The sequence below is a fragment of the Hypanus sabinus genome, chromosome 14, assembly GCF_030144855.1.
Source record: "Hypanus sabinus isolate sHypSab1 chromosome 14, sHypSab1.hap1, whole genome shotgun sequence".
Taxonomy (NCBI): domain Eukaryota; kingdom Metazoa; phylum Chordata; class Chondrichthyes; order Myliobatiformes; family Dasyatidae; genus Hypanus; species Hypanus sabinus.
Genome location: NC_082719.1, coordinates 26,186,721 through 26,330,899, shown reverse-complemented (window position 1 = coordinate 26,330,899; position 144,179 = coordinate 26,186,721). Strand labels below are relative to the sequence as shown.

Sequence of the window (144,179 nt, the reverse complement as noted above, 5' to 3'; positions counted from 1 at the left end):
GCCCTTGGACTCAGACTGTGGGAACATGGACAGCCACGGCACTTGGACTCAAACAGTGGAACATGGACAGCCACGGCACTTGGACTCAGACAGTGGAACATGGACAACCGCTACCCTTGGACTCAGTCATTGGAACATGGACAGCCACCACCCTTGGACTCAGACAATGGAACATGGATAGCCACCGCCTTTGAACTCAGACAGTGGGAACATGGTCAGCCGCGGCCCTTGGACTCAGACAGAGAGAAGATGGACAACCGCGCCCCTTGGACTCAGACAGTGAGAACATGGACAACCGCGGCCCTTGGACTCAGACAGTGAGTACATGGACAGCCACGGCCCTTGGACTCAGACAGTGGGAACATGGATAGCCGTGGCACTTGGACTCAGACAGTGAGAACATGGACAGCCACCGCCCTTCGACTCAGACAGTGGAACATGGACAGCCGCGGCCTTTGGACTCAGACAGTGGAACATGGACAGCCACCGCCCTTGGACTCAGTGGGAAAATGGACAGCCACTGCCCTTGGACTCAGACAGTGGGAACAGGGACAGCCACCGCCCTTGGACTCAGACAGTGGGAACATGGACAGCCACCGCCCTTGAACTCTGACAGTGGAACATGGACAGCCACCGCCCTTGGACTCAGACAGCGAGAACATGGACAGCCACCGCCCTTGGACTCAGAGGGTGGGAACCTGGACAGCCACGGTCCATGGACTCAGACAGTGGGACATGGACAGCCACCGCAATTGGACTCAGACAGTGGGAACAAGGACAACCGCGGCCCTTGGACTCAGACAGTGGAACATGGACAGCCACCGCCCTTGGATTCAGAGGGTGGGAACATGGACAGCCACCGCCCTTGGACTCAGACAGTGGGAACGTGGACAGCCGCGGCACTTGGACTCTAACTGCGGGAACATGGACAACCGCGGCCCTTGGACTCAGACAGTGGAACATCGACAGCCACCGCCCTTGGACTCAGACAGTGGAACATGGACAGCCACCGCCCTTGGACTCAGACAGTGGAACATGGACAGCCATCGCCCTTGGACTCAGACAGTGGGAACATGGACAGCCGCGGCACTTGGACTCAGACTGTGGGAATATGGACAGCCACGGCCCTTGGACTCAGACAGTGGAACATGGACAGCCACCGCACTTTGACTCAGACAGTGGGAACATGGAGAGCCACCTCCCTTGGACTCAGACAGTGGGAACATGGACAACTGCGGCCCTTGGACTCAGACAGTGGGAACATGGACAACCGTCGGCCTTGGAATCAGACAGTGGAACATGGACAGCCACCGCACTTGGACTCAGACAGTGGGAACAAGGACAACCGCGGCCTTTGGACTCAGACAGTGGGAACATGGACAGCCACGGCTCTTGGACTCAGACAGTGGGAACATGGATAGCCGTGGCACTTGGACTCAGACAGTGAGAACATGGACAGCCACGGCCCTTGGACACAGACAGTGGAACATGGACAGCCACGGCCCTTGCAATCAGACAGTGGAACATGGACAGCCGCGGCCTTTGGACTCAGACAGTGGAACATGGACAGCCACCGCCCTTGGACTCAGTGGGAAAATGGACAGCCACTGCCCTTGGACTCAGACAGTGGGAACATGGACAGCCACCGCCCTTGGACTCAGACAGTGGGAACATGGACAGCCACCGCCCTTGGACTCAGACAGTGGGAACATGGACAGCCACCGCCCTTGAACTCTGACAGTGGAACATGGACAGCCACCGCCCTTGGACTCAGACAGCGGGAACATGGACAGCCACCGCCCTTGGACTCAGAGGGTGGGAACATGGACAGCCGCGGCACTTGGACTCAGACTGTGGGAACCTGGGCAGCCACGGCCCATGGACTCAGACAGTGGGACATGGACAGCCACCGCAATTGGACTCAGACAGTGGGAACAAGGACAACCGCTGCCCTTGGACTCAGACAGTGGAACATGGACAGCCACCGCCCTTGGACTCAGACAGTGGAACATGGACAGCCACCACCCTTGGACTCAGACAGTGGGAACGTGGACAGCCGCGGCACTTGGACTCAGTGGGAACATGGACAGCCACCGCCCTTGGACTCAGAGGGTGGGAACATGGACAGCCGCGGCACTTGGACTCAGACTGTGAGAACATGGACAGCCGCGGTCCTTGGACTCAGAGGGTGGGAACATGGACAGACACGGCCCTTGGACTCAGAGGGTGGGAACATGGACAGCCACGGCCCTTGGACTCAGACAGTGAAAACATGGACAATCGCGGCCCTTGGACTCAGACAGTGAGAACATGGACAATCGCGGCCCTTGAACTCTGACAGTGGAACATGGACAGCCACCGCACTTTGACTCAGACAGTGGGAACATGGAAAGCCACCTCCCTTGGACTCAGACAGTGGGAACATGGACAACTGCGGCCCTTGGACTCAGACAGTGGGAACATGGACAACCGTCGGCCTTGGACTCAGACAGTGGAACATGGACAGCCACCGCACTTGGACTCAGACAGTGGGAACAAGGACAACCGCGGCCTTTGGACTCAGACAGTGGGAACATGGACAGCCACCGCCCTTGGACTCAGTGGGAACATGGACAGCCACCGCCCTTGGACTCAGACAGTGGAACATGGACAGCCACCGCCCTTGGACTCAGAGGGTGGGAACATGGACAGCCGCGGCACTTGGACTCAGACAGTGAGAACATGGACAGCCGCGGTCCTTGGACTCAGAGGGTGGGAACATGGACAGACACGGCCCTTGGACTCAGAGGGTGGGAACATGGACAGCCACGGCCCTTGGACTCAGACAGTGAGAACATGGACAATCGCGGCCCTTGGACTCAGACAGTGGAACATGGACAGCCACGGCCCTTGGACTCAGACAGTGGGAACATGGACAACCGTCGGCCTTGGACTCAGACATTGGAACATGGACAGCCACTGCACTTTGACTCAGACAGTGGGAACATGGAGAGCCACCTCCCTTGGACTCAGACAGTGGGAACATGGACAACTGCGGCCCTTGGACTCAGACAGTGGGAACAAGGAAAACCGCGGTCTTTGGACTCAGACAGTGGGAACATGGACAGCCACCGCCCTTGGACTCAGTGGGAAAATGGACAGCCACCGCCCTTGGACTCAGACAGTGGAACATGGACAACCGCAGCCCTTGGACTCAGACTGTGGGAACATGGACAGCCAAGGCACTTCGACTCAAACAGTGGAACATGGACAGCCACAGCACTTGGACTCAGACAGTGGAACATGGACAACCGCGGACCTTGGACTCAGTCATTGGAACATGGACAGCCACCACCCTTGGACTCAGACAATGGAACATGGATAGCCACCGCCTTTGAACTCAGACAGTGGGAACATGGACAGCCGCGTCCCTTGGACTCAGACAGTGAGAACATGGACAACCGCGCCCCTTGGACTCAGAGAGTGAGAACATGGACAACCGCGGCCCTTGGACTCAGACAGTGAGAACATGGACAGCCACCGCCCTTGGACTCAGACAGTGGGAACATGGACAGCCGCGGCCCTTGAACTCTGACAGTGGAACATGGACAGCCACCGGCCTTGGACTCAGACAGCGGGAACATGGACAGCCACCGCCCTTGGACTCAGAGGTTGGGAACATGGACAGCCGCGGCACTTGGACTCAGACTGTGGGAACCTGGACAGCCACGGCCCATGGACTCAGACAGTGGGAACATGGACAGCCACGGCCCTTGGACTCAGAGGGTGGGAACATGGACAGCCACCGCCCTTGGACTCAGACAGTGGGAACATGGACAGCCGCGGCACTTGGACTCAGACTGTGGGAACATGGACAACCGCGGCCCTTGGACTCTGACAGTGGGACATGGACAGCCACCGCACTTGGACTCAGACAGTGGGAACATGGACAGCCACCGCCCTTGGACTCAACAGTGGGAACATGGACAGCCACCGCCGTTGAACTCTGACAGTGGAACATGGACAGCCACCGCCCTTGGACTCAGACAGCGGGAACATGGACAGCCGCGGCACTTGGACTCAGACTGTGGGAACCTGGACAGCCACGGCCCATGGACTCAGACAGTGGGACATGGACAGCCACCGCAATTGGACTCAGACAGTGGGAACAAGGACAACCGCGTCCCTTGGACTCAGACAGTGGAACATGGACAGCCACCGCCCTTGGACTCAGAGGGTGGGAACATGGACAGCCACCGCCCTTGGACTCAGACAGTGGGAACGTGGACAGCTGCGGCACTTGGACTCAGACTGTGGGAACATGGACAACCGCGGCCCTTGGACTCAGACAGTGGAACATGGACAGCCACCGCCCTTGGACTCAGACAGTGGAACATGGACAGCCACCGCCCTTGGACTCAGACAGTGGAACATGGACAGCCACCGCCCTTGGACTCAGACAGCGGGAACATGGACAGCCACCGCCCTTGGACTCAGAGGGTGGGAACATGGACAGACACCGCCCTTGGACTCAGACAGTGGGAACATGGACAGCCGCGGCACTTGGACTCAGACTGTGGGAACATGGACAACCGCGGCCCTTGGACTCTGACAGTGGGACATGGACAGCCACCGCCCTTGGACTCAGACAGTGGAAACATGGACAGCCACCGCCCTTGGACTCAGACTGTGGGAACATGGACAGCCACGGCCCTTGGACTCAGACAGTGGGAACATGGACAACCGCGGCCCTTGAACTCTGACAGTGGAACATGGACAGCCACCGCCCTTGGACTCAGAGGTTGGGAACATGGACAGCCGCGGCACTTGGACTCAGACTGTGGGAACCTGGACAGCCACGGCCCATGGACTCAGACAGTGGGAACATGGACAGCCACCGCCCTTGGACTCAGAGGGTTGGAACATGGACAGCCACCGCCCTTGGACTCAGACAGTGGGAACATGGACAGCCGCGGCACTTGGACTCAGACTGTGGGAACATGGACAACCGCGGCCCTTGGACTCTGACAGTGGGACATGGACAGCCACCGCACTTGGACTCAGACAGTGGGAACATGGACAGCCACCGCCCTTGGACTCAACAGTGGGAACATGGACAGCCACCGCCGTTGAACTCTGACAGTGGAACATGGACAGCCACCGCCCTTGGACTCAGACAGCGGGAACATGGACAGCCGCGGCACTTGGACTTAGACTGTGGGAACCTGGACAGCCACGGCCCATGGACTCAGACAGTGGGACATGGACAGCCACCGCAATTGGACTCAGACAGTGGGAACAAGGACAACCGCGTCCCTTGGACTCAGACAGTGGAACATGGACAGCCACCGCCCTTGGACTCAGAGGGTGGGAACATGGACAGCCACCGCCCTTGGACTCAGACAGTGGGAACGTGGACAGCCGCGGCACTTGGACTCAGACTGTGGGAACATGGACAACCGCGGCCCTTGGACTCAGACAGTGGAACATGGACAGCCACCGCCCTTGGATTCAGACAGTGGAACATGGACAGCCACCGCCCTTGGACTCAGACAGTGGAACATGGACAGCCACCGCCCTTGGACTCAGACAGCGGGAACATGGACAGCCACCGCCCTTGGACTCAGAGGGTGGGAACATGGACAGACACCACCCTTGGACTCAGACAGTGGGAACATGGACAGCCGCGGCACTTGGACTCAGACTGTGGGAACATGGACAACCGCGGCCCTTGGACTCTGACAGTGGGACATGGACAGCCACCGCCCTTGGACTCAGACAGTGGAAACATGGACAGCCACCGCCCTTGGACTCAGACTGTGGGAACATGGACAGCCACGGCCCTTGGACTCAGACAGTGGGAACATGGACAACCGCGGCCCTTGAACTCTGACAGTGGAACATTGACAGCCACCGCCCTTGGACTCAGACAGCGGGAACATGGACAGCCACCGCCCTTGGACTCAGAGGGTGGGAACATGGACAGCCGCGGCACTTGGACTCAGAGAGTGAGAACATGGACAGCCGCCGCCCTTGGACTCAGACAGCGGGAACATGGACAGCCACTGCCCTTGGACTCAGAGTGTGGGAACATGGACAGACACGGCCCTTGTACTCAGAGGGTGGGAACATGGACAGCCACGGCCCTTGGACTCAGACAGAGAAAACATGGACAATCGCGGCCCTTGGACTCAGACAGTGGAACATGGACAACCGCAGCCCTTGGACTCAGAGAGTGGAACATGGACAGCCGTGGCCCTTGGACTCAGACAGTGGAATATGGACAGCCACGGCCCTTGGACTCAGACAGTGGAACATGGACAGCCACCGCACTTTGACTCAGACAGTGGGAACATGGAGAGCCACCTCCATTGGACTCAGACAGTGGGAACATGGACAACTGCGGCCCTTGGACTCAGACAGTGGGAACATGGACAACCGTCGGCCTTGGACTCAGACAGTGGAACATGGACAGCCACCGCACTTGGACTCAGACAGTGGGAACAAGGACAACCGCGGCCTTTGGACTCAGACAGTGGGAACATGGACAGCCACCGCCCTTGGACTCAGTGGGAACATGGACAGCCACCGCCCTTGGACTCAGACAGTGGAACATGGACAACCGCGGCCCTTGGACTCAGACAGTGGGAACATGGACATTCGCTGCCCTTGGACTCAGACAGTGAGAACTTGGACAACCGCAGCCCTTGGACTCAGACTGTGGAACATGGACAGCCGCAGCCCTTGGACTCAGACTGTGGGAACATGGACAGCCACGGCACTTGGACTCAAACAGTGGAACATGGACAGCCACGGCACTTGGACTCAGACAGTGGATCATGGACAACCGCGGCCCTTGGACTCAGTCATTGGAACATGGACAGCCACCACCCTTGGACTCAGACAATGGAACATGGATAGCCACCGCCTTTGAACTCAGACAGTGGGAACATGGACAGCCGCGGCCCTTGGACTCAGACAGTGAGAACATGGACAACCGCGGCCCTTGGACTCAGACATTGAGAACATGTACAACCGCGGCCCTTGGACTCAGACAGTGAGAACATGGACAGCCACGGCCCTTGGACTCAGACAGTGGGAACATGGACAGCCGTCGCACTTGGACTCAGACAGTGAGAACATGGACAGCCACGGCCCTTGGACTCAGACAGTGGAACATGGACAGCCACGGCCCTTGGACTCAGACAGTGGAACATGAACAGCCACGGCCCTTGGAATCAGACAGTGGAACATGGACAGCCACGGCCCTTGGACTCAGACAGTGGAACATGGACAGCCGTGGCCCTTGGACGCAGAGGGTGGGAACATGGACAATCGCGGCACTTGGACTCTGACTGTGGGAACATGGACAGCCACGGCCCATGGACTCAGACAGTGGAACATGGACAGCCACCGCACTTGGACTCAGACAGTGGGAACAAGGACAACCGCGGCCCTTGGACTCAGACAGTGGAACATGGACAGCCACCGCCCTTGGACTCAGTGGGAAAATGGACAGCCACCGCCCTTGGACTCAGACAGTGGGAACATGGACAGCCACCGCCCTTGGACTCAGACAGTGGGAACATGGACAGCCACCGCCCTTGAACTCTGACAGTGGAACATGGACAGCCACCGCCCTTGGACTCAGACAGCGGGAACATGGACAGCCACCGCCCTTGGACTCAGAGGGTGGGAACATGGACAGCCGCGGCACTTGGACTCAGTCTGTGGGAACCTGGACAGCCACGGCCCATGGACTCAGACAGTGGGACATGGACAGCCGCGGCCCTTGGACTCAGACAGCGGGAACATGGACAGACACGGCCCTTGAACTCTGACAGTGGAACATGGACAGCCACCGCCCTTGGACTCAGAACAGTGGGAACATGGACAGCCACCGCCCTTGGACTCAGACAGTGGAACATGGACAGCCGTGGCCCTTGGACTCAGAGGGTGGGAACATGGACAGCCACGGCCCATGGACTCAGCCAGTGGAACGTGGACAGCCGCGGCACTTGGACTCAGACTGTGGGAAAATGGACAGCCACCGCCCTTGGACTCAGACTGTGGGAACCTGGACAGCCGCGGCCCTTGAACTCTGACAGTGGAACATGGACAGCCACCGCCCTTGGACTCAGACAGCGGGAACATGGACAGCCACCGCCCTTGGACTCAGAGGTTGGGAACATGGACAGCCGCGGCCCTTGGACTCAGACTGTGGGAACCTGGACAGCCACGGCCCATGGACTCAGACAGTGGGAACATGGACAGCCACCGCCCTTGGACTCAGAGGGTGGGAACATGGACAGACACCGCCCTTGGACTCAGACAGTGGGAACATGGACAGCCGCGGCACTTGGACTCAGACTGTGGGAACATGGACAACCGCGGCCCTTGGACTCTGACAGTGGGACATGGACAGCCACCGCACTTGGACTCAGACAGTGGGAACATTGACAGCCACCGCCCTTGGACTCAACAGTGGGAACATGGACAGCCACCGCCGTTGAACTCTGACAGTGGAACATGGACAGCCACCGCCCTTGGACTCAGACAGCGGGAACCTGGACAGCCACGGCCCATGGACTCAGACAGTGGGACATGGACAGCTGCGGCCCTTGGACTCAGACAGCGGGAACATGGACAGACACGGCCCTTGAACTCTGACAGTGGAACATGGACAGCCACCGCACTTTGACTCAGACAGTGGGAACATGGACAACTGCGGCCCTTGGACTCAGACAGTGGGAACATGGACAACCGTCGGCCTTGGACTCAGACAGTGGAACATGGACAGCCACCGCACTTGGACTCAGACAGTGGGAACAAGGACAACCGCGGCCTTTGGACTCAGACAGTGGGAACATGGACAGCCACCGCCCTTGGACTCAGTGGGAACATGGACAGCCACCGCCCTTGGACTCAGACAATGGAACATGGACAACCGCGGCCCTTGGACTCAGACAGTGGGAACATGGACATTCGCTGCCCTTGGACTCAGACAGTGAGAACGTGGACAACCGCAGCCCTTGGACTCAGACTGTGGAACATGGACAGCCGCAGCCCTTGGACTCAGACTGTGGGAACATGGACAGCCACGGCACTTGGACTCAAACAGTGGAACATGGACAGCCAAAGCATTTGGACTCAGACAGTGGATCATGGACAACCGCGGCCCTTGGACTCAGTCATTGGAACATGGACAGCCACCACCCTTGGACTCAGACAATGGAACATGGATAGCCACCGCCTTTGAACTCAGACAGTGGGAACATGGACAGCCACGGCACTTGGACTCAAACAGTGGAACATGGACAGCCACCGCCCTTGGACTCAGTGGGAAAATGGACAGCCACCGCCCTTGGACTCAGACAGTGGGAACATGGACAGCCACCGCCCTTGGACTCAGACAGTGGGAACATGGACAGCCACCGCCCTTGAACTCTGACAGTGGAACATGGACAGCCACCGCCCTTGGACTCAGACAGCGGGAACATGGACAGCCACCGCCCTTGGACTCAGAGGGTGGGAACATGGACAGCCACGGCACTTGGACTCAGACTGTGGGAACCTGGACAGCCACGGCCCATGGACTCAAACAGTGGAACATGGACAGCCACCGCCCTTGGACTCAGACAGCGGGAACATGGACAGCCACCGCCCTTGGACTCAGAGGTTGGGAACATGGACAGCCGCGGCCCTTGGACTCAGACTGTGGGAACCTGGACAGCCACGGCCCATGGACTCATACAGTGGGAGCATGGACAGCCACCGCCCTTGGACTCAGAGGGTGGGAACATGGACAGACACCGCCCTTGGACTCAGACAGTGGGAACATGGACAGCCGCGGCACTTGGACTCAGACTGTGGGAACATGGACAACCGCGGCCCTTGGACTCTGACAGTGGGACATGGACAGCCACCGCACTTGGACTCAGACAGTGGGAACATTGACAGCCACCGCCCTTGGACTCAACAGTGGGAACATGGACAGCCACCGCCGTTGAACTCTGACAGTGGAACATGGACAGCCACCGCCCTTGGACTCAGACAGCGGGAACATGGACAGCCACCGCCCTTGGACTCAACAGTGGGAACATGGACAGCCACCGCCGTTGAACTCTGACAGTGGAACATGGACAGCCACCGCCCTTGGACTCAGACAGCGGGAACATGGACAGCCACCGCCCTTGGACTCAGACAGTGAAATCATGGACAGCCACCGCCCTTGGACTCAGACAGTGAGAACATGGACAGCCACCGCCCTTGGACTCAGAGGGTGGGAACATGGACAGCCGCGGCACTTGGACTCAGACTGTGGGAACCTGGACAGCCACGGCCCATGGACTCAGACAGTGGGACATGGACAGGCACCGCAATTGGACTCAGACAGTGGGAACAAGGACAACCGCGTCCCTTGGACTCAGACAGTGGAACATGGACAGCCACCGCCCTTGGACTCAGACAGTGGGAACGTGGACAGCCGCGGCACTTGGACTCAGACTGTGGGAACATGGACAACCGCGGCCCTTGGACTCAGACAGTGGAACATGGACAGCCACCGCCCTTGGACTCAGACAGTGGAACATGGACAGCCACCGCCCTTGGACTCAGACAGTGGAACATGGACAGCCACCGCCCTTGGACTCAGACAGCGGGAACATGGACAGCCACCGCCCTTGTACTCAGAGGGTGGGAACATGGACAGACACCGCCCTTGGACTCAGACAGTGGGAACATGGACAGCAGCGGCACTTGGACTCAGACTGTGGGAACATGGACAACCGCGGCCCTTGGACTCTGACAGTGGGACATGGACAGCCACCGCCCTTGGACTCAGACAGTGGAAACATGGACAGCCACCGCCCTTGGACTCAGACTGTGGGAACATGGACAGCCACGGCCCTTGGACTCAGACAGTGGGAACATGGACAACCGCGGCCCTTGAACTCTGACAGTGGAACATGGACAGCCACCGCCCTTGGACTCAGACAGCGGGAACCTGGACAGCCACCGCCCTTGGACTCAGAGGGTGGGAACATGGACAGCCGCGGCACTTGGACTCAGAGAGTGAGAACATGGACAGCCGCCGCCCTTGGACTCAGACAGCGGGAACATGGACAGCCACTGCCCTTGGACTCAGAGGGTGGGAACATGGACAGCCACGGCCCTTGGACTCAGACAGAGAAAACATGGACAATCGCGGCCCTTGGAATCAGACAGTGGAACATGGACAACCGCAGCCCTTGGACTCAGAGAGTGGAACATGGACAGCCGTGGCCCTTGGACTCAGACAGTGGAATATGGACAGCCACGGCCCTTGGACTCAGACAGTGGAACATGGACAGCCACCGCACTTTGACTCAGACAGTGGGAACATGGACAACTGCGGCCCTTGGACTCAGACAGTGGGAACATGGACAACCGTCGGCCTTGGACTCAGACAGTGGAACATGGACAGCCACCGCACTTGGACTCAGACAGTGGGAACAAGGACAACCGCGGCCTTTGGACTCAGACAGTGGGAACATGGACAGCCACCGCCCTTGGACTCAGTGGGAACATGGACAGCCACCGCCCTTGGACTCAGACAGTGGAACATGGACAACCGCGGCCCTTGGACTCAGACAGTGGGAACATGGACATTCGCTGCCCTTGGACTCAGACAGTGAGAACGTGGACAACCGCAGCCCTTGGACTCAGACTGTGGAACATGGACAGCCGCAGCCCTTGGACTCAGACTGTGGGAACATGGACAGCCACGGCACTTGGACTCAAACAGTGGAACATGGACAGCCACGGCACTTGGACTCAGACAGTGGATCATGGACAACCGCGGCCCTTGGACTCAGTCATTGGAACATGGACAGCCACCACCCTTGGACTCAGACAATGGAACATGGATAGCCACCGCCTTTGAACTCAGACAGTGGGAACATGGACAACCGCGGCCCTTGGACTCAGACATTGAGAACATGTACAACCGCGGCCCTTGGACTCAGACAGTGGAACATGGACAGCCACGGCCCTTGGACTCAGACAGTGGGAACATGGACAGCCGTGGCACTTGGACTCAGACAGTGAGAACATGGACAGCCACGGCCCTTGGACTCAGACAGTGGAACATGGACAGCCGCGGCCCTTGGACTCAGACAGTGGAACATGGACAGCCACGGCCCTTGGACTCAGACAGTGGAACATGGACAGCCGTGGCCCTTGGACGCAGAGGGTGGGAACATGGACAATCGCGGCACTTGGACTCAGACTGTGGGAACATGGACAACCGCGGCCCTTGGACTCTGACAGTGGGACATGGACAGCCACCGCACTTGGACTCAGACAGTGGGAACATTGACAGCCACCGCCCTTGGACTCAACAGTGGGAACATGGACAGCCACCGCCGTTGAACTCTGACAGTGGAACATGGAGAGCCACCGCCCTTGGACTCAGACAGCGGGAACATGGACAGCCACCGCCCTTGGACTCAACAGTGGGAACATGGACAGCCACCGCCGTTGAACTCTGACAGTGGAACATGGACAGCCACCGCCCTTGGACTCAGACAGCGGGAACATGGACAGCCACCGCCCTTGGACTCAGACAGTGAGAACATGGACAGCCACCGCCCTTGGACTCAGACAGTGAGAACATGGACAGCCACCGCCCTTGGACTCAGAGGGTGGGAACATGGACAGCCGCGGCACTTGGACTCAGACTGTGGGAACCTGGACAGCCACGGCCCATGGACTCAGACAGTGGGACATGGACAGCCACCGCAATTGGACTCAGACAGTGGGAACAAGGACAACCGCGTCCCTTGGACTCAGACAGTGGAACATGGACAGCCACCGCCCTTGGACTCAGACAGTGGGAACGTGGACAGCTGCGGCACTTGGACTCAGACTGTGGGAACATGGACAACCGCGGCCCTTGGACTCAGACAGTGGAACATGGACAGCCTCCGCCCTTGGACTCAGACAGTGGAACATGGACAGCCACCGCCCTTGGACTCAGACAGTGGAACATGGACAGCCACCGCCCTTGGACTCAGACAGCGGGAACATGGACAGCCACCGCCCTTGGACTCAGAGGGTGGGAACATGGACAGACACCGCCCTTGGACTCAGACGGTGGGAACATGGACAGCAGCGGCACTTGGACTCAGACTGTGGGAACATGGACAACCGCGGCCCTTGGACTCTGACAGTGGGACATGGACAGCCACCGCCCTTGGACTCAGACAGTGGAAACATGGACAGCCACCGCCCTTGGACTCAGACTGTGGGAACATGGACAGCCACGGCCCTTGGACTCAGACAGTGGGAACATGGACAACCGTGGACCTTGAACTCTGACAGTGGAACATGGACAGCCACCGCGCTTGGACTCAGACAGCGGGAACCTGGACAGCCACCGCCCTTGGACTCAGAGTGTGGGAACATGGACAGACACGGCCCTTGGACTCAGAGGGTGGGAACATGGACAGCCACGGCCCTTGGACTCAGACAGAGAAAACATGGACAATCGCGGCCCTTGGACTCAGACAGTGGAACATGGACAACCGCAGCCCTTGGACTCAGAGAGTGGAACATGGACAGCCGTGGCCCTTGGACTCAGACAGTGGAATATGGACAGCCACGGCCCTTGGACTCAGACAGTGGAACATGGACAGCCACCGCACTTTGACTCAGACAGTGGGAACATGGACAACTGCGGCCCTTGGACTCAGACAGTGGGAACATGGACAACCGTCGGCCTTGGACTCAGACAGTGGAACATGGACAGCCACCGCACTTGGACTCAGACAGTGGGAACAAGGACAACCGCGGCCTTTGGACTCAGACAGTGGGAACATGGACAGCCACCGCCCTTGGACTCAGTGGGAACATGGACAGCCACCGCCCTTGGACTCAGACAGTGGAACATGGACAACCGCGGCCCTTGGACTCAGACAGTGGGAACATGGACATTCGCTGCCCTTGGACTCAGACAGTGAGAACGTGGACAACCGCAGCCCTTGGACTCAGACTGTGGAACATGGACAGCCGCAGCCCTTGGACTCAGACTGTGGGAACATGGACAGCCACGGCACTTGGACTCAAACAGTGGAACATGGACAGCCACGGCACTTGGACTCAGACAGTGGATCATGGACAACCGCGGCCCTTGGACTCAGTCATTGGAACATGGACAGCCACCACCCTTGGACTCAGACAATGGAACATGGATAGCCACCGCCTTTGAACTCAGACAGTGGGAACATGGACAACCGCGGCCCTTGGACTCAGACATTGAGAACATGTACAACCGCGGCCCTTGGACTCAGACAGTGGAACATGGACAGCCACGGCCCTTGGACTCAGACAGTGGGAACATGGACAGCCGTGGCACTTGGACTCAGACAGTGAGAACATGGACAGCCACGGCCCTTGGACTCAGACAGTGGAACATGGACAGCCGCGGCCCTTGGACTCAGACAGTGGAACATGGACAGCCACGGCCCTTGGACTCAGACAGTGGAACATGGACAGCCGTGGCCCTTGGACGCAGAGGGTGGGAACATGGACAATCGCGGCACTTGGACTCAGACTGTGGGAACATGGACAGCCACGGCCCATGGACTCAGACAGTGGAACATGGACAGCCACCGCACTTGGACTCAGACAGTGGGAACAAGGACAACCGCGGCCCTTGGACTCAGACAGTGGAACATGGACAGCCACCGCCCTTGGACTCAGTGGGAAAATGGACAGCCACCGCCCTTGGACTCAGACAGTGGGAACATGGACAGCCACCACCCTTGGACTCAGACAGTGGGAACATGGACAGCCACCACCCTTGGACTCAGACAGTGGAACATGGACAGCCACCGCCCTTGGACTCAGACAGCGGGAACATGGACAGCCACGGCCCATGGACTCAGAGGGTGGGAACATGGACAGCCACCGCCCTTGGACTCAGAGGGTGGGAACATGGACAGCCGCGGCACTTGGACTCAGACTGTGGGAACCTGGACAGCCACGGCCCATGGACTCAGACAGTGGGACATGGACAGCCACCGCCCTTGGACTCAGACAGTGGAACATGGACAGCCACGGCCCTTGGACTCAGACAGTGGGAACATGGACAGCCACGGCCCTTGGACTCAGACAGTGGGAACATGGACAGCCACCGCCCTTGGACTCAGACAGTGGGAACATGGACAACCGCGGCCCTTGGACTCTGACAGCGGGACATGGACAGCCACCGCACTTGGACTCAGACAGTGGAAACATAGACAGCCACCGCCCTTGGACTCAGACTGTGGGAACATGGACAGCCACGGCCCTTGGACTCAGACGGTGGGAACATGGACAGCAGCGGCACTTGGACTCAGACTGTGGGAACATGGACAACCGCGGCCCTTGGACTCTGACAGTGGGACATGGACAGCCACCGCCCTTGGACTCAGACAGTGGAAACATGGACAGCCACCGCCCTTGGACTCAGACTGTGGGAACATGGACAGCCACGGCCCTTGGACTCAGACAGTGGGAACATGGACAACCGTGGACCTTGAACTCTGACAGTGGAACATGGACAGCCACCGCCCTTGGACTCAGACAGCGGGAACCTGGACAGCCACCGCCCTTGGACTCAGAGGGTGGGAACATGGACAGCCGCGGCACTTGGACTCAGAGAGTGAGAACATGGACAGCCGCCGCCCTTGGACTCAGACAGCGGGAACATGGACAGCCACTGCCCTTGGACTCAGAGTGTGGGAACATGGACAGACACGGCCCTTGGACTCAGAGGGTGGGAACATGGACAGCCACGGCCCTTGGACTCAGACAGAGAAAACATGGACAATCGCGGCCCTTGGACTCAGACAGTGGAACATGGACAACCGCAGCCCTTGGACTCAGAGAGTGGAACATGGACAGCCGTGGCCCTTGGACTCAGACAGTGGAATATGGACAGCCACGGCCCTTGGACTCAGACAGTGGAACATGGACAGCCACCGCACTTTGACTCAGACAGTGGGAACATGGACAACTGCGGCCCTTGGACTCAGACAGTGGGAACATGGACAACCGTCGGCCTTGGACTCAGACAGTGGAACATGGACAGCCACCGCACTTGGACTCAGACAGTGGGAACAAGGACAACCGCGGCCTTTGGACTCAGACAGTGGGAACATGGACAGCCACCGCCCTTGGACTCAGTGGGAACATGGACAGCCACCGCCCTTGGACTCAGACAGTGGAACATGGACAACCGCGGCCCTTGGACTCAGACAGTGGGAACATGGACATTCGCTGCCCTTGGACTCAGACAGTGAGAACGTGGACAACCGCAGCCCTTGGACTCAGACTGTGGAACATGGACAGCCGCAGCCCTTGGACTCAGACTGTGGGAACATGGACAGCCACGGCACTTGGACTCAAACAGTGGAACATGGACAGCCACGGCACTTGGACTCAGACAGTGGATCATGGACAACCGCGGCCCTTGGACTCAGTTATTGGAACATGGACAGCCACCACCCTTGGACTCAGACAATGGAACATGGATAGCCACCGCCTTTGAACTCAGACAGTGGGAACATGGACAACCGCGGCCCTTGGACTCAGACATTGAGAACATGTACAACCGCGGCCCTTGGACTCAGACAGTGGAACATGGACAGCCACGGCCCTTGGACTCAGACAGTGGGAACATGGACAGCCGTGGCACTTGGACTCAGACAGTGAGAACATGGACAGCCACGGCCCTTGGACTCAGACAGTGGAACATGGACAGCCGCGGCCCTTGGACTCAGACAGTGGAACATGGACAGCCACGGCCCTTGGACTCAGACAGTGGAACATGGACAGCCGTGGCCCTTGGACGCAGAGGGTGGGAACATGGACAATCGCGGCACTTGGACTCAGACTGTGGGAACATGGACAGCCACGGCCCATGGACTCAGACAGTGGAACATGGACAGCCACCGCACTTGGACTCAGACAGTGGGAACAAGGACAACCGCGGCCCTTGGACTCAGACAGTGGAACATGGACAGCCACCGCCCTTGGACTCAGTGGGAAAATGGACAGCCACCGCCCTTGGACTCAGACAGTGGGAACATGGACAGCCACCACCCTTGGACTCAGACAGTGGGAACATTGACAGCCACCACCCTTGGACTCAGACAGTGGAACATGGACAGCCACCGCCCTTGGACTCAGACAGCGGGAACATGGACAGCCACGGCCCATGGACTCAGAGGGTGGGAACATGGACAGCCACCGCCCTTGGACTCAGAAGGTGGGAACATGGACAGCCGCGGCACTTGGACTCAGACTGTGGGAACCTGGACAGCCACGGCCCATGGACTCAGACAGTGGGACATGGACAGCCACCGCCCTTGGACTCAGACAGTGGAACATGGACAGCCACGGCCCTTGGACTCAGACAGTGGGAACATGGACAGCCACGGCCCTTGGACTCAGACAGTGGGAACATGGACAGCCACCGCCCTTGGACTCAGACAGTGGGAACATGGACAACCGCGGCCCTTGGACTCTGACAGCGGGACATGGACAGCCACCGCACTTGGACTCAGACAGTGGAAACATAGACAGCCACCGCCCTTGGACTCAGACTGTGGGAACATGGACAGCCACGGCCCTTGGACTCAGACAGTGGGAACATGGACAGCCGCGGCCCTTGAACTCTGACAGTGGAACATGGACAGCCACCGCCCTTGGACTCAGACAGCGGGAACATGGACAGCCACTGCCCTTGGACTCAGAGGGTGGGAACATGGACAGCCGCGGCACTTGGACTCAGACAGTGAGAACATGGACAGCCGCTGCCCTTGGACTCAGACAGCGGGAACCTGGACAGCCACCGCCCTTGGACTCAGAGTGTGGGAACATGGACAGACACGGCCCTTGGACTCAGAGGGTGGGAACATGGACAGCCACGGCCCTTGGACTCAGACAGTGAAAACATGGACAATCGCGGCCCTTGGACTCAGAGAGTGGAACATGGACAGCCGTGGCCCTTGGACTCAGACAGTGGGAACATGGACAGCCAACGCCCTTGGACTCAGTGGGAACATGGACAGCCACCGCCCTTGGACTCAGACAGTGGGAACATGGACAACCGCGGACCATGGACTCAAACAGTGGAACATGGACAGCCACGGCACTTGGACTCAAACAGTGGAACATGGACAGCTACGGCACTTGGACTCAAGCAGTGGAACATGGACAGCCACGGCACTTGGACTCAGACAGTAGAACATGGACAACCGCGGCCCTTGGACTCAGTCATTGGAACATGGACAGCCACCACCCTTGGACTCAGACAATGGAACATGGACAGCCACCGCCTTTGAACTCAGACAGTGGGAACATGGACAGCCGCAGCCCTTGGACTCAGACAGTGAGAACATGGACAGCCACGGCCCTTGGACGCAGAGGGTGGGAACATGGACAATCGCGGCACTTGGACTCAGACTGTGGGAACATGGACAACCACGGCCCATGGACTCAGCCAGTGGAACATGGACAGCCACCGCACTTGGACTCAGACAGTGGGAACAAGGACAACCGCGGCCCTTGGACTCAGACAGTGGAACATGGACAGCCACCGCCCTTGGACTCAGTGGGAAAATGGACAGCCACGGCCCTTGGACTCAGACAGTGGGAACATGGACAGCCACCGCCCTTGGACTCAGACAGTGGGAACATGGACAGCCACCGCCCTTAGACTCAGACAGTGGGAACATGGACAGCCACCGCCCTTGGACTCAGACAGTGGGAACATGGACAGCCGCGGCCCTTGAACTCTGACAGTGGAACATGGACAGCCACCGCCCTTGGACTCAGACAGCGGGAACATGGACAGCCACCGCCCTTGGACTCAGAGGTTGGGAACATGGACAGCCGCGGCACTTGGACTCAGACTGTGGGAACCTGGACAGCCACGGCCCATGGACTCAGACAGTGGGACATGGACAGCCACCGCAATTGGACTCAGACAGCGGGAACATGGACAGCCACCGCCCTTGGACTCAGACAGTGGGAACATGGACAGCCGCGGCCCTTGGACTCAGACAGTGGGAACATGGACAACTGCAGCCCTTGGACTCAGTCAGTGGGAACATGGACAACCGTCGGCCTTGGACTCAGACAGTGGAATATGGACTGCCACCGCACTTGGACTCAGACAGTGGGAACAAGGACAACCGCGGCCTTTGGACTCAGACAGTGGGAACATGGACAGCCACCGCCCTTGGACTCAGTGGGAACATGGACAGCCACCGCCCTTGGACTCAGACAGTGGAACATGGACAACCGCGGCCCTTGGACTCAGACAGTGGGAACATGGACAACCGCAGCCCTTGGACTCAGACTGTGGTACATGGACAGCCACGGCACTTGGACTCAAACAGTGGAACATGGACAGCCACGGCACTTGGACTCAGACTGTGGGAACGTGGACAGCCACGGCCCTTGGACTCAGACGGTGGGAACATGGACAGCAGCGGCACTTGGACTCAGACTGTGGGAACATGGACAACCGCGGCCCTTGGACTCTGACAGTGGGACATGGACAGCCACCGCCCTTGGACTCAGACAGTGGAAACATGGACAGCCACCGCCCTTGGACTCAGACTGTGGGAACATGGACAGCCACGGCCCTTGGACTCAGACAGTGGGAACATGGACAACCGTGGACCTTGAACTCTGACAGTGGAACATGGACAGCCACCGCCCTTGGACTCAGACAGCGGGAACCTGGACAGCCACCGCCCTTGGACTCAGAGGGTGGGAACATGGACAGCCGCGGCACTTGGACTCAGAGAGTGAGAACATGGACAGCCGCCGCCCTTGGACTCAGACAGCGGGAACATGGACAGCCACTGCCCTTGGACTCAGAGTGTGGGAACATGGACAGACACGGCCCTTGGACTCAGAGGGTGGGAACATGGACAGCCACGGCCCTTGGACTCAGACAGAGAAAACATGGACAATCGCGGCCCTTGGACTCAGACAGTGGAACATGGACAACCGCAGCCCTTGGACTCAGAGAGTGGAACATGGACAGCCGTGGCCCTTGGACTCAGATAGTGGAATATGGACAGCCACGGCCCTTGGACTCAGACAGTGGAACATGGACAGCCACCGCACTTTGACTCAGACAGTGGGAACATGGACAACTGCGGCCCTTGGACTCAGACAGTGGGAACATGGACAACCGTCGGCCTTGGACTCAGACAGTGGAACATGGACAGCCACCGCACTTGGACTCAGACAGTGGGAACAAGGACAACCGCGGCCTTTGGACTCAGACAGTGGGAACATGGACAGCCACCGCCCTTGGACTCAGTGGGAACATGGACAGCCACCGCCCTTGGACTCAGACAGTGGAACATGGACAACCGCGGCCCTTGGACTCAGACAGTGGGAACATGGACATTCGCTGCCCTTGGACTCAGACAGTGAGAACGTGGACAACCGCAGCCCTTGGACTCAGACTGTGGAACATGGACAGCCGCAGCCCTTGGACTCAGACTGTGGGAACATGGACAGCCACGGCACTTGGACTCAAACAGTGGAACATGGACAGCCACGGCACTTGGACTCAGACAGTGGATCATGGACAACCGCGGCCCTTGGACTCAGTTATTGGAACATGGACAGCCACCACCCTTGGACTCAGACAATGGAACATGGATAGCCACCGCCTTTGAACTCAGACAGTGGGAACATGGACAACCGCGGCCCTTGGACTCAGACATTGAGAACATGTACAACCGCGGCCCTTGGACTCAGACAGTGGAACATGGACAGCCACGGCCCTTGGACTCAGACAGTGGGAACATGGACAGCCGTGGCACTTGGACTCAGACAGTGAGAACATGGACAGCCACGGCCCTTGGACTCAGACAGTGGAACATGGACAGCCGCGGCCCTTGGACTCAGACAGTGGAACATGGACAGCCACGGCCCTTGGACTCAGACAGTGGAACATGGACAGCCGTGGCCCTTGGACGCAGAGGGTGGGAACATGGACAATCGCGGCACTTGGACTCAGACTGTGGGAACATGGACAGCCACGGCCCATGGACTCAGACAGTGGAACATGGACAGCCACCGCACTTGGACTCAGACAGTGGGAACAAGGACAACCGCGGCCCTTGGACTCAGACAGTGGAACATGGACAGCCACCGCCCTTGGACTCAGTGGGAAAATGGACAGCCACCGCCCTTGGACTCAGACAGTGGGAACATGGACAGCCACCACCCTTGGACTCAGACAGTGGGAACATGGACAGCCACCACCCTTGGACTCAGACAGTGGAACATGGACAGCCACCGCCCTTGGACTCAGACAGCGGGAACATGGACAGCCACGGCCCATGGACTCAGAGGGTGGGAACATGGACAGCCACCGCCCTTGGACTCAGAGGGTGGGAACATGGACAGCCGCGGCACTTGGACTCAGACTGTGGGAACCTGGACAGCCACGGCCCATGGACTCAGACAGTGGGACATGGACAGCCACCGCCCTTGGACTCAGACAGTGGAACATGGACAGCCACGGCCCTTGGACTCAGACAGTGGGAACATGGACAGCCACGGCCCTTGGACTCAGACAGTGGGAACATGGACAGCCACCGCCCTTGGACTCAGACAGTGGGAACATGGACAACCGCGGCCCTTGGACTCTGACAGCGGGACATGGACAGCCACCGCACTTGGACTCAGACAGTGGAAACATAGACAGCCACCGCCCTTGGACTCAGACTGTGGGAACATGGACAGCCACGGCCCTTGGACTCAGACAGTGGGAACATGGACAGCCGCGGCCCTTGAACTCTGACAGTGGAACATGGACAGCCACCGCCCTTGGACTCAGACAGCGGGAACATGGACAGCCACTGCCCTTGGACTCAGAGGGTGGGAACATGGACAGCCGCGGCACTTGGACTCAGACAGTGAGAACATGGACAGCCGCTGCCCTTGGACTCAGACAGCGGGAACCTGGACAGCCACCGCCCTTGGACTCAGAGTGTGGGAACATGGACAGACACGGCCCTTGGACTCAGAGGGTGGGAACATGGACAGCCACGGCCCTTGGACTCAGACAGTGAAAACATGGACAATCGCGGCCCTTGGACTCAGAGAGTGGAACATGGACAGCCGTGGCCCTTGGACTCAGACAGTGGGAACATGGACAGCCACCGCCCTTGGACTCAGTGGGAACATGGACAGCCACCGCCCTTGGACTCAGACAGTGGGAACATGGACAACCGCGGACCATGGACTCAAACAGTGGAACATGGACAGCCACGGCACTTGGACTCAAACAGTGGAACATGGACAGCCACGGCACTTGGACTCAAACAGTGGAACATGGACAGCCACGGCACTTGGACTCAGACAGTAGAACATGGACAACCGCGGCCCTTGGACTCAGTCATTGGAACATGGACAGCCACCACCCTTGGACTCAGACAATGGAACATGGACAGCCACCGCCTTTGAACTCAGACAGTGGGAACATGGACAGCCGCAGCCCTTGGACTCAGACAGTGAGAACATGGACAGCCACGGCCCTTGGACGCAGAGGGTGGGAACATGGACAATCGCGGCACTTGGACTCAGACTGTGGGAACATGGACAACCACGGCCCATGGACTCAGCCAGTGGAACATGGACAGCCACCGCACTTGGACTCAGACAGTGGGAACAAGGACAACCGCGGCCCTTGGACTCAGACAGTGGAACATGGACAGCCACCGCCCTTGGACTCAGTGGGAAAATGGACAGCCACGGCCCTTGGACTCAGACAGTGGGAACATGGACAGCCACCGCCCTTGGACTCAGACAGTGGGAACATGGACAGCCACCGCCCTTAGACTCAGACAGTGGGAACATGGACAGCCACCGCCCTTGGACTCAGACAGTGGGAACATGGACAGCCGCGGCCCTTGAACTCTGACAGTGGAACATGGACAGCCACCGCCCTTGGACTCAGACAGCGGGAACATGGACAGCCACCGCCCTTGGACTCAGAGGTTGGGAACATGGACAGCCGCGGCACTTGGACTCAGACTGTGGGAACCTGGACAGCCACGGCCCATGGACTCAGACAGTGGGACATGGACAGCCACCGCAATTGGACTCAGACAGCGGGAACATGGACAGCCACCGCCCTTGGACTCAGACAGTGGGAACATGGACAGCCGCGGCCCTTGGACTCAGACAGTGGGAACATGGACAACTGCAGCCCTTGGACTCAGTCAGTGGGAACATGGACAACCGTCGGCCTTGGACTCAGACAGTGGAATATGGACTGCCACCGCACTTGGACTCAGACAGTGGGAACAAGGACAACCGCGGCCTTTGGACTCAGACAGTGGGAACATGGACAGCCACCGCCCTTGGACTCAGTGGGAACATGGACAGCCACCGCCCTTGGACTCAGACAGTGGAACATGGACAACCGTGGCCCTTGGACTCAGACAGTGGGAACATGGACAACCGCAGCCCTTGGACTCAGACTGTGGTACATGGACAGCCACGGCACTTGGACTCAAACAGTGGAACATGGACAGCCACGGCACTTGGACTCAGACAGTAGAACATGGACAACCGCGGCCCTTGGACTCAGTCATTGGAACATGGACAGCCACCACCCTTGGACTCAGACAATGGAACATGGACAGCCACCGCCTTTGAACTCAGACAGTGGGAACATGGACAGCCGCGGCCCTTGGACTCAGACAGTGAGAACATGGACAGCCACGGCCCTTGGAATCAGACAGTGGAACATGGACAGCCGCGGCCCTTGGACTCAGACAGTGAGAACATGGACAGCCACGGCCCTTGGAATCAGACAGTGGAACATGGACAATCGCGGCACTTGGACTCAGACTGTGGGAACATGGACAGCCACGGCCCATGGACTCAGCCAGTGGAACATGGACAGCCACCGCACTTGGACTCAGACAGTGGGAACAAGGACAACCGCGGCCCTTGGACTCAGACAGTGGAACATGGACAACCGCGGCCCTTGGACTCAGACAGTGGAACATGGACAGCCGCGGCCCTTGAACTCTGACAGTGGAACATGGACAGCCACCGCCCTTGGACTCAGACAGCGGGAACATGGACAGCCACCGCCCTTGGACTCAGACAGTGGGAACATGGACAGCCACCGCCCTTAGACTCAGACAGTGGGAACATGGACAGCCACCGCCCTTGGACTCAGACAGTGGGAACATGGACAGCCGCGGCCCTTGAACTCTGACAGTGGAACATGGACAGCCACCGCCCTTGGACTCAGACAGCGGGAACATGGACAGCCACCGCCCTTGGACTCAGAGGTTGGGAACATGGACAGCCGCGGCACTTGGACTCAGACTGTGGGAACCTGGACAGCCACGGCCCATTGACTCAGACAGTGGAACATGGACAGCCACCGCCCTTGGACTCAGACAGCGGGAACATGGACAGCCACCGCCCTTGGACTCAGACAGCGGGAACATGGACAGCCACCGCCCTTGGACTCAGACAGTGGAACATGGACAGCCACCGCCCTTGGACTCAGAGGGTGGGAACATGGACAGCCGCGGCCCTTGGACTCAGACAGCGGGAACATGGACAGCCACCGCCCTTGGACTCAGACAGTGGAACATGGACAGCCACCGCCCTTGGACTCAGAGGGTGGGAATATGGACAGCCGCGGCCCTTGGACTCAGACAGTGGAACATGGACAGCCGCGGCACTTGGACTCAGACAGTGGAACTTGGACAACCGTGGCCCTTGGACTCGGTCAGTGGAACATGGACAGCCAGAGTCCTTGGACTCGGTCTGTGGAACATGGACAGCCAGAGTCCTTGGACTCGGTCAGTGGAACATGGACAGCCATGGCCCTTGGACTCAGACAGTGGAACATGGATCATTGGAGCCATGACTGGGTCCCTGGGGATTGGGACCGCTATGGTCCTTGGACTTGGAGACTGAAATCCATGGATTGCCGCAGCCAGAAACGTGGAACCTGGACTAGGTGACTAGGACCTTGATTCACCACAGCCAGAAACATGGATACCAAAACACAGGACAACAAATATTGAACTGGGACTCCTCCTTCAGATCAGGCATCAAGCCAGGACTCTTCAAGGGGTAGACACAGACAATGGGCAGGAACATCAAGCCAGGACTCTTCAAGGGGTCGACACAGACAATGGGCAGGAACATCAAGCCAGGACTCTTCAAGGGGTCGACACAGACAATGGGCAGGAACATCAAGCCAGGACTCTTCAAGGGGTCGACACAGACAATGGGCAGGAACATCAAGCCAGGACTCTTCAAGGGGTCGACACAGACAATGGGCAGGAACATCAAGCCAGGACTCTTCAAGGGGTCGACACAGACAATGGGCAGGAACATCAAGCCAGGACTCTTCAAGGGGTCGACACAGACAATGGGCAGGAACATCAAGCCAGGACTCTTCAAGGGGTCGACACAGACAATGGGCAGGAACATCAAGCCAGGATTCCACCTCCAAATCAGGCATGGAGCCAGGACTCTTCAAGGGGTCGACACAGACAATGGGCAGGAACATCAAGCCAGGACTCTTCAAGGGGTCGACACAGACAATGGGCAGGAACATCAAGCCAGGACTCTTCAAGGGGTCGACACAGACAATGGGCAGGAACATCAAGCCAGGACTCTTCAAGGGGTCGACACAGACAATGGGCAGGAACATCAAGCCAGGATTCCACCTCCAAATCAGGCATGGAGCCAGGACTCTTCAAGGGGTCGACACAGACAATGGGCAGGAACATCAAGCCAGGACTCTTCAAGGGGTCGACACAGACAATGGGCAGGAACATCAAGCCAGGACTCTTCAAGGGGTCGACACAGACAATGGGCAGGAACATCAAGCCAGGACTCTTCAAGGGGTCGACACAGACAATGGGCAGGAACATCAAGCCAGGATTCCACCTCCAAATCAGGCATGGAGCCAGGACTCTTCAAGGGGTCGACACAGACAATGGGCAGGAACATCAAGCCAGGACTCTTCAAGGGGTCGACACAGACAATGGGCAGGAACATCAAGCCAGGACTCTTCAAGGGGTCGACACAGACAATGGGCAGGAACATCAAGCCAGGATTCCACCTCCAAATCAGGCATGGAGCCAGGACTCTTCAAGGGGTCGACACAGACAATGGGCAGGAACATCAAGCCAGGACTCTTCAAGGGGTCGACACAGACAATGGGCAGGAACATCAAGCCAGGACTCTTCAAGGGGTCGACACAGACAATGGGCAGGAACATCAAGCCAGGACTCTTCAAGGGGTAGACACAGACAATGGGCAGGAACATCAAGCCAGGATTCCACCTCCAAATCAGGCATGGAGCCAGGACTCTTCAAGGGGTCGACACAGACAATGGGCAGGAACATCAAGCCAGGATTCCACCTCCAAATCAGGCATGGAGCCAGGACTCTTCAAGGGGTCGACACAGACAATGGGCAGGAACATCAAGCCAGGATTCCACCTCCAAATCAGGCATGGAGCCAGGACTCTTCAAGGGGTCGACACAGACAATGGGCAGGAACATCAAGCCAGGATTCCACCTCCAAATCAGGCATGGAGCCAGGACTCTTCAAGGGGTCGACACAGACAATGGGCAGGAACATCAAGCCAGGACTCTTCAAGGGGTCGACACAGACAATGGGCAGGAACATCAAGCCAGGACTCTTCAAGGGGTCGACACAGACAATGGGCAGGAACATCAAGCCAGGACTCTTCAAGGGGTCGACACAGACAATGGGCAGGAACATCAAGCCAGGATTCCACCTCCAAATCAGGCATGGAGCCAGGACTCTTCAAGGGGTCGACACAGACAATGGGCAGGAACATCAAGCCAGGACTCTTCAAGGGGTCGACACAGACAATGGGCAGGAACATCAAGCCAGGACTCTTCAAGGGGTCGACACAGACAATGGGCAGGAACATCAAGCCAGGATTCCACCTCCAAATCAGGCATGGAGCCAGGACTCTTCAAGGGGTCGACACAGACAATGGGCAGGAACATCAAGCCAGGACTCTTCAAGGGGTCGACACAGACAATGGGCAGGAACATCAAGCCAGGACTCTTCAAGGGGTCGACACAGACAATGGGCAGGAACATCAAGCCAGGACTCTTCAAGGGGTAGACACAGACAATGGGCAGGAACATCAAGCCAGGATTCCACCTCCAAATCAGGCATGGAGCCAGGACTCTTCAAGGGGTCGACACAGACAATGGGCAGGAACATCAAGCCAGGATTCCACCTCCAAATCAGGCATGGAGCCAGGACTCTTCAAGGGGTCGACACAGACAATGGGCAGGAACATCAAGCCAGGATTCCACCTCCAAATCAGGCATGGAGCCAGGACTCTTCAAGGGGTCGACACAGACAATGGGCAGGAACATCAAGCCAGGACTCTTCAAGGGGTCGACACAGACAATGGGCAGGAACATCAAGCCAGGACTCTTCGAGGGGTAGACATGGACAAGGGGCATGAACGTTGAGTCAGGACTCTGCCTGTCTTGTATGAAACCACACCTGATGAGGTAACCGCAGGAAGGTTAAATATCTCGGTCCCAGGTTGAGCATTAGCAATGTCAGACTCCTTGCCGCCAGAGGAATACAACTTATGAAATATCTGCTGTTTCTTTGACTTCACCATTGGGGAAGTGTTTTCCAGTTTAGTGAAGAACGCTGGTGAGTAGTTTATGTTTCCTGATGATCTCGAGTCACTCCTTGCAGCAGAATCAGGGGCATGACCTCTTCCCGCAAGCAACGACAGCAGAAGCCAATCATTACTTGGGGGCAGCCTCTGTTCAATAGGCTCTGCTTCCCTTTCCCTTCGCTGAGGAGCCTGGACTACACTCTGGCACAGGAAGGCGAATTGCTGGCACTCCGATGCGGTCTGGATGACTCAGGTTTGTTGTGGGAGTGGCGGCGACTTGCGAAGGCTTCTTAACACCCTTGCCCCGAATGGCTAGAGCTAGGGGATTATAAGCTGCCGGTTTGGGTCGAGGGTAGATTACCTTGATTGCCAAGCTCAAGGGATGCCTGAAACGGATTAGAAGGGAACAAGGAGTCAATGGTCTGGATTGCAACCTAACTAAATTTAAAGGGGAACTGATCCAGACTATGACAATTTCAGGTTGGAGGAGCAACAACTCATATTCCATCTGTATAGCCTTTAATCTGATGGCATGAATATTGATTTCTTTAACTTCCAAGAATTTCTCCCTCCTTACTCCTTTTCTCTTTTTCTCATTCCCCGTTCTGGTTATGCTCTCATCTCTTCTTTTACTCAACTCCAGCCCAACGCCTCCCTCTGGCTCCCCTTCTCCTTCCCTTTGTTTCATGGTCCATTCATCATCATCACCGTGTGCCAAACTCAACCAGAACCTTGGCGACCACATTTTTCCACTGCGATTCGTCGGCAGTCAAACCTCTGGCGGTGAGGCTGGTCCACTTCTTGATGTTGTCGATCCAGGTTGTCCTCTGTCTGCCTCGGGAGCAGCTTCCTTCTACTCTGTCTTCGAGCACAGTGCGTTCCAATGTGTCATGTTCTTGAGATGTGTTTTCTTTGGATAACAGTTTCCAGAAGTATTGGTTTCATGCCAATCTTTTCTAGGATGAAATTGTTGGATCTCCTTTCAATATATGATACCCTGAAGATCCGTCTGTATGTCCACATCTCAAATGCTGTCAACTTCTTTTCACCAGTGTGTTCGAGTGCAATTTCTCTATCTATCATGGTCCATTGTCCTCTCCTATTAGATTCCTTCTTCTTCTGCTCTTTACCTGTTCAATTTTTGCCCTCCTAGCTTCTTACTTCATTCCCTTGATGCACCATCAATAACTCTCGGAGATGTGAGGCGAGAGATAGGCTTTTATTAGCTGGAAGAGAGTACTATCAGCCTCAAGAGACCATCACACACCATCCTGGAGACTGAGGGAGGAGCAATGCCTCCAATCGCCTTTATACAGGGGTCTATGGGAGGAGCCACAGAAGCAGTCAGCAGGGGGGCATGTCCAGACAGATATATGTAGTTCACCAAATCCCTCTTGCCCATCTACTCTTCTGCTCTCACCGAACTACTTACTAGCTTGTACTCCTTCCTTTCACCTCACTTTCTTGTTCTGACCTGCCCCATTCCTTTCCAGTCCCAATGAAGGGTCTTGATTCAAAACACAATGGCTTATTCCTCTCTATAGATGCTGCCTAACTTGCTGAGTTCCTTCAGCATTTTGTGTCTGTTGCTCTGCGTTATGAGATAACTTTTTACCAGAAATACCGTTGACCTATCAATCACAGGATTCCGCAACATAGCTATGAAGTTCAAGTTCAACTTGAATTTCTGTTTATTGTCATTCAACCAAACACATATATGATGCAATGTTCCTCTGGACCAAGGCAACACATAACTCACACAAATAACACCTAAAATAATTATTAAATTAACAAATCATAGGGTTAATATATGATACATGTTAAAAAGTAAATAATATAACACTACTGGCACTTCAGATGTGATGGGACCTTGGTGGTCACAAGGAGTTTAGGAGTCTTATGGCCTGGGGAAATAAGTCATTTCCCATCTTATCAGTTCTTGTCCTAATGGTAGGGGGTCAAAGAGATTGTTGGACGGATGGGCGGAATCATTGACTGCTAAGGGTCTTGTGTATGCCGTGTTCCTGCTAAATATCTCTAGCAAGCGGAAGAGGATCCCAATGATCCTCTCAGCAGTCCTTGCAATCCTTTGTAGGGACTGACTGTCAGATGCCTAGCAACTCTGTGATGCAGCTGGTTAGGTCAGACTCAATGGTGCTCCTGTAAACAGTCGGTTAAAATAGTAGGGATGGGGAGCCTCACTCACCTCAATCTCCTCAGCAATTGGATACACTATTGTGCTTTCTTGACCAGAGAGGTGGTGTTGAGGGACTAGGTGAGATTGTCTCTTATGGAACCATAGGTCCTACTTGACAGTTAATGCACCAACCATTCATGATTATTTGTCTGGTCTATCATAGACAACTTCTGGCATTAAGGTGTTCTTCATGGGAAATACCTCTATAGGCTACTGGGATAAAAATACCATAATTTCCAGATTTTTAGTGGAGAAAAGTTAATATCATCTTGTAAAATTAAAACTCCAGGAATTAAAATACATTTTAAATAAGAGACTATGCCAAAGAACGTTTTAAATAAGGTTGCTGTATATTGAATTACATCTAGAAATTACTATTGCAAATATTAGTAGTCAAAAACGTAACACTTTTTCTCGCAATCTTTCTCTGAGCTATTTTGTCATAAGTAATTCGGGTCTAATGCGTCTACTCAAGTAGCAAACAAATGTCAACAGAATTTGTTGACAAATGATTTAAAAAAATCTTCAAGGGTTATTTGTAAGATGAAAACTTTTAGAGCAACCAAACGAAAACATTGCAGAAGATGCATGACGAAGTCAAGGCAAGATGGTTTAAGATGGTGCTGAGCTGTGACCTCCATTGAAGCAGCTGCTCAGTTTTAATCGATTTTTAGAGTGTTTCTTTTTGGGTTTGTGAGGATAGTTTTGGGGACTGAAAGCAGAGTTAGGGGTTAGGTTAGGATTTTAGGGATAGGGATGTGGGTGAATAAAAATACTTCCTTGTTTTCATATAATATGAGATTAAAGGTGAAACTGTACAGATAGTACAAAAGCTACTGAAACTGTGAACTCAGCCTTTTCTCCTTGGAGCAACAGAGGATGAGGGGTGACCTGATGGAGGTGTATAAGATGATGAGAGGCATTGATCATGTGGATAGACAGAGGCTTTTTTCCCAGGGCTGAAATGGCTAGCATGAGAGGGCACAGTTTTAAGGTGCTTGTAAATAGGTACAGAGGAGATGTCGGGGTAAGTTTTTTACACAGAGAGTGGTGAGTGCATGGAATGGGCTGCCGGCGACGGTGATGGAGGCGGAAACGATAGGGTCTTTTTAGAGATTTCTGGACAGGTACATGGAGGTCAGAAAATGGAGGGCTATAGGTGACCCTACATAATTTCTAATGTAAGGACATGTTCAGCACAACATTGTGGGCTGAAGGGCCTGTATTGTGCTGTAGGTTTTCTATGTTCCTATGTTTCTTAGATAGAAATGTTGCGAAGGCACACTAACTGTCCTATTTTCAATTAAGTGATCCCAGCTGAACAAATAGTACAGAAATCACAAATGGCTTCAGGGTCATTTGCACAGGAGAGCAGCATTAGCTCAAGAACAAATAGCAGCAGATGACAAATAAAAGCAGAATATACTGCAAATAACCAGTAGGTCAGTCGGCAGCAATCAAGAGAAGGTGTAAATGTTTACACTGTAATTGTAGAAGAGGAGCATGGGATCAGCCTCAAAGAGGGGATATCCTATCTACCACTTTACATACATTTCAGGTGGATAGCAGATACTGTGTATGAAATTGAAGAACTGAAGTGTCATGGTCCGGATCGGTTCCCCTTTGAATTTAGTTAGGTTGCATTATGATCCAGACCATTGACTCTTTGTTCCCTTCTAATTCCGTTTCATGTGTCCCTTGAGCTTGGCTATTAAGGTAATCTACTCTCGACCCGAACCAACAGCTTATAAGCCCCTGGCTTTAGCCGTTCGGAGCAAGAGTGTTAGGAAGTATTAGCAAGTCGCCGTCGCTACCACAAGCCAGAATTATCCAGCCCGCATCGGAGTGCTGACAATTTGCCTTCCTTCGCCAGAGTGGGTCTGGGCAAGGTCAACCTGCCAGGGGTGAGTTGAAGGCGGAGTCCTGGCTTGATGTTCATGCCCAGAGTCCGTGTCTGTCCCTCGAAGAAGAGTCCCGGCTCGGTGCCTGAGTTGAAGGCGGAATCCTGGCTCGATGTTCCTGTCCTGTGTTTGGCGTCCATGTTTTTGGCTGCGGCGATCCTTGGTGTCCACGTTCTGGCTGCGGTGGTCCAAGGTCCTCGTCTCCAAGTCCTAGGTCTGCGATGATCCAATTTCCCAAGGTCCAAATTCCCTGTCTCCAGGTCCAAGGTCTGTGGCGGTCCCAGTCTCCAGGGTCCCAGTCATGAGCACGACGATCTAAGTTCCCAATGTCCAAGTACAAGGTCTGCGGCGGTCCATGTTCCCAGTTTCCAAGTCCAAGGTCTGCGGTGATCCAAGTCCCTAGTCTCCTAGTCCGAGGTTCATGTTCCTTTTTGTCCTCCTTGATTTCCCAGTTCTCTATGTAGCGAGTAATAAACACTATTTTATTGAACTCAAGAAAGACGTGTTTGTGTCCTGCTTGTGGGTCCCGTCCCAGCACCCTTGCCCCCACCTCATAACATGAAGTACTTTTGGACTGAAATAAAGAGTTGAAAACTGTGCTTCCCTAACCTTCTCCTCATCTGAAACTTGCTAGGGATTCAAACAGATTTTCAAATGATCTCATTGGACTTGGAAAACCATGTCATTTCTGATAATAGAGAAATGATAATCGCATAAAACCATTTTGCCACCATGACTTACTAAATAGAATAGAGCAATCATTTACCTTAAAAATAAAGGTAAGCAGTAGAACATTTTACAGACTCGCTCTCTAGACAGTAACCTTCTGCAGAAAATGCCCACTCTTCCTGTTACCTTAAAAAATGATTTCAGTGGTGCAAAATATGGATGGTTTGTATGATTGATGGGCGATGTGCTCTCTCCTTTCTCAAACACTTTAGGCAATTGACTTTCTCTATAATTGTAGCTGCGACTTAAACAAAGCACATTTCCATCAGATATTTATTACTTTTAACAGATGTTTCACAAATTTCATAGATCTATCTCTTTTAGTCTGAAATCAAATCATCATGCTCAGTTTCCTGTTCTGTGTTTGTAACTCATGTTGCTGTTTTCAATCACATTCTACAGCTGGATGTATTCTGATACTGAAAACATCACATCATCAGAAATGAAAGCTATAACATATGTGTGTGTAGATCCAAAATCTGCTTTTATTTTGTGTAAAATTAAATGGAAGACAAATTACAATGGATCCCAGTGAATAAACAATGTGGCATTCTGACCGATCGTATCTCTGAAGTTTGTGGAAACAGGCAATCTCTCGCAGAAGGAGGTACAGTGCAGGAACATATATTTTGCTATCATCATTTCAGTGCAACGTTAAAAGAAGAACCTGCCAGCATTATCTAACCCTAGATCAGAATGATTATAATCCATAGATATCAGCAAAACAAACTTATTAAAGTAGGAGATTTGATCAAGTGAAAATGATGGGTTCCATTTATATTATGTTCAAAAGCTGCAGCCAAGAAGCCAAATTTAGAGTTTGGCTGGTCTGTCTTGTTTCAGAGCAACCTGCCTACTTTCAGTTCCCAGCAAGATGCCCTCATTCAATGTTATTTAATGAGATAAGTGTAGTATGGAGACTCAGATTTCTGTCATGATCCTAACTTGACAGTAGTTTCTGTAAACGTTTAAAGCAATTTTAGTTCTGGATATTGGAAAGCTGTATTGAAAGATTAGCTTGTAAATGAAATAGTTCCTTGTTTGCATTACAGCCCTGGAGGATCTAATATTTGGAAGCAGATTTCCAATGCAATTTAAGATGTAACAGGGCGGTTATTCCAGTGTGAGTAATTTGGCAGTATGCATTGTATCAAGCATTGTCCATATAAAACTTTGGGTTTGCTTCATCTGCTAGTTGACAACAGATGCAAAGCAGAACTATTTTGCAATATGTTGACCTGCAAATATATTTTTTGAGGAAGTATCCTGGGACCACCTCCACCTCATTCAAGTAAAATAAATTATTGTGTAAGCAACAGGAGATGGGTTGCTGACCAAGTTTAGGATTCTCAGGGTTAACCCCAAAACAACTAGCAGCTGACTGGATGCACCATCCAGCTTCCAGAATTAACTCAAGTGTAACTGCTGGCATGGCAGATATCCCAGACTGAGCTACTTGCGGAGCCACAAGAACATAAAGAACTTGCCCTAAACAAGGCTCCAGGGTCCATTTCTAGCAGTCTTTATATTTTGAAATTTCAGCTTAACTTACTGAAAGTTGGGCTCTGAAGAATAAATCAGACAATGAAGGAAATTAAAAGCTGAGAGGATATTATTGTTTAATATCTGAGTAATATTGTAAATATCTTATTTGATTAAGCATTATTTGGTTGTTTAAATAATTAATTATGGGTTATATGTAGAAGTACGTGAAAGGCAGATGTCATCATGCGACCATGTCATATGTGTGCACTTCATAAAAGGAAAATGAAACCAAGCACACGCATCTCTCAGCTCTGTGATTTTTTTTCTTTCAATTACTTTTATGTTTCAGGGTTACAAGACATGACAGTGGTGACGAGAAAGTTTTAAACAAACTCGAGATGACTACCTACATGTTGAAGCGCAGCGAGATGTTTGAGTTTAAAAAAGTGCACCAAGAAACAGTCCAGTAAAAACCATAGTGCAGCTCATGATTCCTCGAGAAGGGACAGAGATGGTGGAGTTAACAATGGACAGAAAATGGTGAATTCATGGGTTCATAATCAGGCAATCAGGTGATAATAATCAGAAACTAAAAATAAGCAGAAATGGCTACATTGGAAAGATAAACTTGTTCAAATTTAGAAGTGATAACTGGATATTTTATACTGAGCAAATTGAGCAGTTTTTTAAAGCAAACGGAATAACCAATGAGGAGCGACTGCCAGTTTACCCGAGTGTACTCGGTGGAAGAACATACAGTTTGCTTAGAAGTTTGACTGCTCCAACCAAACCAGCCAAAATGATCCCTGCTGATATTGTGAAAGTAATGTAGGAACATTTAGAGCCAAAACCATTGCTGATTGCAAAACACTTTACGTTTCATAAGTGGAATCAAAAGGGAGGGGAGTCCATTTCAGTTTATGTAACTGAATTGAAGAGATAGTCTTAGCATTGCCAGTTCAGTAATGGACTTAATGATGCACAGGGAGATTGCTTAGATTGTGAAATCTTGCAAGAAAACATTCAAAACAGCTCATAACTGAAATACAGCTCAGATTTAAAGCAGTTGAAATCATTGTATCAATGGAAACAGCAGGCAGAAGTGCAATTGAGTTGAAGTCAGGAATGAAAGAGAGTGTGAACAAAACAGCAACATCTAAACAAAAACTGGTTTGGCTGAACAAATTGTGTTACCATTGTGACAAGGGCTCACATAAACCAGACCAATGTAGATTTAAAGGCAAAACCTGCAGAAAATGCAACAAAGTAGAACACATACAAAGAGCATGCCAGGCAGACAGAACTGAATGAGCTGCACAGGGAAGAGAAAGATGTTAAAAGTCAAGTTGCTGTTTCATAATGAGTACTTATCTGCCTGCTGTTGATGAAAAATCTGATAACGATGAGAGTGATGCGGGACTGGTTAACCTTGGGATTTACAATGTGAAAACTAACAATAGACAAGCAATACATCTTACTTCAGAAGAAAATGGCAAATTAATTAAAATGGAATTGGTTTGGCTGTTTCAGTCATCCCAGAATATGAGTTTACACGGCATTTCAAAGATAGTGGACTGAAGCCTGCAGATATCCAACTAAGAACTCATACGGAGAACAGGTTACTCCTGTGGGAATGACATTGGTAACAGTGAGATACAGCAATCAACAAATCACATTGGGCTGGTGTGAGGAAAGAACAGGAGGCCCTGCTGAAATGGAGTGCTAGTCGGGATGGGATTGCTGAAACAACTCCAACTTGATTGGACATCAATCCACCATTTGCACGTCACATCCCCTGAATAAAGTCAACTGACAGTGAGTTAATAAAGGTACTGGATGTTGTTACAGCAGTATTCAAGGATGGAATGAAATAATCAAACTATCAAGAGTAAAATAGTGTTAAATGAAAATGCCACACCCATGTTTTACAAGACCTGTTTAGTTCCTTCTGCCATCTGTTTTTACGTAGCCAGTGAGCTAGAATGCATGGAGGCTGAAGGGATTCTTTCCAAAGTTGAGAGGTGTCCATGGGCAATGCCAGGAAGAGTGGGTCTATCAGGAATGACGGTGACTTTAAAGTCATCATCAACTCAGTACAAAAGAATAGAGGATGCCTTTTCAAACCTTTCTGGAGGGAAACGCTTCAGAAAAGTGGGTTTAGCTGAGGGATATGGAAGAAGAGTCCGAAGTGTTTCTCACCATAAACACTCAGAAAGAGCTTTATTGCCATAATAGGCTTATTTTTGGAGTAACATCTGCACTCTGGCAGAAAGCTATGGACCAAGTACTTTAACACTGCCCAGGCACTCAGTGTTACCTGGATGACATCACTCTCAAAACGTCAAGACAGTGCAAAGAACATTGGAATATTGTGTGCTCAGAGCGTGGAACAATAACTAATATGGCAAGGGGATGGGAACCAGTATGTTAGAGATGAGGATGAGCCAGCAGCAATACAAGTAGATGAATATGTAATATGTAATATGAATGGAAGGAAGGACCAACAATGATGGAGTACAACTGCAGACAGAGCAAAGAGTTAAGTTGTACCACAGAGGCAAAATTCATAAGGGCAAAGAATTCAGGACTGAAGGTGCTGCATTTGAATGCGTGTAGCATTCAGAATAAGTGGATGAACTCATGGCGCAATTAGAGATTGGGCGGTATGACATTATGGGCATTACTGAGTCGTGGCTGAAAGAAGGTCATAGTTGGAAGTTTAACATCAAAGGATATACTTTGTGTTAAAGGTTCAGGCTGGAAGGCATAGACAGTGGTGTGGCTCTATTGGTAAGATGGAATTACATCTTTTGAAAGAGGTGACATAGGGTCAAAAAATATTCGATATTTGTGGGTGGAGTTAAGAAATTACAATGGTTAAAAAAATATTATGGGAATCATATACAGGCCTCCAAATAGTAGTGAAGCTATGGGGTCAAGATTGCAAAGGGAGCTGGAAAGGACATGTAATAAGGGTAATGTCACAATTGTAATGGGGGATTTCAATATGCAACGGGATTGGGGAAATCAGGTTGGTGTTGGATCTCAAGAGAGGGAATTTGTTGAATGTCTATGAGATGGCTTTTTAGAGCAGCTTGTGCTTGACCCTATTCTGGGAAAGGCTAGCTTAGATTGGGTGTTGTGTAATAACCCAGATTTTATAAGCCATCTTAATGTAAAGGAACCCTTAGGAGGTAGTGATCATAGGTATCTTACGGATAGGGGAATCAAGGGATATGGGGACAAGGCAGGAACCGGGTATTGTTAGTAGATGATCAGCCATGATCTCAGAATGGCGGTGCAGGCTCGAAGGGCCGAATGGTCTACTTCTGCACCTATTGTCTATTGTCTATAATATCATTGAACTCATACTGCAATCTGACAGGGAGAAGAATAAGTCACATGTATCAGTATCGCAGAGGAATAAAGGGAAATACAGAGGCATGAGGGAGGAGCTTGCCAAGGTAGATTGGAGAGGGATACTGCCAGGGATGACTGCAGATCAGAGATGCCTGAAGTTTCTGGGAATAGTTCACAAGATGCAGGATAGATATGTGCCACAGAAGAAGAAGTTCTCAAATGGCAGGGGTAGGCAACCGTGGCTGACAAGGGAATGTATGGACTGCATAAAGCTGAAGAAGAGGGCATATAAAGTAGCAAAAGTGAGTGGGAAGTTTTAAAAATCCAACAAAAGACAACTAAAAAAGCTATAAGAAGGGAAAAGATGAAATATGAGGACTAACTAGCCAATAGTATGAAGCAGGAAACTAAATTTTTTTTCAGTTATATAAAGAGTATAAGGGAGGTGAGAGTTCATATTGGACCACTGGAAAGTTATGCTGGTGAGGTAGTAATGAGGACAAAGAAGTGGCAGCTTAACTTCATAAGTACTTTGCTTCAGTCTTTACAATGGAAGACACTAGCAGTGTGCCAGAGGTCCATGGGTGTCGGAGACCAGCAGTGAGTGCCATTGTTATTACAAAGGAAAAAAGTGCTAGACAAACTTAAAGGTCTTAAGGTAGATAAGTCACCTGGGCCAGATGGACTACATCCCTGAGTCCTGAGAGAGGTTGCTGATGCATTGGTCATGATCTTTCAAGAATCCCTTGATTCTGGCATGGTCCTGGAGGAATGAAAAATAAGAGAGGAAAACAAAAGAGAGGAAATTATAGGCTGGTTAGACTAACCTCAGTGGTTGGGAAAGTTTTGGAGTCCATTATTAAGGACGAGGTTTCGGGGTGCTTGGAGACTAATGATAAAGTACGTGAAAGTCAGCATGGTTTCTGTAAAGGGAAATCTTGCCTGATAAATCTGGAAAAGTTCTTCGAGGAAGTAACAAGCAGGGTGGACAACGGAGATGCAGTGGTTGTCATTTTCTTGGATTTGCAGAGGCATTTGATAAGTTGCCTCACATGAGGCTGCTTAACAAAATAAATCTTATGGTGTTTCAGGAGATATACTGGCATGGATAGAGGAATGGCTGACAGGCAGGAGGCAGTGAGTGGGAAAAAAGAGGGTCTTTTCTGGTTGGCTACCAGTGACCAGTGGTGTTCCTCAGGGGTCAATATTGGGACTGCTATTTTTCACATTATTTGTCAATAACTTAGATAGTGGTATTGATGGCTTTGTAGCAAAGTTTGTGGATGATACAAAGATAGGTGGAGGGGTAGATAGTGTTGAGGAAGCAAAGTGATTGCAACTGGATAGACAAATTGGAAGAATGGGCAAAAAAGTGGCAGATGGAATACAGTGTTGGGAAATGTATGAAAATGCATTTTGGTAAAAGGAACAGTAGTGCAGACTATTATATAAATGGGGAGAAAATTCAAACATCAGAGGTGTAGAGAGACTTATGAGTCCTCTTGCAAGACTCCCAGAAGGTTAATTCACAGGTTGAGTCTGTGGTAAAGAAGGCAAATGCAATGCTGATGTTTATTTCAAGGAGAATAGAATATAAAAGTAAGAAGAAAACTGGGCTGAGAATTGGCAGATGGAGTTCAACCCAGATAACTGTGAGGTGGTTTATTTTGGTAGGTCAAATATGATGGCAGAATATAGCATTAATGGTAAGACTCTCGGCAGCGTGGAAGATCAGAGGGATCTTGGGGTCCGAGTCCATAGGACACTCAAAACTGCTACGCAGGTTGACTCTGTGATTAAGAAGGCGTATGGTGCATTGGCTTTCATCAATCGTGGGATTGAGTTTAAGAGCCGAGAGGTAATGTTGCAGCTATACAGGATCCTGGTCAGACCCCACTTGGAGTACTGTGCTCAGTTCTGGTTGCCTCTCTATAGGAAGGACATGGAAACCACAGAAAGACTGCAGAGGAGATTTACAAGGATGTTGCTTGGATTGGGGAGCACGCCTTATGAGAATATGTTGAGTGAACTCGGCCTTTTCTCCTTGGAGTGATGGAGGATGAGAGGTGACCTGATAGAGGTGTTCAAGATAATGAGAAGCATTGATCATGTGGATAGTCAGAGGATTTTCCCCAGGGCTGAAATGGCTAGCGTGTGAGGGCAATAGTTTTAAGGTGCTTGGAAGTAGGTACAGAGGAGATGCCAGGGGTAAGTTTTTTTATGCTGAGAGTGGTGAGTGCATGGAATGGGCTGCCGGCGGCGTTGGGAGAGGCGGAAACGATGGGGTCTTTTAAGAGACTCCTGGATGGGTACGTGGAGCTCAGAAAAATAGAGGGCTATGGGTAAAGTCTAGGTAGTTCTAAGGTAGGGACATGTTTGGCACAGCTTTGTGGGCCAAAGGGCTTGTATTGTGCTGTAGGTTTTCTATGTTTCTATAATGCTGAGTCTTAATAAGGCACTAGTTAGGCTACATCTGGAGTATTGTCAACAGTTTTTGGCTCCATATCTCAGAAAGGATGTATTGACATTGGAGAGAGTCCAGTGGAAGTTTACGAGGATGATTTCAGGAATGAAGGCATCTTTGTGCGTGTACTCACTGGAATTTAGAAGAATGCATTGAAACCTATCAAATGTTGAAAGGACTAGATAGGGTGGATGTGGAGACGTATCCTCTGATGGGGGTGTCCAATACTAGAGGGCACAACCTCAAAATTGAGGAGCGACCTTTTAGAACAGAAGTAAGGACAAACTTTTTTCAGCAAAAGAGTGATGAATTTGTGGAATGCTCAGCCACAGACTGTGGTGGGGACCAAGTCCGTTGGTATATTTAAAGCAGAAGTTGATAGATTCCTGATTGGTTGGGGCATCAAGGGATCTGGTGAGAGGGTAGATATATGGGGTCGAATGGGATCTGGGATCAGCCATGATGAAATGGCAGAGCGGACTCCATGGACAAAATGGCCTAATTCTGCTCTTATGTCTTATGGTCTAACAAGTGTGAATTCTTTAAACTAAGTATCATTTATTGTGTTCACATGATGGACACATAAGGATTACACAAATGTACTGAGAAAATTCAAGCAGTGGTGTAGGCCCCAAGGCCATAGGATGTGTCACAGCTGTGGACCTTTTTAGAAATTGTAAATTAGTATAACAGGTTTCTGCTAAACTTGGTGTTCCATCTCTTGAACTCATTACCACAGATCGGGAAGAAATAGCAATGGACTAAGCAGTGTGAGGTGGCTTTCCAAAAGACAAAAGAAATGGCGATGTCAGATACTGTACTCACACATTATAATCCATGTTGTCCAGTGAAGCTTGCCTGTGACCTTCATATACGCATATATATAAAAGCTGAGATGCATTCTATATTGAGTTGAAGTTCATAGCTAACCAGGGAGGCATGCTGTGTATTTAATACTTCAGTACTATTTGAGTAATTTTGTAAGCATATTGTTTAATTCAATATTTCATTATGGGTTATATGCAAAAATATGTGAATGGCATACCTCAGCACATCACCACATCGTATGTTTGCGCCTCACTAAAAGTAAAACAAAACTAACACACACATCTTCCAGCTCAATGTTTTCTTTTGTTCAATTAATTTTTTGTTTTGGAGTTACAACATATAACCATTACCATGTTCGGATATGGCCCAAGTGCAGAGTGAGAGACACTGATACAGGTCAATGCGAACAGCATTAAAGGGAAAACAAAACAATAAACACAAGGCCAAATAGGGCCATTGACTTAAACTCTCAAATGGGAAATGAAGCCAACACTGCGGCTGAAAAGAAAGACTAAACATTAAATGAATGCCACTAGTCTTCGGAGTCAGTTGACTTGAAAGTCCAATTTTCTCAGGGAAGGCCAAAAGCCAACAGGCAGCGAAGCATTACTGTGCTCTGTCCCAGTCTCGACAAGCGCTATGAAGACAAGTACGAAGTTAATTACTATCACGATTAACTAATAATTAGCTGACACATGCAAATTCACAAGCACAATTGCTATATCTACTGCGCTGCTGAATCTGTGGCTGTGACAATAACAGATATAGTTGGGAATTCCAACATATAAGACTTGAGTGATCCTGCTAAAGAATTAGTTTTCGGGCAAAGAACATTTATTCATTGTCATCTATATTTCAGAGACACACCAGTCACGAGCCATATTGACAGATGCTAATGTGTATGGTAGTGAGGTCAGCTGAGAAGATCATCGGGGTCTCTCTTTCCACCATCATGGACATTTACACTACACGCTGCATCCGCAAAGCAAACAGCATTATGAAGGACCCCACACACCCTTCATACAAACTCTTCTCCCTCCTGCCATCTGGGAAAAGGCACTGAAGCATTCGGGCTCTCACGACCAGACTATATAACAGTTTCTTCCCCCAAGCTATCAGACTCCTCAATACCCAGAGCCTGGACTGACACTTTACTGCCCTATTGTCCTGTTTATTATTTATTGTAATGCCTGCTCTGTTTTGTGCACTTTATGCAGTCCTGGGTAGGTCTGTAGTCTAGTGTAGTTGTTTTTTTTTCTCTGTGTTGTTTTTTACATAGTTCAGTCTAGTTTTTGTACTGTGTCAAGTAACACCATGGTCCTGAAAACCATTGTCTCATTTTTACTATGTACTGTACCAGCAGTTATGATTGAAATGACAATAAAAGTGATTTGACTTGACTTGACTTGATAACTAACAATTAAAATTTGTGTCAGGCAATCAGTGTTTCCAAGTACATACGACCTTATCATTTTCATCTTCGCACTGTTATTGAGTTACCCATCTTCAGCCATCTGCAAGCGACCACTCATAAGAAATTTGTGGGTCAGCAATTAAGTGTGTGTGGGGGGTGGGGGGAGGTTGTCAGCTACTAAATGTAGGAATGGGTTTGAACCAAATTATTATATAGTGAGTAAAATACCCGGATTCCCAAAAGTAATTTCTCTATGAACTATGCACTAATCAAAAATCTTGTAGAGTATTTACCCTTGCCTGGATGACTGCAGCTCCAGAGCACTTAAGAAGAAATCATTCAGTTGAACACAGCCGACTGACTGAAACACGGTCCAGTATATAGAAATCATCTACAAGGTGAAATGCAGCAACTCACTAATGCTTTTTTGACACATCTCCCAAACATGGAAACATGGTTAGGTAACCTAATAAACTTTACCACACAGATATCTGTGAAGATGGCTCATAAGCACTTTTCCATAGGCAATCAGAAGGGCAATAATTTGCCAAGGAAAACCCCCACTGTCACATGAATGAATGAAGAAAATGTATTGCAAAAGTATCAAAGAACTAGCATCAATGAATGAAATAATTAGATTATCAATAGAATTACAGGAGACTGGTACATCCTGCAGTTCTTCCTCTCAAAGCCTCTAGTGACCAAAGACAAAGATGTCCTTTGCATTTTCTTTTGGTGAAGATGGTTGAGAGAAAAATATTGGTGAAAATACCTGGGAGATTTTCTTGCTCAATAGTGCTAGGCCATCTTTAACCTGCCCTTGTGTTAGTGACATGATTTCCTATAAATACCCTTAATTAAAAATAGTATTCCTGATTGAAAAGTCCTCCTTCAGTCCTGTACTGAAACTTCAGCCTTGTCTTTGCTTTTGACTATGAAGGCATAACTTAAAGAGGAGCAGAGTGCTGTCACTGAGCTAAATCAATTTCATTTAATAAAATATAACAATTACCTTCTTTGTTACAATTACTAATGCATATTCTTAAAAATATTAAACTTTATTTGCAATTGTTTAAATATGAAAAGCCATTCTCTCATCGTATATCATTGAAATATTATTTTCATCGTATAATTGATTAGCATTTTGAATCAAAACTTATGAACAAATTTCACCAACCCTAGCTGCCAGTGGGAGTTTGCAGACAGAGTGAGAGTATCAAAACAGCATAGTTTGATACCTGTTTCCAACCTATCCACCACTGATTGCACTGCTCCATTATGAGTTATGGGACAGGGAATCTACTACCCTGCAACAATTCAAGCTGACTCCTCAAGGTAATTGAGGAAAAATTCCAAGCTATCAGTTCAAGAGATCCTGATTTGTCTTTTCTGCTGAGTTGTAAAATACCGTTAATTGAAAAGTGTCCTGATAGAATTCAATATAGATGTGTGATTTCCCACACTTGAATTTCTTTTGTGCATTTTACTTGCTGATATCTGATTGATGATATCTGCTGTTTTTTATAACCATGGAAATGAGAAAAATGAAACCCTTGTGACTCTGCTTTTGGTGTGATGAATAGAACACACATTAGCATCATATATATTGGATAGAGAGCCCAGTTGCCACCTTTTCATAAAATATGGGTTTGCAGAAAATATGGCATAATTTATTAAAATAGAGTTGCTACTACCAAATTAACAAATGGTGTTAAGAGAATTCAATGTATGTATCTATTGGGAAAAACAAAATTCATGATTGTTTTATATATAAAGAAAAGCAAATTTCAGTCATTGGAGAACTTGCCAAATTAGCTACAATTAAAAAATTGTAATTGGAGTAATGTATGCCCTAAATCAAACTAAAACCTAATTCAAATGATATCAATAAACAAAAACATAAAATGTACTTTCAATCGAATGATATTTAAGTTTTGGATATTCAGGATATCAGGGCTGTTCACACTGTCCTTGAAAACTTCTGAGCCATACTAATGTGAAAACTTGTAATTGTGCCTGTATTTGTGAACTGGATATGTGAAATATCATTATCAGGGTTTATTCCACATACACCACTTCTAATTAAGTCCATTAGAAAATGAAACAAGATTGGGCAATATTTGGTAGGCAAATTCCATTTGAATTCCAAAGTAGAGCACCCAGTGAGAAATGGAACAATTTCATGTATTTCAAACATGCCTAAATTTTACCATTAAATACTTATGATGTACCTTGACAAATGACTTGGTAATCAAACTGAAATATTTGGCCCGTTTTGTACTATAGTTCATCTTCTGCCAAAGCGTCCAGGTAATCAGCATCAGCATAAAGCAAAAAGCCGGAAAATAAACTGTCAGTCCAGTTAGGATCAGAAAATAGACCATTCTGTTCATATTCAAAGATCTCCAGCCACACTTCATCTTCTGGCTTCAGGTACATAACAGTAGATCCTGAAGATACGTCATGATTTCCCGTGTTAGCGTCAAAGGTCCTTATACGATATTCACCATTATGCACTAGTGCAAGTGCAAGATGTTTGTTACCCAGGGTAATCTCATAAGAAAAGTAATAAATCCCTGGAATGGCACAGATAAACTTTCCAGAAGAAGGGGTGTAATGGCCACCCTCATTTAAGAGGATTTTATTGAATATAATGGGTGTTCTCTCTGTTGGGTAACTGGTAGTTATGCCAACAGAGAAGGCAGATTTGAGTATCAAGCTCCCACATTTACAAACACCAGGGGGTCCAGGGTCTCCTTTCTGTCCTTTGCTTCCTTTAGGTCCTGAAGATCCTGTGGGTCCTGATTTTCCTTTCAAGCCACTCTGTCCTCGAATTCCCGCTTTCCCAGCTGGTCCTTTATCTCCTTTATCACCCAACTGTCCATCATGTCCAATTTTCCCCCTTATCCCTGGAATAAATCAGAATGGTGAAGTTACTATGGCCAATTTTCATTCACATGGGAATAAACAAATCTGAAACAGATCTAAAAAAACAGATATTTTAAAGAATCTGTTACAAAAGCACTTTTAATATATTTGAATGCTTCTCCATGACGTTTAGTTGATTTTCCATTTATATTGAGAGGTTTCCCAAGCTGTCAGTAAAATTTATAATAATTGACACAAATGATCTCGTTGGATTATGAGCATCACACAATGGAGCTGGAGGAAGTTAAAGGGTCAGGAAGCATCCATGGATGGAAGTGAACAAATAACATTTTGAGTCATGGCCCTTCATCAGGACTAGAAAGAAAGAGGGGAGATGGCCAGTATAAAAAGTTAGGGGCAAAGGGTAGAGGTGAATCCAGGTGAGGGAATGAAAGGCAGGTGAGAATAGGGGAGAGTGGAATGATGTAAGAAGCTGGGATAGGTGGAAGTGACGAGGAGTGAAGAAGATGGAATTTGACCAGAGAGAACAGTGTACCTTAGAATAGTTCCACTACTTCTCCAGCTCCTTGTGTGTTGCTCCAGTCAGCACCTGCAGTTTCTTGTGTCTTCAGTAGATTATGAATTTTTTTTTTATCAACAAGTGCATTTCTCTTTTTGCAGAATTGCTTTCTATCATATTCTATTGAGCCAAGGTACAAATGGGAGATTACATTAACTGTTAAGCAAATTAATTTTGTGCCAGTTGCAGCAAATTTAAAACCAGACAATGCAGGGACTACTCAGCAGAACAAATAACATTTCTGGAGAGAGAAAATCAAAGACTGCCTCAATAGTTGCTGTCTGGCATTCTGAGAATGTCCAGCAAGTTAGTTTTTGCAGTTATTTGAAATAACTTTATCTCATATCACATGTTCTGGGGTCATAGTTGAAGATTATGGGTTCAGATTTAGAGGGTCAAATCTACCAGACTTTTATAAGGAAGGAAGCAGCTTTGTATCAACGTCAGAAGGCCATATGTTATCTCTTACATTTTTAGGTAATTTCTCTTAAGAGAGGAATTTGCTTTCGCTCTATATTGGGTGGGCCTTTTTTCTTTCAGTTCACCTTTTGTTTCTGAATTTTTTGGTTAATGTTTACTGAAAGAAACAAAGCAACAAAAGGTCTGTTGTGCATTGTTACTTAAATAGTTCAGAAGTATAATCCATTCCCTTGCATAACAGAATAACGTTATATACCCTAAGCTGAAAATGCTATTATTTGGACTATGAATAGCTCAACATTTAATATAATCTGTATTTTTCTCACAAGGGTGAGAGACAGCACAGCAACACAGCTAGCCTTACAACTTCAGCAGCTTGGGTTAAGACAGAGGAGCAGATTTAGGCCATTCAGCCCATCGAGCCTGCTCTGCCATTCCACCATGGCTGGTTCCAGATCCCACTCAACCTGACCTCCAGTACTATTGGTATGAAGTCTGCAGTCTCCTTGTGACTGTGTGGGTTTTTTTTTTCAGGTTTTCTTGGTCTTCCCACATCCTAAAGGCATCAGGGATTGGTAGGTTAATTGGCATTGTAAATGGCCCCGAGCGTGTTGGTGAGCAGTAGAATCTTGTGGGACAAAGGGTTACTGAAATGCAGAGAGCACAAAATAAGTTTGAGTAGTATCGGTGCTTGACAGCTGGACAACCTCAGTGGGCCAAAGGACCAGTTTTCATGCTCTAGGAACCTACGACTATATAACTCTATGTTCCATGGAACTCACTTGTTCAATATTAATCAACATAATATTTTGTTTTTCAATCACACATACTGAACTGGCTTCTTCTGCCGGTTTCTCAAAATTAAACAAACTCCCTCAAAAGATAATTGGCAGGCCAGCTTCTTCAAAATACACTCCTAAACTGTGGAATTCAGTATCCAAAACTATAAGGGATGCAGACTCAGTTGATGCCATCTTAAAACCCATGTATTTAACCTTGCTTTTAAGTAATATCTTTTTGTCTTTTATTTTCATGTTTATTTTAACTTTCATTTTTTATTTTATTTTCATATTTGTACTTATCCCATTCTGAAGTACTTTGAATTAATTGTCTGTATGAAAAGTTCTCTATGAATATGTTATTATTAGGATAAAAATTATTATTACATATATAATCATGTCTAAAATTGTTTGTAAATTGTTTGTTGAATTTACTGAATTTACGTATTTTTGTTGCGTTAAGAACAATTTGTTAATGCATAACCCAGTCAGTATTTGAATTTAACTATTAAAATAACAGTAAGTGCAAAAATTCCTACGTTTTGACCTGGAAATTTTAATGTGGGAGTAAATGTCAAGTACTTGATAAATCAGCAGGGTGCCTTATTCTGAGGATCATTTAGATCAAGTGACTATGAAGTATTGACAATACATTTCAAAGTGGAGCTGGTGTGTGACTTGGAGCTGAATCTGCAGGTGCTGGAGATCCCATGCACCAATTCTGCTTGCACTTCCTAGTGGTAAAGGTTGTGAGTTGGGATGTTCTTTCAGAGCAGCCTTGGCGTGTAACTGTAGTGCTTTTGGTAGATGGCAAAAACTGCTGCAGTAGTGCCCTGCTGTTGGAGGGAATGAACAATTAGACATGCTTGTTAAGCAGACAGCTTTGTCTTGGATGGTTTCCAGCTCCTAGAATACTATTGGAGGTGCAGTCCAGACAAGTGGAGAGTACTTTAACCTAATTCTGATGTGCTTTGTTGAACGTAGAAAGGTTTTGGATGCCAGCAATTGTATCACATGCCCAAGGACACAGCCTCCAAATGGCGCTGGCAGAATAGAGGCCAACATAGATCAGCTATGACAGGCTTGAAAGGCCCGATTACCTACGCTGCTCCTGTCTTTTTTGTTATGTCTAGATGTTGCTGCATACAAGTATGGACTGATTTATTTGCTCAGGAGTTGTAAATGAAATTGACAACTGTGCACTCATCAGTGAGGATAACCACTTCTGACGTTATGATTGAACGAAGGTCAAATGTAGATGAATTGGACCAGGACACTGCCCAGAGGAAAAGCTGTATTGTTCGACTGAGCCTGAGATGTTTGACATGCACCATCAATAACTCTCTCTGAGACGTGAAGTCGAGATATCGGCTTTTATTGACTGGAAGAAGGAACCAGCAGTGAGTGACCACCATACTACATCCTGGAAAATGAGGCCGGGCTCAGGCCTCAATTGCCTTTATACCGGGGTCTGTGGGAGGAGCCACAGGAGCAGTCAGCAGGGGGCGTGTCCACAGGGGTCTGTGGGAGGAGCCACAGGAGCAGTCAGCAGGGGGCGTGTCCACAGGGGTCTGTGGGAGGAGCCACAGGAGCAGTCAGCAGGGGGCGTGTCCACAGGGGTCTGTGGGAGGAGCCACAGGAGCAGTCAGCAGGGGGCGTGTCCACAGGGGTCTGTGGGAGGAGCCACAGGAGCGGTCAGCAGGGGGCGTGTCCAGACAGGCACACGTAGTTCACCACATCCCCTCATGCTTCCCTATCCTGCCTCATCCCAATAAGCACAAGCCCCTTTCCCTCTGCAATGTGTGAGTCCAGCCACTGGAGAGTTTTCCCTTGATGCCCAATTGACTTGACTTGTACAAAGGGCATTAATGCCACAATCAGCCAAAAGCACTTTCTGGAATTTAATTCCTTGGGCTATGATTGGATTAAAGCTGTGACATGGTATGTAACCTAGTGGTGGTTCAAAACCTGTACTGGGCATCAGTGAGCAAATTCTAGTTTAGCCCTTGACACACAGTCAGTGACACTGTCCATCACAGTGCTGATCATTGAGGGTAGGCTGATTGGACAGATGCTAGAATGAATAATGTGTAGATGCCAGATTAAAGAAGAAGCAGATAATGCTGGAAACAGCAGTCTGGGCAGTACGTGAGGAAAGAGAAACAGTTAATACCTTACATTCAAATCCCTTTGTCAGATGTTGCCTGAATTTTTCTGGCATTTTCTGTTTTTATTTCGTATTTCCAGCTTCTGCAGTATTTTAAATCTTCCAGTGTGTTGCAATTTAATTGGAAGTTTTGGCCAGAGGTACAAATGGTTTTGGAGCATAAGTGCTACAACCCAGATGCAGCATGGCCCCATTGACTTTACTTCGTCCTGTATTCTGAGTCATTTCTTCAGATCAAGTTCAAAACTAACTAACTGTAAGGTCCCCAGTTTCCCCTGTTTTGCCCCAATGACTTCTATGGCAACTCACTAATGATGCATTGCTGAAAAATTGTTCTCTGTATCTTATGAGAACTCTTCTTTTAGATACAATAATGTACCTACTATTACAATGAGCTAAATAACTCTAATCTGTGTGACTTTAAAGGTCAAGTCTTGGAGATCAGCTCAACGCTTCACAGTATTGCTGGCCCAGCTTCATTTCCCACTGCTGCCTGTAAGGAGGTTGTACGTTCTCCCCGTAACAACGTGGGCTTCCTCCGGGTGCTTTGGTTTTCTCACACAGTCTGGTTGGTAGGCTTTTTTGTTTTTTGTAAGATTTCCCGTGATTCAGCTCAGATTCCTGGGTGGCATGGCTCGAAGGGCCAGAACGTTTTGGCTTATACAGTCACTTCAGTTGGAAGACACGTTGGATCATCTACATCTGAATGAAAATTATCGTCAAAACTAGCTGGTGCAACTTTGCTGATCTTCTGCCAAAGCATATGAGGAAATGTATATCATATTCATGTTTTACAAAAGGATTTGGTTTTGGATTGCATAATTAGTACTGATTTTGGTGAAGAATGGACATGTTGTAGCGACCCACTTCCCAGTGCACTCGAACCGGCTCATAAAGTGGCGCGCGCTGGCATTGAGGCCGGTCCCAAAGAGGGTGCCAAGCCTGCTTCACCAGCAAGGGGAAAAGCCCACGCGTGGGACGGGACTATGAATACGCACCCCCTACAGTATTCCTGCCCGGGGAGGGCGGGATCAGGAAGGCTTTAAAGCGAGGCTGCGAAGTTTGAATAAACATCTTTCGCAACTGCAGCTCACTGACTCCGTGTCATTATTGCAGCGCTGCATATAGCACACCGCTACAATTGGTGACCCCGACGGCCCAAACAATATTTGGACCGGAGATGAACGACGCCGTATCTGTTCATGCAGTTTCATTAAAACTGCCAAGCTTCTGGGCGCTGCAACCTCACCTATGGTTCCAGCAAGCAGAAGCCCAATTCCACATTCCGCAGGTAACCTCGGATTCCACACGTTACTACTACGTGGTGAGCTCCCTCGACCAGAACACAGCGGCCCAGGTTGAGGAGTTCATACAGTCACCCCCAGCAGACGGCAAATACACAGAATTCAAAGCCCTGCTCATAAGGACTTTCGGACTCTCACGGCGCGAGCGAGCTGCCCGCTTACTGCACCTGGATGGTTTGGGTGACAGACCGCCATCGGCTTTGATGAACGAGATGCTGGCCCTGGCTGAAGGACACAAGCCCTGCCTCATGTTTGAGCAGGCATTCCTAGAGCAGCTGCCCGAGGACATACATACGCCTGCTGCTGTCCGACACGGATTTCAGCGACCCCCGGAAGGTGGTGGCCCGGGCAGACGTGCTGTGGAAAGCCAAGAAGGAGAGTGGGGCGTCCGTCACACAGATCACCAGGCCATGCTCCCAGCACCAGATCAGACCGGGCCCAGTCACAGAGCCCACTAACCCCAGAGGCAGGGGTGAGGAGACCAACAAACAATGGTGCTTCTACCACCAGCGGTGAGGCGCAGAAGCCCGCCGCTGTAGCCCGCCCTGCAAGTACCCGGGAAACGCCAGGACCAACCGCCGCTGATGGCTATGGTGGCTGGCCATCGGGATAGCCTCCTGTATGTGTGGAACAGGCGGTCAGGACGCTGCTTTTTGGTCGACACCGGAGCCGAGATCAGTGTCTTACCTCGGACGAGTTACGACACCTGCAACAGAGAACCGGGTCCCACCCTGAGGGCCACGAACGGCAGCACAGTAAGGACCTACATGACCCGTACGGTGCGGCTACAGTTTGGCTCCAGCCGGTTCACGTGGGACTTCATACTGGCCGCTATAGCCCAACCACTCCTGGGAGCAGATTTGTTGCAAGCTCACAGCCTACTGATCAACCTGCCCAAGAAGAGACCGGTCCACGCCGAGACCTTTCAAACGTTCTCCCTGGGTGAAGCCCAGTTGCCGGCCCCGCACCTAGACTCCATCAGCCTGTCCGACAACGACTTCACCAGAGTCCTGGCGGATTTCCCATCGGTTCTGACGTCGCAGTTCATGGCAGCTTTTGTTAAAACCAAAGAAGCCTTGGCGGACGCCGCAATGCTAGTGCACCCCAGAACGGACGTCCCTACCACCCTCACAGTGGACGCATCTAACACAGCAGTCGGTGGGGTGCTGGAACAACTCATCGAGGGTCGTTGGTAACCCCCATGCGTTTTTCAGCAAACACCTACGACCACCCGAGCTCAAATACAGTGCTTTCAACTGGGAACTGTTGGCGCTCTACCTGGCAATCCAGCATTTCAGGTACTTCTTAGAAGGTAGGCCTTTCACTGTGTTCACGGACCACAAACCTCTTACCTTTCTGTTCACGAAAGTGTCCGACCCATGGTTGTCCCACCAGCAGCGACATCTATCCTACATCTCCGAATACACGACGGATGTCCAGCATGTCTCGGGAAAGGACAATGTCGTGGCGGACGCCCTCTCCTGCTCTAACATCCAAGCCCTGTCCCGGGGGTAGACTATGAAGTGCTGGCGGAGGCGCAGCAGGCAGACGAGGAGATCCCTAGTTACAGAACCGCAGTCTCTGGTTTGCAGCTCCAGGACCTCCCCATAGGCCCAGGTGAGAGGACCCTACTCTGTGACGTCACCACCTGCCAACCCCACCCCGTCGTCCCGGCAGTCTGTCTGCGGCGTGTTTTCGACTCCATTCACAACTTAGCACACCCCTCCATCAGGACAACGGTCCGGATGGTCTCCAACAGGTTTGGTTGGCACGGACTCCGCAAGCAGGTCAGTGAATGGGCCAAAACGTGCATGCAGTGCCAAACAGCCAAGGTGCAGCGGCGCACCAAAGCCCCACCGCAGCAGTTCGAACCCACCCACCGGCATTTTGACCACATTCATGTGGATACCGTGGGCCCCTTGCCAGTGTCGCGAGGAGCACGGCACCTCCTGACTATCGTGAACCGGTTCACAAGATGGCCGGAGGCGATCCCGCTCACCGACACCACCTCCGAATCCTGCGCCCGAGCCCTGATCGCCACCTGGATACCTCGCTTTGGTGTACCGGCCCACATTACCTCCGACAGAGGCGCCCAGTTCACCTCCAGCCTGTGGTCAGCTGTGGCCAGTCTGTTGGGGACACAGCTGCACCACACAACTGCCTACCACCCACCGTCGAACGGACTAGTGGAGCATTTCCACCGTCACCTGAAGTCGGCTCTCATGGCCCGCCTCAAAGGGCCTAACTGGGTGGACGAGCTTCCCTGGGTCCTGCTCAGAATCCGCACGGCACCCAAAGAGGATCTGCATACCTCGTCGGCCGAGTTGGTGTACGGTGCACCCCTGGTCATCCCAGGAGAGTTCATACCAGCCCCAAGGGGGCAAGAGGAAGAACCCGCAGCAGTCCTGGGCAGACTATGCGAGAGGCTCGGTGACCTGGCCCCCATACCTACTTCACAGCACGGGCAGAACCCGACCTACGTACCCAAAGACCTGCAAAACTGTAAGTTCGTTTTTGTACGACGGGGCAGACATTGGGCACCGCTACAGCAGCCCTACGAGGGGCCGTTTTACGGCGATCAGAAACAACGGATCTACATTCGTGCTGGACATTGGGGGGAAAGAGGATGTGTACACGGTGGACCGACTCAAACCAGCCCACGTGGATGTGACGCAGCCGGTCGAGTTTCCGGCACCGCGGTGCAAAGGCCGACCTCCCAAACAGGGTCCGGCCCAGACTGTGGACATTGGGGGGGTGTATTGCCGGTTCTGCTGGGGGGGGGGGGGGGGTTATGTGGTGACCCACTTCCCAGCGCACTCGAACGGGCTCACAAAGTGACGCGCGCCGGCATTGAGGCAGGTCCCAAAGAGGGCATCAAGCCTGCTTCTCCAGCAATGGGAAAGGCTCGCGCGCAGGATAGGACTGTGAATACGCGCCCCCTACAGCATTCCCGCCTGGGGAGGGCGGGATCAGGAAGGCTTTAAAGCGAGGCTGCGAAGTTTGAATAAACCTCTTTTGTAACTGCAGCTCACCGGCTCCGTGTCGTTATTGCAGCGCTGCATGTAGCATACCGCCACAATGTCTCACAAGTCTTTTAATAAATTTTAAATCATCCAGATGAAATATTTTCAAGATGGATGCTTGCTAAAAGGAGAGATGTCACTTTGGGTAGGTGGACATGTGGAGTTCAGATTACAATTAGATAAACCTTAATCTTGCTGCAGGTACAGTAAATTCGAGGTACCTACAATTGCTCCTAAATTTGCATATCTCAGGATATTTTGGTTGCTGAGTAGTTCACCTTGTTACTCACAAGCACCAGTCTCCTCCCACCTACAATATCCCAAAATCCCCACTTATTTTGATTCCTTCTCCTTGGTATTCTTTGGTTTATGTTTTAATTCATCAGTTTCAGACTTTGAGGACATTCCTTTCATTCTGTTTATCACCAAGGTCCAGATATCTCATTGTCCTGATTGCATTTTTATTGGTTCACGCTTCCAAGCAAAGCAGTTCAAAATCAAAACAATCTTGAACAAGTAATCTGTCTGGTAAAGTACACTTCAAAATTCTCTGTTTTAGAAAAGTCCAGGCAAATTTGTTTTTATGCAAAAATGTGAAGGAGTCGCTTATAAATTTGGCCATCTCCTGAGAAATAGTCTCCTACACATAGAAACACAGAAAACCCACAGCACAATACAGGCCATTCAGCCCACAAAGTTGTGCCGAACATGCCCCTACCTTAGAAATTACTAGGCTTACCCATAGCCCTCTATTTTCCTAAGCTCCATGTACCTATCCAAAAGTCTCTTAAAAGACCTTATCGTATCCACCTCCACCACCGTTGCCGGCAGCCCATTCCGCGCACTCACCACTCTCTGTGTGAAAAAACTTACCCCTGACATCTCCTCTCTACCTACTCCCCAGCACCTTAAACCTGTGTCCTCTTGTGGCAACCATTTCAGCCCTGGGAAAAAGCCTCTGACTATTCACATGATCAATGCCTCTCATCATCTTATACACCTCTATCAGGTCACCTCTCATTCTCTGTCGCTCCAAGGAGAAAAGGCCGAGATCACTCAACCTGTTTTCATAAGGCATGCTCCCCAATCCAGGCAACATCCTTGGAAATCTCCTCAGTATCCTTTCTATAGTTTCCACACCTTTCCTGTAGCACAGTACTCCAAGTGGGGTCTGACCAGGGTCCTACATAGCTGCAGCATTACCTCTCGGCTCGTAAATTCAATTCCATGATGGATGAAGGCCAATACACTGTATGCCTTCTTAACCACAGAGTCAACCTGCGCAGCCCCAAGATCCCTCTGATCCTCCACATTGCCAAGAGTCTTACCATTAATATTATATTCTGCCATCATTATTGATCTACCAAAATGAACCACTTCACATCTATCTGGGTTGAACTCTATCTGCCACTTCTCAGCTCAGTTTTGTATCCTATCAATGTCCCGCTGTAACCTCTGACAGCCCTCCACACTATCCACAAAACCTCCAACCTTTGTGTCATCAGCAAATTTACTAACCCATCCCTCCACTTCCTCATCCAGGTCATTTATAAAAATCACGAAGAGTAGGGTTCCCAGAAAAGATCCCTGAGGGACTCCACTGGTGACTGACCTCCATGCAGAATATGACCCGTCTACCCGTTGCCTTCTGTGGGCAAGCCAGTTCTGGATCCACAAAGCAATGTCCCCTTGGATCCCATGCCTCCTTACTTTTTCAATAAGCCTTGCATGGGGTACCTTATCAAATGCCTTGCTAAAATCCATATACACTACATCTACTGTTCTTCCTTCATCAAAGTGTTTAGTCACACTCTCACAAAATTCAATCAGGCTCGTAAGGCACGACCTTCCCTTGACAAAGCCATGCTGACTACTCCTAATCATATTATACCTCTCCAAATGTTCATAAATCCTGCCTCTCAGGATCCTCTCCATCAACTTACCAACCACTGAGGTAAGACTCACTGGTCTATAAATTCCTGGGCTATCTCTACTCCCTTTCTTGAATAAAGGAACAATATCCACAACCCTCCAGTCCTCGGGAACCTGCCCCCTCCCCATTGATGATGCAAAGATCATCGTCAGAGGCTCAACAATCTTCTCCCTCGCCTCCCGCAGTAGCCTGGAGTACCTCTCATCTGGTCCCAGCGACTTATCCAATTTGATGCTTTCCAAAAGCTCCAGCACATCCTCTTTCTTAATATCTACATGCTCAAGCTTTTCAATCTGCTGCAAGTCATCACTACAATCACCAAGATCCTTTTCCATAGTGAATACTGCAGTAAAGTATTCATTAAGTACCTCTGCTATTTCCTCTGGTTCCATACGCACTTTCCCACCATCATGCTTGATTGATCCTATTATTTCATGACTTATCTTTTTGTTCTTCACATACTTGTAGAATCCCTTGGGGTTTTCCTTAATCCTGCCTGCCATGGAGTTCTCATGGCGCATTCTGGCTCTCCTAACTTCCTTCTTAAGCTCCTTCCTGTTAGTCTTATAATCTTCCAGATCTCTAACACTACCTAGCTCTCTGAAACTTTCGTAAGCTTTTCTTTTCTTCTTGACTAGAGTTATTGCAGCCTTTGTACATCACGGTTCCTCTACCCTACCATAATTTCCCTGTCTCATTGGAATGTACCTATGCAGAACTCCACACAAATAGCCCCTGAACATTTGTCACATTTCTTCTGTACTTTTCCCTGAGAACATCTGTTCCGAATTTAAGCTTCCAATTTCCTGCCTGATAGCTTCATAATTCCCCTTACTCCAATTAAACGCTTTTCTAACTTGTCTGTTTCTATCTCTCTCCAATGCTATTGTAAAGGAGATAGAATTATGATCACTATCTCCAAAATGTTCTCCCACTGAGAGATCTGACACCTGACCAGGTTCATTTCCCAATACCAGATCAAGTACAGCCTCTCCTCTTGTAGGCTCATCTACATATTGTGTCAAGAAACCTTCCTGAACACACCTGACAAACTCCACCCCATCTAAAGCCCTCACTCTAGGGAGATGCCAATCGATATTTGGGAAATCAAGATTTCCCACCACGACAACCCTGTTACTATTACACTTTTCCAGGATCTGTTTCCCTACCTGCTCCTCGATATTCTTGTTATTATTGGGCTGCCTATAAAAAACACCCAGTAAAATTATTGACCCCTTGCTGTTCCTAACCTCCACCCACAGAGACTCCATAGACAATCCCTCCATGACATCCTCCTTTTCTGCAGCTGTGACTCTATCTCTGATCAGCAGTGCCACACCCCCACCTCTTTTGCCTCCCTCCCTGTCCTTTCTGAAACATCTAAAACCTGGCACTTGATGTAACAATTCCTGCCCCTGAGCCATCCAAGTCTCTGTAATGGCCACCACATCATTACTCCAAGTACTGATCCACGCTCAAAGCTCAGCCGCTTTATTCACAACACTCCTCACATTAAAATAGACACATCTCAAACTATCCGTCTGAGCACGTCCCTTCTCTATCACCTGCCTATCCTTCCTCACACACTGTCTCTAAACTTTCTCTATTTGTGAGCCAACTACCTCTTCCCCAGTCTCTTCAGTTCGGTTCACACCCCCCCCCCTCCGACAATTCTAGCTTAAACTCTCCCCAGTAGCCTTAGCAAAACTCCCCGCCAGGATATTGGTCCCCTTGAGATTCATGTGAAACCCTTCCTTTTTGTATAGGTCACACCTGCCCCAAAAGAGATCCAGAAATCTGAATCCCTGCCCTCTGCTCCAATCCCTTAGCCATGCATTTATCCTCCACCTCATTCTATTCCTATACTCACTGTCGTGTGGCACAGGTAGAAATCCCAAGATGACTACTTTTGCAGTCCTGCTTCTCAACTTCCTTCCTAACTCCCTGTAGTCTGTTTTCAGGATCTCTTCCCTTTTCCTACCTATGTCATTGGTACCGATATGTACCATGACCTCAGGCTGTTCTCCCTCCCACTGCAGGATATCGAGGACATGATCTGAAACATCCCGGACCTTGGCACCTGGGAGGCAAAATACCATCTGAACATGTACATGATATGTACATTAAGACATTCACCTATACAATTGGGTTAAATCTATCCTATTGTTTTGTGTGAATTATAAAACCCAGGCCTTGGAAATTTAGTAATATGTAAGTCATTGTGTCACTTAATCCTTCCTTACAAATTCATTGACAGTATCATCATGAAACACATAATGGTATTGTACTTTATGCAACAGTTGTTTTCACATGTGATTTGTATTGAAGACCGTAAAATAATATTACTTCCAGCAACTAAAGAGACTTATCTTTGCTACCTTTCGCTGTGTATATTAATCTTTTGATCTCCAAAATGCATCACAAAATAGACTGAATTTGACAGCTTCTCCTGTCTATGCATTTTGTCTACGATTCATTTCTTAGGCTGTGATACTGGCTCTAAATTCAAAATCACTGTCCCCATTTTATGATAAAGGAGGAAGGCCTGTGTCTGATTTGCACTTGGTCCTGGGCCAATGGAGCTGGGATTATTTTTGGTCGTTGCAGCTTTTTGCTTCAAATATATTTCGTATAATTTGTGTTTTCTTATGACATACATAAAAAGTGGCCATTCAGTGCATCCAATCTGTGCAGACTCTCAAAGCAATCCCAGCAGTCTAAATCCTCTTAGTTTCCAGTAACCCCTCTTCATTCTAACATGCTCAATAACATCCACCCTGATTGTCCTGCCCTCCTGCTACCACCTCTACTAGGGGCATTTTACAACAGCCTCTTAACCTACCAATCACCATGTTTTTGGAAATCAGATCACCAGGGATAAATCCACACCTGTAATGGAGAGAAAATCCAAATCCCCCATAGAGAACATTGGAAATCAGAATTGAACCCAAGTTGCTGGAAGCAAGAACAATATTCACTTCAGTACCTTCCCCCAAATAAGTGAGAAAAAACCCGATACAGCCTATGGAGCTGTTTCAAATCTACTGATACCCATTAAAGCTGCCAAAGTCTTCTCAAGCTAGTACATTTTCAGCTCCTACAGTGAGTTCACAAATTTTTATTCCAATAAAGGACGAAGTTGGTGGGTAAGGCTTTTTGACAGGCTCTTCCTGAGATTATGAGGAACAGGCCCACCTTCCATTCATTTTTCCTCCAGATACTACAGCACTTCACCCAGATTTCCTCTTCTATCTGCCCAGGACTTAACTCCACCAGTGTCTGGCAAAGTTTGAAATTCTCACTGTAATTTTAGGTATAAGTCAAGGATTAATTTATCATAGTTGGAGCATCTCTCCATCTGCTACATGATAATGGTGCCTCACTTTGATCAAGCATGGTTCTGGTAGGTGGGGGTAATAAATTTGGAATCCAATGCCTTTTTTCAGACCACATTTAACAGATTTCCTGATGGCATACCTGTAGAGGGAAGCCTTTCCAGTCATCAAGCATCTTCTGGTGCCTCCATTCTCAATGAGCTTTATCTGCAATGTATTCTCCTCATCACCTGCTCAATTCTACAACTCACTCGGAGCATTTTCCAGTGACTAGTTAAACTACCAAATGACTAGCATTCTGCTGGAGGAACTCAGCAGGTTGAGCAACGTATGTGGTGCAAAGGAATTGCTGATGTCTTGGGTTGCGACCCTGCATTAGGACAACAACCCATCCAGGTGCAGGTTTTCCACTTGAAGCATTGACAATTCCTAACCCTCCGCAAATGCTGCTCAAACTGCTGATTTCCTTCAGTAGATCGTTTGTTGCTCGGGTTCCAGCATCCATAGTCTCTTGTGTCGTAAACTGCCAACTTACAGTTCTTGGGTTGTGAAAGGATATTGGAGCACCTGCAGGGAACCCAGAAGTACTGGAGGTGAGGGTTAAATTGGGTCCCTGGAGTTACTGGGCAGTAACTCTACTAGCTGCTCTGACCAGTTGCTGGGAATTTACTTCACCGGCAATAATGCGGCAAAATCAAAGAGAAAGCACCCAGAAAAGATAATAGAAAAAAGAGAAACTAAACCATTGTTTTGAAATTAAGAACTAAGTGGAAAACATACCATCCATTAAAATATTTTCTGAATTGAGCCAGTGACAATTCATAGAAAGGCTGTCCCATTGTACACTTAGCAGTGTATTAGTTATATCAGTATGTTACTTGTTCCTGTACTTTTCCAAATACAATAAGATAAACACACGCCTATTCAGCAATCAGGATTGCCAGAAACTTTTATTTTCATTTTGAATAAATTAAAGGATTTAATGAGCTGTGAAGCTGACTGTAAATATTTAGGAATAATGCCGAGAACTTACATTTCTTCCACCCACTCCCACCTCGCTGGTAGTGTTAAATATGCTAAATCATATTGTCAACGTGTTTGATTGATCCTCTAGATTTTACTCCACTGAAATCAAAGAAATAAATTTCATTTGTTTTTGCTCCGTGTTTAGTTCCAGCTCTTTCACAGGTCATCAAGAAATCTTCAAGAGATGGTGCCTCAGGAAGGAAGCACCTATCATTGAGGACCCACACTAACCAGGACATGCTTTCATTTCATTACTACCATCGGGGAAGAGGCACAGAAGCCTGAAGATGCAAGCTCATTTTTTTTTAGGAACAGCTTCTTCCCCTCTGCCATCAGATTTTTGTATTGTCCACGAGTCCATGAATGCTACCTCACTTTTTCTCCTTCACAAGATGTAATTATTTTTATAACTTATATAACATATTTTGTCTTGCACTGCACTGCTGCCACAAAACAAATTTCTCGACAAATGTCAAGTGATAATAAGCCTGCTTCTGATTCTTTTTCTATTGACCTGCTTTGAATTTCTCAGCAGCATTTTCCATTAAGATGAACATACAACAAAAAGGCAGATTCGCTTCTGTCATTGGGCTCACCTTTGCTGCTCAGTGATTGTCTCTACGAATTCCATAAAGCTCTTATCTTCAAGAGTGTTGTTGCCCGACTCAGAATTTAATTGTACAAAAGTATCGCCCTCTGGTGTGTAAGAATGGAACGTTTCTGCTCCCATGCCTCCCTGGTCTTGGCAGCTCAGGATCTCCTGGGATATCTTTGAACTTCTGTCAGGCCTCCATTGCCCAGGTTATTTTTGCTGAATGTATTAAATATTTATGGCGCTTTAGGAATAGCTATGGGCAAAGTGATAAGGACAATATTCAACTTATTCCAAACAGAAATATTACAAGGATAACAGGAAAGACTCTCAAATAGTCAGATTAATTTGCATCTGATTATCCCTCCACAGGCTTATGGAAACAATTTCACATTTCTTATAAACATTCATGAATACTTGTGTGAAATGTGCGCTAATTGCATGTTTGCAGCCAAGACACAGATATTCCTAACATCTGACTGGGAGATTACCTTGAGGTAGAAGAATCCATATAAATGAAGACACTTTCAACCAATACTTATTGCAAATTCAAGCAATATGTAGTTGCAGTTGGTGAGCAGAATACTTGAGTTACAGATTTAAATGCTACAGAAAAAAGTGGTATTCTTATAACATGTGTAACATAGCAAACTGCCCAAGGCACTTCAGAAGGAATTTATTAATTTAAGTTTTACATTAAACACAAGACAATATTAGGACAGATGTTAAAAAGCTGTGTCAATGAGCCAGGTTGCAAGAAATGTCTTAAAGGATGGGAAAAGTGCAGACCTTTGGTGGGTATTCCAGAAACTGGGATCTTGGTAAGTGCTTGGTAGAACATAGCCTTCCAATCAAAGTTGCCATGCTGTAAGGAAGATCAGATGTCTTCCTATAGAACAGATGTAGATGTCAATTGGTGATTTCTCACTAGGATCTTGCCTTATTAAGGTGAACATTAGCATCACCCAAGTTTTCTGTCATTTATTTAATACTGACTTGAGTAGAAGCAAGGGAGGAGCACTTGGATAGAAGTGATATTCTCTGCTTTCAAAAGAAGATAAACTTAGAAGGTAAGAGATGTTATCAATACAGTGACAGGTTTTTATAGTAACAATAAACCACTTAGTCTGGAAATTCTGTGGTTTGCAAATAACTTATTCTGGATCTCAGCTGAGACCTTAGAGGAATATAAAGGGATAGATTTCATGCAGAAATGAAGTAATCCTTTCTGTAGCAACAGGGCGTTTGATTTAGGAATTCAGCTAAGCTTATGGAAATGTACTTCATTTTGAACAGTATAAAAATATTGTTAGTCAATTGAGCCAAGAATGATTGTTATCTTAAACTTGCCATTACTAATTGGATACAACTACAAAAGATGTAGTAGGAGATAACAGTTTGAAGATCATACTAGAAAACAGATGAATGATGAGGTTACAAAGAAACCAAGGAAATGCAGAAAAGAAGCTGGTCAGATGACGATGAATAATGTCTATTGCACAAGTAAGGCAAGGATGTTGGAAATTATCTTAAGATCAACGATGATGGAAAAGAGAAAGACAAGGACTGCTGCATTATTGTATGTTGTCTTTTGCTGTGGTATTAAACAATAATTTCACTTGCTCTTTTCAAGTAATCTCAACACTATTTCTGAAAAGGACAGTATAGCCATCTCCTGTGTGCTCGGCAATATTTTAAAACATAGACATAGAAAACATAGAAAATAGGTGCAGGAGTAGGCCATTCGGCCCTTTGAGCCTGCACCGCCATTCAGTATGATCATGGCTGATCATCCAACTCAGAACCCTGTACCTGCTTTCTCTCCATACTCCCTGATCCCTTTAGCCACAAGGGCCATATCTAACTCCCTCTTAAATATAGCCAATGAACTGGCTTCAACTGTTTCCTGTGCCAGAGAATTCCACAGATTCACCACTCTCTGTGTGAAGAAGTTTTTCCTCATCTCGGTCCTAAAAGGCTTCCCCTTTATCCTTAAATTGTGACTCCTAATTGTTCCCACCATCAACATTATGAAATCATTTGGATTGGATTAGGCTGAAGTTGTGAATGGTGCTGAAGAAATACATGCCTTGCTTTTTTTTTCAAATTATACTTTGATTCCAGAAATATTACATGATGAGACACAAGAGCAGAATTAGGCCAATCAGCCCTGTCAACTCTGTCATTCAATCTAAGCTGATTAGCTAAGTGGGTTACTGTATTATGATTCTCTTTGTTAGCCTTTCATTTATTAAATGAGGACATCTTGGGAAAATAAGCATTTATTCCCCATTCCTAACCATTGTTAAGAAGATGGTCATGAGCATGTGTCATAAAGTTAAATATTTATTTTGGTTAAAGTACTTCCACAGTGTTGAGAGGAAAGTTCAAGTTTAAGACCAACAAATTCTAAAGAAAAACAACATATTATCAGCAGTGGATGCTGAACCTCTTGGAGAAAAACCAGCAGATGGCTATGTTGCTATGTGCATCTGTGGTGGGGGTTTCAAGATTGGGAGATGCTTTTATTGTAGCCTAGGTGAGTTTCTGTACTGTATTGTGTAGATGGTGCACCACTTATACAGTTAAGGTGCGCTGGTGATGGAGGAAGAAAGTGTTTAGCATGGTGGATAGAGTGCCAAATAAATATCACTTGATGACATTTTCCATCATTTTTCTGATGGATGTGAGTTATCTGATTGTTGACATTTTTCTGATGGATGTGGGTAGACTGATTGAACAGTTAATAGCTAGACTGGATTTGTTCTGTTTTTTTAAGATCAAGAGGCCATTAGACACAGGAGCAGAATTAGGCATTTGGCCCATTGAGTCTGCTCCACCATTCCACCATTTATTATCCCCCTCAACTCCATTCTCCTGCCTTCTCCTTGTAATGTTTAAAACCCTTACTAATTCAGAACCTGGTAACTTCTGCTTTAAATGTACCCAATGACTCGACCTCCACAGCCACCTGTGGCTATGAGTTCCACAGATTCGCCACTCTCCAGTTAAAGAAATTTCTCCTCATTACTGTTCTAAAGTGATATCCTTGTATTCTGAGGCTGTGCCCTCTGGTCCTAAACTCCCCCACTATAGGAAATATCCTCTTCACTTCCAATCTATCTAGGCAATTCAGTTTCAATATCTGATAGTTTTCAATGAGATCGCCCCCACCAATTCTTCAGAAATCCAGCAAGTACAGATTCAGAGCCATCAAATGCTCCTCATACGTTAACCCTTTCATTCCCAGAATCATTCTTGTGAACCTCCTCTGGGCCCTCTCCTCTGGCCAGCACATCTTTTCATAGATATGGGGCCCAAAACTGCTCACGATACTCCAAGTGCTGTCTGTCTAATGCCTTATAAAGCCTCAGCATTACATCCTTGCTCTTATATTTTAGTCCCCTTGAAATGTTTGCTGATATTGCATTAGCCTACCTCACAACTGACTAAATCCCCAAGTTAACTTTCAGGGAATCCTGAACAAGGACTTTCAAGTCCCTTTGAACCTCTGATATTTGAATTTTATTTCCCCATTTAGAAAATAATCTATGTTTTTATTCCGTCACCGAAGTGCATAACCATACATTTCCCTACACTATATTCCATCTGCCACTTCTTTGACAATTCTCACAAGTCATTCTGCAGACTCCCTGCTTCTTCAACACTACCTGCCCCTCCACCTATCTCTGTCTTGTCCGCAATCTTGGCCACAAATTCATCTTTGCCATATGACGTGAAAAGAAGCAGTCCCAGCACTGGCTCCTGCGGACACCAGCACTAGTCTGCACAATTATTTTTGAGAAATATGCGGGCAATTTTCTATAATGTCAGATAGAGGACATGGGTATTTGGACAGGTTGGGTAAAGGCACCCCAACTTCTTAGAGCATACCTTCAAGGCTACTGTCAGATTGTTATCTGAAGCTTTGTGGTATCAAATAGAGTTTTTTCTTAATATCACATGGACTGAATTGAACTGGATGATGAATGGCTTCTCTTTGGAGTGGCAGCGTAGCATAACACCAGTGACCCGGTTTCAATTCCACTGCCATCTGTTATGAGTTGGTATGCTCTCTCTGTGACCATATTGTATTCCTCTGACTTTCTCTCACATTACAAAAACATACGGGTTAGTAGGCTAATTGGGTATAACTGGGCGAAGCAGACACTTTGGCCAGAAGGGCTTATAACCAAGTGGTATCTTTAAATAAAATTAAAAATACATGGCAAGGGCATTATGAGAAGTTCAAGAAGCATCATAAACTCCAAACCTCAGGCTGTGGATGTAAGTAAATGCTTCAGATTTGACTTGTGACTTTTATTCAGAGCTCTTCCATCTTTTAAGAATGGGTACTCCTGCCAGCCTTCTCCACCATGTCACAGTTTAATTGACCAACACATTTCATGGCCTGATGTGAGCAGCACTGCAAGGCAATTATCTGGTCCACCGATCACTTATTTAATCTCATTAGATTCTGCTTTTAGTGTTTAACACACATACTGGAGAGAGTTGGTCTGAAGCACTCTTCCTGTTCACATTCCTCCTTTCACATATCTTTGCAATTGAAGGTATAGTAGCAGATAATCAATTGTGATTATTTTGTGTAAACACTTAGTGCAAGATGCTATACAACTCATCCCCCACCACAGGGGGGATAACCTATGGGCAAAAGAATCGATTTTCGGCCACCTTTGAACAATATCCTGACTGAGCCTCTTAGGGGATGATCAGAATGCAACTGGGAACAGAGCTGCAAAACTTCTCGGACATCAGGATTACATCTTGATTACAGACAGAAGGTCTACCCCACCACCCCAATGAATGCAATGCCAAAGGCTCATTCTGCATTAAAGTGGAAGAGTTAATCACGTTTCAAATGAGTTGAAATATTTTATGGATCCGGGCTACTCTCCAGAAGATGTGGGGCAAAACACCTATGCCAACTACATATCCCTCAGTTGCAGAGGAAAAGATATATAATTAAAATGAGATTCCAGAAAGAGTAAATTGCATTAAATGCATTTACGGTTCAGTGGCAACTGTTGCTCTGAATTCAATAAGGCATGTTAGGGCAGTTTTGTTTAATCTTCAACCACTTTACTGAATAAAGTAGAAGTGAAATGTTTGATTTTGTTCATAAAGGATTGTGCACTGACTTTAAATCATATTTCAACAAAAACAAGCATGCACAACATTTAACATACTATTTCATCTGTCCTGTGATACTAGTCCCCAGCTGTGCAAAGCTCTCTGCTTTACAGGGAAATCCCTTGCGAGAGCTGAGCATCTGGAAGGCAGGAGTCAAAAAGCACTCCACAGCTCATTACCCGAAGAGGATGAAGCGCTTAATGGTGAGGTCATATGGCCCCTCAAAAAGCAGAAACACTGGTGGTGAGAGTTCTGAATGACGTGTAGTGAGTTAGATCATCAAGCTGGTGCTCAATGACAAAGGGATGGAAATTATGCTCTTTGGCCATGCAGAGCTCCAATTAAAGTGAAAATGAGCATTTCCAGAGCAGAACAATTTTGTTCATGTTTATGGGTGTGTAAGCATGTATTTAGAAAAATTACTCCTGACTGTAAGCAGGGCATTTATTTCTCATTGCACAATCATTCTCAACATAAAGTGCATTGTCATGAAAATATACTCTGGGACAACTGTTGCTGACAGGGGAAGTCAAAGACAGCATCAAAGCAAAAGAGAAGGCATATAAGATAGCATAAATTAATGGGAAGTTATAGAATTGCAAGCTTTTAAAGAAGGCAACTAAAAAAGCCAAAAGGAGAGAAAAGAGGAAATATGAAAGTAAGCTAGGTAATAATATAAAAGTGGATACCAAAGATTTTTCCAGATATACAAAGAGTAAAGGAGAGCTGAGAATAGACATTGGACTGCTGGAAAATGATGCTGGAGAGGTATTAATGAGAGATAAAAAAAATGGCGGATGAACTTCATAAGTATTTGCATCAGTCTTCACTGTGGAAGACAGCAGCAGTATGCCAGAAATTCAAGATTGTCAGCTGGCAGAAGTGAGGGTAGTCACTATTACTAAGGAGAAGGTGCATAGGAAGCTGAAAGGTCTGAAGGCAGATAAGAAGGTCTGAAGCAGCTACCTGTGGCGGCCAAGTCATTGGGTATACTTAAAGCAGAGGCTGATAGGTTCTTGATTAGTAAGGGGGGTTTTGGGAAGAAGGCAGAAGAATGGGTTCAAAGGGATAATAAATCAGACATAGTGGAATGGAAGAGCAGTCTCGATGGGTTGAATGGTTTAATTCTGCTTCTATGTCTTATGGTCTTATAGTACTGAAGGCCTTGCTATTTAAGGAAGATACCACAGAAGCTGTTGCTGTTATAGGGTTATTATTGGTGATATGCTGCCAAAAAATCAGAAGACATATCAGGAGCTGCGTGTTACGTCCGTAGCCCCCTCCTTTGTGAGAATCGCAAGATCACTGTTGGGTTGGGTCAAAGGGCCCAGGAAATGGGAAAAGAGACGTGCAGGCTGGCTCGTTTCCCCGGCGATGTAAAGCTACGGGGCATGGCCATTGTCTCTTGGAGACCAATTTGTGGATTAAGCTACTATACTATGTGAACACCCTCAGGCAAAGTGGGCTGGTTGAGGGAGAGAGTGCACACCTCCAACCTGATTGACATCTACGACCCTGCAAGTCAGGATAAAAGAGGGTCTGTAGGAACAGTCCTTCAGATGCACCAGAAGAAACGTTAAGCGACCACGTAACAGCAGGAAGTCATCGGAAGGAGGCCACGTGCATTCAGTTCCGTTGCTGGAATTGGTGGCTGGAGCCACGGAAAATGGCTTTTAGCTAACAATGGGGAAACCCACTCCCCTGACTCAATGGATTGGCATCATAAAAGACCTGGGCAAGTTTAAACCGTCGCTCTCTTAAACCCAAAATGTTGCAGCGTGAATGACCTAATAGTGACTGTTATATTTCCATCGGACAATACATTATCCCCTAGGCAACAATAGAGCTATTTCATATTGGTTATTATTATACCCGTGTTTTAGATTTAGTATTGACGACGTATATTATCTGTATGTTTGCATTAATCTTATTTTTGTGCCCTTTATCAATAAATACTTTTAAAATTACTACCATCAGACTTCAACGGACCTCTCTATCCTTGCTGGTAAGTGATCCAGTTATGGGATTTCGTAACAAAATTGGGGGCACGTCCGGGATTTGACACCAAATTGAGAGGCCAGTGAATCGGGCTTGTAAGTCCACACTTGGATCTGGTTACGCGGGTAACCAGATAGGAAGCCAGCAAAGATGGATGTGGGTGAATTTCTAGAAAACCCGACTCTGGAGGCGCTAAAGACGGCCACCAAATCAGACTTAATAAGTTTGGCAAAGGAGTTAAACCTCGTAGGGGTGAGGTTGTCCATGAAAAAGCGGGAGGTGTGAAGGGCAATAACTCAGTATTATATTGGGAAGAATGTGTTTACAGACGAGGTTTTGGAAAATATCCCTGAAGAGGTACCAGCTGGTGGGACGGCTCAGTTAGAGTTGGAGAAATTAAAGTTGGAACATGCAATTCAGTTAAAGCAGCTGGAGGCAGCCGAGAGAGAGAGAGAGAGAGAGAGAGAGAGAGAGAGAGAGAGAGAGAGAGAGAGAGCAAGAGAGGGAAACTGAGAGAGAGAGAGGGAGCATGCACTCCAGCTGAAGGAGATAGAAGAGACACGAGCGCATGAAATGAGGTTAAAACAGCTTGAAGCAGCTGAGAAAGAGAAACAGAGGAAACATGACTTAGAGATGGAGAAGTTACGGCAGGAGCCATGAGTTCCGGGGTCAGACTGAGAGTTGAGAGTTGTTAGTCGAGAGTTGAGGTTAGTACCTCCGTTCGAGGAGATGGATGTTGATAGTTATTTCTTGCTTTTTGAAAAGGTGGCAGTGAATCAGAAGTGGCCCAGAGGTCAGTGGGTGGCGTTGTTACAGAGTTTGTTAAAGGGGAAGGCACAGCGGGCATATACGGCGTTGGCCATGGAGGAGGGAGAGGAGGAGAGTTATGACAAAGTAAAGGTGGCCATTCTCCAGAGATATGAGATAGTACCTGAGGCGTACAGACAAAAGTTTAGTAATTTAAAGAAAGGGTGGAATCAGACGTACACCGAGTTTGCCTATGAGAAGTGGGTGCTCTTGGACCAGTGGTGCACCGCAGAGAGAGTGGAAGAGGATTATGGGCGTCTCAGGGAGTTAATTCTGAATGAGGAATTTAAAGATTGTGTTTCAGAGGATATCCGGACGTATTTGAATGAGAAGCCGCATAAGTTCATCTTGGAATTTGCCAGGTTTGCAGATGAATATGTCCTAACCCACAAGACAAAGTCTTCCTCAAAAAGAAGTTCCCAGAAAGACCATGGGAACGATTGAGAAAGTCCACCGGCTGAGGCAGAGATCCCGCCGGGAGCTAGTGGTAAGGTTGAGGGGGAAAGGCCAGACAGCCAGAGATTTCCAGGCTTGACCTGTTTTAATTGTGGAAGTGGCATATGGCATCTCGGTGCTTTGCTCCGTGGAAAGAGACAGGAAAAGGGAAAGCAGCAGTCCCTATCGGATGTGCCGTGGTAATCAGTAAATCGACAAGAGAGCCCCGGGTAGACAGAGTACGAGAAGGATCTGAGACTTGTCTGTCACATGGAACCGTGTCTGTGAGGGAGGGGACACACCAGTTCCCGTGTGGATCTGGAGGGATACGGGGGCTGAGCTGTCGTTGATCAGCAGTAAGGTACTAGAGTTTGGTCGAAAGATGAGGATGGTAGCTGTGAAGAGAATAAGTAAAGGGACAGAAATGGTGCCCTTACATAAGATTATGGATTGTGAGCTGGTATCTGGACCAGCTGAAATAGGAGTGCAATCAGAATTCCCGAGAACTGATGCGGACGTTCTTCTCGGGAACGACTTAGCAGGTGGTAAGATTTGGGCAGCCATGATGCCGACGCGCTGGTTGGTAAGTGTTGTGGCCCCACCCCTAGATTCCAAGATCTATCCTGCATGTGCGGTCACTCGCAGCATATCGAGGAAGGCAGCTGAGAATGGGAGCAGTTTAAATCCGACCAGTTTCGATTTGGCTGAGATGTTTCTACCGACCCTGTACCACGGGGGTTTAGAGGGTGGTAAAAAACAAAGAGTAGTAAGATGAAAGAGGGTAAGAAAGTGGAGGTAGATCTGCCCTTAGCGAGGAGAAAGGTCTTAGCAGGAAATAAAGATGAGGAACCGATAGATCGGTTAAGAGGTCCAGAGTTGGATAGGGATGATCTGTCTGGTTTGGCAGAACTGTTTGAAGAAGTTGAAAATTCTAAAGGTGTTCCTGATAATGAAATGAGGGCAGTCCTAGATGAAAAGGGTGCCCTTGCCTTGAGGAAGTCTTCTGGGTTGGCAGATGAGGTTGTTTCAGCCCGCGGGGTTGAGTTTACTCCGGAAGGGAGTTGCCCAGAGAGTAACTGGGAGGATGGGGGGAATTTAGAATTTGAAAAGGGTACGGGTATTGAAAGCCTGGAAGAGGCCAAAGTCCCGTTTGAGTGTGTCCAAGATGGGGATGCACGTGGTACTGAACCGAGTAACGGAGCTCAGAAAAAGTCTGAGGTATTTGATTCAGTGGAACAAGACGGCCGTCCTCGTGGGTCAGATAGGCTTGGTTCAGTGAAGAAAGGGTTAACCTTATTTAATAGTGGGAAGTGAGAGTTCCCAGGTGTTTGTGCTCGAAGGTGTGTTCAAAGTTAATGTGGAGTTCAAAAATGGGGAGGTAAATATTATCATTGAAGGAAACGCGAAATCTGTAGTTCCTAAATCGAATGAAGAAATTTAAAACCCTGCTGATTGCTTACCGATTAAGCTGGGGGATGATGGGGCCCCTCACACTATTGTTATTCCAGAATGTGGTGTGAAAAGGCAGAATTTGAAATGCTGCTTGAGCAAAGCGGTCAAACTAAAAACTCATAGCCTGAAGGGTCCTGACGAGAGGGCTAGCCACCTGTGTAAAATTAAAGAGTTGGGTGGAAATTCAGAAGATGGTCTAAGTTTGGGACACGGTGTTGATAAAATAATTCCTATATCTCGCCACATTACCCAAGCTCCCCACGTGGGAACTCCCCGGAAAAGAGGCGACGGGTAAGGGGGACGCCATTTTAAAATAGCAAAGCCAGTTGTATGGGATTTCAACAAAGCCTGTGAATAATAAACACGACCCCCTGGAAGCCGGCCTGTTCAGTTTGAAAAAGACCGAAAGATTAGTAGTTCCATAAACTTTTGATCACACCTCCTTAGTTTTGTTGCTGAAGGAAAAAAAAATAGGTGGTTATTAAATTGAAGTCTGATGCTACAAGACTTTAGTATGGTACAAGATGTTAAGATATTAAAGAAAGTGACACTGTAGTCATTAACTGTTTAGATACTGAATTGAATATAACTGTAGTACTCTGTAGAAAAAAAAACTTTGGTGTTGTGTTAGAGTCTAACACCCTGTAAGACTCTGTATTACTTCGTTTTTTTCCGATGGTAAAAAACACACTGAAGAAAGGGGGTGTTACGTCCGTAGCCCCCTCCTTTGTGAGAATCACAAGATCACTGTTGGGTTGGATCAAGGGGACCAGGAAATGGGAAAAGAGACATGCTGGTTCGTTTCCCTGGCGATGTAAAGCAACGGGGCATGGCCATTGTCTCTTGGAGACCAATTTGTGGATTGAGCTACTATACTACGTGAACGTCCTCAGGCAAAGTGGGCTGGTTGAGGGAGAGAGTGCACACCCCCAACTTGATTGACATCTATGACCCTGCGAGTCAGGATAAAAGAGGGTCTGTAGGAACAGCCCCTCAGATGCACCAGAAGAAACATTAAGTGACCACGCGTAACAGCAGGAAGCCATCTGAAGGAGGCCACGTGCGTTCAGTTCCGTTGCTGGAATTGGTGGCTGGAACCATGGAAAACGGCTTTTTGCTAACAACGGGGAAACCCGCTCCCCTGACTCAACGGATTGGCATCCTAAAAGACCTGGGCAAGTTTTAAACCGCCGCTCTCTTAAACCCAAAACGCTGCAGCATGAACGACCTAATAGTAACTGTTATATTTCCATCGGACAATACATTATCCCCTAGACAATGATAGAGCTATTTCTTATTGGTTATTATTATACCCGCGATTTAGATTTAGTACTGACGACATATATTATCTGTATGCTTGCATTAATCTTATTTTTGTGCCCTTTATCAATAAATACTTTTAATAATACTACCATCAGACTTCAACGGACCTCTCTATCTTTGCTGGTAAGTGATCCAGTTATGGGGTACGTAACTCTGCGCAAGACCAGCAATGATCCCTGGACTATCCAGCCCTAGATTTATAATCTACTGCAGGAGCATCTGCAAGACTGAACATGTGGGGGGTCTATGTGTCATCAGAGCTCGATTATAGTGATGTCAATTGTAACATGATGGTGGTCACTTGGCCTGCATTGAAGACTTCTGTTTGGCACACTGTTTATGAAAATGAAGTAGGTTTAGTTAGGGAATGCTTTACATCTCATGCAGCCAATGCTTGTCTCATGCATGTAGCTAGGAAATGAGACTGCGGATTCTCAGCAAGGATATCTCCCAGATTGCTTCAGACTTCTTCCTACTCCTCATCCCTATGCAGTTTCAGGCTCCACTTATAGCTCCGAACTCACCCTCCATTTCTCCCTCAGCACCAGCTTTGACTGGGAATGTTTAGCAGCATGCAACAGACAGAGATGAAGCTTTGCACATCTGCTGGCAAGGATTGATACAGGCAATAAACTCTGATCTTCGGGAGGCCGAAGGCATTCTCCTTATTGGTGGCTGTGTTGCTCTCATTGCTTACGTGCTCTGCTGTTGTAGCTGCGAGCGTGTACTGGTGTGAGGAGCTACTGAAGCAGATGGTAATTGGAGTGACAATCTATAGGAGCAGAGGAAGCTTTTATCTCCAAGTGTGCATCCCACTGGTCTGTGCTATTCACTGAAAATTTGTCTGCTACTTCTCAGAAATCTGACTTACACTAAGATAAAATTCTTGTTGCAATCACAATGATCTGCCACCCACAGCTCCAATCTGCTAATTAAATTTGCTGATCATACTATATTGATTAGCCTAATCTCAAATAACAATGAGGCAGCCTACAGGGAAGCAGTCATCACCCTGACACAGTGGTGTCAAGAAAACAACCTCTCCGTCAATGTCACAGAAACAAAGGAGATGGTTGTGGACTACAGGAGGAATTCAGATAGGCTAGCCCCTATTGACGTCAATGGATCTGGGGTTGAGAGGGTGAACAGCTTTAAGTTCCTCAGCATAAACGAAACCAAGGATCTCACATGGTCTGTACATACCAACTCTGTGGTGAAGAAAGCTCAACAGCGTCTCTTTCAACTCCAACGGTTGAAGTTTGTTATGGGTCCCCAGATCCTAAGGACTTTCTACAGGGGCACAATTGAGAGCATTCTGACTGGGTGGATCACTGCCTGGTACGGGAAATGTACTTCCCTTAATCCCAGGACTCTGCAGAGAGTGGTGCAGACAGCCCAGCTCATCTGTAGATGTGAACTTCCCACTATTCAGGACATTTACAAGGACAGGTGTGTAAAAGGGGCCTGAAGGATCATTGGGGACCTGAGTCACCCCAATCACAAACTATTCCTGTTGCTACCATCCAGGAAACAGTACCGCAGCATAAAAGCCAGGACCAACAGACTCCGGGACAGCTTCTTCCACCAGGCCATCAGACTGATTAATTCACACTGATACAATTGCATTTCTTTGCTATATTGATTATCCTGTTGTATATACTATTTATTACAAATTACTATAAATTGCTTACTGTACATTTAGATGGAGACGTAATGTAAAGGTTTTTACTTCTTGTGTATGTGAAGGTTGTACTGTAAGTAGTAAAGTCAATTCAATTCAATTCAATTCGACATGAAGGAAATGACAAACCATTCTGCTGTAGAAAATATCTGGGTGCTTAACAGGGGAAGTTATTGGTACACAAGTCAATGGCTGCCAGTATGTGAGGCAACCTGAGTGCCCAAGATGCCACACTGACATAGAAGGAACTAAAGTAGATCAAATTGTTTGCTGGTGATTGAGAGCGGGACTGCACATCTCTACACTGAGATGAGGAGCAGGTTATGGGGGCAGAGCAGGAGTCTTCTGCCACCACAAAACACCACAAACGCTGTAATGAAAGCATTCCCATGGAATACTTTCTGTTCAGTGAAAAGCAGCCTTGGAAATCCTTGTTTTCAAAGGTCCAGGGTGGCTGAGAAAACTCTGTGGCCGCATGCTCTTTATAAGAGACCAGGCACACCTCCTGCCCTATCCCTTTGTGGTGCACAACACTTCCAACAGCAGCCTCCCTTGAGGCACCCACTAAATGAAGATCTCAGCAATTATATGCTGCAAAAATTCTTACACTTCTTTAAACTTAAGCAAACTTTGTAGCCTTTAAAGGTGCCTGAACACCTTGGAATAGGTTCTGAAAGGGCTGAAAGCTCCTCCACCATTTAGAAAGCAAAAGCTTGACAGGCTACATGCAGCACACTGTGGCAAAGAGATTGCACTCAGCTACTTTGGATGGCCAGGACTAGATGTAACCATTGAAGAGAAGGCCAATGCATGCCCACGTTGTCAGTGAGTGAGAAATCTTCCTCAACTTGTTCCTTTGCATCCATGGGAATGGCCTGAAGAATCGTGGCAGAGGATTCACAAATATTTTGCAGGACCTGCAGAAGGCTCTTAGATGTGGTGCACACAGCAAATGGCCCAAGGTTGCCATCATGAAGAGCACTACATCTGAAAAATGCATTGAGGAGCTAAATTCCACCTTTTGTCATAGTGACAATGGCCCACAACTCCTGTCTGAAAAGTTCAAGACATTTATGGAAGCAATTGGTATTCAGCACATCAAGTCAGCATCCAGCCATTAATAGCCTTGCTGAACGACTCCTAGAAACAATGAAACAAGCCCAGAAGACTTCAGTGGAAAATGAATCCTCAACTAGCATTTTAGCATTTTCTTGCTGATTTACTACAACACACCTCACGCCAGTACCAAAATGGCTCCAGCTACTGCTCTGATGAAAGACCACTTTGCACCCAGCTTGACATGCTTAAATCCCCAAATACAAAACAGATTGTGCTAACTGAACGGAAAACCCAACCAGAGAGTTATAGAAATTTCAAACAAAGTATAGAAATTTCACTGCAGGAGACAGCGTACTTGCCCAGAACTACATCTCTGAAACAAGATGGATACCTGCGAGAGTGGTAGCACAAATTGGTCCTGTGTCATACACAGTGGAAACTAGTCACCATAACATCTGGAGAAGGCATGTAGATCAGCTGTTGCCCATTTCTGAGGCTATGAAAACTAACACAACTGACCAATCCAGATACAGATGTGGAAATGGGATAGAATTCTGAGATAATGATGGTAGAACCTCCATTAAGATCAAATAACACAGCTAGTTCTCCCCCATCACGTGTGCTTTCTGAGGAGTTCCCTAAAGACGATACAGTACCCAAGCCAAGATCTATACATATACCATCAAGAGATAAAACAACTTTCCCAGGACATTGGTACCCTCACAGGAACAGGTAGCCTCCAGACAGATTGAGTCTCTAGTTTAGTGACTAACCCTCAACTCATGGGACAGTATAATCCCCAGAGGCAGTCTACCCTCTTTCCCTAAAACAGAGATGTTTTTTGTTTTGGTTGAATTTGATGCTTAATAGTTTGGCAGCTGGTCCATGTATGGGAATGGGGAAGGACATGTCGTATATATTTTGATCCTTATTGGTTGCAGTCAAGCTTCTCTGTGTGTTACATACTTAACGTAATGTGAGAGGGCATTATGGGTAAATGACTTACAGCAGCAGCATATTTGTTCCTCACCCCTCCATCTCTCGTGTGCGTTATTCCCAGCCATGTGGCTTCCCAATACCACAAACATAACACTGGGAGAATTAACTTATTAAAGTGCATCTGGAGTAATGTATTTAGTTCTGGGCAGAGTCCATGTTACCTAGACTAAAAGGTTAATTTATGAAACCTGGTTGCAGAGAGTCCAGAGGAGATTTACAAGGATGTTGCCTGGATCGCAGAGCATGCCTTATGATAATAGGTTGAGTGAACTCGGCCTTTTCTCCTTGGAGTGACAGAGGATGAGAGGTGACCTGATAGAGGTGTATAAGGTGATGAGAGGCATTGATCGTGTGGATAGTCAGAGTGTTTCCCCAGGGCTGAAATGGCTAACACAAGGGGCATAGTTTTAAGGTGCTTGGAAGGAGGTACAAGCGGGATTTCAGAGGTAAATTTTTCACACAGAGAGTGGGGTATGTGTGGGATGCACTGCCAGTGAAGGTGGTAGAGGTAGATACGATAGGGTCTTTTAAGAGACTCTTAGATAAGTACATGGAGCTTAGAAAAATAGAGGGCTATGTGGTAAGGAAATTCTAGGCAGCTTCTAGATTAAGTTACATGGTCGGCACAACATTGTTGTCTAAATAGCCTGTAATGTGCTGTAGTTTTTCTATGTTTTCTACATTTCTATATCCCTTAAAGAGTGTGTCTGTGCAGGGGGTGTTGGGGTAGGATAGAGTGGTGGGAGCAAATGGAGACAAAGACATTATCTCCGGTTCTGGTGAATCTTGAACAAGGAAACAACAGAGCTGGGTCAATGACACCGTAGATATGGAAGCTTATGGCTCTCTAGCTGATCATTGCACAGCCACCACAGATGCAGGGCAGATGTCCACAGTTCAGTGGATGGCCTGGTTTGTATTCATTGTGCTTACTGCTTTTAGCTTGAGATTCATTCATGATCAGTGAACTAAATATATACAAACATAAGGCACTTCTACAAAGAAAAGAATCAAGTGTGGATGAAGCATAAAATGAGAAAGAATGGGTAATGAATTAATTACAGGCTCAATAAATATTGATGGGAAGGCTGGTTGGGAATAAACAGGGAGGAGAAAAGGAAACGGCTCAATGAACACATCAGAGAGAACGATTTGGAGGATTACATTGAGGAGGCACAAGGCAGAGGCATAGAGGGACGTAGTGAAAAAATGAAAGAGAGGGGAGAGACAGAGGGATAGAGAGGGATACAGGTGGAGAGAGAGAGAGGACTCTAGGGAGAAAGCAACAAAAACCCCAAACTATTGGAGGAACTCAGTGGATCAGGAGGCAGTGGGAGGACAGTTGAGATTTCAGGCCGAGACTTTACGTATCAGGTCAGTTTTTCATACCAGCTAAACTCCCCAAAAGTTTGTTCTTTTGTTTCAGATTAGTGTCTGCTGTTCCACGCGTTTACACAAGGGGGGCACACAGATGGACCTGGTGAGAAGATCAGGAAGGCAGATACAGAGGGATACAGAGCAAAAATCCGTGAGAGAAATGGAGAGGAAGCCAGTGGAAACAGAAAAGAGGGACAAACAGGCAAGTGGTGGGAGCAACAGGCATAGGGAAAGAGAAGGACAAACTGTAACAGCCAGATAAAGGTTAGAAGGATAGTGTCAGATAGCCAGTGAGAGGAAAGAGCACCACAGAGCAATCAGAAAAGTGAAAGACAGCAGATGAACAGGAGCTATAAGAAGAAGGGAAGAAAGAGAATGAGTGGACAAAGCAATCAACAAAGTGACGAATATTGATCAAAGACATAAGAGAATATCTTGCTATAACGTTGATGTGCTACTCCAAAATATGATTTGTGCATCAAGCACATTTGAAGATATTTCTAGATGTTAATTGGCTGCCACTTTTCTTATGTTACACCAGACATTACACTTCAAAAGGATTCATTATTTATAAAATATTTTTGAATGGCCTGAAGTTGTAAAAGAACCTCTAAAGGCAAGCATATTTCTATTTATTGCTGTAAAGTTTCCAGATAATTGGATCTATCGCTAGAAAATCACAGAGCTACAATTGCCTAATAAATAGCTTGATATAGCTGATAGGATAGTGCAATGGGGAAACTCAATTAAAATTTAGTGCATTTGCACAAAGATGATAAACATGTACTCAGTGGTCACTTTATGAGGTATCTCCTGTGCCTCATAAAGAGGTCAATGAGTGTAAGTTCATGGTCTTCTGCTGCTGTAGCCCATCCACTTGAAGGTTCGGTACGTAGTGCATTCAGAGATGTTTTTCTCCATGCATTTGAATTACTGTCAACTTGAACCAGCCTGGCCATTCTCCTCTGACCTCTCTCATTAACAAGGCGTTTTCACCCACAGAACTGTCACTCACTGGATGTTTTTTTTTCTCTCTGTAAACTCATATGCCTGAAAATCCCAGCGGATGAGTCGTCTGAGATACTCAAACCAACCCCTGTGGCACCAAGAATCATCCCACAGTCAAAGTTGCTTAGATCACATCTCTTCCCCATCCTGATATTTGGTCTGACCAGCAACTGAACCTCTTGACCATGTCTACATGCCTTTATGCACTGAACTGCTGCCACATGATTGGCTAATTATATATTTGCATTAACGTGCAGGTGTACAGGAGCACCCAATAAAGTGGCCACTGAGTTTACGTTACAGAGGACATAGTGTTGGAGGTCATGAAAATGCACTTGAAAAATATCTACTAATATCGCAAAATAATTATGAGATAAATAAAATACTCACTAAAAAGAAATTGAATATTTCAACGCATTTAAAATTCATTTATTGAAACTGATTACTTAATAAGCTTATGACTTACTTTAGCATAATGCACTGAATATGACAGCTTTTGGAGGCTCTTTATTAATGGAAAAATAGAAAATTAACTAGATTCTGTGCACCACAGTTGTCAAGGAGATGTTGGATTGTGTGCAGCAGGAGAGGCATTTCAACAGAAGTGTGCAGGGGACAGTCAGGACTTTCTGCATTCCTGAGGAGGTATTGAATAATCAGACACTTGGCGAAGACCAGTAAAAAGAATTTAGTTTTAAGCAGAGTGGCCACTGAGTGAGTGGGACAGAGTTAAAGTGGGGAGTTGAGGCTTTGGCTCAGAGAGGCTTACAGGAGGCAAAGGTTGTAGGTAGATATTTTTTGTATAATTTTCTTTCTTTCTTTCTCATTGCAAGGTTAGAGCAACGGGGATGCCAGACAGGATAGTGAATGCTCCTCTCGTGGGATGTGGGATGGCAAGGAGGCTTTCCGTGTCCCTGACAGCCACAGCTGCAAGAAATGCATCCAGCTGCAGCTTCTAATAGTCCATGTTAAAGAGCTGGACCTGGAAATGGATGAACTCCAGATTATAAAGGAGGCTGACGGGTTGATTGACAGGGCATATAAGGAGGTAGTTATCCCCAAGGTGTGGGACCTGGTAACTGGGTGATCATCAGGAAGGTGATAAAGAGGTTGGCAGCCAGAACAGGGTACCCCTTGGGCATTCCCTTCAATAGCAGGTATGCTGCTTTGGATACTACAGGGTGGGGTGGGAGAACGACCCACAGAGGGAAGTCACGGTCGTTGGGTCTCTGGCTCTGTGGCTCAGAAGGGAAGGCTAGAGAAGAGACAAGCTGTAGTCATTCAATGGAACAGACAGAAGGTCCTGTGGATGAGAATGAGATTCCCATATGGTATGCTGTCTCCTCAGAGCCAGGGTCTGGTCCACAGTATTCTTATTAAAATGAGCAGCCGGAGGTTGTGGTCCACAGTGGTACCAATGACATGGTTACGAAGGGCGATGAGGTCCTGCAAAGTGAGATCAGGGAGTTAGGTGTTCAGTTAAAGGACAGGCCCTCCAGAGTTGTGATCTCAATGTTGCTGCTCGTGCCATGTGCCAGTGAGGACAGCAGGGGAGGATAATACAGCTGGACACATGGCTAAGGAGTTGGTGTAGGAGGGAGGGCTTCTGATTTTTGGATCATTGGGCTCTCTTCCAGGGAAGTTGAGACCTGTACAAATGGGACAGATTGCACCAAAACTGAAGGGGGACTAATGTCCTTGCGGAAATGTTTGCTAGTGCTGCTTCAGGGAGGGTTTAAACTAGAGTTGCATGGTGATGGAAGCCCGAGTGACCAAGAAGGTATTGGAGAGAGCTTTTGGCTCATTACCCTTTCTAAATCAAGGTATTGAGCATAGGGGTTGGGATGCTATGTTAAAGTTGTATAAGACTTTGGTGAGGCTTAATTTAGAGTATTTTGTGCAGTCCTGTTTGCCAACCTACAGGAAAGACATTGATAAGATTGAAAGAGTGCAGGCAAAATTTACAAGAATGTTGTCAGGATTTGAGGACCTGACCTACAGGGAAAGGCTAAAGAGGTCAGGACTTTATTCCCTAGAGCACACGAGAATGCGGGGAGATTTGAGAGAGGTATACAAAATTATGAAGGATATAGATAGGGTAAATGTAAGCAGTCTTTTTCCACTGAGGTTGGGTAAGATTGGAACTAGAGGTCATGGGTTAAGGGTGAAAGGTGATATATTTAAGGTGAACATGCAGGGTGAGAGTTTTTCATCACTCAGAAGGCAGTGGGAGTTTTTAGAATGAGCTGCTAGCATAAGTAATGGATGTGGGTTGATTTCAACATTTAAGAGAAATTTAGAGAAATACGCGGATCGGAGGGATATGGAGGGCTATGGTTCGGGTGCACGTTGATGGGACTAGGTTAGCATGGACTAGATGGGGTGAAGGGCCTGTTTCAGTGCTGTAGTGTTCTATGACTATTACTATGACTTCTGCTGAGTTTATCAGCTTTTTCCTTCTGGTTTTCATTGACTCATCATTATCTCATTTCAAAGCATTGCAATCAAAGTATTGACATCACAATTTATCACTATTTTTCTAAGTGCTCTTAATTTTGTTAAGCAATTACATTGCTACAATAATGACTATAAAATAGAAACATAAATGTTGTACCTGCTGTCCCTTTCTCACCCTTTTCACCTGGTCTTCCGTCTCTCCCATCTCTGCCTGGTAATCCAATGCGCCCATGTGGGCCAGGTGTTCCATTTGCTCCCGGTGGCCCTGCGAGTCCGGGTAAGCCAGGAGCACTACATATTAATTTGGGAATGCTATTGGAGTATCTCCGTTCTCCTTTGAGTTTAATCAGAAGAGGTTGGCTAGTTACACAGTACACAAAGGCCACCAGGTAGAGCACGACTAACATTTTGGAATCTACAAGAAAGAAATAGAAGCAGTTAATGTGCAGCTTTATACCACTTGATAGTAATACATCTTTGACTGAATCATTTCTGCAATTGTGGTCCTGTTAAAGCTAATGTGATACAGGTGGCTTAAGTGACAAAGTCATGATTTCACAGGTAAAATGTGAAAAAAGAACCCTAAAGCATTCCGAAGATAAATAAATTTACTTTAAGTCCTATCACTAATGGGTTAATAACAATAATCATTTAATTTTCTGGTCGCAAACTTTTGACTGATGAACTAGAGAAATTCCCAAGAGGAGTTTGAACCTGCAAACGTCAACCATTATACCATTGAAAAATCACCCTTTCTACTAAACATTGAACTTTGGGTTCAAATTTTCCTAAACTGGCAAATATGTTAATATTATTTTGGTTTACTTTACGCATCGCATGAAATGTATTATCTGCCTTGAGAAAAGCATTTTTTTCTGTGTGTGAATAAAGAAAATAAATCCATGATTTTCCATTCCTGTCCATTTTAGACATGGCTGAAAGGAGCGAAATAGTGAGTCATGAGTGACCGAATAAGAGAATTCATAAACCATACCCAACATCAAGCCTATATCAAACACCCTTTGATTTAGAGGCTGGAAATGCCATTACAATCAAACATACTTTACTCTTCCTCATCAATTTCTTCACAATTTACTCATTCAAATGCCTTTTGAATCCCTGCATTTTATGTTGGTTTGGCTTTTGTCTGAAATCATAGACGTGGTACATTTTTTGAAAGCGGGTATATCTCGGGACACAAGAAACTGCAGATGCTGGAATCTGGAGCAACGTACAATCGGCTGGAAGAACTCAGCTGGTTGAGCAGCGTTTTTCAGGACTCTTGTATGACCTCTGCCAGCCATTTCCCATGGAGTCCACCAGCAAGGCAGGATCTTGCCAAAACTTCCCAGCATTTACACTGGGGAATCCGTTATAAGATCATGCTACAATTACATATTGTACAAGATCCACAAGCCCATTTCTTTGACTGTGACTTTGACTTTGACTGTTTCTTTGACACAGGACTGTGTCAAAAAAAAAGGGGAAAATAAAGTCACATTTAAAATACTTTGTTTGTGTTTATTTAATGTTTTTAATTATTTAAAATTCATTTAAAGTGTGATGATGAACTTTTTGCCATTAGTGATGCACTGCTGTCCAGGAATGAAAGGGTTAATGAATGAGGAGCATTTGATGGCCCTGGCTCTGTACTCTCTGGAGTTTGGAAGAATGAAGAGGCTATCTCATTGAAGCCTATCAAATATTAAAAGGCCTAGATGGTGTAGATGTGGAGAGGATGTTTCCTATCGTGGGGGTGTCTAGGACAAGAGGACATATCCTCAGAATAGAAGGATGTCCATTTAGAACAGAGATGAGGAGGAATACCAGAAGGTAGAGAATCTGTGGATTTCATTGCCACAGATGGCTGGGGAGGGCAAGTATTTGGGTTTATTTAAAGCGGAGGAGGTCAAAGGTTACAGGGAGAAGGCAAGAGAGTGGGTTCAGAAGGAAAATACGTCAGCCGTGATCAAATGGTGAATCAAAAGTGATAGGTCGAATGGCCTAATCCTGCTCCTGTGTTCTATGGAGACACACCAGATCTGAGTCCCATGTCAGATGATGGATGGAGATACACAAAGAGAGAGAAGGAAGAGGAAAAAAGGGAAAATACGGATGGAGCAAGGTGGGTGGAGAGAAGAGCAAAGACTGAAGACAGGTTCTAATCAAGAGAGAGATAGCACTCTATTCCACTCTCTCTTGGTTGCCTTTAATGAGGCCCAAAACAGAAATTATTTTAGGGCTTTATATTTATGTAAGAAAAGAAACTCACTGTGAATCTAAAAGTGTAGGAAATCTATTTTACTATCTCTACCAGCCTGGATAGGGATGCAACTGGCATGCTCAAGATGGCCACCATGGACCCCAATCTGCACTTGGTCCTCCCATCGTAGAGGAGGCCACATCGTGAGCACTGAATGTAGTAGGTGAGATTGGAGCAGGTCCATGTGAATCTTTGCCACACGGAATCCTTAGAGTGGTGAAGGACGAGGTATAAGGACTAATTATTGCACCCACTGTGATGGCAAAGGGAAAGTGCCAGAGATCTGGGAGGGATGGGCGGAGAGAGACGAGTAGACCGGGCAGTCACAGCGTGTGTGGTCCCTGTTGAAGGTAGGAAGTAGGAGGGAAGAGAAGATCTGGTTGGAAGGATCTTGTTGCAGGTTGTAGAAATGACAGAGGATGGCATGCTGGATGCAGAGGGTCACAGAGTGAAAGGTGAGGACCAGGGGAAATCTATCTCTGTTCTGTCTGGAAGGAGGTGGAAGTAGCAGAAGCAGAGAAGATGCCAATATTTTGTGAAGCTCCTCTGATGTTTTGAGTGAAGAATATTTAAATGAATTCAGTGGAAGCAAATATGTGGAGGTAGATATAATATTGTCACACATGTTTAGCAACCAAGGACAAATTTCTCCCTCTTTGAGTTTAATGTTTCCTGATAGCATATGATTAACTCGGCTTTGCACAAGTTGTAGATTCCTGGCCTGAGCAAATCTATTCTGTAATTACTAGCAATTGTTCAAACCTGACATGAAGAATTAATTGAACACATCTGCCACTTTCTGGACTATCATGGGATTTCCAGTCATCTTACTCTTTTGTAGTGATGCATATTGTAATCAGGTCCCAATCTGAAGCAGCTGTGCAAAATCTCAGAGAGATTGTCACATGATGCTTGGTCTTGGCAATAAAGTAGAACCCCAAACAATATTAAGTCAGGTCTGGTTATGTTTTCTGAGGTCTTGTGGAGATTTTAGAATAGAATCTAGTTCTAATACTTTTAGAAATGGATCTCTCTACCATACTTCTGAACTTTTGAAAATGTTTCTGTGATTAGTGAGGTTCTATGTGTGTCCTTCATTGCTGGCAGTCAGAGGCTCTCTGCAGGGATTAACATCAAACTAGTAGCACAGCCTCAACACAACAATGGTCATTTCCAATAACGTTGTATGGGTAACCATGTGCACTATAACGAGACTGAAGATCTACTCTCAGTAATTCAGAAACAGCTTCTTTCTGACCTGTCCATGAACACTACCTTTTATTCCCACTATTTGTATTTGTAATTTACAGTAATTTTGCACCGCACTGCTGCCTCAAAATGACAAATTTCACATCATAAAAGTCAGTGATAATAAATCTGATTCTGATTCCTAACCTATGTGTACGGTAACATGAAGGTTCAAAGTAAATTTATTATCAAACTATATATATATATGTCACCAATTACAACCCCGAGATGTATTTTTGCATGCATACTCAATTAATCCATTGAACAGTAACCATAACAGCACCAATTAAACACTGCATCAACATGGGTGTTCAATCAGTGTGCAAGAAACAACAAACTGCAAAAACTAGAAGAAATAAAATAATAATAATAATAATAATAATAATAATAATAATAATAATAATAATAATAATAAATAAGCAATAAAAAATGAGAAAATGCGATAATGAGTCCTTGCAAGTGAGTCTGTAGGATGTGGGAACATTTCAGTGATGGGACAAGTGAAGTTGAGTGAAGTTATCCTAATTGATTCAAGAGTTTGATGTTGAGGGATAATAGCTATTCTGAAATCTGGTGGTGTGAGGCGTGAGGCTCCTATCCCTTCTTCCCAATGGCAGCAGTGAGAAGAGAGCATATCCTGGGTGGCAGTGGTCCCTGATGATGGTTGTTGCTTTCCTACGACAGCATTTTGTGTAGAAGTGCTCAATAGTGGGGAGGAGAGGGCTATAGCTGTAATGGACTGGGCTCCATCCACTACTTGTTGTAGGATTTTCCTTTCAAGGACATTGATGGTTCCATACTTGGCTATGACACTGCCAGCCAATATCTTCTCCACTACACATCTACAGAAGTTATGAGCTGGGCCCAGAACAAGCCGGCATGAACGTCGATTTCTCAAACTTCCAGCAATGCCTCCCTACCACCCCCATTCTCCCATCCTCTTGTCCCTCTCTTACCTCATCTCACCAATCAACTTCCCAGCTCTTTACTTCATCCTTCTCCCTCCAGGTTTCACCTATCACCTGGAGTTTCTCTCTCCCTCCACCACTTTTTAAATCTACTCAGTTTTTTTTCTCCAGCCTGAAATGCTAACTGTAATTTTCTCCATAGATGCTGCCTGGCCTGCTGAGTTCCTCCAGCATTTTGTGTGTGTTGCTCACTACTGTATTTGTTGTGTGTACTTTGTTTTATTTATTTTCATACTGCATATGTAGCTAATTGATAAACAAGTCTGTGGACCAAAATTAAGCTGAGGTTGTAACTTCAGCAACTCTGTTTTTTTAATTCATTTTGTTGTTTTTACTTTGATACCCTCTTTCTTCAATAAAACATCTTCAATCTAAACATCTAAACCAAATAAAGGAATTAAATACCCGAAAAGTATTTTTTATGCCGAGTGTGTATTTTTGCCAGGTATACAAAGTATATCACCACCTTTGATTCAGCAAACTTGAATATGGCATTGAGCTGTGGTCCAATCAGCATGAGACAAAAAGGACAGCGAATCATCCAAATCACAGCCCTTCTGATTGAATTGAAGAAACGTGGGAAACAGATAACGATAGGATAATTTAAATTTTCTCCTCTATCTGTCTCCATGCTCGTGGCAAACACGCAAGACCTGCCTTCTGATCCCTGAGTCAAACTTTTACTGAACTACTGACCATCCAACGTTTTTGAGGTCCTTTTGTCAGCTGATATTGATGATAATTCTCTCTTCTGGATTTGTCTCATTCGCTTGAAATCTGTCTTCATCAAGCTTCTCTCCAAACACAACGCGTGGCCATTCAACTCACATTTCAATTTCAACTCCCTTTCCTTGATAGTCTTCCAAACTTGGCAGCCTTCCAAACCTTTGTTTTTCTTACTCCACCAACCACATCCTCCCCCCCACCAGACTGTTCTTTGAATTATTCCATTGATATTTACCATTTCGACAGAATTTTGAATCATTTCTTGTTCAGATTGTGTAATCTTTCTGCAGCCATTGAAATAAATTAAAATATCCTCTTCTTCCAATGCTTTCCAGCATCAACCATCTAGATGTGATTATTTTAATGTGTTTTCCTAACCAGAGAATCACCAAAAATAGCTTCTCTTCCCAACTCCACGCAGCAGCAATAGGACCATTCAAACCAATGCCCCACCATGTCATCATCTGAGTGTACATTAAACATGCCCAGTGTTACCTCACCATCACCTTATTTATTCACTCCACTACCTTTCAACAGCAAAACTGCTTGTCTGAAATCCAGTATGGCATGAACAGAAGTGTCATAGAACATAGAACATAGAATAGTACAGCACATTACAGGCCCTTCGGCCCACAATGCTGTGCCGACCCTCAAACCCCGCCTCCCATATAACCCCCCACTTTAAATTCCTCCATATACCTGTCTAGTAGTCTCTTAAATTTCACTAGTGTATCTGCCTCAGTGCATTCCACGCACCAACCACTCTGAGTGAAAGACCTTCCTCTAATATCCTCCTTGAACTTTCCTCCCCTTACCTTAAAACCATGTCCTCTTGTACTGAGCAGTAGTGCCCTGGGGAAGAGGTGCTGGCTGTCCACTCTGTCTATTCCTCTTAATAACTTGTACACCTCTATCGTGTCTCCTCTCATCCTCCTTCTCTCCAAAGAATAAAGCCCAAGCTCCCTTAATCTCTGATCATAATCCATATTCTCTAAACCAGGCAGCATCCTGGTAAATCTCCTCTGTGCCCTTTCCAATGCTTCCACATCCTTCCTACAGTGAGGTGACCAGAACTGGACACAGTACTCCAAGTGTGGCCTAACTAGAGTTTTATAGAGCTGCATCATTACATCACGTCTCTTAAACTCTATCCCTCAACTTAAGAAAGCTAACACCCCATAAGCTTTCTTAACTACCCTATCTATCTGTGAGGCAACTTTCAGGGATCTGTGGACATGTACTCCCAGATCCCTCCACACTACCAAGTATCCTGCCATTTACTTTGTACTCTGCCTTGGAGTTTGTCCTTCCAAAGTGTACCACCTCACACTTCTCCGGGTTGAACTCCATCTGCCACTTCTCAGCCCACTTCTGCATCCTATCAATGTCTCTCTGCAATCTTCGACAATCCTCTACACTATCTACAACACCACCAACCTTTGTGTCGTCTGCAAACTTGCCAACCCACCTTCTACCCCCACATCCAGGTCATTAATAAAGATCACGAAATCAGTGTCCTTCTATTAAATAATGCAAAGCCAAAACCATCATCTTAGGTTCCTGTTGGAACTCCTCCGGTACCTACTGACCATTCCATTGCTGCGTGACCTCATTCATTCCATTTCCCATAGATGTAAAACCAAAGCCTCCATTACCTGTGTTCTAACTTGAATTGCCCCTGATTGCTGATGTACATACATCAAATCCAATTCTACTTCATCATCCCTTACAATGGACCATTTTACTGCCTCTGTACTGTCGGGCTGTTTCTCTGACACCCAGTGTTCAACAATGTTTCAGATTTAAATTTGACACCCTCATTTCCAAATCCCTTCAGGTATCACCTAATCCCAATTCTGTAATTCCTCCTATTCTGTAATGGTTTTGTAACTTTATATTCATGGATTGGACTGACGCAGGGAACTCTCTGCATGATAACGTAATGGGTAGTGCAACGGTTTACAGTGCCAAAGACTGGGGTTCTTTACATTGGTGGCACAGCAGTGGAAACTTCGAGCCCTTTCAAACTTCTGGTAGGGCACATCTTGCACAACGTTCCATGGTTCCAGTACACATCCGACATAACTAGAAAAGCTCACCAATACCTCCACTTTCTGAGGAGGAGGATGAAGAGAGCTGGAATATGCATTTCTACACTTACGTCCTTCTACAGATGCTCAATAGAGAGCATCCTAACTCTCCTAACACATCCCTGCATGGTACGGAAACTGCGCTGCAGTGGACAGGAAGGCTCTGCAGTGAATAGTCATAACTGCTCAATGCTTCACTGGCACTGACCTACCCACCGTCAAGGACATATCCACAGAAAAGTACCAGAAAAAGGCTAGTAAAATCATGAAGGATCCCACCCACCCTGCTCATGTACTGTTCGTTCCACTCCCATCAGGGAATTGGCTAGGTAGTGTCCATGCCAGGTCCAGTAAACTCAGTAAGGCTGATCAACACCTCCACCCACTAACCCCCACTACATTATTATTTCCTTTCGGTTACCTTATTTACTTTATGGACATACAATCAACCTATGTATTTTAGCTATCTTACATATTTATATTTATTGTGCTTTTTATTATTGTGTTCAACTTTGTGTTTTTTGTGCTGCATCGGATCCAGAGTGACAGTCATTTTGTTCTCCTTTACACTTGTGTACTGGAAATTACATTAAACAACCTGGAACAATCAAAAATTCTTGAACAATCTTAACTTGGGAAAGCAAGAGGAATGATGAAATTGAACTCCACCTAACCCAGAATGAGGAAATCCTATAGAATGTATACAATTGACCACTCTCTATATGACTATTCTACAACTTATCAGTATAAGTCTACATCATATCCTAAACTGGAGATTTCTGATACACAATTCAGACATTAGTGATGTACGCCCAGATTGTTCTGCAGTATAGGAAGTCTGTGAAAAGTTGCAAAGGTGTCCACTTCATTTCACTTGTCCTTAAGGCATGCACAAGTGTATAATTAAAATTACTTTTCTCATTTTGTCCATTGTTGCCTTCAAAGAAAATAGGTTGAATTGAAGTGTTTAAAGATACTGTGCATGTTCAGTGCCATTTGATAGACATCTCCTTGTTGCCCAGTGAACAAAGTGGAGAGGTGTATTCAAATCTAATGACAAAAGTCATGATTCTTGATTTATTTATTGTCTGTACAATTACCAATCTGCTTGATCCACAATATTGGCTTCCAACAAATGCAGAATCCCGTGCTCATAGTGTCATAGTTCCTTCTGGCACCTGGCTGGCTTACTCAGGAATTGGGCCTTTAATACCTCGTTAGTTCCCAATCTATTCCCCGGTTCCAATAAGTATGAACACCTGCATTCCATCAAACAGTAATATAAGAGGCCTGTGACCACTACTAGAAGGTGCCAGTTTGTTGGTCAACTTGTCTATGAGTAACCTCACTCCATGGTGTTTAGAACTATCAGTTCTACGTCTAGCCTTGTTCTGGAATTATCTACCAAGACTCTGGGAGAAATCCCCCTTGGAACCCTTCCCACGCTCGCTACAATGGCAGCATCTCTCTCCTCAACCTCCGCGCCCGTGTTCAGTACTTGGGTTCGATCCACCACCACATCTGTGCAACACATAGTAATGGCTTTAGAACATTGAGTTAAATATTTGTTTTGCCTCTTCAAGGAATCCATGGGAATTCTACAACTAACTGTGGCCTATGATGGTTTGGATACATTGGCCAATTCAGCATCATCCTGATTAAGAATGCTGACCACCAGCAAACTTCCCATATTCATTTATGACAATTAAATTCACAGATCTGAATACCTTATGGAATATGGGAAAATCCAAAGCTTCTCTGTGATGTTTGCTCTTGAAATAGAAATAAATATGCTTTGTTCTCAGAGAGCAGCAAGTAGAATTAATAAGGGGTAACTTCATCGATCTTTGCTGTTTTCATAGGGTGTAGAGCGTGATTAAGTCACTTTGAAAGTACTTTAAGAGAAGAGGCAATACTGACCCTAATCTTAGTGAATACAGCTAGGCAAGTAGTTAAAGTGTCAGTGGGAGAATGTTTTGGAGATAATGACCATAATGCTGTCATTTTCCAGAGTAAGGGAGAGGGATGAAGACTGGCTGGGAAGCAATGTCCTAGTTAGTGAAAGGCTGATTTCAGTATCTGGCAGAAGTACTTTGAGAGCAGCTGCCTACAGGTGTTCTTTCTACCCCTACCTTGACACCCACAATATTGCAAGTATCTGTGGTTCTCGAGGAAGAAGAGAAGACGGGAGAACGGGAAGGAAAGAAGCAGGCTGAGATACTTATTTCTCAAAGAACAACTTAGCTGGCTGTACCACCAGTGAATACACACAATCCCAAATCCCAGTCAGCAAAGTTCTGCACTTTAATTCTGCCCTCATTGATCATAGAGGCTCCTTGTCAAGTAAACGCCATCACTCATTTTAGCTCTACTTTCCCTTCCCCGTGCAACATGTCAGTTCCATCTGCCGCAAAAAGCAGACATCCCTGCTAGTCATCTATTTTATTCCTACTTCCCATTCCGTAAGTGCATAGAGCTGTGTGAAGTGACATTACAGCTCTAGTACGCAGTGCCCAGACTAATGAAACCAAACATGCCAGATGACCATTCACCTGACTATCCACTTTCAGTGAGCTCTGTACTTGTATTGGAAATTCATTGACACCTTCATCCCTTAGCTATTGACCAGCCCCTGGCCTGTGAATCTCTTGGCTTTATGGAAAGATAAAAATCACAAGGAAATGGTTGATAATGTGAGTAGTACACCTATACCATTTGCAACTTGGAAAAGAGGAAAGCTTTTGAAAAAGGAATGTGAAAACATGAGTATAACATTATCATTTGTGGTCTTTTCTCTGCTGATCGGTACGTGTTCTGCAATGGTTGCTGCAATTACCCCGACATTCCTCTCGCAATCGTGCCTGGCTTTGCTGTCAGGAAAGAGTGGGAAAGAGAAAACTTACAATGAACCTGTCGTGACTGATTTGGTAGCTACCTGCGTATGCAATGACATACGGCTGCATGATTCTGAATAGAGAGAGTTATGTAGTGGTAAGCTGGTGTTCCTGAATGTCAGCACAGATATATGTAATGACATAGATTTGGCTGCCTTTAGAGGGAAATGTGCTTATATCAACAATGTTATTGTGGCACACATGCAGGTGCATTAATAATTAACTGTACAGAGCGCAGCTTCAGATTACTGATGGGGGTGTTCTACTCCACTCACTCAAAGCCCTAAGAGCAATTGGGATTGTCAGCAGTGTGTCTGAGGATGTATTGTGCAGCATCTGAGGATAACAGTATAGCCTGTGGAACATGTAATTTGAGCACACGTGTGGCATCGCTGAACTTTTTCCAGCTCAATGTGCAGGTAGCTGGGAGAAAATTTGTTTTGTTTAGCTTCCCACTGCAACTTCGGTGTGCACGCAGAAAGCTTCCAGGCTCCCAACAGGTAGAGGATACCTCTCTCCTCACTAACCCATCAACCTGGGGCACCTGTGCTGTCAGAAAGTTCGAACAGCTCACCCTTACCTCCGATCTGCTTTGGCTTTTGGCAAGCTGTAAGAATACTGGAGCAATTTCCAGCTACGAAACAGCCTTTTAAGGGGGTACAGGCTAGTTTTAATGAGCCAGCTGGAACTAGTGCTAACTAGTCCTGTAGTTGCTAAGGCAATCACTAAATCACGGTATCAAGCAGGCAGTGTGAATTCCATGCAAGGCCTGCACAGGATCAAATAGGCACAGGGTAATTACACACTCTGATTCCAACACAACTTTTCTCACACTATCCAATTTCATCCTCTGTGTATTTTGGTGTTCCTTTCAACAGAAATCAATTCCGATATCCTTGTGGAATCTGCTCACCATTTATTTTTTTTGTAAAGTTGCTGAATTAGTTGCAGCGTCTTAATTAACTCCAATTGCCTGAAGAGAAACAGATTTGTCTGGTTGGCACAATGCCGAACATTTTAAACTCTTCTGAACTTGCTCAGTAATACTGCCAGTAACCATCAAGTTAATCCTGGAGCTGGAATATAGAATAAAAGCACTTACAGAGATGTCAGAATCATAGTTGTATATTACAGCGATCACTGGGGCTGATCGTTCATAAATTGGTTTCTGTTTATATGCAGCTGTTCATTGGCCACATAAGTGTTTGTTTCTAGCATGTAAATTCCAAAGATCAAGCATCAAGATGTTGGAAAGCGCATGATGTTCAATTCAAAGGAGAAAATTACTGTCTTGCCAAGCTGCCACGAAGATTAAATGTGAATTATTGTTTCTAAGCTTCCAAAGAAACTCAGACCCAAATTAAAACTCAAAAAGAAAAAAATATGCAAAACAATGCTTCCAATATAAAAAATGTACTTTGTATGTTGAAACATTTTCTCGAATGTGTAAGTACCTCTTTAGTTAATATATTAGTTCAAATGATGGACATCATATATTACTGGATTTTCACATGTTGCTGTTTATCACAGCAGAAGATACATATGGCTATTTAGCGTACTGGTGATGATTTTCCAGAATCTTCCATCTGAGAGGGGCTGGACTCTGACAGGACTACAACTAAAAGTGTATTATTTTCTGTCTAACTGAACCTGAACCACTCGGTTCTGCCTGCTGGTTTTCAGGAGTGGAGGAAAGGATGTGTGGAAGATTAGGGTTGAAGGAAACACTATAGAATGGGAAGAGAAGCCGCTTGTGAAGTTTGCTCAAATACACGGAATAATGGCCTTTAGCAGAAGAAATAAATCTTACTGGAGTGTGGCAATGTACTCAGCTTGGACTGAACCAGCAACAGATGAAAGACTATGCACCTAAAAAATGGGTCCTGTAACCCCAAGCTTCCTAAACACCCACCAGTCCTGACAGGTCATAGACTTGAAATTCTTTCCACAAATCTGTTGAGTTTTTCTGGTATTTTCTTTTTTTCCCTCTGATAATGTAACACTTTTGTTCTGCGGACACCACTAATGGAAAGACTCTTGTACTGAACTACGTCTGGAATCGAACTGTAAACTGCAGACACCTGTTGGAAATGGCTGCAAAGCTTTTTTCCCAGCTATGGCAGTCAAACAGCACCTGGGTAATCGTATACTTTCCCTTTTTCTATGCCCAAGCTGAATTCCACTTAAACCCCCTTTATGATATTTCAGACAGCTGAACATGACAACTTTTGAAAATAAATGTCACTTTTTATCTCTAATTCTGTGTTTCTTCTTCTCCCTCAGATATTTCAAACACAAAGAAAAGTAGGATATGATTAAGTGAACAAATATTGTGAATAGTTCTCTCAGCCCATCGAGCCTGCTCTGCTGTTCTAATTGCAATCTCAACTCTACGGCTGTGCTTACCCTTGCCACCTTGCTTATCAAATGCACATCTACTTCTAACTTTCACACAAGTTTACCATCTTGGCCAATGAGTTTGTAGTGTGCAGGAGGAATTTCCGCTCCTTTCTTCAAGGAAAATATTTTTCTTTAGTTGCCTGCTAGTGCTCATCAGAGAGACTGTGTAGCATCTCAGTGGGAAATGCTACAAGGATGAACTCCCCTACAAATGACCAGCAGAACAGGAGTATGTATATCTTTGCTCTGAACTTAATGGCGTCTTTAAACTATGCTCAGCTTTCAATGTTCACTTCCTGTTGGAGTTTTTGAACAGGACACTTTTGGGATAATTTCTTTGCCAAGATCCTGCCAACACCCCTATCAACATTTGCTTCATAGATCTTTTGAGGTGTTCACCTGAAGTTAGCGAATGCTAACTTACTCAAAGATCGATCTAACCCTTCCCTCCTATATTGCCCTCCATTTTGCTTTCAATCATTTGCCTGCCTACGCGTTTCTTAAATGTCCCTTGTGTATCTGCATTCCATGCACCTACCACTCTCTGTGTAATAAAATAAAAACTTAGTTCTAACATTCCCCCACCCCCCAATCCCCAGGACTCCATTAGAGTCACAGGAGACTGGAGGTGCATACAACAGATCTCCTGCTCGGGTGGCCCTTCTTCTGGTTGAGGAGGAGGCAGGCAGAGCAGCAACAGGAGCTGTAGGAGAGTTGCACTGGTGAAATGAGCAGGTGAAATAGGGTGCTTCACCTACTACGGGCATAATGGAGAAATATTCTCATAATTCTGCCAAGGGGAAGATGTCTTTTTTCTTCTAAATGAAGTTAGCCAGCCAAGCTTTGAAAGAGATGTGAGCTTTTGACACCTAATAACATCACTGTTATGAAAACTATAGTAGCATTGTTGTTCTAAATGATGGCGAGTTCTCCATTTCCCATGTGCCCTCTGGGTTTCTGGGCTCTGTTGGAATGGGTCAGAGTCCATCCACCATTTTGGACAACCAGTTGATGAGGGTGTTTGCAAGGCTTAATGCTGGGCTTGCAGAATACTGACCATGGGCAAATTAAATTTGTGCTAATTGCCTCAAAGTGTCAGGATCTACCTCCGTGACATTGCCATCTGAAAGCCTCAATCATGCCTTTGTTGCCTTAATACTTTACTACTACGATTTATTCCCTTAGCCAGCTCTCACTAAAATTAGTATGGTCCATAGCATGTGGTCCAAAGCCCAACCATCATATATTTATCGTATCTGTGTTTATAGATCTACACTGATTCTCAGTGAGTGGATTTAAAAATCCTTATCCTTGTTTTCAAATTAATTAATACTTCTATAATTTGTGCTGGTGCTCTGCACCCTGAGCTCTCTGTGCTCCTCTGAAATTAGTCACTTGGTCATCTCCAGCTTCTGCTTCTCCATCTCTGGGAGCAGATCCTCTCTTCAATTTCCTAAACATGGAAAACTCCTAGGCTAATTGTAACTAGAGCCAATATATCTGTGTGAGGCTGAGCTTTTATATGTCCGAATCTTTAAATCAGCAACACAATTCTTTCTTCAGACTTCACAAACTGCTACAGGGCCTGGAAATGCAGTGGATTCTGGTTAATTGGGGCAGCCGCTTATTTTTGTAACTCTTGAAGAACAAAAGCTAACCAAGAAAATAGCCAGGCCACCACTTGAGACACTATGTGCAAAATTAGGTCAGGGGATTGTTGTGGAACAGTTTCTAACTAGTGTCAATTGTGGTTGTAAGACACCGTTCTGGACCTGGAGCGAATGGATTTGAAATAGCATCTGTTCTGTGCGTTTGTGTTCCAGAAACACTAATCACTTACTGATAGTTGACAAGAAATAAGCAGTAATACAATTCTGAACTGTTTTGCTCACTGTGATTTCAGATGCCATAAATGACCGGGAGTGAAAGTGATATGAGTTCACTACTTCAACAAGTTACAAATAACAAAGAATTTGAAGATATTGACAATTATCTTGAACGTTACGGTGAAAATAAAGATTAAGAGGATGGAGTCATCAAAAGCATTGTATGAAGGCAGCCCATTATCTGCATTTCAATTTTCAAAATTCAAAGTATATTAATTATCAAAGTATGTGTACAATATACAACATTGAGATTCACTTTCTTGCTGACAGCCAAAGAACAAAGAAACACCATAGAACTTGTTTAAAGAAGTCCCCCACACAACCAAACTATCAGACAGGTTGAAAAAAGAACAAATTGTACAAACAACAAGAAGTGAACAAATAATGCATACAAAACATTAAATATCGAGCTGCAGGGTCCAGATTGAGATTCAGAGGCTGTGGCTGTCGCCACTGCCATGAGTGGCCGAGGCTAGTAAAGCCAATGCAGGAGCTGATTGCTGCGTGCACAGTCTCCGTGTCAGTCAGTTCAGCACTGCATCGTTACCTGCAGACTACAGCCACAGATCCAGTTCGACGCTGAAGCACCTCGATCAAATCGCACAAATTGTGTTCAGGGCCGAGGACAATAAACATCAAACCACAGCTGAACATGAGTCCACAGCCATGTGCTGCTGAGGCAATTGAACCTGCAGAATGGGACTCAAGACTCCTGCACCTTCTACTGGCAACAGTGAGAGGGAGACCAGTCAAACGCAGGCAGACAACACAGAACACCTCTTCATTTTCCGCTCTTGTTATCGGCTATTTTAATCGTGCTCGATGCTATAATTGGCACGGCGTAACGGAGATGGACGCAGGTTCATATTCCACCATTAGAAATCGACCCACTATATACCCTCAGCAATGGCTGTAGCTGCACTCCATGCCAAATACCCCAGGAATCGCAGATGCGCCTGATTGTTCAGTCAGCCCAAAAATACATTCTAAAGAGAAATTACAGGCTGCAATTGATCCCAGTTCAGAAGAAGAAGGAGAATATTTAGATAAAGAAGAGTATCCAGTAGTTTTGCAAGCTGTCTTCAAGATGTCACAGTGGTCAATGGTGCCATCTTGCCAGAAGACTCAAGGTATCTGTGCCAATTTTGTCCAGTTATGGTCAATCAAAAGAACATGGTAGCATACACTGGATGAATTCATCAGTCAAAAAGTATTAGGAACTAATACAGTTTTATGATACTACAGCAGTATTGGGAGTGTTCTCATTTGTTCTGTATTTCATATAAATACATAATTTGTTACTCAGTCATATGGTACTTTCTCTTTGTTATACTTTTTAAACTATTTCCATGAAACTTCAGCTTATTAGGGCAACCGCTTAATTGGGCCAAAATGTACTGGTTCTGATATGTCCAAATTAACCAGAATCCACTCTATTAAATATTGCTTTAGTCCAATAAATACTTCAATTTATTTGGCATCTGGCTCACAGATAACAGATGCTCCTCTTAAACAGCAGAATTGAAAGTAGTGGAGACCATTCCTGCTGCCAAATGATTTATCCTCTGTAGACACGTCATTTGCTATATCATTGAGGTCTAATGTGGCTGGACAAGAGATCAAGCAGCTTTGCAAGCTGATTGATCTCCTGATCTGCCTATTTTACATATTCTCAGCCTGCAGAAGTGTCCCAAATTGTTTCTATTGATTTGAGCTGCAATATATACATTCAATGTCAGATATTGGAAGCAAACCCACATCCTAACCAGCCAAACAGCAGATGCCACAGAGTCAAGTTTTACTGTAGAAATTTTATAGTTTCAAATTTTGTAAGAAACTTCATTTAGCAGAAATTTTGTCTGATGACCTATTCATTACCGACAGCCGAACTTAAAGAAACCTTGCCCTTTGAAAAATAATACAATCATTATGATGACAGAAAGGAGGAAAATTGAATAATTCACCTGATATAGTTTTGACATTCCACTTAATGCTTAAACAATTTGAAAGATGCTACAAACTTCAAAGTTAAGGCAGCAGAAATTTCGGTTTGCCCATTTTAATGCCCAGGGGATGCACAAAGTGTATGCTTTGTGCCTAACTGGTGAGGTCCAAGGTTCTCTGATATTGTCCCTCACGCTTTACTTGAACAAGGCAAAATCTGTCAATCATTGAGTGGGACTGGGAAACATAGCAATTCAAATTTAAAGTAAGCGATAAAACCAGAAAATATTAGCAAAACTGTACAAATCAGGCAACAACTACGGGGAAAGAAAGGCAGTAATGATCTTGCATCAGAACTGGAGAAGTCGCTCAGCTGTCTCTGTATGTTGCTGCAAGCAAGATTTTCATTCCATCTGGCTATACGTCTAATTGCGCATCTGACAATGAATTTGACTTTGGCTTCAAATTTGAGTAAGAAAGTAAATAAATGTGTTTTGAATTGCAGAAGGGCAAGGAAAGCAGAGAACAGCCGACATATCTGTGGCAGGTGTAGACCAGACTTGTCCAGCTGAAAAATAAATTGCTTTCTGTGGGATCTAATTAATAGTTGTTGATTTGTCTGGAGGACGGAGGGAAATGAATAAAGGTAGTTAACGGTGAATGTGAGTTGCTGTCCTTTGAGGTGATTTCTGAGCATCATTGCAACAGTGTTGGAGATCAAAGACAGCGGTTAGACCTACTCGACATGCACGTTACTTACTATTTTTACTTTAAATTTTCAGCATCTGTGGTGTTTTGCTTTTGACTTAAATGGAAGAAAATGGGACTGGGTGCATTCTTCCTTTTTCTGCATCCACATTGAACGTATAAATTTGGAAATAATCTTCTTTTGTTTCAGACCACCACCTCTGGTTTCATTGAATGAATCTGGTTCTGTCTTGCAGTGGACTGCCTGTGACTCTCATTTGACCACTTATGTGGTAATGGAATGGATCTAATACTTGTTTCAAGTGTTCACATCCTCTTGTTTCCTTTACACTTGTGGCAAGCAGTATAATCCTGGACAATTATATGTGTATCTTTTCTCAGTCGATTCTTGCTAGGTCATTTAGCACATAAAATGGACCATACAATCATGTAACAAAGTTGTCAGAAAAAACTTAAACCAGCATTGCTGGAAATCTGCAGTAGTCAACTTGATGTTAAGTACCATAATTTAAATCAGTCTTTTAGTGACTTAATAATTTAAAAAACAAGCATAAAACAAAACATGTTTTGGAACACTAACTGTGTCAAAGCCTTGTATGTTTGAGAAGGAGTGCAAAATCTTACTTCTGACTTCACTCCTATTCAGACAGATTTTGTTAACTGGCCTAAAATTAATTTAAAAATGATATTTAATGGGACATTACTATCCCCATGGTGGGGAATGCACAAGTCTGAAATGATTCAATTACCTTAGCTGAAAGTTTTAAGCACCCCGATCTCTTTCCGTAGCCTTCTCCATCAGCAAAGCCAGTCTTCAGGATGAGCACAAAGGTTACAGCATTAGGCTGTTGATTTTTATATGGAAAGGAACTGACAATGGGTTTTGGCATGTATGTAGGTACAGCAAGTAGCTACATGACCCAACAATATCATGGCTGCAGCTTTGAAGGGTTGTGCCCCAGAATCAGAGGGGCCATTACTCAACTTGTTCCCAGATAATGTTAGCACTCAGAACATTGAAAATTGCCTTTTAAACCCGACCTGGGAAAAGCAGGACAATCTAATTTGGCCATCTACAGCTCCTCCCCAACCTGGCAGTCATTAGCAAGGTGTCAGAGGGTTCATGCAGTAGTTACTCACCAATAAGCTGCTGACTGATGTTTAGTTTAGGTATCACCAGGACTAAGTAGCTCCAGACCTGTCACAGCCTTCGACGAAACATGGGCATAAGATCTGAAATTGAGAAGTGCGGTGAGAGTAACTCAATTTAACGTTCAATTTAAATTGAGTTATTTAAGCTTTTCATTTAATTTTTATTGTTAATTATTTTAATTAAAATATAAAAGGTGGCATTTAATTGATTGGTTAAAAAAGTGTATGGGATGCTATTTTTTATTGGTATGCATTGTCCAAGATATATAGAAACTATATAGGACTACCCACACCACAACATGATTCCTGAGTGCCCCTCAGATGTGGTGGAAATGTTCAAACTAGGGTATGATGGTATGCTTGTCCAGTCTGGAGCAGCTGGACTTAAGACTGCAGATGCGAGTTGTTAAAAATCTTGGATGATAAGCCCAGTACCAGGAATTAAAACAAACAGGATATTAAGCCCCTGCTCCAGGAGGGAGGATGCGTCTGGGAGTAAATTATGAGACCTGTAACAGGGAATAAAGAGGACTCATTCTGAGAGACAATTGACATATCTTTTCAACAATTGATCATGTACTGACTGTGGGATGCTAAACAAAGTTATGTGAAAGTTGTTTGTCTTGCTGGATAAATATGAGCTCTGAATAACCTAAAATTCAGAGCTCTGGTGGTGGTGGAGACTGCTGCAGACTCTCCATAATATCATGTTAATATCATAAGACAAAGGAGCAGAAGTAGACCATTCGGCCCATCGAGACTGCTCTGCCATTTTATCATGAGGGGCTCCATTCTCCCATTTGGTCCCACTCCCTCACCTTCTCACCATAACATTTGATGCCCTGGCTACTCAGATACCTATCAATCTCTACCTTAAAATGTAATCCATTATGTATTCTGTATTTAAATATATTTTAAGAAAATAATTACTTTTAATAAATTTCAATAAACTCTTAAAACGAAACTTGAACTCACTCTGGTGTTCTTAGTTAGTGTTTCCACGACAGCAGATCACATTAGGAAAGGTGTGATTGCACTGGAGAGGGTACAGAGGGGATTTATGAAGATATTACGGGGATGGATTATTATAACTATGAAGGGCAACTGTATAAGTCTGGGTTGTTTTCCTTAGAACAAACTGAAGGTAGATTTGTCCAGAAGATTATGAGGGACAATCTTAGAGTAAATAAGAATTCTGTTAGCAAAGCAATGAAAAACTGAAGTGGAGTAAATGCTGCATAGTTATTTTTTAAATATTGAGGGTTGGATTAGAGGAGGCTAAGAAAGATTTTTTTCCATCTAGGAGATGGTAATCTGGACTCAGATTCTGAAATGGCATTAGATGCACTTAGAAAATACTTGGATGTGCATTTGGAGTTTGACCTGAGGAGATGTGGACCTGGTGTAGGAAGGCACAATTGGCTCGTTTGAGATCAGCTTGGACGTAATTGGCCAAATAGCCTACTGTGAGTGTGACACCAAGAGCCCAAGTGAAACTGAAGTGGATGGGATTTAAAGGGAAAGATCTCATCGAGTTGGATAGAGGAACAGGTTGAGGAACGAGTTGGAACAAGCTAGCATAGAGGAAGATGATTCCGCTTGTTCAGAGTTGATCATCTTACTCACCAGACATGGCTGCATCAGTCACTCAGGGCACTGTCCTGGACTCAACCATCTTCAACAGCACTGGTTAAGCATGTTCACTGATGATCATACAATTGTTTGTTTCCAATCACAGTCCCTCAGCCCCTATTTGCGTGTAACAACACCTGAATATCACTCAATCCTGGATGAATGCTTGGCAAGCAAAATTGCTTCTGCACACGTGTCAGGCAATAAAAATCTTCAAGAGAAAATCTAAATGGTTCACTTGGCACCTCATCATCAACATTCCAGGCAAAAACATAACTGGACAACAACATAAATGCCATGGCTACAAAAGCTGATGTGAATCTAGGGTAACAGGCTCCAGGACTATAGATGTATAATTATCAATAAATTATAAGACAATAACATGGCGGAGATTTGTTGACCGTACCTTCCAGTCCCGTGAATTCTACTATCCAGAAGGATGAGGGCTAGCAGGTTCAGATGGTAATGTACTGATTAAGCGTTTGGACCAATTATCCAGAGGTCAAAGTTCAACATGCAAAGCCCAAGGGCAAGAGAACCACTTAATGTTAATTCCATTTAATTAAATAAATAATCTGGAATTTAAAATAAATTAAGTATTTCTAGTAGACCGCCAGCTACAAGATTATTGTCTAGAAAAGCACCAGAGGGGAGTGGGGAGGGAGTATCCAATAGTTATTCTCAGCATTGAATCCAGACCCCATGAACTCTTATGACATTGGGTCAAACAAGAGCAAAGACACCTCCTCCCAATCTGATTATCACCCATGGTGTCTGTGGGCAGACAAGTACATGCTCTTCCCTATTCAACAAGAAGCATAAAAGTAGTAAGGAGACAGATGAGGGAGTTCAAGGTCCATTGCCAAGAGTGGTTTGGTAGCTCTGTGCACCAGGTTTGGTTGAGCATGGGAGTATATAGAAAACAACAAGAGGGATAAACCTTCTTGAATTTACTAATTCACCAGTGGCAAATGCAGTTGTCTATTGCAATGCTGTTAGAATAGACCTGTGGAGGAAATGCCTCTATTCACACAAAGGACACTGTTTGTTGTGTTCTGTGGGACTATGAATGTTAAACAGGATAGACTCAGAACAGACCTGGCATCTCTAAATTGAGTGTCCATGTGACATTAAAGACATCAGCAGTCACTGAACTGTACACTACTGCAACCCATATCTTTATGACCCAGCATAACTTACATTCTAATACTATGAAGTCAAAGGATTTAGTTCTGGTTGAATGAAGAATGCTGTGAAGTGTGCCTGGAATGTCTGCAAATGGGATACCAACTTGGTGAACACAGGACTACATGAGAGAAAAATGGCAAAACAGAACAAGGTGCAACGAAGCTAAGCAATGTCGCAATCAATGTATCAGGTCAAACTCTGCAGCTAGACTATATCTAATTGTGAAGGATGGACAACTGAATAGTAAACAGTAGGAGGCTCCAAGAATATTCCCAGCCCACCACTGCAGAAACTAGTCAAATTCAGACATATATATCTGAATGTTTTCACAAGATTATTTGTGGGCTGCAACAAAAGGCATCCCAATGCAGCCCAATGCTCTACAGGTGTTGGCTGGAATTTGATGGGTGTGGAAAAATTGGTTAAAGCTTACTCTGTGCAGGTTTCTAATTTTCGACCAACTTCAGATCTACGTTAGCTGTACTCCTAAATAACAAATGCTTGTCACTATAGAGATGTAATTCCTGGCATTCTTATGGAATGCTGTTGCAGGAAAGCAGCATCCATCATCCAGGACCCATACTGCCTACATCATGGTCTCTTCTTGGTGTTGCCATCAGGAAGAAGGTACAGAAGCCTCAGGGCTCACATCATCAGAATTAGGAGCTGTTAGTACCCCTCAACCATCAGCTTCTTGAACCAGAGAGGATAGCTCCACTCAACTTCACTTGCCCCATCACTGAACTTGCCCCCAACCCTCATCACATTCTACAGGGGTTGTACTGAGAGCAGCTTGAGTAGCTGCATCGCTGTCTGGTTCGGAAATTGCACAATCTCGGATCGCAAGACCCTGCAGCAGATAGTGAGGTCAGCTGAGAAGATCATTGTGGTCTCTCTTCCTGCCATTACGGACATTTGCACCACACGCTGCAATCGCAAAGCAAACAGCATTATGAAGGACCCTACACACCCCTCATGCAAACTGTTCTCCCTCCTGCCATCTGGGAAAAGGCACTGAAGTATTCAGGCTCTCACGACCAGACTGTGTAACAGTTTCTTTCCCCAAGCCATCAGACTTCTCCATATCCAGAGCCTAGACTGACACCAACCTACTGCCCTCTACTGTGCCTATTGTCTTTATTGTACTGCCTGCACTGTTTTGTGCACTTTATGCAGTCCTGTGTAGGTCTATAGTCTAGTGTAGTTTTACATAGTTTCAGTGTACTTTTTATATTGTTTCATGTAGCACCATGGTCCTGAAAAACGTTGTCTGTTTTTTATTGTGTACTATAGCAGCAGTTGTGGTCGAAATGACAATAAAAAGTGACTTGACTTGACTTGAATTGTTCTCACAACCTGTTGGCTCACTTTCAACAACTTTTCATCTCATGTTCTCAATAATTATTGTTAGTTTGTTTATTTATTTATTCTTTTGTATTTGCATAGTTTGTCGTCTTTTGCACACTGGTTGTTTGCCTGTCCTATTGGGTACAGTTTTGCAATGACTCTATTACGGTTCTTAGATTTACTGAGCACCAGATGCCTGCAAAAAAATTAATCTTGGGGTTGCATATGGTGACATATATGTACTTTGATAATAAATTTACTTTGAACATTGAACATCTTATGAAATTGTACTTATTTTCTTTCTTGCCAAAGTAACAGGTGAAATAAGCCACTTTGCTCATTTCTATTTCTGGTAATGAAATTCAAAAGCTTCTCACAAATGATACCCTTCTCCCTTTCTTCATTTGAAAAATACAGAGATACGTTCAAAATTTTAATCTCTGCATGTTTAATTCCTGATTTAGAATCATTTGGAAAATCATTTGTAATCTTCTTCAGTGAATGATTAAGTCCTAGAGATCAGATTCAGTCTCAGGATTTTCATTTACCATATTTTTAGAGCTTCCATTAATTTTTTAACTTTTCTCGTGGGAGCTCAGAATGGTATGCTCGAACTCATGCCAACAACTGGATGTTTTCAAATTCCAACCCTCATATCTTCAGATCCATAAAGCTGTTGAAGTATTCTTTAAGATAAAAATGGATTATTAGAGAGTCCGGCTGATTATTCCACTGTCGGCTGATACCAATTTGAAAGTTCACAGGAAAGCAAGGAATGCACAGAGGAAACCGTCCAAAGTAACAGTTAAAGGTGAGAAAAATCTGGAGGCTTGCATGATGTGCATGATCCAGTAAACATATGCTAAGAGAAGGCAATTACAACAGTTTACATTATTGATATATTCAAGGGAGGTACAGTAAACAGAACTAATGTGAACACATGTTGTGGATGGAAGAGAAAAGCCTCAATTTTCAACGGGCCTTGCACTGCATTGCTGAAGTAAGCCCGGTGAGAGATTTAACACAAGGCCAGATTCACCAGGTTCTGGCTTCTGATTATTTCCACCAGGCTTTATGTGGGTGGAACTTTCACACCAGAGCAGGGCTGGTCTGGGAGAGAGAACCCAAGAGTGGGAGTTTTCTCATTCTGTCCTTGGAGTCATTAAATGCCATTACATTTAGGGATGCATTCCAGCCTGCCAGCTGCCGTGCAGATTACAGATAGGTTGTGTTCTGAAGGTCTCAGCATCCAGAGTGTAGCAATCACATCAAAAACAAAAAGCACAAAATATACTTGTGAAAATGAATATTCTGCTGAGATACTTTTAACTGGTCAGAGATATTTCAGTTATTGGTAATCGGGACAAGATCACAAATTTATTACGTTTTGCACAGAGACTGCAGGTCTAAATCTTCATTATTTCAGAGACAACTAAGAGGAGTTGTAATCTTGAGAGGTAATCGGACCCTTTAAAAGCATTTTTTTTTATGAGAGAACAGCGTAGTTCCAAAGGAAACTGTGCCTAAAACAGCAGTTATATCCAATTCATTGATAAACTGAAAGATAGCATTTGACCTAATTTTAACAGCAATATAAACTTGTTCTTAATATTAAAATGCTCCACCAATTCTCTAGGAGATTTTGCGCTAATCTTATTTTTGAACCAAGTTTTTTTTTCCTTTTAAGCTATAGAAATGCATTAAAGGTAAAACACTGTGCCTCTACAGTTGCTAATTGTATTCTTTCTGGCGGAGTCCCCAAGTACCTTTTCAACGCAGAAAGAAACATTGATTTGTTTTACATATATAATAGAACCACAAACATTTTCAGCGTCTGCTCTTTTTGAAGTCTCTAAATTTTATTTAATTTCCCTCAAAAATCGGATGCTCAGCAACATTCTGCAATGCTTCATTTTAGGAGAAATATTTAAGGTTTAAGTTTAATATCATTACACTCTCTTTATCCATCTGAGAGCCTCCTGTATTAATCCAAAGCAACGTAACCTGCGTTATGTTTGTTGGGGAAAGTACATTCCACTCCTGACATTCATTTACTGATCATCGGAAGTATTAAGAAATTCAGGAGTTACATTTGCTGACAATTATTCCAGTTCTGTCAGAAATACATAAATTATTCATCAAAACAGAAAAACAGCCCAGCTGTGGTCTGAACACTGAGAAGTCACATCTGGACTTGCTTCATTTTGCAGTTTGCCAAGAGAATCAAGCCTTAAAACTAAAAATTATCATCATTTTCAAATTTTTACATTGAAACCGAATGCATTTTGGTAGATTTCTTGAAGTCACTTACCACCTTCAGGCAGTAGTTGCTTGCAAATGCAATTACTCAGAACTTTTGGAAGATTATCCAAAGACCGGGTTTTGCTTCAGAATAAGAATCATATCAAATGCTTCTTTAAATATTTCCAAACATGCTTGTAGAAAGGTCTCACTGGTAAGTGATTAGTTGCAGGTTGTAACAAACTAATGAGTGCAGCAGACTCTGATACATTCACTGTCAGATTGATCCCATGCATTACTCATAAGAGCTACAAATGGACAATCCTTCCTCTTTCCCTTCCAAGCTCTCCACCCACCCCCTGCCTCAAACTAAAAACATTTCCACAGCCATTTTTGGCAGATAGTTTGCTTGCATAGTTTAAGAATAACATAATAGGCCCGATTATTTTATCAAAGGAGAGCATGACAGTCAGAAGAAATTAGGGTTGCCTGAAATAGTACAAATAGAGCAAAGACAATAGGGCAAGTTGTAGACAATTCTGAGTTCAAAGTTTATATGCACAACACTGGAGATTTTATTACTTCTTTACCAATACGCACACCAGTAAGTTTATAATTTGTTTATAAAATATTTAAGCTAAACTGTGTGTGAAAATGTAATAGATTAATCAGATTTACTTGCCTCAACATGTAGACATGTTTCCCCTGAAATGTTTGGCAGGAATATAAATGTACTAGGAGCCATTAAAATAACGAGTTATAACCCAGAGTTAGCCCAGTAAAAAGAATAACATTAAATCATGACAGAATTATTGGAGACCAATTAAATTGTAAATTCCAGAACAAAAGGCAACTTATTTCAATGAAAAACGCAGGCATTCGGGATCATTTGTACTTTTGGTTTAGAGTGGAGAACAGAACATTTTGAACCTAAAATAAACAGAAGTAGGCAGAAGTCATTTGATCCTTAGAATCTGCTCAGCTATTCATCAAGATCATGGCCGATCTTGTACCTCAATGCATTTTTTTTCAGCTCCAACCTTATATTTCTCGATTCCCAATATCCAGAAATCTATTTGTTAATGTCTTGAATGCAAAGAATGTTTGACCTCCAGAGTGTACTGGATCGAAAAGAATCACCACTCTCGGCTTTCAGTCGAAAGTGGTCTGTTTGAGACTGTGGCCCTTGGTTCTAGATTCCTCAGCCAGGAGAGGCAAACTTCATTTATCTAGCCCTGCCCAGCACTGCACTAATTTTGTGATTTTCAATAAAATCTCCTTTCATTCTCCTCATATAGTAAATACTAGTTTCCTCATATACTGAGGATATGCAATCTTTCCTTATACAGTAAACTCACCATTCCTGAAACCCGTTTAATGAATCTACGCTGTGTTCACCTTATGACAAATATATAACTTTTTAATGTAAGGAAATCAAAGTTGTATATAATATTCTAGCTGTGGCCCCACCAAGGCCCCTTTTTGAGTTGAACACATCTTTATACTGATATTCAAATACAGAGTCACGGCAAGGAAACAGGCCTTTCAGCCTAACTGGTCCTCACTCACCCCGATGCCCATTTAACCTAGTTTCATTTGGGTCATGTGTTTGGCCCATATCGCTTGAAACCTTTCTTATCCACATATCACATATCAGTCTAAAAAAACCTTTTAAATGTAGTCTTACGTTAAAAGCCATCAAACTATCCATAAAGATCTGCTCCTCAGCTTTTTTTCTCCAATCCTGCCGTAAGGGTTTCAGCCCGAAACGTCGACTGTACTCTTTTTCTATATGCTGCCTGGCCTGCTGAGTTCCTCCAGCATCTTGGGTGTGTTGCTCGGATTTCCAGCGTCTGCAGATTTTCTCTTGTTTATCAATCTAGAAGATACAGCTTTCCTTTATGCAGTAGGAGTGCTGGAGACAGGCGGGATAGGAATGACAGAATGATGTGAAATATACCCAACAACTAAGAGACAGTTGTTTTACTAACTTCACAGTGTCATCAGTTGTCAGCTACAAACAAGAGAGAATCCGCAGATGCTGGAAATCTCCAAGAGGTTGTCAGCTTGGAGTTTCTATTGACTTTTAACACCTTCATTGTGAATGGTGATTGATCTCGCAAATAAGGAATTCAAACATACTCAATTTACCAAATGGTCAGTATCTGGAACCGATAAGCCAGTTCTATATAAGAATAGCAGAACAGTGTGGTAATAGAGGGCATGATTTCACTTGTGCACGAGTGAATTAAAGGGTGATTGAGTCATGAGTATGTGTGTATGTTGTGGATTCAATTATTTTATTGTATTACTAGTGACAATATGCTTGATGGTCAGCATTGATTCATTAGGCTAAATTATTTTATAATTCCATGACCATGTGTCTTCCTAATTTCTTCCTGTATCTGCATTCTGGCCTTTATTGACTTGTGTACGAAGGTGCCAGGATCCCTTTGAAATTTATTTATCCCATTTATCCCATGAAATTTATTTATTTATATTTTTCTGGTTTGTCCTCCAAAGTGTATTATTTCACATTTTTGCATACATTCTCCAGACACTGTGTTCTCAACCACTCACTCAGCTTTGTATGTCTGCTTGAAGCTTTTTTTTACATCATCTTGTCATAATCCCTCCAAGTTTTCATTCATTGTCAAACTTAGAAGTATTAGATTTGGTCTCTTGAGCTAAATAATTGATATAACGTACAAATAGATGGGGCCTGGACACTAATTCTTTTGAAAATCATAGGGTGCCAATTTGAGAATGATCCACTTATATCCAATCTTTTTTATCTGTTAATTGCTATTTATTTATATTGATATTTGCACAGTTTGTTGTTCATTAATCTTGTTTACAGTCACTGTTCTATAGATTTGCTAAGGATGTCCATAGAAAAAAGAATCTCAGGGTTGTACGTGGTGACATTATTGTACTCTGATAATAAATTTTACTTTGAACTTTGAACCAGTTATCAGTCTGTCAAACAAATCCCAGTTTTGAATGCTCTAACCTTATTGCCCAGTGTCTGTGTGTATAATTCCATTTTATTATGTTTTGAATAAATCAAAGCTATCACAGATATTCAGATGATCCACAGGAAAAGCTTATGAAAAGAGTGAACAAAATACTCCAATTGGTTCATTGGCCCAGTGCCTATTTTACAGGCATAATATAGGCTCCTGAGTTCCCCATAAAATGGACAAAGAATGTCCAATGATATACATAGAATCATGAGTCATAAACTATAGGAACAAGTCTCCTCAAATCGCCTTTAAATTCCTCCCTTTGCATCCTAAACATATGTCTTCTGGTTCTAGACATTCCTGCCCTGGGAAGAAAGCTATCCATCCTCTTTATAACCTCCATGCTTTAAAAACTTCCAGATTGTCACTTTTCAGCCTCTTGTGCTGTAGTGAAAATATACTCACTCCATCCAAATACTTCTCATTACTACAGCCCTCCATCCCAAGCCACATCCTGGTGAATCTCTTCTGCACTCTCCCTTTCTACCACATTCTTCCATTAGTGTAAAATATTTCACTGCTACATTACGATGAAGTTTCTTCCCAGATATCCAGGCCTCACGCTTTTGCAAGTCCTGCTCTTGTTGTAGGGCTCTTTTCTGAAACTGGATGAGCCAAGCAATTAACCTTCAAAGTGATAAAGAACAACAATGATCATTTGGACCTCACTGATACACAATGAGTTATTTGTTTTACTTTCAAGTTGCTGGATATTTGGTATTTTTTGCTGTTTTCTTTGCTCATGCACTTCACTGAGAAGTTCCTCATCCAACTCCTAGTACAGGAAGAGATTGAGTTTCATCCAACTAAAGATTTCATCCCCAGTCCTCACCAAAGACTGTCCCTAGCTAATGTGCCTATTTCTCTGGCACCTGCATGATGCTGAACCAAATCATTCATAACTTTGCTGGCCAATTTGACCCAGCGCCAGACACTGAGCTCACACACAAACTGTCTACAAGGTCACTAATTTCTAGTTCTGTTTTACAACTCGATTCAGCTCTTGTCTCAGCTAACCTGCTGCTGAAATAAACTTGGCTAGCTTTGCTATGTCCAGATTTAACCTTTACAAAAGCCAATGTCAATTTACTTAATGAAGTATATATGTGTTACCAGATTCATTTTCTTGCAGACGTTTACAGGAAAAAAGGAATGCCATAGAACTTTATGAAAAACCAGACATAAACACACAAAAACTGACACACAATCAATCTGCAAAAGAAGTCTATCTATGCAAATAAAAAAAACATAACTGGGAATCCACATTTCCCGCCACTCCTTCCTTCTATTCAAACAACACTGCCTAAAACTCTATGATCCATTTCCTGTGCTCTTTCATCTATTCACTCATTCAATAATTACTGAACTTGTTTCCTGAACCAGTAATATCACACTCTTACAACTGTTCCCTTTGGTTTCAGATCCCTCCATCTCCTTACCAATGTCACCTCATCTACCTTTAACATCTCTGTAACTTTCAGAGATCTCTGCAATCCTCCATTTCTGGCCACTTGTCCATTCCCCTTTTTTCAAATTATCCCATTATTTGTCAGTTTAGCTGTCCATGCTCAGGATCACCTCTTGGAATCCCACCTTTCAGCTCTCCAGCTTCCAACTAGCAGATCGTTAACTCAGCAACTTGGGTGCATGAAGAAGCAAATCCAGTCCTCACTGTATCCTCTACGTACCCGGCACTTACTGTATCCTTTATGTACGCACACCTTACTGTACCCTCCACCTAGTTTTACTTTGTCCTCTACGTACCCGGTGCTTACTGTATCCTTTATGTACTCACACCTTACTGCATCCTCTATGTACACAGATCTTACTGTACCCTTTACTTAGATCTCACTGTATCCTCTATGCACCCAGACCTTACTGTATCCTCTACCTGGATTTACTGTATCCTCTACGTATCCAGATTCAGACAACGCCTCACTGATGGGCCATCAACTGTTGAAGTATGTTGAATTTTTTCCTGAAGAAGACGGCTCCAGCAGAATACACAACCAAGGGCGACATCCTCCAGACAGTTCCGAAAGCAACTTCTTTTACGTCTCCTTTTTCTTTCAAATATGGGAGCTTGTGATCTACATTTTTGTGGTGTGGTTTCGGGATGAGTGAGCAGTCTGGTGCTTTGTTGTCTCTGAGAGGGTTTTGTGAGGCTTCGAGTGGCCTTAAAGCAAGGAAGCCAGGAGATGTGGTGCAAGCCCACGATGATCAACACCATTTCTTACCCGTCTCGCTGATTAAAGTCTGAGGGGGATTGAAATCATCGAGAAGGCGAGCGGGTGTTCAGCGCCGTCTACCAGCCTCTTGCTCGCTGCTGCCGGAGGAAGGTGTCTGCTTGTGAGGGTCTCTCTCCCTCTCTCCTGCTGCTCCTGATGGAAGATCCCTGCATTTGAATGTATCCTCCCTCTCATGATACTGTTGGAAAATGATGCCAGAGCTCTGGGTCTTGGGAAAGGTTTATTCGGTGCGGTTTGTGGATCGGACTCTATTGTTCCCATTACGATGTGCTTCCGGTTTCTGGTTGCTGTTTTGTTGCTATTTTGGGCAATTTTGATTGCGATGGCCTGCAGATAACGAACTCAGCTGAACTGAACTACTTTTGTGTTTTTACTCTGTGTTTTTTGCTCATTTTTTGTTGCTGTTGGCACAATTTTGTTTGCGTATTGGGGGTGAGTTTCAATGTTTTTCTCTAAACTGGTCCCATAGTTTTCTTGGTTTCCTGGCTATCGTGGGAAAGACGAATCTTAGTGTTATATACTGCACACCTACTTTGATAATAAACATACTTTGAATCTTGAATGTACACTTGCCTCCTTTCCTAGTCAGGGAAAGCATATTAAAGCTAGCTTTTAATTGTTCCGACAGTGGTATATTGTAGAGCACAGGTGGAGAAAGTCAATCAACATTGTTCTTTGAAAGCATCTGGTTTAATGGAATAACAGGTCCCTTGTGGTTAAATTAAATTGCGATTGCAATGCAAAGGTTTTGGTAATGTACTTCCATCTTCTCTCAGGCAAGATTTTAGAACCTATGAGGGCCCTGTGCTTTTCAAATGCAAGGTCTTTAAAGACTATTCTTTTGTTACTACTTTGCAAGCTGGGAAAGGGAGTTGTACATAGCCATTAATCACTTCCTGAACATGTTTGGTGGAGAAAATGACTACAAGCAAACTAGCCACACAACCGAGGAAGGATTAATTGTGAAGGTGCTTCTACGTATCTACCATACTTGCTCTCTCCTTTTCATTCTGTGTGTACATTTAGTGCATGTTCTTGAATGAGCGATTTAGACTCCTTTGAGCTTTGCCAGCCCCACCACTACAATTCTGACAGAATCCCCCTTTAATGCAGCTGGTGATGAAAATAGAGGGTGGGATCATGAGGCATTCCGGTGAATTTTACACATTTATCACGTGGAAACTGAAATATGAAAATACGCAGTGAAATGTATTGTTTGCATTGAAGATGTGCTTGGGGCATCCTGCAAAGGTCGACGTGCCAGAATAGCATACCCACAACTTACTAACCCTAACTTGGATGTCTTTGGAATGGGGGGGGGGGGGGAATCGGAGCACCCAGAGTACATATGTACTCCTTAATGTACCCCATGGTGCTGGTGACTACATTGCCATGCTGTCAATTAGGAAACACACTTTGTGAAAAGTACAGAGGTCATTGAGTGCACAATGCTGGCAGCTTTCCTTTCTTGTCATTGCTTTGCTTGTTGTGGTAAAAACACAAGAAAAAAAGATGTCTACTCCACTGTTTAATAACATCATACAGATATTTTACTTCTTCACTCTGGCTTTTTGTGATGTCTGTCTGGTTCTTTTATGACCATAAGATATAGGAGCAGAAGTAGGGCATTCGGCCCATCAAGTCTGCTCTGCCTTTCAATCATGGGCTGATTCAATTCTTCCAGTCATCCCCCCTCCCCTCCCTTCTCCCCATACCCTTTGATACCCTGACTAACCAAGAACCTATGTTTTCCTTAAATACTCCCAATGACTTGGCCTCCACAGCCACTCATGGCAACAAATTCCACAGATTTATCACTCTCTGACTAAAGTAATTTCTCCACATCTCTGTTCTAAATGGATGTCTTTCAATCCTAAATTCGTGCCCTCTTGTCCTAGACTCCTCTACCTTGGGAAATGACTTTGCCATATATAATCTGTTCAGGCCTTTTAACATTCGGAATGTTTCTATGAGATCCCACCCCCAACTCCCCCATCCTCCTGAACTCCAGGGAATATAGCCCAAGAGCTGCCAGACATGCCTCATACCATAACCCTTTCATTCCTGGAATCATTCTCGTGAATCTTCTCTGAACCCTCTCCAATGTCAGTATATCCTTTTTAAAATAAGGAGCCCAAAACTGCACACAATACTCCAAGTGTGGTCTCACGAGTCCCTTGTAGGGCTTCAACATCACATCCCTGCTTGTACATTCTATGCAAGAGTTCCTTTTAGTACCTTAAAGAGCCACGTGCACACCCTAGTTCTTAAGAACGCTAGTTCTTAAGAAAAGGAAAGTAATTTGCCTTTCAATGTGAAGGGTTTGGAATTTTAAAATATGGAGGTTCTTGCCACAATGGTGGTTTTGGTCCCCTTACCCAAAAAGAAGATGGCAACAACGGAGAGGGTACAGAAGCGATTCACCAGGCTCATTTTTTGGGATGAGAGGCTTGTCCTACGAAGAACCTGTAGTTCTTTTGGTTCAGAAGAATGAGGGGTAAGCACATTCAAACATATAAGGAACTAAGTAAGAGCTGGGGTATTTTCACTTCTGGGTGAACCCTGAACAAGGGGACATAACTATAAGATAAAGGGCTGGTCATTTAAAATCTCTTCTTGCACAGGGCGGTGAGTCTCTGACACTCTCTGCTACATTAGGTCGTGGAAGCTGGATGGGTAAATATTTGATAGATCAAGGAATAGAGGCCTCAAGAACAGTTAACCACCCCTCAACCATCAGGCTCTTGAATAAAAGGGGATAACTACACTCAACTTCACTTGCCCCAATATGGAAATATTTCCACACTTTCAAGGACTCTTTACCTCATTATCTCATCTTCTCATTATTGATTGCTATTTATTTATATTTGTATTTGCACAATTTTTTGTCTGGTTGATCTTTCATTCACCCTGTTATAGCTACAGTTCTATAGATGTGTTGAGTATGCCCACAATAAACTGAATCTCACGGTTATATGTACTTTCATAATAGAATTTACTTTGAACTTCGAATAGAGGGTCATGGAGAAAAGGCACAGTAAAGGAGATGAGACCAGAATGGATTAACCATGATATTATTATTTAATGGTGGGACATGGTTGAAGGATCTGATGTTTCTTGTATTCTTGTGATTCAGTTAATACTTACTGCTCTCCTCTTTGAATATATTGGGCGACTGAGCCTCACAACCCAATTGAGTGGTCAGAATCAGAATCAGGTTTAATATCACCAGCATATGTCATGAAATTTGTTAACAGTGTCAGCAGTACAATGCAGGTCGTGATAATATAGTAAACAATTACAGTTAGTATGTATATGTGTATAGGACTGCTGGTGGCCTAGTGGCATCAGTGCTGAACTTCAGAGCGAAGACTCCCGAGTTCGAATCCAGCCGACTCCCTTGCATGCTTTCCATCCATGCTGGGTTGAGCATTGAGCTAGCAACTCGACCTCATAAGAATAAGAAAGCCTGCTAAAAAAAAACCTGTCACGACGGCGTCTGAGTTAAGGGCTTTCTTCTTCTTCTTCTTCTTCTTCTTCTTCTTCTTCTTCTTCTTCTTCTTCTTCTTCTTCTTCTTCTTCTTCTTCTTCTTCTTCTTCTTCTTCTTCTTCTTCTTCTTCTTCTTCTTCTTCTTCTTCTTCTTCTTCTTCTTCTTCTTCTTTATTTGTGTATTATAGAGTTAAATTTAAAATAGTGCAAAAACAGAAATAATAAAAAAGTGAGGTAGTGTTCATGGGTTCAATGTGCATTTAGGAATCGGGTGGCAGAGGGGAAGAAGGTGTTCTTGAATCGCTGAGTGTGTGCCTTCAGGCTTCTGTATCTCCTACCTGATGGTAACAGTGAGTAAAGGGCATGCCCTGGGTGATGGGGGTTCTTAATAATGGTTGCTGCCTTTCTGAGGCAGCACTCCTTGAAGATATCTTGGGTACTATGGAAGCTAGTACTCAAGATGGTGCTGACTAATTTTACAAGTTTCTGTAGTTTCTTTTGATCCTGTGCAGTAGCCCCACCCCTGTCCTATTCCATACACAACAGTGATGCAGCCAGACAGAATGCTCTCCATGGTACATCTGTAAAAGGTTTTGAGTGTTTTAAATGATATACCAAAACCACTCAAACTCCTAATGGAATATAACTGCTGTCTTGCCTTCTTTATAACTGCATCGATATGTTGCAACCAGTTTAGAACCTCAGATATATTGACACTCAGGAACTTGAAATTGCTCCCTCTCTCCACTTCTGATCCCTCTATGAGGTTTGCTTTGTGATTCCTCATTCTACCCTTTCTGAAGTCCAGAATCAGCTCTTTGGTCCTACTGATGACGAGTGCAAGGTTGTTGCTATGACACCACTCAACCAGCTGATATATCTCGCTCCTGTACGCCCTCTTGTCTCCATCTGAGATTCTGCCAATAGTAGTTGTATCATCAGTAAATTTATAGATGGGGTTTGAGCTGTGCCCAGGGTGTAGAGAGAGTAGAGCAGTGGGCTAAGCACACACCCCTGAGGTGTGCCAGTGTTGATTGTCAGCGAGGAGGAGATATCATTACTAATCTGCATGGATTATGGTCTTCTAGTTAAGAAGTCCAGGATCCAAATGCAGGGGGAGGTACAGAGGCCCAGGCTCTGTAGCTTTTCAATCAGGGCTGAAGGAATCCCATAGATGCACTACATCTCAATGAAGAAATTTCTTCTCATTCTGGTCCTGTATGGCCAACCCCTTATTTTGTAACTGCGACCCTCTAGATTCTGCTATGGGAACATGATTCTTGCATTTACTCTATCATGTTCCACAAGAATTTTGTATGTTTTCTCGAGTTCACTTCGCATTGTCTAAATTCAGTCTCTCCTCATACCACAAACTAGGAATAAATCTGGTGAAGCTTTGCTGGCCTCTCCCTATTGCAGTATACTCTACCTTAGTTAGGGAGATTGGACCTATGTACAGTATTCCAGATGCTATCTCACAGGGCCCTATATAATTGGAACAATATTTCTACACTACTGCACTCAAAAACACGTGAGATGTGTAGTTTATGTTCCTACTTGCCTGGTCAACACACATGTAAGACTGATTTGTATTCTACTGCACGTCGGTTCCTCGCAATACTAATACTTTTCACTCTCTCCTCCTTTTAAAAATGCCTATTTTTTCTACTCACGATGACCTGTATCTGCATTCTTCTGGCCCCCTCACTTAGTTGGAGAGGCCAAGTGAGGCTGATCACTTGGTCACGTGATCTCTTAGCTGGTCTAACCCCACTGAAGGCACTCTGCATCCACATCACAACTACGTTACCACAATGATTTGCAGTATCAGTGTAGTGATCCTCTCGTTGGAGTCATTACTGTGCCTAGTGAACCGCTACCATCTCAGTACTGATCCCTTCTAAACAGAATATCTTCTCAGCCTCAAACTGAACAATTATTACTTAATCTTTATTTTCTGTCCGTTAATTAATACTCAGTCCTTGCCAAAATAGCATTGCAACCCTATGCTTTAATTTTGTTTAGTGATCTTTTTGGTGCATCTTGTAAGTGTCCGTCTGTTAGTCCAAATATCATATCAACTGATCTGCCTTTGTCTCATCTGCCGATTACAAATTGAGAAGATACAGCATTAATAAATGGAAGTTCGAACATGATTTCAGTTTCACAAATCCATGTTGGTCTTGCCGGATCCCACTTTTACTTTCTACACACCCTGTTATCACTTCGTTAATAATGGATTTCAGCACTTCTGTTTTTTAAATCAGCTTAACTGGTCTGTGTTTTGTTGTTCCTCTTCCTTCTTGACTAGTGATATTGTTCAGCAATTATACAGCTGCAGTGATATAGGTTTCTATTTAATTCCCACTCTAAATTTTTTGATCTACCACAGGACTGTGTAATTTTAGCTACAGAACTAAACAAAAAATCTTTCATATTAGGATACTGTTCCAAGAATGTAAATTGCTTTGAAAGATAGTGTCTGCCCTAGTTTACACTGACTGCAGTGAAGTAGAGAATCTAAATATACTGTCAGCTAGAATTCTTCAGAAATCCAAATATTTACTTAAGTGAAGTAGCTTTTGTCCAAATATTTGGACTATTTTGGTTATCAGCGTGCCATTTTGGCAGCTGGAGCCCCTTATAAATATTTCACAATATTAAATGCAGTTGCTATTGATCTATCCGGTAATCTGTGAATCTATACAATCAGTATGATATCCATGTACTTCTCATCTGTTGAAATCTGATCTGCATTTCCAATCATTGGTTTCATGAAAGAAATATTCACATTTCTTATTTATTTAGTGGCACGACAAACACACTAGGAGATCTTGGCAGCTGTGCACGATGAAGAACAGGGAGAACTAATTTCAGTTACAAATTTTTATCACAGGGTGGATATTGATAAAAATGGTAAAAGTTTCTGGGAATCTATTGCTTAATTTAGACCATGGGGAATTAAATTAATTGTTAATATTGGCTGAATTAGTCATGGATGGAATTTCTTTCTGGGGCAGATGCATGTTAATTATGTGTTTGATCATAAAGTTACTACAACTATCAGCTAGGGAAGATCATCTCCCTGATCTGTATAAATAGATAATATTCTAGGTCAAATTCACCACCTGGTCATGGTCTTGGAATGCACTCATTACATTAAGGCTTCAAATAATTTATTCCTATTATTTTACTAATTCTGTTTATCATTTATATCCTATTATAAATCCTATTTATATCCTATTATAAATCATTTTTTAACTGAGGATCAAAATTAGTTCATTTTTTTTATTTCTTTGTGTGCTCTTTACTTTTTAAGAAAAAGTGGATGTTTAAGTCTGCAAGACCATAAAACAGAGGAGAAGAATTAGGCCATTTAGCCCATCAGGGCCACTCCACCAATTGATCATGGCTGATCCATTTCCCTCTCAACCCCAGTCTCTTGCTTTCTCCCCATGGTTTTTCAAGTCCTGAAAGTTCTTATCAAGAAACTATCAGCCTCCGATTAAAGAAATTCCTCCTCATCTCAGTTCTAAATAGACATCCATCTATTTTGAGGTTGTTCCCTCTGGTCCTAGACCCCCTCCCCCCCACTATAGGAAACATCCTCTCCACATCCATTCTATCCAGGTCATTCATTAGGTTTCAATTCCCTCATTCTTCTAAATTCCAGCGAGTACAGTTAAAGTCTGTCCTGAGCTCATTCCGGTTTCCGTGGCATGAAGTGACTGAAAGCATGAGACTCCCCCCCCCCACCCCCCCCCCCCGGATAGGACGCCAGTCTGTCGCGAGGTAGACTGCAGCATTTTTCTGGTACCCATTTTCCGCTGGGTGGACTGGAGCAATGTGTGGTTAAGTGCCTTGCTCAAGGACACGACACGTTGCCTTGGCTGGGGCTCAAACTCACGACCTTCAGATCGCTAGTCCTGATCGCTTAACCACTTGGCCACGCCCGACACCAGTGAGTACAGACCCAGAGCTTGTTCTGGCGGACAGAGCGTAGATGCTCAGCGAAGCGGTCTCCCAATTTACATCGGGTCTCACCGAGAATCTACATTCCATCTGCCAGAACAGGCAGGATCTCCCAGTGGCCACCCATTTTAATTCCACCTCCCATTCCCATTCCGATATGTACATCCATGGCCTCCTCCATGAATAAGGCCACACTTAGGTTGGAGGAACAGCACCTTATATTATATTCTGTTTGAATAGCCTCTAACCTGATGGTGTGAACATTGATTTCTCAAACTTCCAGTAATGTCTCCATCCCTTCACCATTTCCCATCCCCTTGTCCCTTTCTCATGTTATCTCCTTGCCCACCCATCAACTCCCCACCTTTTTTCTTTCTTCCATGGCCTTCTGTGTCTTACACCAATCAACTTCCTAGCTCTTTGCTTCACCCCTCCCCTTCCAAGTTTCACCTATTGCCTGACATTTCTCTCTCCCCTCCCCCCACCCTTCAAATCTCTTTTTTTTCTCCCATCCTGCCAAATGTCAACTGTACTTTTTTACGTAGATGCTGCCTGGTCTGCTGAGTTCCTCCAGCATCTTGTGTGTGTTGGCTTATAATTTCCTTTCTTTTGCCTTCCTTGATTGTTGAAGAGTGAGGTGACATATGCAATACTCCAGTCATCTGGAACCATTCCAGAATCTAGTGGTCCTTGAAAGATCATTACTAATGCCTCCACAATCTCTTCAGCTACCTCTTTCAGAACCCTGGGGTACAGTCCACCTGGTCGGGGTGACTTATCTACCTTCAGACTTTTCAGCTTCCCAAGCACCTTCTCCTTGGTAACTACACTCACTTTTGACCCCTGACACTCTTGTACTTCCAGCATACTCCTAGTATCTTCCAAAGTGAACACTGATGCAAATACTTAATTAGTTTGTCCACCCTTTCCTTGTCCCACATTACTACACCTCCAGCATCATTTTCCAGCACTCTGATATCTACATTCATCTCTCTTTTACTCTTTATATATCTGACGAAACTTTGGTATCCTCTTTGATACTATTGGCTAGCTTACCTTCACTTTTCATCTTTTTGCTCCTTATGGCTTTTTATTTGCCTTTTGTTGGCTTTTAAGAGCTTCCCAATCCTCTAACTTGTTTTGCTCTATTATATGCCCTCACTTTTGCTTTTATGTTGGCTTTGATTTCCTTGTCAGCCAAAGTTGTATCACTCTGCCTTTAGAATACTTCTTCTACTTTGAGATGTATCTATCCTGTGCCTTCTAAATTACTCCTAGAATCTCCTGATATTGCTGCTCTGCTGTCATCCCTACTAGTGTTCCCTTTGAATCAACTTTGGCCAGCTCCTCTCTCATGTCTCTGCAATTCCATTTACTCTGCTGTAACACTGACTTTAGCTTTCCCCTCCCAAACTTCAGGGTGAATTCTATCATATTATGATCACTGCCTCAAGACCCAACCCAGAATAGTTGATCCCCATTCCAACGTGTCGATCCATGAATACCTCTTCTGCCAAGACAAGGCCATCCTTAGGATGGAGGATCAACACCTTATATTCTGTCTGAGTACCCTCCAACCTGATGGCATGAATATTGATTTCTCCTTCCAGAAAACAAATTTCACTGCCCCACTTCTTCTGTTCCCCACTCTAACCTTTCACTTCTTCTCACTGCCTATTACTTCCCCCTGGGTCCCCTTCTCATACTTTTTCTCCTATGGTCCACTCTCCTTTCCTGGCAGATTCCTTCTTCTCCAGTGCTTGACCTTTCTTGCCCACCTGGCTTCATTGATTATCTTACAGCTCGACTCTTCACCCATGCCCCACATCTTTATTCAGGCTTCTTCCTCCTTGCTTTCCAGACCTAAGTATGGGTTTCAACCTAAAACATTGACTGTTTACTCTTTTCTATAGATGCTGCCTGACCTACGGAATTCCTCAAGCATTTTGTGTCTGTCTACTCTAGATAAGTCTGTTTCAAACTGCACTAACTTCTTGACATTGCATTAAGAAATTTCCAACTAATTCACATAATGGTTTCCAAACAATCTTTCCAGCACTGAAAATTAATCTTCAATTTCTGATTTTGACAAACTTAAGCATTAATACAATGTTTTACAATACAGTACAATGTGAACTTGGCCTTTTCTCCTTGGAGCGACAGAGGATGAGAGGTGACCTGATAGAGGTGTATAAGATGATGAGAGGCATTGATCGTGTGGATAGTCAGAGGCTTTATCCCAGGGCTGGAATGGCTGCCACAAGAGGACACAGGTTTAAGTTTTTTGGAAGTAGGTACAGAGGAGATGTCAGGGGTGAGCTTTTTATGCAGAGAGTGGTGAATGTGTGGAATGGGCTGCCAGCAATGGTGGTGAAGGCAGATACAATAGGGACCATGGACCCCATTTAGAGTACTGTGCTCAGATCTGGTCGCCTCACTACAGGAAGGATGTGGAAGCCATAGAAAGGGGGCAGAGGAGATTTACAAGGATGTTGCCTGGATTGGGGAGCATGCTTTATGAGAATAGGTTGAGTGAACTTGGCCTTTTCTCCTTGGAGCAACTGAGGGTGAGAGGTGACCTGATAGAGGTGTATAAAATGATGAGAGGCATTGATCGTTTGGATAGCCAGAGGCTTTTTCCAGGGCTGAAATGGCTAACATGAGGGGGCACAGCTTTAAGGTGCTTCGAAATAGGTACAGAAGGGATGTCAGGGGGAAGTTTTTCACACAGAGAGTGGTGGGTGTGTGGAATTCACTGCCAGCAATGGTGGTAGAAGTGGATACAATAGGGTCTTTTAAGAGACTCTTAGACAGGTACATGGAGCTTAGAAAAATAGAGGGCTATGCATCAGGGAAATTCCAGGCAGTTTCGAGTTATAGGTTACATGGCTAGCACAGCATTGTGGGCTGAAGGGCCTGTAATGCGCTATGGATGTCTATGTTCTACATTGTATGTTTTTCTTATGTTTCCTTCTGTCCCTTTTAACTCTTGTTGCATTTAATGTCTCTACCTCTCTCATTTTTCACATTCTAATTTTGCATTGAATTAAATGGTGTAATTTACATTTCCACTTTGGGTTTTTTTTGACTGTTTGAGGTTTCTGCAGTTGACTGAAGATACACCGAGTCACACTGGCACCCGATTCTCCTCAGACAAGCCAAGCTATGGTGGCAGCCCAATACTACAGTATATATTTTCAGCAAAAATCTTGTGAACAGACTGTGGACGGCTTTAAGAATAATTGACCGGGAGCACTATTGTTTCGACATTGACTGCAGGATTCAAAAGAATAAAATTAAAAATGAATGGAAGGAAACCATTTTGGTGACATTGTGGTGGAGCTGACAGAGCCACTCATCACAACTTCAGAGACCTGGATACGATCCTGATCTTTGGAGGTTGCATGACCAGTGTGGATTTCCACCAGGTGCTTTGGCTTCCTCACTCATTGCCAGCTGATACAGAGCAGGAGGTTAATCGACTGCTCTAAATTGTTCATTGTGAGTGATAGAAACAGTGGGGGAGAGGGGTAGAAATGAGAATATGGGGGAACATAAAAACGTGACGAATGTAGAATTAGTGTAAATAGGTGATTTCTGCACGCTACTTGGGGAAAATTTCCTTTCTTTTGAAATTTCTCTCCATTTCATGCATATCCTTTGCAGAGCCCTAAAATGAGTTCAACAAAGAATAACGGACATTTTGCTGGGCCTTATATCTTCAAAAAATATAACAGAAAATGCTGAAGCTATTCAGGTACACGTGAAGAGAGAAGCACGATTTGAAGTATTAACTGCTCCTCTCTTCACAGGTGAGGTCCTAATTTCTGAGAATCTTCAAGGCATTCTGTGTTCCTTTCAGATTTCAAGCACTATCAATGTAATGCAATTTAATATCCAGCAATAAACACAAGGAGGGCTCTAACTGTCTAGTCAGATCTGGAAATAGATGTATATTTATCTGGTCTCTACGCCCAAAGTAGATGATGAAGATGAATGATTCTATAAATTCTTTGCCATTGGGTAAGCCTTGTAAAATGGGCTTGTGAAATGTGGAAACCAGACAAGTGCCTTCCTGAGGGATCAGCACAACTAAATTTTATTGCAGGTGGATTAGGGTCACTGGTCATAGAGGAGAAGAATTGAAAAGTTGTCTTCTGGTGTGGGTTATCATGTCTATAAAATATCTGAATTCAGTGGGTTCCTAACCTCTAAAAAGGCATGAGACACATGGAGTTCAAATAAATTTTTGTCCTTACTTCAGAGTTCTTCATAAATCATTTTTTTAAATTCGCTGTAAAATCATGGTACAATAAGTCATGCAAGAAATTTCTTTCAGATATGAGAGTCTTAAACAAATTTCATAACCATAGTCTTACATAGCTGATATTAATATCCCACAATGACCCAGAGATCAGATTGTAGAGTGGGAGATGCCCCAATTTGTTTTTTTGAGGAGTGGTAAATGTGTTACGGACTGTGGTTGCCATGCCTGCATTAATGGCAAGCTTGTGAACCAGACGGGATTCAAAACAAGGATAGTTCAGTAAGTAAAAGAGGCTCTATGTAGTCATCTCCTAGTGCTGAATGTCCAGGCTCCTCAGCTTAAGCCAAAGCAGCCTTCATACATATTGCAATGGTCTTCTTCTACAAGAGAGGTCATGAGCCAAGAGCCTGCCGAGGGCCAGCCATGTGTGAGCTATCAGGCACAAGTGAGCTTGGGATCCGGAGGCAGCTGATGAGAATATGGGGAGAATAAAAATAGGATTGAAGTAGGACTGGTGCAAATAGGTGCTCGAAGGTCTGTGTGGACTCGGTGAGCTGAAGGGCCTGTTTCTTTGCTGCATCTATTTTACAACATGACATGTGCCTCAGCACCTCAGTTTGCATGTCAAGGACATGGAGTGCCCAGAAGGGTTTTGAGCAGACCGTGGTACGTGTCTGAAAGGCCATACAAATGATTTCATCAGAAACTAATGTGAAAGTTGCAGCCTGTGATGCAGATGCCACTAACTACACAAAAGCTGTAGTTCAGAACCTGTGACACCCAATTAACATTGAATTACACTGGAGCAGGCCATAAAGTAAACCATTTGTACTCTTGGCATTTTACAATGCTTAACCATTTATGGACCTAATATTATGGAATGCTCACTTAGGAAGTGCCCTTGAATGAGTAAAGCAGGAACAAAGCTTTTAGTGTTATTTGCATCAGCAATGATGACCATTAGAGTCAGCTGCTTATGAAATACCCACCTATTAGCTCAAGCTGTGCTTTAGCTCATTTCGACATCTCTATCAGGAGCAGAGAAATGTGACAAAGCTGTTTGTAATTGATTGAAATTGATGAGTGCATTAGATGCCCCCTGCCAGCTGTCTTCCTGGACTTGATGTCTCAACCATCACTGTTACTTGATCTCAGCTACCAGACCCACAATAAATGATGGCCTTCATCCTTTCCTCATAATAACGCTTCATTACTGAATTATGCTCTTATCATCATCAAGCTTGTTGTGTTGATAACTAAATGAAAATGATTTGTAGTACAGTGCCTCGCCATTAATGTAAACTCTCTTTCCCATCATATTTCTACAATGAACTGATCTTGAGTAACAGTGGTAGTGTGACCGTTGATAAAACAGATATATATATATATATAGCCATTTCTGTTACCTTCTCCTTCACACATTTGATGATTATCATCAGATCCTCTAGCACCCTCTTTAAATATCTCATGCCTGCATTTTGCCTAATATCAACCTCTCAAACCCTGTACCGTTTCTCACAAAAACGTCCTCCCTCCTCACCTCTTTCAGACTCTGCACATCATGATAACTCATTCTCTGTAATTTAGTATTCCATTTCAGCTTTCCTGTTTCAGCTACCTTTCCCTTTATCCAAAGCCTCCCCATGAACTTACCTGTCCATATGTCTATACTTGACCCAGAAAGGACAGGGAAGAAGGCAAAAGAGTTGGGGGCGTGGCACTGTTGATCAGAGATAGAGCCATGGCTGAAGAAAAGTTGAACGCCATGGAGCCGTTGTCTACGTAGTCTCTGTGGGTGGAGAATAGGAACAGGAAGGTGTCAATAACTTTACTAGGTGTTTTTAATAGGCTGCCCAATAGTAACAGGGGTATTGAGGAGCAGATAGGGAAACAGATCCTGGAAAGGTGTGATAATAACAGAGTTGTCGTGATGGGAGATTTTAATTTCCCAAATATCAATTGACATCTCCCTAGAGTGAGGGATTTAGATGGGATGGAGTTTCTTACATGTGTTCAGGAAGGTTTCTTGACGCAATATGTAGATAAGCCTACAAGAGGAGAGGCTGTACTTGATTTGGTATTGGGAAATGAACCTGGTTAGGTGTCAGATCTCTCAGTGGGAGTGCATTTTGGAGATAGTGATCATAATTCTATCTCCTTTACAATGGCATTAGAAAGAGATAGGAACAGACAAGTTAGAAAAGTGTTTAATTGGAGTAGGGAAATTATGAGGCTATCGGGCAGGGAATTCAAAGTTTAAATTGGAAACAGATGTTCTCAGGGGAAAGTACAGAAGAAATGTGGCAAATGTTCAGGGGATATTTGTTTGGAGTTCTGCATTGGTACGCTCCAATGAGACAGGGAAGTAATGGTAGGGTACAGGAACCGTGGTGTACAAAGGCTGTTGTAAATCTAGTCAAGAAGAAAAGAAAATCTTACAAAAGGTTCAGAGAGCTAGGTAATTTTAGAGATCTAGAAGATTATAAGGCTAACAGGAAGGAGCTTAAGAAGGGAATTAGGAGAGCCAGAAGGGGCCATGAGAAAGCCTTGGCGGGCAGGATTAAGGAAAACCCCAAGGCATTCAACAAGTATGTGAAGAGCAAGACGATAAGACATGAAAGAATAAGTGTGGCATTGGGGAAGTGTGTATGGAACTGGAGGAAATATCAGAGGTACGTAATGAATAGTTTGCTTCAGTATTCACTATAGAAAAGGATTTTGGTGATTGTAGTGATGAATTGCAGCAAATTGAAAAGCTTGAGCATGTAGATATTAAGAAAGAGGATGTGCTGGAGCTTTTGGAAAGCATCAAGTTGGATAAGTCACCGGACTGGACAAGATGTACCCCAGGCTACTGTGGGAGGCAAGGGAGGAGATTGCTGAGCATTTGGCGATGATCATCAACAATGGGGATGGGAGAGGTTCTGGAGGATTGGAGGGTTGTGAACATTGTTCCTTTATTCAACAAAAGGAGTAGAGATAGCCCAGGAAATTATAGACCAGTGAGTCTTGCCTCAGTGGTTGGTAAGTTGATCGAGAAGATCCTGAGAGGCATGATTTAGGAGCATTTGGAGAGATATAATATGATTAGGAATAGTCAGCGTGGCCTTGTCAAGGGCAGGCCGTGCCTTATGAGCCTGATTGAAGTTTTTGAGGATGGACTAAACACATTGATGAAGGAAGAGCAGTAGATGTAGTGTATATGGATTTCAGCAAGGCATTTGATTAGGTACCTCATGCAAGGCTTATTGAGAAAGTAAGAAGGCATGGGATCCAAGGAGACATTGCTTTGTGGATCCAGAACTGGCTTGCTCACAGAAGGCAAAGAGTGGTTGTAGACGGGTCATATTCTGCATGGAGGTCAGTCACCAGTGGAGTGCCTCAGGGATCTGTTCTGGGAACCCTACTCTTCGTGATTTTTATAAATGACCTGGATGAGGAAGTGGAGGGATGGATTAGTAAATTTGTTGATGACACAAAGGTTGGAGGTGTTGTGGATAGTGTGGAGGGCTGTCAGAGGTTACAGCGGGACATTGATAGGATGCAAAACTGGGCTGGGAAGTGGCAGATGGAGTTCAACCCAGATAAGTGTGAAGTGATTCATTTTGGTAGGTCAAATATGATGGCAGAATATAGTATTGATGGTAAGACTCTTGGTAGTGTGGAGGATCAGAGGGTTTTGGGGTCAGAGTCCTTTGGACACTCAAAGCAGCTGCACAGATTGACTCTGTGGTTAAGAAGGTGTCTGGTGTATTGGCCTTCATCAATCGTGGAATTGAATTTAGGAGCCGAGCGGTAATGTTGCAGCTATATAGGACCCTGGTCAGAGCCCACTTGGAGTACTGTGCTCAGTTCTGGTTGCCTCACGACAGGAAGGATGTGGAAGTCATAGAAAGGGTGCAGAGGAGATTTACAAGGATGTTGCTTGGATTGGGGAACTTGCCTTATGAGAACAGGTTGAGTGAACTTGGCCTTTTCTCCTTGGATTGAGGGAGGATGAGAGGTGACCTGATAGATGTGTACAAGATGATGAGAGGCATTGATCATGTGGATAGTCAGAGGCTTTTTCCCAGGGCTGAAATGGTTGCCACAAGAGGACACAGGTTTAAGGTGCTGGGAAGCAGGTACAGAGGAGACATCAGGGGTAAGTTTTTTACACAGAGATTGGTGAGTGCATGGAATGGGCTACCGGCAATGGTGGTGGAGGTGGTGGATACGATAGGGTCTTTTAAGATACTTTTGGATAGGTACATGGAGCTTAAAAAAATAGAGGGCTATGGGTAAGCCTAGTAATTTCTAAGATAGGGACATGTTTGGCACGACTTTGTGGGCTGAAGGCCTGTATTGTGCTGTGGGTTTTCTATGTTTCTAATAGTCGTCTTGACAATAGATCAGGAATGAGATCAGGAATCAGGATCCAAGTCTCTTTTTCTGTCCTAGTCTGTGAGATTCAGAGATCAAGTGCAATTTCTCCATGTCGGTGTTGGCAGAGTTCTGGAATCAAAGCATGAAATTCTGAGCTCATACCCAATTTTTGACTGGGCATCAAGAGATTCCCAGCCTTTTTTTATGTTACGGATCTCCACTATTAAACAAGGGGTTTGTGAACCCCAGGTTGTGAACCCCTGGATAAACTGCCCAAAGGCTGACAGAAATCAAAGGATTTCTTTCAAAACATCAGAATAAAACTATTAAACTCAGTGGTGACAACCCAAAAGTTAGCAATCATTTCATGGATTTATGAATTCACATTTATCCTGAGGGTAAGAATGAACCAAAAACCCCCAGCGAAACTCAATTGCCAATAAACATTAACTTCAGACCACAGACTATCCACTTGTCAGTCAGCTCCAAGGTTTACAGGAAATATCGTGTCATTGACTGTGGCTCTGAATATTGTGGTGGTTCCATTACACAGTAGAACTCAGCCAAGTGTCAGACTCACAAATCAAGCCAGCCTGGGAAAAGTCTTAAACAGCTTAGCGCAATTTCATTTTTCTCCTTATTGAATACATGTAGACCCTGAAAGCCAGAGTCATTTGCCTTAAACTGATCTGCAAATTCATCAGAAGACTGGACTTGGATGGACTGTCACTTCAAACTTGTGTCGAGACTTTCCACATGTTTCTATAAGTAACCCCAATTTTTTCCTCTCAGTGCTCCCGCAGTGCTAATTCAGAACAAATGAGATTTTGTTTAACAGATGTGCCAGTATGGAATCTTCTATTATGTAAAGAGTTTAGTTTGTTTCTCTCCCCAGCTAATTCATTAGGAAGCATGATTGGAACATACTGTTAAATGTCTGGAAATATTTATTCATTTTAGTTTAATACTACAACAGAAACTTTACATGGACATCTTCTCATCTTCTCAAATGGCAGCATGACTGAGTGTGGAAAACAGTTGCTTCCATAGTTCAGTGATTGTATTTTCGCACTACGTTCAGCAAACTCATCCATAGAATAGCCTACCAAATGTTGAAAGGACTAGATACAGTGGATGTCGAGAAGATGTTTCCTGTGGTTGGGGGGGGGGGAGGGCATGGTAATCCAGAACTAGAGGGCATAGCCTCAAAATTGAGGGGTAACGCCTTAGAACAGAGGTAAGAAAGAATTTTTTTTAACCAGAGATTAGTTAAACCGCTGGAACGCTCTGCCTCAGGCTGCAGTGGAGGCCAAGTCTGCACATTTATTTGAGGTGGAAGTTGGTTGTTACCCGATTGGTCAGGGCATCAAATGATACGGCGAGAAGGGAGGTGTCTGGGGTTGAGTAGGATCCGGGATCAGCCATGATGGAATGGCGGAGCAGACTTGATAGGCCGAATGGCCTAATTGCTCCTACGTCTTATGGTCTTATGAAACAATACACTTAATGAAAGGTGCTGAAGCTTTCATGGAGTGAATACAGATACATTCACAATTGCACAAACTATCCATCTTTATAATGTTCCGTATAGAATGAAGTCAGGCCTCTGGATCTTGCTGAACCTGGAGTACCCTTCTGCGTTCACATGGTCGAATCAGATGTCTGATATTGCTGACCTTGCAACTTTAAGTCAGAATCGTGAATCAGCACCAGGCTGGCTTATTGAGACTCCGAACCAAAAAAATTTGCCAAAACACAAAGGTATGCTGGAGTGTTGCCTTTGCCAATGTTTTTAAGCATTCTTAACCTTTGTAAACATACTGACTTTCAGATACATATGAAATTACTAATGTAGAACTAAATGATTAGCAAAAAAATCAAAACATTACAACACATTGAGACACTCAAACATTATTACAACTAATAATGATTTGATCAAATTAGGTACCTTTCCCATTCTGCAGGCTGAAGTGGAAGGATATTCTCTCATAGACATGATTTACCCTGGCAAAGGATCAGAGGTACATTCTGGGACAATCCCATGAAGACCAGGCTGTACTGCTATGGTTAAAATCCACATCTTCCTTCATTTCAATGGTTGAAGCTCAGCAGTTCCCTTTGGTAAGAAAACTCACCCCAATTCTTTAGTTTTTAAAATCCTTTTGCAGGATGTCTACAAACCATTCTGATATTGTTAGCTCATTTCTTGTAGTCCTGGTGGCAATCTATCCCTTGAAGAGAGTTGCTATTTTGGACCAGTGTTTAGAACCAATCATAATGGAGTGTAGCTGGAATGGTTGGGGAATTATTTATGAATCAGTATGCTTATTTCCAGCCTTGAGGACACCTTTTTCACAGATATTTATATTTAATATTCAAAATTATTGTTTAACTGATTTAAATTTTTTGAACCATCATGTTCTTTCCATTACTGCTCCAACAACTAATCCATGCCCTTAATGTCAACAATCTCTTAATTTTTAAGTAATCGCACATTATTATACTCATTGATTGGGGGACAGTGAGGAATGCTGTCGAAGCTTGTAATGTGATCCGGATCAGATGAGAAAATGGGCTGAAAAATGGCAATGGAATTTAGTGCAGACAAGTCTGAGGTACTGCAGTTGGGGAGGACTGAACAAGGTAAGACTTACACAGAGAATGGTAGGATACCAAGATGTGTGGTAGAACACACGGATCTGGGAATACAGAGCCATGACTTCTTGAACGTGGTAAATGGGGTCACAAAGAGAGCTTTTGGTTCGTTGGCCTTATTAAGTTAGCACTGGAGTTGGGATGACATGTTGAACCTGTATAAGATGTTTGGTGAGGTCAGATTTGGAGTATTGTGTGCAGTTCTGGTCACCTATCAACATGGAGGATATCAAGATTGAAAGAATATGGAGAAAAATTACAGGACTGTTGCTGGGATGAGGACTTGACTTATAGGCATACAATAGGTTAGGAACACATACAAAATGCTGGAGGAACTCAGCAGACCAGGCGGCATCTATGGGAAAAAATACAGTTGACGTTTCAGGTCCTGCTGAAGAGTCTTGGCCCAAAACGTTGACTTCACTCTTTTCCATAGATGCTGCCTGGCCTGCTGAGTTCCTTCAGCATTTTGTGTGTGTTGCCTGGATTTCTAGCATCTGCAGATTTTCTCTTGTTGGTGATAGCTGAAGACAATTGGGTAGGAAAGGTAAAGCGCTGAAGAGGAAGGAATCTGATTGGAGAAGAGAGTGGACCATAGGAGAAAGGAAAAAGCAGGAGACCCAGGGGGAGGTGATAGGGAGGTGAGCAGAATGATGAGGCACTGTTTCTGTTCCACTCTGCTTTTGGAAACTCTCTTGTAAAACTAAATGTTCTTTTCCACCTTTCTTGTCACTTGGCATAGTTAGGATAATCTCTCAGTTCAAAGAATCCAGCTGTTGGTCATTTGGTAACACTAGAACTTCTGAGTCAGTAGGTTGTAAGTTCAACTACTAGGATAATGCTCCAGTGGGAACATGTAACGCTGTTACCGATAATGTTCTTCAAACTCAGTGCGGAACAGGGCAGCCGACCAATCTCCCAGGAGTAGGCAAAGTTTCAATGTTATCCTGATTTCCTGTCCCTATTACATCTTAGTTAATGTCACGTCTGTTCATGGCAACTTGCTGTGTGCAAGATGTCTGCTGTGTTTCCAACAATAAAAAGAAGTAATTCTACGAGAATTCTACGAGGCTGTGGTGGCCAGTGCTATCATGTTTGCTGTTGTGTACTGGGGCAGCAGGCTGAGAGTAGCAGACTCCAACAGAATCAACAAACTCATTCGTAAGGCCAGTGATGTTGTGAGGGTGGAACTGGACTCTCTGACAGTGGTATTTGAAAAGAGGATGTATTCCAAGTTGCATGCCATCTTGGACAATGACTCCCACCCACTCCATTATGTACTGGTTAGGCACAGGAGTACATTCAGCCAGACACTCACTCCACCGAGATGTAACACTGTGCGTCATAGGAAGTCATTCCTACCTGTGGCCATCAAACTTTACAACTCCTCCCTCAGAGTGTCAGACACCCTGAGCCAATAGGCTGGTCCTGGACTTATTTCCATTTGGCATAATTTACTTATTATTATTTAAGTTTTTTATGGTTTAATATTGCTATGTTTCTTCACTATTCTTGATTGGTGCGGCTGTAACGAAACCCAATTTCCCTCGGGATCAATAAAGTATATCTGTCTGTCTGTCTGTCAGTCTGTCTAAAAGGATGGTAGAATATTTCTGTCATGATTTTGCCACCTTGTGTTCATTGCCTTTATAAAGAACAGGAACATTTGAGGAGTTTCCACACACATCAGCCCTGGCCTCAAGAATGGGGTCTCTTCAGGGAGGTGAACTGTGCATTAATATATTTTTGTTCAGTTGGATTTTATTTACATCATTTCTTCATGAATTCTGCCAATAACCTGGTGAAGTTTAGACAGGATGTAGGGAAGTGCCTCCAGTATCATCATTCTGACATATGGTATTTGCCTGGCATTAGTATGAAGGAGAGTAGGGAATGGTGCACTGGTCAAAGTACAAAGACATATTCTTTGCTCATCAATGCTATCCAACTCATATGACTTTGCTGTGGATCAAATGAATACTTTAATATGATGAATACACTTCAAAAATACTTGATTGGTCGCTTAGAGCTTTATGATGTCCTCAAGTGTTTCTAACTCTTTCTCCCTGATACAGCATAGTGGTAACATATACCAAGGTGCACATGCTACTGTACTTCAAAAAGGATACCTTTTACTCCCATGATTAAAAGAACAATTTTCTCAATTTGAATGCCCACAATAAATGCACATATTATCTGTTTCTAACAAATGGATTTTTTTCTTGATGTATGTGTCTGGTTGAATGCTGTTCCTTATTGGAAGCACTGTCAAATGATAAATGGGGGAGTTTAGCCCATTAAATCTCCATTGGCATTTAGTTTGAGCCACAAGTTTTGATACCTATGTATTCTTACAACAATGAAGTATTGGTCTTTAGCTGGTTTGAACTAGGGAGCTTTTGAGCATTTCCAACAAATTTCCTTCTTTGTATCTTGTCTTGTTAATATTCACTGTTTTATTGCTGTTTACTTGGCTCACTAATACCATCTTCACTGGATTCCATTAACTTCCGCATTTTCAGGAAAACTGGGAATTCTACTGCTTATTGGTAGAATTGCTCATATTCCATATTTTCCTGTTCCATTAATAACCTTGATTATCCTTCCCTTTTCAACTCTAAAATGCATATCCATATGAAAAAGTCAGCCGTTTCTCAGTTAGTAATATGTCTGCTGAATATTAACAGCAATGTCAGCTCTACCCTCTGGCTTGTAATAGACTACTTGAATATTATTTTTCTTTGAATCAATCTTTATAGCAGAACATCCTTTAAAAGTAATTTATCTCTGTTTGAGAATTGTATTCTACATATTAAATACTAAATGGAGATGCCTCAAGCCTTTGCAAAGTCAGAAGTAAAACTTTTATCAAAAGGACTATTGACTGTGGGCCAGATCTTCTGAAGGTTGGAGAGCTGCCCGTGCTTGCCAGATGCACGCCATTGGGAGTATGCTGTTTCTTCTAGTGTGGCCCCTGGCGCTCTCTCCTGGGGGATGCAGATCTCCAGTGAATGGCTAAGGCCTTGCAGTGTGCACAACTCCACCTGACTGTCCATGACATCCTCTGAGACCTTGCTTCCACGTAAACTGGTTATCACAGAGTCATATCCACACGTGATTCTCTGACTACTGGAGAAAATTTGCAGGTTTAGAAAGATGAAGTAGAGAATGGAAGAGGCACAAGGGGCCGGGTCACCGGGAGTGGTGGTTCTTGCGAGTCTGCAAATCGAGGCCCGAAGATCGAACCCATGATTGGCATGCTGGGGTGAATTCTGAAGTTGGAGCCCTGATACCGGTGAGTCTGACAATCCGGGCACAAGGATTGGAGGCACAGACGTGGTCTGCCCTGGGGTTGGAGGCTTGCGTGGGTGTGTGAGAGGGTTAGTGGGTGGGAGGGATGGGAATGTGCTTGTTCTGCTGTCGTTGTCTTGTTTCGTTATGTTTTCTGCAGACCATTGGCAAGATGGTGCTGGTGGAGAAATAGAGCTGAATCTGAGTCATTCTGTTCAGCCTCCATGTGTTTGTTCTTGGGCATTTACTAATAAAATTACTGTTCTCAGGATTCAGCTAAGGCAAAGAGGACCCAACTCACTTTCATCACATTCTTCCTCCACCCCACTGAAATTCTTTGCAGAAGAGACCATGCCGGACACAAGTATTTAATTCCACTGACTCCGAAGCCTAGTTCTGACTTCACGAAGCTTGTGACTCAGCTCAGTACAGCCTAGATCTGAGCCCAGACGCACAAGACTATGCTTTGGTGAGCCAAAGTCTGATGACCACCTGCCAGAGTTAATAAAATCAGAAGATCTTAAGATATAGGAGCAGAATTAGTCCATTTGGCCAATTGAGTCTGTTCCACTATTCGATCATGGCTGATTTATTATGCCTCGCCACTCGGTTCTCCTGCCTTCTCCCATTACTAATCAAGAATCTAACAACCTCCACTTTAACTATACTAGAAACATTTATATTTCTAGGAATTTTCTATTTTTTCTTCTGTTAGTCTTGATTTGTAAAATAGTTTATTTGCAAAATAGATGACAACACATTTTCTGACATCACGTTCAGCTGCCACGTCCTTGCTTGTTCACTTAGTTTGACCTTTATCTCCCTTGAGCTTCTATGCACCCTCCTCACAGCCTATACCTAGAGTTGCATCATTATTCAAACCAAGACAAAAACACGATTGTCCAAATTTACGAGTAAATTTAACAAGGATGGGGTAAAGTAATTGACAACACTATACTGTGAATCTACTCCTATCTGACAGAAGTTTAATGGCAAACCGTTCACAGCAGTTGCACATCAGCATGGCCAGTTCCTGAAACTAAAGAACTTCACTGCCCCAGCTTGCATGTTCTTCCTGAGACTCCAGTGCTACAGATTTCTCCCATACCATAAAGACTGCAGGTAATTTGCTACTGTACAGCTACCCTGTTATGTATCAGTAGTAAAATCTGGGAAAAGTTGATGAAAACCTGAGGAAAATTAAACACAATTGCTTTAGGATTAATGTAAATGACTTCTTGATTAGCCAGGGCATCAAATGGTCTGGGGAGAAGGCAGGGGAGTGGGGATGACTGGAAGAATTGGATCAGCCCATGATTGAATGGCGGAGCAGACTCGATGGGCTGAATAGCCTGCTTCTGCTCCTATATCTTAAGGTCTTATGGGTGCTTGATGGTTGTTATTGATTCATTGGGTCAAGCAGTCTATACTGGAGCTGTATAACTCCATGAAATTGGATCTATTCTCAGTGATATACATAAAATACAAATAACACAAAGTTTATGCTGACTATTCAGCATTTAAAGGAAAAGTCAAAAAGTTCCAACAGAAGCTGCAGACAGAAGTCAACTAGAACAGCTGCTTTCGAAGAAGGGAATGCTTTAGGTACGTAGTGGAAGGCAGCAGGAGAGAAAATTGTGGAAGGTGAAGGAGAATCTGACAGCCATACCATGCAAGAAGTAAAGTATTCGGTGTAGTACACTAAATAACACCAGTAGCTCATAATTTTGAATTATGGTAAAAGTCAAATTTAAGAGAGACAGCATGTGACCCAGGAACACTTGAATGTGGAGGCTATATCTGCATTTAGATACAATTGCAACAATGCAGAGTTTGACCAGTCCAAAAAGAAGTATTTTCCTAAGTAGCTCAGTTCTGAGTGGGCCATTCCTAAACACCCAGATTCACTCGCCTGTGTAATCTGTGAAGATGTCTACAGTATGGGATCATGGCACAGCTTTGCAAGAAAAGGAGTAACACCCTAAAATATTTGGTAGCAGATCATGGTCACTTTATAAAGAACGCAAGGAGAAAGATTGGATCAGAGTCAATTGGCAGGAGGCAGTTTCTGCGGAAGCTCAAACTTTTATAGTTTGCATTCACCATAATGCAAGTATATCCACGAAAGGATTAAAGTTGTGAGAGCCAGCTGTGGTGGAGGAAGCTGATCATGCTTTTGGAAGAAAAATGGGAACAGTGTAAAAGAGGAAGAGAGGAAATGAAAGGAGAGGTAAATCCGTGATTTGGCCCTACACTGCAGGAAGCACAGATCTATATATCATGAGTGTGGGAGAACAGGAGAAAGACTCTTGGGAGCAATGTTACTTTTGCGTCCACCTAATTGAATTATTGATACCTTCTTAAAGATGAGAACTTCCTTCCTCACATTGCAAATGTTGTTATCATGTAGAAGTCTTAGTAATGGGGCTCATGGTAAAGACCAGTCATTTATATGTGGCTTAAAAAGCAAAGCACATCATACTGAGTCCTGCAGAATTCCACTGGATCCAGTCCTCCTGCCACTAAAGCATTGTTGGACCATTGTCTTCTGCTTGCTCCCACTGAGTTGAGTTTAGTTGAACGTTACTTCTCCTTAGATCCCAGGCTTGTATTTTCATGATCCATCTGACATGTGGGCCTTTGTCAAAGCTCTATCCCCCCTCATCAATCTTCCTCGCGAACTCAGCTGAGTTAGTTAGACATGATCTTCCCTTCGTAAATCAACATGTGCATGTCTCTAAGTACTGATTTATGCAGCCTCTCAGAATCTGTGCCAAGGAATTTTCCTCATACTGATGTAAGCTGACTGAACGTAATTACTTGGTCTAGTTCTTTTTTATTCAGTATGACTGCATTAATTATCTCTAGTACCACATTATACTGATGTGTCAAGTTAAATATTAGAGATAGATAATTAGAATATTATATTTGAAGATTGAAATTTCTCCCTTGCATCCCACTTCTCTCATCTTTGAAGCTCCTGGGATGCATTTTATTCAGATTTTGTGATTCAACAAATATAAAAAATGCTAGATTTCTTAATATCTTCAGCCTCTCTACTTTATCATTTTTGATCCTTCCTCTTCATTGTCTATCATTGCCCCGTTCGACAAAGACAGTACGTCCATTTTCAGAACAATATACGCATCTCCCTCATTGCATAAGAGCTACAATTTTGGTCTGAAAATGATGCAGAGTTTCATTTTTATATTTCAATTTATGTTTTAAGTATTTTTCATAAACTAAAGTAAAAGACCAAAATGTTGATGTAATATATATCATAAAACCATAAGACATAGGAACAAAACTAAGCAGTTCAGCCCATCAAGTCTGCTCCATCATTTGATTACAGCTGATTTATTTTCCTTCTCAACCCCATTCTCCTGCCTTCTCCTATAACCTGTGATGCCTTTACTAATTGAGAATCTATCAACCTTCACTTTAAATATATCCAATGACTTGGCCTCCCCAGCTATCTATGGCAATGAATTCCACAGATTTCATTACCCTCTGGCTTAAGAAATTCCTCCTCATCACTGTTCCTAAAACTCATCCATCTATTCTAAAGCTGTGCCCTCTAGTCCTGGACTCTTCCACTATTGGAAACATCCTCTCTATGTCCACTCTGTCCCTTTCAATATTCAGTAGGTTTCAATGAGAGCCCAGAGTGATCTAATACTCTTCATACATTAACCCTTACACTCCTAGAATTATTCTTGTAAATCTTCTCACGATCCTCTCCAATGCCAGCACGTTCTTTCTTAATTATGAGGCCCAAAACAGCTCACAATACACCAAATGTGGTCTGATTCTGCAACAAACCCAATAAGCCAAACCAATCATATAACTGGATTAGCCAATGAACTGCAGTGCACTAACAATGTGTATTAATGATAGTTACAAAACATACCGCATACATGATACAAGATTTTGAAAACATGCATTTATTGCTTCTATAGTCTAAGCTGCTTTCAGCCAGAAATGAATATCCCTATTGATTCCACAAATCGTCACAACGAATTGAAGTTAACATTTCTATAATTTTGTTTGTCTTGGTCACATTTCAACTGCAAGTTTTTGAAATCCATCCCACAGCTTTGGGATGCCCTTGTATATAATGGGACATACAATTTACAAATTATCACCGCTTCCATATTTTATTTATTACTGGTCCAGAATCTCTGGTTACACTCAAGCCATCCACATTCCTTTGCAAAGGAAAGGTGCACTTGCCCTGTGCAGTCTATCTGGCAGGCACTTATTGAAGGAAGCCAACTCACATAGTTGCTGTGAGACTCTGTGCTGTAACACAGTCTTCTACTCATAAATCCTGTCACTGATAGAGGAGGAGCACAAACCCAGCCCAAACCAAAACACAGAAAAATCTTGGCCTGGCTCAATGCCAAAGCTTACTGATGTGCAAAAGTATTTTAAAAATACTAAAATCCACAACAAGCAGTTCAAATAATGACATATCTCTAAAAAAGCTATTTAAATCTACAAAAGCGTAAACTAATTCTATTAATTTTTAACTTTTAAATAAAATTGAAAAAACTTTAAGAGTTCTCTCCAAGTTTGCCTGTGCTGAAACCAGTGGAAAAGAACACTTAACAAATCTCCCACTGTAAGTGGAAGGAAATCCTCAATGCTTTGCACTCCTAATTTTGATTTCAAGAGGACTTCAGCTTTGGATAACAATCATGAAAAGTACTGTAAGAAGCTAACAATGATCTTGTGACCACTACATTAGTGTGAAAATCCCAATGTTGCAGTCAACAGGCTCGGAAATTGTTTTTAAAATGCAACTAACCTTTTCACAATGAGTATCAATTCATAGCTGTTCTCATTACTCTCTTTCAACCAGATTCCCCATACACTTGTGGTCCACTGCCCAATCACAGACCATTATATGTAACTCCATCCCTTCCCACTTTCTCTGCAACTTAAAATCTGTTTTATTTTCAACTTTTCTCACTGTTGATAAACACTGTTGAGTATAAATTTTCAGTGATTATTTTTGCAGAAAAAGAGACATTGGTGCCTACTCACCAGCAGGGCATTGATGAAATAATCTTGCTTGAAATTGATGAAAGCTTTTGATACTGTGATGATGCTTGGATTTCCATAAGTGTGTGTCCCGTATTGTTTTCTACACAGAAAACTTTGCCATAAATCCCAGCCACAGTGTAAAATCCAACCCTCACCTACTTGGTAAATTTTATGCATTTGGCTGTGAGTTCTCTCTAAATCACAAGAACCAGTGATTTTTAAAAATGATTTGCAATGAAAAATTATCATTAGCTTTATTTCTCTCTTCAAAGATTCTACCTGTCCCACTGAGTATGTCCAGCAATGTTCAGACTGATTTACAATGACAGGCATTTGTAGGCACTGGCAGGTTTGATTGCAGGAGTCAGACCATTGAGGAGGAGGTCTTCTTTCCTGAGGGTGCGAGTTCTATGATTCCCCTGTGACAACATCACCTTAAGGAAGCATTGTTATTCTAAGTGCTCCTAGAAACTGAGCCTGTCAGCAAGCAAACATGCAAGCTTGGTTGGCCCTGTCTTGTGCAAAGTCCTCCTGTTCTTGTGACCACACAAGAGCTGTACACTGGATTCCCTCTAATCCAGTCATGCTAGTGATGCACACATTGATGGGCTTCTGTTGAACTGTCTTATAGAGCACATCCAACCTTGCAAGGAGGGAAAAGGCTGTAACAGCACAATGATTCTCAGCTAAATAACTCCTGGAAAGAACTTAGACCCTAGCTTCCATAATTGAGCCTTTATGCACAGATTTAAGTGCCCTCTGAACCTGTACTCACTCTCACAAGATCTGGGAAGCTCATGGAGGGTCCTTTCAACTTCGAGGCAGAAAGTTTTAGAGGGATATGGCACGGGATTGCGGTACAGCCATTCAGCCCATTGAGTCTATAGCAAAAATCTGATTTTGGGACAAAGACTTGTGAAGTTCTGTTTGCAAAGCCTTGTGCAAGTTAAGTGCTGCAGGAGCTTGCTACCCACCAGTTAAGAATGTGATTGCAGTATTTCACTCACTCACAAGTGCTCCTCCACTAATCCAGCTTTATTTCATTCTGAGAACTGGGTTTTGTGTATACTCTGCTGCTGCTTCATTGCTGTGACTCCAGTCCCTAGTAACCCATTTCTAATGATAAAATCTTCTCTGCTCACTGTAGTGTATTTATTATTTCTGTAATATTTGAGTAGTGTTGTACAATGGATAACTGGATGAGGCATACTGAATGAATTGAGCAGTATTTGACCCCATCTACATCGGAGGTGCTCAGGTGGAACAAGTCAAAAGCTTTAAGTTCCTTGGGGTGAATATCCTGAGTGACCTGAGTTGGTCTAACCAAGCAGAGTCCACTGCCAAGAAGGCCCACCAGTGCCTTTACTTCCTGAGAAAGCTGAAGAAATTTGGCCTGTCCCCTAAAACCCTCACTAATTTTTATAGGTGCACCATAGAAAGCATTCTTCTAGGGTGCATCACAACCTGGTATGGAAGTTGTCCTGTCCAAGACCGGAAGAAGCTGCAGAAGATCGTGAACATAGCCCAGCACATCACACAAACCAATCTTCCATCCTTGGACTCACTTTACACCACACGCTGTTGGAGCAGTTCTGTCAGGACACGACCTACCCAGCCAACACACTTTTTGCCCCTCTTCCCATCAGGAGAAGGTTCAGGAGCTTGAAGATTCATATGGCCAGGTTTGGGAACAGCTTCTTTCCAACTGTGAAAGGACTGCTGAACAGATCCTGACGCGGATCTGGGCCGTACCTTCCAAATATCTGGACCTGACTTGCACTACCTTACTTTACTTTTTCTATTTTCTAATTATGATTTATAATTTAAATTTTTATTATATTTACTTTGATTTGTACTTCAGGGAGTGCGAAGCACAGAATCAAATATTGCTGTGATGATTGTACGCTCTCGTATCAATTGTTTGGTGACAATAAAGTAAAGTAAAGTAAAAGTAAAGTATTTTGAAGCAAATGAAAAACAAATGTCAATTTTGTTGAGTGTAATAGATAGAAAAGAATACAGTTTGCTGAGAAGTTTGATTGCTCCACCCAAAACAGCCAAAATGAGCTTTCCTGTATCATGAAAGTAAGCAGGAACATTTAGAAATGAAGCCATTGTTCATTGCTGAACACTTTAAATATCATAAGTGGAATCAAAAGGAAGGGGAGTCCATTTCAGCTTGTGTGGCTGAACTGAAGAAATTGTCTGAGCATTGTCAGTTCAGTGACAGACTTAATGATGCACTGAGAGATTATTTAGTTTGTGAAATCTTACAAAAAAAGCAATCAAAACTGGCTCCTAACTGAAGCAACTCATATTTTAAAACACAGTTGAAATAGCTGTATTAATGGAAACAGCAGCCAGAGACACAATTGAGTTGCAGTCTAGAATGAACGTAGATGTGACGAAATTGCAACATCTAACCAGAAACTGGCCTGGCCAAGCAAATTGTGTAATCGCTGTGGCAGGGACACACATACACCAGAATGATGCAGGTTTAAAGGCAAAACTTACAGACAAAATAACAAGGTAGGACACATACAAAGAGCATGTTTAGTGGACAAAAATAAAAAGATTAAACAGGGAAGAGAAAAAGATAAGAAGTCAAGCTGCAGTTTAAAAAAGAGCACTAATCTCCATGCAGTTGATGGAAGATTTGATAATGATCAGATTGGGACAGGACTATATGAAAACTAACATGAGACAAGCAGAAGTGAATGGTAAGTTAATTAAAATGCAATTCGACATTGGCTCAACTGTTTCAGTCATTCCACAAAATGAGTTGGAAAAGCATTTCAAAGTAATTGACACATACAAATAAGCTGGATGAACTCAGCAGGTCGGGCAGCATCCGTTGAAATGAGCAGTCAAAGTTTCGGGCCGAGACCCTTTGTCAAGACTGAAGAAGGAGGGGGCAGGGGCCCCGTAAAGAAGGAAGGGGGAGAGTGGAAAACAAATCAGAGGAAAGATTAAGGGGTGGAGGAGGGGAAGCAGGGAGGGGATAGGCAGGAGAGGTGAAGAAGGAATCTAAGGGGAAAGCACTATGGGTAATAGAAGAGGGCAGAATCATGAGAGAGGTGATAGGCAGCTAGAGGAGGAGACAGAGTGAAAGTGGGTTGGGGGAAGGGAGAAGGAGAGAATTTCCAGAAGTTGGAGAATTCGATGTTCATACCAAGGGGCCGGAGACTACCCAGACGGCATATGAGGTATTGCTCCTCCAGCCTGAGTTTGACCTCATCATGGGAGTAGAGGAGGCAAAGTAATGAGTATTTTTAATAAAGTACTTTTCATTTCAAAGTAATGAACTGAAGCCTGCAGATATCCAACTCAGAACTTATACTTGAGGAAAGATCATTCCTGTGGGAATGACATTTGCAACAGTGAAATACAACAACCAACAAGCCACTTTGGGCCTGTAGCTGGTAAAAACAGGAGGGCCAGCATTGTGGGACTGTGAGTGGCTGAGACACTACAACTTGATGGAGAGCCATCCAGCATCTGCATACCACATCCCCTGCAATAGGAAGGTACTGGATGATGCCACAGCAGTGTTCAAGGATGGCACTGGAAAACTCAAAACATCTCAAGAGTAAAATAGTGTTAAATGAAAATGCCACACCCAACTTTTACAAAACCTGTTCGGTTCCATATACCATTTGTGATAAAGTAGCCAGTGAGCTAGATTGAATGGAGACTGAAGCAGTTCTTTCCAAGGTTGGGTGGAACCAATGGGCAATGACGGTTGTCCCAGTAGCCAAGAAGAATGAGGCTGTCAGGACTTTAAGGTTACCATAAACCCAGTACTGACAATAGATAAATACCCTCTGCCCAAGATAGAGAATATCTTCCCAAGCCTTTCTGCTCCTTGCCTCGAACTCATTACAATGGATTGGGCAGAAATGGCATCGTTCAAAGCAGTGTGAGGTAGCTTATAAAAGACAAAGGAAATTGTGACATCAGACACTCTTCTCACACATTACGTTCCACATCATCCAGTGAAGCTTGCCTGTGATACCTCATCTTATAGTATAGGTGCTGTCATGTTACATGTTACGAGTGATAGAAGTCAATGCCCCTTAGCCTTTGCATCAGACTCCCTTACCGCTGCAAAGAAAGATTATGCTTAGATTGACAGAGAGGTCTTGAGTCTGGTTTTGGGGGTAAAAATTTCAACCAGTACTGTATGAGAGGGAGTTTACCCTCATTACTGATCATCAACCACTGGCGGCCATTTTCAATCCTCAGAAGGGTGTTTCACTAAGAGCAGGAGCATGAATGTAAAGATGGGCTCTGTTTCTTGGAGGACACAATTACAAGATCGAATTCAAGAGGACAACTAATCATGGGAAAGCTGATGGATTTCCTGTTTGCCTGAGAAGAGGAAATACCTGAAAAATTTACAAATGAGGACACTCCTCTTGATGTATTCTCCCTAATGCAAACCAGAACAATTATGGCAGAGATGATCGAAAGGTAAACCAGGAAAGGCTCTACACTGTCTTTAGTCTAATGCCCACCAAATATGGCTGGAATGTGCAGCAGAAATTTGAGTTCTTCCATTTTTATCAGTTCCAGGACGATCTTGTCCTTTATGGAAGTTGCCTTGTATGGGGATTGAGAGCTGTTGTACCTCCAAGCTGAGAGCTAAAGTGTTGGTGGAGCTACATCCTGGTCATCTAAGTGAGGTCAAAATGGAAGTGCTGGCTCAAAGCTTTGTCTAATGGCCTGGGATAGATCAGCAGATTGAGCAGGTGCCATTCACTGTTTAGGATCCCAACATGTCCAGAAGATGCCAACAGCAGCTCCTCTCCATCCTTGGGAATGGATTGCATTATTCTAGCAGATGATTCATGTGGATTTTGCTGGACCATTCATGGGTACAAGTTTCATGGATGCAGCTAGAAGTGTCCAGAAGTGTTCCTACTCGTCTCCACTGCAGCCTCACACACTGTTGAAGCGTCTTCTCAAGGACTGGTTTTCCAGAAGAGTTTGTCAGTGACAATGGACCACAGTTTATTGCAGAACAGTTTCAGTAATTCCTGAAAATGAATGGAATAAGACATATTACATCTGCATCGTACCACCCAGCCACAATGGTCTGACAGAAAGCTTTGTCCAGAGTCTAGAGAACGCATTGTGAGCCATGTCAACAGAACACACGACACTGACACTGGATCAGAAGATCACCAATTTCCTCCCTGCATATCGCAATGCAGCACACTCCACGACCAACAACTCACCAGCGATGCTGTTGCTGGGTCGTCCCTTGCACTCACACTTGGATCTCCTCAAACCCAATCTCAGACGGGGTATGCAGGACACACAGCTGAGACAAACTGAGGGCTCCTCAAACCGCTGGTTCGATGTTGCGCTCCTGGACAAGCAGTCCTAGCGAGGTACTACAGAGGTGATCAAAAGTGGGTGCTGGAAAAGATTAAGGACAGAACTGGACCTCTCCTGCACAGTGGAGATTGTGTCTGATGTCATCAGGAGATGACACATTGATCAGTTGAGGAGGGCAGCATCAATTGTTAGAGAAGAAAAGTGACCAGCGCCATCAGAACCACTTCCTACAGTCCCAGACTCAACTTCTAATACCAACACGGAGGAAGCCCCAGAACCGGAAATCATTTCACAGCCACCAGTCTCACCTGCCAAGCAGAGTGACCCACTTGTCAAGGAAGATGTTATCCCACAAGTGTAAGAAACCCTCCACAGTGAAAATAATACTTAGGCCTGAATGAGATAACTTTTTTTTAAATTATTCTTTTACAGGATGTAGGCATCGCCAGCTAAGCTAGCATTTATTGCCCATCCCTAGTTGCCCTTGAGAAGGTGGTGATGAGCTGCCTTCAGTAACCACTGTAGTCCCGGAGGTGCAAATACATCCACAGTGTTGTTGGGGAGCCAATCCCATGATTTTGACCCAGTGATAATGAAGGAATAGCAATATGTTTCCAACTCAGGATGCTGAGTGACTTGGAGGGGGATTTTCGAGTGGTGGTGTTCCCAGGTGTCTGCTGTTCTCATCCTTCTAGGTGGTAATGGTCATGGGTATGGAACTTAAAATCTACTATGCCGTGGATGTCTATATAGTACTTGTATTATATAGTATACTGAGTAGGTATATATATATATAGATGACTAGATTGCAACATGTTTCATATTTGAGTTGAGATGCATTCTATATTGAGTGGGAGTTTATAGCTAAGCAGGAATAGTGCAGTGTATTTAATATTTGAGTAATATTGTAAATATATAGTTTGATTAAGCATTCTTTGTTTACATAATTCATTATGGTTTATATGTAAAAGTACGGGAATGGAATAAGTCATTATGTCACCATGTCATACGTGAGCGCCTTGCTAAAGAAAACCTAAGCAGAACATTATCCCCGGCTCCTGTGCTTTTCTTTCGATTAGTGTTTGGAGTTACAAAACATAACACTTCAACAATATGGTAACATAATTATTTACAGATTACAACTATCAACACCTACTGTATATTCCCACCTAACCATTTGGGGTTAATCTTAAAGGCTTGATAATGTTTATATATACGTATCTATTACCTAGAAGCTCAATAATTTAATGTGAGGAAATAAGGGATGCTAGAACTACATTCATATCACAGTTTTCATTTCTCATGATATCCCAGGTGCTTCATAACCAATAAATGACATTTTGAAGTCCACTCATTGTGTTAGAAAGAGAAATGTTGCACACAGTCCATCCAATCAGTGGTAATGGGATAACCATTTTTCTCCCTAGTCGGATTAACAGTCGGGTTTGAGCTAATGTGCAGAGAACTTCTCTGTTTTTCTTCAACTGGTGCTGTATAATCCTTTTGGACCCTTTGCACAAGGTCATGGTTTAATGCTTTATCCAATTGTTGGCATCCAGGATGATGAATTCCTCTGGTATCAGCCTGTACAACCTCTGCAATGGGATGCGATTGCAAGAGTTTCTGACTCACTGGTGAAAGTCCTACCATTGATTCAAGTTGGGAAATTTTAACTTATGTTATTTATTTAAACCATTTATTTCAGCAAATAATTACACTTGTTAACCATTATTTTTTGAGAGTTATAAATGTAATTATGCTTTAAGCGACATGATGATGTGAAGTAATCTTTGGCTATAGTGGTGAAGAGGCGGTTCAGAATAATGACAAGTTCACAGATCCTCTCATTGAGAATTAGAGATTAAAACATGGACCAAATATACTTGGCAATTATGTTTTATTTGTTCCATAGAACAGAT

The 144,179-nt window shown here is 44.9% G+C and overlaps 1 protein-coding gene across 8 annotated transcripts; it reads right to left on the bottom strand.

Annotated features, from left to right (window-relative positions):
- Positions 1–41,163: 41,163 nt before the first annotated feature.
- LOC132404615 (complement C1q tumor necrosis factor-related protein 7-like) lies at positions 41,164–104,878 on the bottom strand. 8 transcript variants are annotated; one of them, XM_059988907.1, is made up of 5 exons: positions 104,624–104,876; positions 99,772–99,894; positions 98,134–98,226; positions 80,024–80,281; positions 43,051–45,001 (listed from the first exon to the last, which is right to left on the bottom strand). In XM_059988907.1, the coding sequence occupies exons 4-5, from the start codon at positions 80,271–80,273 to the stop codon at positions 44,373–44,375; spliced, it is 879 nt and encodes a 292-aa protein (XP_059844890.1). In that variant the 5' UTR covers positions 80,274–80,281; positions 98,134–98,226; positions 99,772–99,894; positions 104,624–104,876; the 3' UTR covers positions 43,051–44,372. The 8 variants fall into 8 exon arrangements, with proteins under 8 accessions (XP_059844888.1, XP_059844889.1, XP_059844892.1 ...); XM_059988905.1 differs by lacking the exon at positions 104,624–104,876 and adding an exon at positions 41,164–41,315 and having other exon boundaries at positions 44,324–45,001; positions 98,134–102,840; XM_059988906.1 differs by lacking the exon at positions 104,624–104,876 and adding an exon at positions 42,467–42,483 and having other exon boundaries at positions 44,324–45,001; positions 98,134–102,840.
- Between the last annotated feature and the right edge of the window lie 39,301 nt (positions 104,879–144,179).

Excerpts from the sequence above, each read along its gene's own strand:
- LOC132404615 (XM_059988909.1), bottom strand. The coding sequence starts at position 80,273 with ATGTTAGTCGTGCTCTACCTGGTGGCCTTTGTGTACTGTGTAACTAGC. Across the intron at positions 45,002-80,023 it reads GGGTGAGAAAGGGACAGCAG|GGATAAGGGGGAAAATTGGA; the intron begins GTACAACATTTA and ends GATTTATTCCAG.